General features: G+C 39.6%; 2 protein-coding genes across 4 annotated transcripts; one reads left to right on the top strand and one right to left on the bottom strand.

Moving 5' to 3' along the window:
• Positions 1-726: 726 nt before the first annotated feature.
• Positions 727-58,033, bottom strand: SMIM14 (small integral membrane protein 14). 3 transcript variants are annotated; one of them, XM_013949566.2, is made up of 5 exons: positions 57,571-58,033; positions 29,331-29,441; positions 14,245-14,293; positions 4,334-4,482; positions 727-3,890 (listed from the first exon to the last, which is right to left on the bottom strand). In XM_013949566.2, exons 1-5 carry the CDS (start codon positions 57,571-57,573, stop codon positions 3,858-3,860), a joined length of 345 nt encoding a protein of 114 aa, XP_013805020.1. In that variant the 5' UTR covers positions 57,574-58,033; the 3' UTR covers positions 727-3,857. The 3 variants fall into 3 exon arrangements, with proteins under 3 accessions (XP_013805020.1, XP_067154221.1, XP_067154222.1); XM_067298120.1 differs by lacking the exon at positions 57,571-58,033 and adding an exon at positions 44,577-44,684; XM_067298121.1 differs by lacking the exons at positions 29,331-29,441; positions 57,571-58,033 and adding an exon at positions 23,471-23,510.
• Positions 58,034-58,343: 310 nt separating this feature from the next.
• UBE2K (ubiquitin conjugating enzyme E2 K) lies at positions 58,344-97,292 on the top strand. The gene is made up of 7 exons (XM_067298119.1): positions 58,344-58,715; positions 76,544-76,637; positions 81,716-81,774; positions 84,493-84,575; positions 92,085-92,184; positions 95,833-95,961; positions 96,339-97,292. The coding sequence occupies exons 1-7, from the start codon at positions 58,653-58,655 to the stop codon at positions 96,411-96,413; spliced, it is 603 nt and encodes a 200-aa protein (XP_067154220.1). The 5' UTR covers positions 58,344-58,652; the 3' UTR covers positions 96,414-97,292.
• Positions 97,293-111,843: the final 14,551 nt, after the last annotated feature.

The raw sequence follows: 111,843 nt of genomic DNA, 5'->3' as shown, positions 1-111,843 counted from the left end.
GCATTTTCCCTTCTGCCCCCCGGGGTTAACGCAGAAACGCCCAACGCGTGGGATCCGAGCGGCTGCGGAGGCAGGGCTCAGCGCCCCGCACTCCCTGCGGGAGGAGGCAGCGGCACCCTGCACCCCGCGGGGGGGGCGAGGGAGGCAGCGGGTCCCCCCGGCTTCCCGGCGCACCGCAGCGTCCCCGCGGCGCTCCCCTCCAGCCTCGCTGCACCTCTGGGCGGGCCGAGCGACCGCCAGGGAAGGAGACGGCCCGCGTATCCGCATGGCGCACCCACGCCTTCAGTGCAAGCTGCTCCAGACGGCGTACTAAAAGCGCCAACAATTTCTTGCTTTATCAGTAGTGCACAGTCCAACGCGGATGGGATCTGAATGTGTCACTGCTAAGAACTGGGGCTAGAAAATAACAGATTGCAAATCCCAGAGGTGGTAGGATTTGATCTAAAAATGAAGCAACATAATGGGCATATTTGGCTTCTGTTGTTACAGGCAGAGATGTGTGTTGGTCACAGAAGTATCTCAAAATGCTTATAATTATTCTGACTTGGCTGAGATGCACATAGAAGGCATGTGTGCATGAGAAAAGTTAGAACTTACATTTTAAAACTTTTAAATGACACTGATTTTACTGATACTTACTTTTAGATCATTTTAAATTAGCTTAGAAATTGGTAGGTTGGTGCAATCCTGCATCTTAGATAAAAACTAACAGACAAAGACAAAAGGTTACTAATGTTTGCTATTTATTTTGTTAAGTCAATAAAAAGTGCATAGTACAAGCCCTTTATCCCAATCCAAGTACTCAGTAAAAGATTACTAGGAAACTGCAAATGGCACAGATGATTTTTGTTTGGCATAATTCAGACATTTTAAACCACCAATTTACATTAGGTACATCACATCATCACTCTTCCTTTTTCAATAATGAACATTACAAGGCTAAGTGATCTGCAGACACTACATGAATACATATGATTTCTCATTTCAGAGTATAATAATTGTGTTAAGCAGACTCTAAAAATACTATTGTTTTAACAAAGTTCTAAGCTAAAGTATAACTGTAAACTGTCCTCCGTACTTCCCAAGTTGCTACAACTTGTCTCTTACTGAGCTTAAAACCTTTATTACACAATTAATCATATCCTGAAGCTTCACATCCCACTAATCTCTTCCACACTTCTTGTCAAAATTTACCATGAACATCTGCAACCATGCTACAATTATTTCATCGCAAACTACATCACTAAAGGCCAGATTTCTGCCACCCTTACTAAAGCTGCTACTAGTACATTATCTCAGAGTAGTCCCACAAACTTCAGTGCAACTACTTGATGAGTAAGGCACTATTTAACATGAATAAGAGTGGCAAAATACAGTCCTATAATTAGTTACTTTTACTTTAATTAAAGAGTGGTGATCTGAAGGTTATGCCCTGAAGAGAGTATCTCTGAATTTAAAAGGCATACATTTTGCTGTGGGATAGTGGCCTGGCTCTTTAGTAAAACATTTTACAATAAAATATTTCCAATGTTGTTCTTTCACATAGAAAATTTAAAATAGCAATTTACATGAGGAAAGCATACACGTATAAAATCACTGGGACAATTACTTAGAGGAATTTCAAGGAAAGACACTTCATTTAAATGTAAAACACAACATTTCTCTGAACAAAAAGTTCATTTGCCAAGACCATTAGAGCTGGGTGCACATGGTGAGTTTTATAAATACCTACACAGACATTTAAGTAAAGCAAGAATGATATCCTTAGAAGTGAGGAGCATCTGCTGTAAATCTCACTGACTTCAACAGGACCAGGAATGGCTCCCTCTGCCTGAAATGAAGCCTGTTTTAGCTGGTTATTTAATCAATTAGAAGCTTGTTTTATGCATCCAATAGTGAAGAACTCTGGCCAAAAGTTCTCGGAGAAAAGGCCAGTGTAGTAGATTATGTTTTCTTGTCGGTTCAACAAAATGATGCTGTATTACTTAAGCTGTTCAAAATATTATCCCAAACACAAATGCACAAGGAAGGCAAAAAACAAGCACAGTCAGATTGCATGTCCCAGGGACATCTTTACACAGTGTTTGTGGCCTGTACACCATTAGACACAGTAGGACAAATGCTCTCAGTTCTCGGCTGCAACTCCATCGCTTTACATGGCATTGCACTGATGTGACTGAGAGCACCTGGCCCACTCTTCGTTATTTTAAACATGTGCTCCTATGTATTGCTTGGGAGCATACTGTTCCACAGAAATTCAGTGGGCAATTGTGTCAAATTACAGAAGCCTTTCTTCAGGTCTACGCTGTACCCTTACAAGGAGGCTTAGCTAACCTGTCATTACCCTGAGGAGGAAAACCCTGTGTCTATCAACCATGGGATCCAATGTGAGATTTTGTTAGAGCCCATTAATACAAACCTTTATGCACGTGAACAGTTAGTCCCTTCAGCTCCACAGCTAAAATCTTCATGAAATAAAGGTTTGTAGAGCAAGGCTTTGAATTCCCATATGCCTATTCTACTGACCTTTAAAGAAAGAAGCTCCATGTTGGTAACATAAAAATGCTCTTTATATTATTCTCATCGATTTTTTCAAATTAATCAAGAAAAATATACAGTGTCACTTTTCTGTACATCTTTAAAATGTCCTTAAATTAATGTACATAAAAAAAGTCATTCCCATTTGTTAAAATGGAAGATGTGCACAGATACGTGCACAGCCACACATATGCACAAACACAAACAAACACACACCACACACACACACAAATATTAGAGGGAAAAGACATGCCCTATATGGTCACCTGCAATTTTGTTATTCTACAATTACAACCAGTAAATAAAGATGAAATGTTAAGAATTGCTGATAACATACAGGTGAAAAAAATGAACATCCAGTATGTATGTGTGGTATTTCAGAAGTTGGTAACCCGTTGGTATGATTTCATCCTGTCCATTACATCATGGCTAAAAATTTGTTAAGATACTCATTATTAAAAAGTTATATCCAGGACAGAAAATTCTACCAAGTTCTTGTCACTAGATTTCTCTTTTCATAAAATCTGTAAGTAAACAAATTAGGTTTTGGAATAAATTGTTTTTGACAGTATATTGAATAAGATATATCATTTATTAATGAAAAGATTAAGTTAATTTCATTTTTGGTGGTATAATCTTTTGTGTAAAGTTCCCAATATATATGCAAAGGCTTTGACAATGGCAATTATCACATTCACTTCTTTGCACGCATACACACGTACTTTAATTCTAGTGGACAATCCATGCTTTTGCCAACAACCCTGAAAACTATGTTAGTGGTCCAAAGACCTGACTAAAAGCTGCTCTGAACTGAGGGCAAATACAAAATAATTTCTTTTTTTCCACCACATCACTAAACTAATGATTGCAACCATAATATAACTCTCAAAAATATACCGGAGAAAAAATAGGGATTATTCTGAAGAATGATCAGTAATCTTCCATTTTTATAGATGCACAGGGATTTTCACTTTCCTTCAACGAATACCAGAAACCACTGCAAAGAAATTAAGATCGCTGTAACAGAAAGAAGCTAAGTGGAACGTCCACAGTTACAATAACACCCAAAAAATCCCTGTAACGCCTTATCATTTAATCAAATTATCACCTACTAGAAATAGTAATTACATACAAAGCAAAAATTAACTTAAAATTTAAGTAGCTAAAGCAGTTCATGAAGATAACTGCTGAATGATAATTCTGCTTTATGTAAATGAGAAAAGAAAACAGTATTGAATGGGGTTTAGGAGTAATCTGGTCACTTCGTTCATTTGGTCGTGCAAGGTTTTAGCTGCTGAGCTTTTCCAATATTGAAAACTCTAGTCCACAGGAGGGGCCGGTGGCTCTTGTTCCTAGGGGAAGAAAGGAGGAAAAGAAAAAAAGCCCACACAAGATTAGAAACAGTGCTTCACATCAGAGGACTTAGCAACAAAAAGAACTCAGAAGAGAAACATAGCACTTTCTTTTAAGACCTTTCACGATCTCTTTCAATATTCAGAGTACATGAGCATCAAACGACAATACTGTTTCCAGCCTCAACAGGGACTTTTCCATCATCCCACATCTAAGACAAAGATGTTCTTCCCACAGTTTCATGCTGTAATTTTGTTTACTTACTTCTACAAAACCTGTGATTTTTCCCTTATACTGAAGAAGACTGTTCCAACCAGAGAAAATACAGAAAAACCAATTTAAGGGGGGGGGGGGGAAGACCATAACATAAAGTCTCTAGTAAAAACAATTAAATTTAGATTATTGCAGAGTCTCTCTGCAGGGCACTTTAAGACACACTTACATTATGTGGACTGGTTGGCTTTCCAGCTGTATTGGATCCTCTCAGATTACTAGGCCTCATTAAGAACAAGACAAGTGCAATCACCACCCAGGCCATCATTATCATGGCAAAGCTGATGCCATTGTCACTGGAGGAATTTGGTCCTGGCACTACAGACAAGGAAAACTCAAGTTATAAAACAAAGTGATAGCAGAGGTCTTTTCCCAAAATGAAAACAAAAGTGTACCATAAATCTCAGAAAAAACTAAAATTTATTTGTCAATCCAGTTTTCTTATTAGTCCTTTCTTTTGGCTTTAAGACAAATAATTCTTTGTTAATGCTACACCATTTTTATCATGTTTCCTCTCCGTTTGAAAAGGGAGAATCTGTTTCATAAGATTTAATTGAAATTCCCAGAATTTTCATGAATATTTCTTACTTCACATCAACTTTCAGTGAACTGGAGATGATGAATACACATTATATTACTAAGGTGTTGAATTTTATGAAATCAAACTCAGCACAATAAACCCCAGCAACATATTTATGTGGGGAAAAAAAACCCACGCGTACATTGGTGTTTGTTTTTTTGCCTCCCACAGATACAAAAATAAGACTGAAACGTCTTACAGGGGAAATCTTAAGTCATTGTCATGCTCTGATAAGTCAATAGCACTGCAAATCCTACATGTTGTGCGTGTACACTAGGCTACTTTCAGAATACGGCAGATGCGTCAGGGTGCAGCGAGACATTATCTTCAGTGAGTAGCAGGGCCTAATTCTCTGTGGCGACATCTCAACATTTGTGCTGCATGATACGTCCCATGATCCTGGTCCCCGGACTATCCAGGCTGGGAACCTGGTTGATCCCTGGCACATGGAACGGAGAAGTATGCCTGGGTCCTGCAGTAGAAACCCAAGCACATTTTTAACCCAGGTTAAAAGAACATCAGCATCAGTTCACCTCTCTGAGTGGATCCACTGACTCCACTAGCTAGAAGCTGATGGCATTAGAGACAATAGCTTAAACTCTGTTAGTCCAGACAAAGAGAACATGCTAATTCTAGCAAGAAGTAAGCAAACTAATGCTTACAATTTTGTTAGCTAATGTAAGCAGCTAACTCTAAGTTATTTATTGAGGATTTGTTCAAACAAGTGTCAGTGTCAGATATGCTAGATCTCCATGACTGGTCATCTAGGTCATGTGGTATTTCTGATAGCATCAGGGAAAAAAATCTGTTAGAAGGGGAAGCAAAATGCTGATGAGGCATATGAAAAAAGCAAAGCCAAGGAACAATATACAAATTTTACATCCAGTTTTCATAAAGAATGGCTGAGACTTCAGAGCATGGAAATAAAACTGAGAAAGTCCCCCCAGATTGGAGATGGCTGGTTAGTCTTTTGGGGTCAAGAAAGTCTTGCAAAAAACAGCACATCTGAAAGCTTCAACTTTTTTCCTCTGGAACATCATTTCAAATAATCAAATTATAACTAATGTTGTCAACTGAAGTGTAAACCAATATATAGCTCACCATCAATGGTACTTACATGGCTGCATTTACAATAGTATCTAAGCCCCTAACAGTATTCACTGTATTTATTCACATAGTAGAGCAATACTATTAGTCTCTAGTGGACCGTATAGCTTGACTGCCACCCAGGAAACCTGTGGCAGAGCACAGAACTCAACCTGATTCTCAAGATTAGCATCTTCATCTACTAAGCTAGCTTTCTTCTTGTGCTGCCAATAAAACAAGTAATATTCTATTCTATAAAATTACTAAAATTAAAACACTTTATTTAATATTACAATATTAAGGCCAATTTTCTTCTCTTGCTTCCTGAAAATACACTTTCTGAATCCAAAAGAAAATCTGCCATTGACTTTAAAGTGTTAACAGTTTGTTTTCAAAGCCAATTAATACAACGCTATAATGAATTAACCTTCAGAACAAGAAGGGCTACTCTATTTTATTACTAAAGTTGAAAACTTCAACGTCTGGTGGAATTCCACATGAAGACTGATATCCACCAGATTTTCCAGTTGTCTCATCAAGTCATTTGGATTGCCTCATTATGGAGTCAAGTCTGGATTACTAAATATTGGTTGGAAGTTGTTATGATTTAACATTTGCTAGTTAATCTATACCCAGTAAACTGCTGGAGTCAGTCATTTCATTTGAAGGTTAATGCTGATATCAGAGAACCATTCTCATCCCTGTCACACTAAGTAGCATTTTTAATCAAAGCTCATCTCTAAAAGTGGTTTCTTCAAAATGCAGCTAAGACACAGCAGTGGGGCACTGTGGGGAAGCTTACAGCTACTCCATTCAAAACACAGCTGTTCTGTGAATAAGACCTTCACAAGGCAGAACTGTTGGACTGACAACCTTTGCCAACATTGCATGCACTCAAAAATGTCAAAGAAGAAAAATAAAAATGTATAATGGAAATTCAGACTTTTCACAGCACCAGTGAAACCATTAATGCTTTATAAGCAAACAAAACTGACAGAGCTCCATCTTCTAAATATCCAATACAGAGACATTTCTAAATTCAAGAAGTTGCTAATACAGAGCAATTATAATAAAAGGCATATTCAATTACAAATGGCATTTCTTTTGGAGAGCGCCATACAGGCTGCTGTGTATGAGGTGAAGGTATAGTGGAAACTATAGTAAGTAAATGTAAACGAAATGAAAAGTAAATGAAAATGTTATAGTTTTTAATTCATTAAATTCTAACATAAAACTGATTCGGGACAGCATATGCAATTACACAGGTAAGAGTTTAGATTTGCAATCTCATATCAGCATGATGCATCAGTATTTAAAAACTTGAATGACCTTATATACTCAATCCAGTAAACTAGCATATAATTTGGTATGAAAAGAAAAACTGCTTTATTTTTGGGATTCCAGACAGCACTAATAGCCATCCTGAGACTACCTCCAGCAGCACTTCAGACTACTTTGGCACATATGTTGAGAAGAACATTGAAAATTCAGATAACCTGTTATGCTGGATTCCCCATTCGATGGAGAGAAATAAGGAGTAGTCAGGCTGCCTTCTGGAAGTGCTTGGAGTTTTGCTGAACCACAGTACCTTTAGGGTCCATGTTTACACAAAGTTTAGGGTAAGTAAATGCTGCTAGGTCAGTTCATGCTATGGGTCAAAGAAGGGAGCAGAAGGAATCGCAAAGGGAAACTACAGGTATTCCTACCAGACACAATTTCTATCGAGCCTGGGTTGTAATACACTTTGGATGGAGCCAAGTGTGCTGAAACATATTCTAGACTAAGTTAAGTACGGCAACAGCTGATTTAACACAGCCTGGTCCTGCGCTACCTACTCAAAGCATGCCGGATTCTAAAACAGTCACAGCACTGTTTATACTATTCAAGTACTGTTAAACCCACTTCTTTTACAAATGACCATGTGTTTTAATAAGGATGTGAGATATTTCAGAATCTGCTACTTTAATCTCTTAACATAAGGAGAAGAGGATACGCAAAGTCTCACATATCTGGGGTAAATCACACTTTTCCAAGCCTTGCATCACGAATCAAGAGAACAGACAAGAAGCTGTTATAGCTACTGGGCGCAGTAATATGCAGAAGAAACAAATCTTTCACTACAAAGAGCTCCATCACGGAGATGGCAAAATAATCAGCTGAGACCAGCTTATGGATGGAGAACAGTTGACTGAAGCTGAAACCAAGCAGGATGGAATTTATGCTGATGGGCAGAAGAAAACAGAAGAAACAAAAGAAAACTCTTAGTTTACATCCGCAGTGGTTTTACCTATAATTGATATTTTTGCAAGTAATTCAGGAGTGTTTTTTTATTCCTTGTAGATATAAGGTTGTCCTACAAGAGCACCAGTGGATGATATTTTCTAATTTTTCCAGATGGCTAAGAAATTGTCCCATCCTGGCCTCAAAGATGAATGTCCTTGCCATCCTCCACCTCAATTACTGCAAAGTCTGGTTATTAATCTTCAGTGCTTTGGAGATACCAACTACTACAGAATGTAACCTATGTCACTGAGCTCAGCAAAACTCTTAATCCCTAACCTGGCTGTCCACAGAAAACTGAATTTAGTCCAATATCTTTATTTTCAAAGTACCTGGTCCTTTGGGCTCAGCATACCTATATAACCACGTAACTCCTAATGAAGTCTGTGGGCAGTTCTGCCCCTGAGGTTACCTGGAACTTTCTACCATAGCTGAATTATCTCTGTACAGGAAAAGGTTTTATGGGGGGCTCCCAGAGACCGTGGGATGAACTCCCATGGGAGCTAATGACTATGGTGAATCCTTTCCGTTGGTCCAGGTACAAGACATAAGTATTTGGCTTGCCTTCTCCTACAGAAACAGAGAGTGACAGGTGCTTTTAGTAGCTGCAAAACAACACTAGGCCACATAAACTAGTCTTCTCCCAGAGACAGACTGGAAGGGAAAAGAAATTTTGTGTGACAGATGTTTGCCACCTCATTCAATGTTCTAATAGAAGGCAGTCAAAGCTACTAAAGTGATGAGGTTGGTAAAAATCATTTCTGAAGATCGAAAGTCAGCCACTGTGCAAGCGAAATCTTAAGAATATGAACAGTAAAATAAATAAATGCCCTTGTTAAGTATGTCTTACATGAGCCGAGTTCTCCTTTTAAAGTGCTATTTTTCATTTCTCTGATTTCAGCATTTCTCTGATTTCAAGCATTTCAATGTCACCCCAGTCTTCAAAAAGGGCAAGAAGGAGGACCCAGGGAACTACAGGCCAGTCAGCCTCACCTCCATCCCTGGAAAGGTGATGGAGCAGCTCATCCTGGAAGCCATCTCCAAGCATGTGGAGGACAAGAAGGTGATCAGGAGTAGTCAGCACGGCTTCACCAAGGGGAAATCATGCCTAACCAATCTGATAGCCTTCTATGATGGAATGACTGGCTGGGTAGATGAGGGGAGAGCAGTGGATGTTGTCTACCTAGACTTCAGCAAGGCTTTTGACACTGTCTCCCATAGCATCCTCATAGACAAGCTCAGGAAGTGTGGGTTAGATGAGTGGACAGTGAGGTGGATTGAGAACTGGCTGAATGGCAGAGCTCATGGGGTTGTGATCAGTGGCACAGAGTCTAATTGGAGGCCTGTAGCTAGCGGTGTCCCCCAGGGGTCAGTCCTGGCTCCAGTCTTGTTCAACTTCTTCATCAATGACCTGGATGAAGGCACAGAGTGCACCCTCAGCAAGTTTGCTGACGATACCAAACTGGGAGGAGTGGCAGATACACCAGAGGGCTGTGCTGCCGTTCAAAGAGACCTGGACAGGCTGGAGAGGTGGGCGGAGAGGAACCTCATGAAGTTCAACAAAGGGAAGTGCAGGGTCCTGCACCTGGGGAGGAATAACCCCGTGCACCAGTACAGGTTGGGGGTTGACCTGCTGGAAAGCAGCTCTGCTGAGAAGGACCTGGGAGTGCTGGTGGACACCAAGTTAAGCATGAGGCAGCAATGTGCCCTTGTGGCCAAGAAGGCCAATGGTATCCTGGGGTGCATCAGGAAGAGTGTTGCCAGCAGGTCAAGGGAGGTGATTCTCCCCCTCTACTCAGCCCTGGTGAGGCCACATCTGGAGTACTGCGTCCAGTTCTGGGCTCCCCAGTACAAGAGGGATGTGGCACTACTGGAGCAAGTCCAGCGAAGGGCTACGAAGATGATTAGGGGACTGGAGCATCTCTCTTATAAGGAAAGGCTGAGAGAGCTGGGCCTGTTTAGCTTGGAGAAGAGAAGGCTGAGAGGAGATCTTATTAATGTGTACAAGTATCTGAAGGGAGGGTGTCGAGAGGATGGGACCAGACTCTTTTCAGTGGTGCCGAGCGACAGGACGCGAGGCAACGGGCACAAACTGAAACACAGACACTTCCATCTGAACATGAGGAAAAACTTTTTCACTGTGAGGGTGACAGAGCACTGGAACAGGTTGCCCAGAGAGGTGGTGGAGTCTCCTTCTCTGGAGATATTCAAAACGCACCTGGATGCAATCCTGTGCAATGTGCTCTAGGTGACCCTGCTTGAGCAGGGGGGTTGGACTAGATGATCTCCAGAGGTCCCTTCCAACCTCAGCGATTCTGTGATTCAGTGAGGGTTGTACTCTAAAGGTAAAGAGGGAAGACTGCCTTTCTTGTACTGCAGAAGTGTATTCCATGAGGTGTTTTTTGTCTCCTTGCATGGTAGAGAGATCTCCTTTGGATCTTCAGACTTTTACTGTTTAACAGCTGCATGTGGAGAGGCAAAAATATGCTCTCTGACATGTGCCTTCTTTCCATGGTGTTTTTAGCCCTTCCTGATCTCTGACAAAAAAGCAGGAAACACTATGAAGAAAGAGGTGTTTTACAGATGAATCAACAGGGAAGACAAAGAGCCTGTGAGGCCTTCAGTAGACAACCCCTGCAAAGCTGACTTTCTCAAAGGCACAGATAGGGAAACTGAGGAGAGCCAAAAGAACTGGAGCACAAGAAGGTAGAAGGGAATTACCAGAAAAGGGAGGGAAAAACTGGCAGACATTTCATGCTGTTAGGTTAGGCTGCTGTAACTCTCCTACATGAGTACGACTCAAGGTGAATCACATGTTCATTTTAAAATACACAAAAAGCTGGAAATAGGGCAGACAACATCTAGGACAGTCATCTCTGACTGTTAATATTACAAACTACTAGAGCATTTAGAAAAGTAGAGTTGAAAATATGAATGTAGTAAATCCAGGTCAGACCATCTGGGAGTTGCTAGAATATAGAGAAAAAAATTCAGGCGGTGCCCCCTGATTCCCTTCCACATGGTAGGCTGACTTGGGAGGGCCATGAGCCATCAGACTAGCTCAGTACCAGCTGCGGATCCTCCCTGTGCTGGATGAACTGCTGGTGTTGCAATAGTAACACATTTCAGAGAAATCCTCCTAGCTCCACTACCCTACATTTGCATTAGACAGAATTCAGAGAAGAATTACCACTTTTATTCCTCATTCTAATGGACACTGTAAGATCTTCTGATGTGTTGCACATAAAGAATCCCAACAGAATATTAAATGTGTTGCATATTTAAAACCTTCAGCCTTATTTCTCCAAGGTACCCACTGAAACGGAGGGAACAGTCATCAAAATAGGTGCTTTACAGTCACAGCACATATTCTGAGGGAGAATCAGCAGTGGAACAGCCATCAAGCATAGTGCCCAAAAGCCCTCTGAAGTGGTGCTCATATGCTCCTGTACGTAGGAATATAAATCTAAGAGCACTGGTCCTGACCTTGGCAGGAAACTCTCGGCACTACAGTCACTATAACAGAATGGTGCTAACAACAAACAGTAAAAAAGAAATTAGAGATAGTATCATAAAAATATGCATGAGAGCGCCCTATACATAATTTGGTGCTACTGTTTTGATCTGGCTCCAAAAACCTAAATATCTTCTGAAATCAGGAGTTGAAGAAATGAAGTGTACCCAGGAAGAATCAATGTAGGGTGTTTCTGAGAACTTTCAGCTGGTAGCAACAGCATAACACATGACGCTGCTGTGACACCAACTGAACCACAACCCTGATGTTTCCCAAAACAAAACCACACACATCTCATCAGTTATTCCACAACCTTGTAACTTAAGAATCTGAGTATGACAACATTCCCAGCTGTACTTCCAAAAGAAAAGCAATTCCTGGGAATGAGCAAATGGGTGGGAGTAAAACAAGATTTCTCATATCGAAGCCCTGAAATGATGAAACAAAGTCACCAAATAAAAGGAAAAGGAGCTGCAGGACCAAGGGAAGAGGGCATCCACCCAGAACATAAGCTCATCATGATAAAGCTCAACAGAACAGAAATGAAGGAATGGACAGGAGAGAGGAGGTGCAGTTTTCACGAAGCTGGGCCCAGAATTGTTATAATCTGTCTCTGAAAATGTCTTTCTAAGCTTTCTGAGGCTCATGTGTTTATTTTTGCCTTTGACTCCTGGGAGTCTTACACTGCTCAAGTTAGTCCAAGCACAGAATCACAAAAGCATCACAGAATAATCGGACAAAGAGGCAGTCAGAGTGTTGCTGCGTCAGCATAAAAATACCTTTGCTGGAACTAAATTTAAGGCAATATAATGACACAGGAGTGGATTTACTCTATAATTTTTGCTTTGGTTTTTGAAACAAACCACTGGTTTAGAACAATTGCTGCCAAATTGCTTGCATCTGCACACACAGTTATTGCAAGAATCTCTTTCAGGATGGAAAGCTATTTGCCACAAACCATCCACATCTCTACTGTACTATGGCTTGGTAACATGAAAGCTATCACAAAAGCTTTGTACCCATAAAAACAGAACTTACTCATTTATATGGTCTTCAGCCTGCAAGCTTCATAAATATTGATAAACCAAAACTTCCAAGGCTTGAGTGACAATAATCTACTGCCACTTGGTTTTGACTGTGGACTACAGCTCAGAAGGCTGCAGAGCCTGTCTGTGTCTGCTTCAAACACAGGAAATATTTTGTCTCCTGTCGCCTGCCTCTTTCCCACACCTGGATGCGTGTGATTCAAGAGAAAACTAGAGACAGAAGTCTAAGGTCTAGGAGACTAAAAAAGTCTGCTCCAGGACAGGTGCATTTGGAAGAGCAGGGATGCTGGAAGTTTCAAACACACAGCATAACTTGGAAAGCCCATAAGGCAAGAGTAAAGCTAGCAGCACAGTTTTGGCACATATGCTTCCAACTTTTTTTCTGGGGATATCTGGAAAAGGTCATAGCTTTATCCCTTCAGCCCATGATGGCCATGAAACTGGGGCTATTTCACACTGGGAAGAAGGCACAGTGCAAGTACAAGCTAGCTTCCCAGCTCTAAACAGGATTTACTGGAGACTGAAGAGGGATGAACATGGGAGGAAGCGAAGGCATGCACTCTCCCTGCCATCCTGGGAACCCTGACTGCACTGCTCGTGGACTTGCAGAAGACACAAGCACCAGCAGTTCTTACTTCCAGGAACTCTGCTCAGGTGCTGCCCGCTTTCTTGGAGCCTTACAGTAATCCTAATGCAGGCTAATTGAGTGAGTTCATATGCTCAATTGGTAAAGCAACATAGGAAAAACAGATCCACTTAATTTTTATTTATAAGCATTTGGCGATGTTCCCTCTAGACCATGAAAAGTGTAAACAGAGCGCCTCAGGGCACGCTTACATTACTGCAGAACCTCCGCACAGCTCTGCTTCCTTGCAGAAGCTGATGACATTTGATTATCCTAGTAATCCTCACTGCTTGGGAGGTTTTTTTGATGTGTTCCAGAGAAAATTCAAGGAAGTGTACACCTCAGTACTCTGCTGCATTAACTACGCAGCTACCAAGTCAGACAGAAATGCAGTCACAGGGTATGTCAGCTTATCAGCTAGTGCTGATGGGGAGTCTCCTCTTCCTAACGGCAGAGGTAGAGGGTTCACAGTAATGACAATAAGTTACTCAGCCCCAGGCATGAACACGTGCATGCAGGGGGATCTGTGGATTTCACAGAATCTCCAGTCTTTACTGGTTAGGCTGCCATGAAAGCTAGGGGGACAAATAAAGCCCCCCTCCAAATTCTCTCTTTGGGGAAAAACTGAAATCATTCTACTTGGAGGTTAATGCTAAGATTCAATAAAGTTTGGGGCCTGATCAAGGGTGGTGCTGGTATACTGACACCTCCAGCTAGCTCACCACTGCCTCTTCCATGCAATGCTTCAAATATACAAAGGTTAGTTTGAATCACTGATGCTCAGAAATTACCTCCCTCACAGAATGACTTCAGTAATGTAATATTTCATTTAATTTAATATGTTCATATAGTGTTAAATCAACTGCTGAATTTCAAAGACAAGTCAAACTGTATTTTAATTACTGCTATTTATTTTACTTCCACACATCTGATCCCCACAGTTACTCACATTCCTGAAGGCATTCTGTGTCCGTGCAGTATGACTGTGATTGTCTCAACTGAAACAGAGAAAAGGAAAGGCACTACAATTAGCAACAAGCCTTGGTAAGCTTTTACTAAAATCATTATTTAGTATACTATCAGAGCACAAGTTCAAGATAAGGAAGATTCTAACCAATCCTTTACTGCATCACATTTGACTTATGATGTAGGAACCCCCCCCCCAAAAAACAAACAAACAAACAAACCAGGTATTGAGGAGGTTTCTGAACCCTATTTACATAGCAACATCAAATTATCTGACCAAAACACTATTGCTTCCATAAAGGCTGCAGCCACTGACTGCTTTTTTAAATTCAAGTTAAAAATCTATAGAGATACAGACATCGTTAGAAACAGATACACTCTCCACCCACATATACATTTGGGGATTTATAATGGGTAGGTGTTATCACTATTATTTAAATCAAGTATCACTACAATACTCTGTGATTATGTAATAATAAATGATCAGACTTTGATAATGATTATGCACAAAGGAGCAGAATTAAGGCTTCACAGTTAAACTCAGCAGTTACTATTTTTTCCACCTAAGACCCTTTGTAAAAACAGGTTTAAAAATGCATTTTACTGTTTTTTTTTCTCTTTACTGATGGGTAAATATTAGAACACTTTTACTATGTTTAACCGTAATGACTATTTGCATTTATAGACTAGGTAAGCTCGGTAATTGCAAGAAAAGTCAACACTGGATATCCTGCACATCAGTATACCTATGTTACAGATGACAGAGTCAAAAAAAAATGAAGACACATCATATTCTTTATCAGAAGCAGAGAGGTTAAATGGATGGGATTTAGTTTGCTTTATTACGGAAGTAGGTTGTACTTCCTGCTTCAGTAAACTACGCTGATTAATAATCAAAGTTGTAAAAAATACAGAATTGTTACCATGTCTTGGTTAGAACTGCCATTTGTTTTATGACAAGTTTTATGTCACAGCAGTGTCACAACTCCCAACACTTCTTGTCACAACAGGCTGATCTGTTTATTATCAGTGTAAATACACAAACACAAAAATAAAAAGATGCTCCTTATGAAAGAAATGCATGAGTAATTTGTACAAACCCCTTGTATTGGCACAGCTGATATACTTATTTGTTATATATATTCATAACATTATACAAAGCACAGCAAACTGCAGAGACCAACAGAGAAACAGCTGAGCAACTGAAGGAGGAAGATGCTTTTATCTGGAAAATTTTATACTTCTTCCTTTATACATACTTATCTGCAATGACTGACACATTTGAGAAAGAAAAAAAAAAAAGGAATTAGAGATCGATCACATTGCATTCTTTGATTAATATATTACAATCTGCTAGTAATTTAGTAAGACTACCAAGAAGTTCCTTAGGAAGTACTGGGAAGGTTGGATTTAACCTTTCAGTTATTTTTATGGTTAAAAACACCAGCAAGGGAAATTTAAGCAAAAGCCCTACTTACCTCGTCTGAAAAAAATACTATCAAACTGTATACTTCCTGGCCTTCTTTCATAACAATAGAAGGTCATTTTATTTTCAAACTGAAAGTCATTTTTAGAGGGGAAGTTTTAAATTAGCAGATAGTAGTAGTTTGGAATATCTGACGTTGAGAGATTCCTGCACTGGAAAAACTGGATATTGCTTTATCTACATTTTAAAGAGATCAACATAGTTATCTTCTGATCACAAATTAAGCCCTAGAAAGGGCTTACTTTATAATCCCTACTCTGCACAGTATGGTTTGTAGGTACTCACCACCACTGAAGGCTGCCCAGAGTTACGAGGGGCAGTAAGTGTATGACCAGAAACATAACACAGGCCAGCTGGCATTTAACACCTAGTTGTCCCTCCCCTGTCCCCAGGGTGGCTAGTGCTCATACAGCTGACCTTGTCTGCACGGGAGGCAATGCTGCCTAGAGGTGTTCTAACCACAATATTATTTATCTCCTGTTCTAAATGTGATACCATAACCAAATACAACTTTTTAAAACTACACAATTAACATTTCTATAAAAAACATCTCAAAAAGGGTGCAGGCACTTTTTGTGGCTGTTAATATCTTGTTCCTTCACCTGCCTACCTGATTGGCTTCCATTACCACAAAGGTTGCTTCAACCACAAAACAAAAGTTAGAGTTCAGGCTTTGACTGAAAGGAGTACGTTAACCACCAGAGAAGCTTGTTCAACAACAACAACAGAAAGACACTCTGGCCACCGCTACGCCTTTTGTGAAGAGTGGTCTGAGGGATGATCATGATTGCACCATGCTTCTTTGTTCACCTGCCTCTTGACCATTCCCTCATGAAAAGCCTGAACTGCATCTGTCTGGAAGCACCTGTTGATGCAGTAGGCCACCTTATTAAGGCACAGAAGCATTAAATCCCTAAGATTTTGTGTGTCCAGAGGGTTTTGCTTAAAGGCTTGTTGTCTGTAAGATACTGAGTTTTATCCTGTGGGCAGCCTTGGTGGCTTCTTAACAGACGAGGCTTTGAGACTCTTGAATGAAAAGCGCTACTGGAAACACCAATGACAGAAATACGTCAGTAAGTAAGCAGTCTTAGGAAAAATACCATTAGGAGTAGTTCCACAGACCTCTGCTGAAAAATGCTGTTATATGAGGTGATATCCTGCCAATATGAAAAAAGTCTGCTTATTTATGGAGGAACAATGTACAGAGGAACCTTTACGAAGTACAGAGTCATCAGATAAAGCAGCTGTGCTCTTCAGGGGTCTTGGACATCAAATATTTCATTATTTTTATAGGGATTTAGAAGCTAACTGCACAAGGCAGGTTTGGAAACCTCAAATTACATTGTGAAATAGGTATTTGCAAGAGAAAAATAAATTGAAAATACAAGTTGTATGAAATTCATCTAAACTGAAAACAATATGTAATCATATAATTATGCAGATTTACAGATCCCCACCTATAAGCATTACGCTTCACAGTCTCTGCTACAATCATATCCAACAATAAAGATATTTCTTAGAAAGTGTTCTAGTTAATTTCAAAATTTCTTATCACAGCTACTCGTGTTACAAGAAGATTCGATCAGCACATGACCCTACCCACAGACTCGATTAGGTTTTAAGAAGCTGCAGATCACAAGGTGAAAGCACACTAAAACACCTTCTCCTGCCCCCTTCCCCTCCTGCCCACAAGAGCAGGCAAAACTTCCCTGTTCGTGAGCGCGAGCTTTAGGAGAGCTCCATGAGCCAGGGAGCTGCCTAACAGGTTTGTTTAAAACAGCGCAGTGACAGGCTGCGCGTTGTCCTCTCAGGGTGACCACACAGCAGACAACTGAAAAAGAGCAGCAGTAAAAACAGGTTTCACTCAATTCACACAGGTGAACTAGGTTCCAGTTCTTTGTAACCCAACACAAATCCGATCCTTTATACTCATTAAATTAGTCAAAAGAGGAAAAAAGATTCTGGCACGTATATGAAAAGCTTATGCAAGCTGAATAGTTGGGAAAGATAACACCTCTTGCTGGAACCAGAACCCTCTTTCTCCTACCAAAGCGATCTCTTTCCTGATAGCTCGCCCTTAAGGGACACAGCAGCTGTTGGACAAAACTGAATGTGGCACATTTCAATCGTCAGGTAACTGAAAAAGGCGGAATTATGAGGGACTGGAAATAAACTGTCCTGTGTACCTAGGTTTGCTATTCAGATGTGGAGGAGGAGTTTGGATGAAGGTTTCTGGGATAATAATAGTAAAAAGCTGAACCAGTCTTTCCCTCTTTTCAACAAACTCCTCAAAAAGACTTTTCAAATACAGACAATTTTTCAGTTTAACAGTTGCTTAGTGGCCAAGGCTGACTGTAGGTGATCACAGAACCGCTCGAGGTGGGAGCGCCGCACTTTTGATGAGAGGAGAATCTGAAAGGAGAAATAATTCTTAGAATATGTTAATTCTGAAATAGTCTTATGTACTCAGAGGCATCATATATTGTTTTTATTCATATTTCAGAGATCTCTCTCTCTCTCACCATATACTCAACAATACAAATTTACTGGAAGATTAATATTTGACTGGCTGATTGGCACAAGGTAGTAACAGCTTTTCATATTTTTCAGTATATTTTGCATCAGGCCCTTAAAAAGAACACAGAAATTAAGTGAAACATCAGGATCTATTCAACAAAAGAAAAGAGAGACAAAGGTGACAAAACTAAGTATTCATAGAAATTATTTTTTCCATTTAAATTAAGAGTTTTATGTCTGAATTTTAACATTCTCTGTGCAGTTCGTCATCCAAATACAACAAATGTTTTGGCATGTGAGCCAAAAAATGAACTAATTTATCTTTTATTGTCCAAAATGAATTAAGTAGAAATTGTAAACAGCATGAAAGCTAAAGAGGAAATAAGAGCTCCAAAACTTTCAGTTTTAATACAGTGCAGACTTGCAGGCAATACAAGTAAAAATAACGATTATAAATATGCACACACCATTTAAAATACAAGTCCGAACTTTTACTCCCTCAAAAGTACATCTAAAATCTTGAATAGTTTAAATTAAAATCGTTTAAATTAACAATCCACACCGCACAAGAGCACTGGGTCGATATTACCATTTGGTTTATCTGAAGCCCCTGCTAAGGCAGTTCCTGGAACTGCAAGGCACCAGTGGCTGAATTACAGCAAATCAGTGTCCGTTTACTGAAAAGTTTTGAACGCAAAGCCAACACAATGCTAAGAAAAGAGAAACTGAAGTACTGTCAGCGATCAGAAAGAAAAGGGCCTTTCCTCAGTCTTTCCCCGTGATACTCAAATGAGTAGTTTTTGCACTACATGAATATAATGAGCAAATTTAAAATGGCTCCCAGTTCAAATTTGAAATAGCTCTTTCTTTTTTTCCAAAGACTCAGGTCTTAGTCTCAGTCCACACTAACAGAGCAGGGTTAGTTAGCAGGGTTAGATCTAAAGAGCCTGCTCCTTTGACACAATCCATAAAGTATGCTTTTTAACCCATCATCCTGTAGATCAGCAGCACCTACTCAGCAAACATACCTGGAACCTGGCTGCGTCCTGCTGCTGCTCTTGCACCAGATGCCATGGCCTGACAGGAGCTTGCACGGCTCTTAGCCTTGAGACTCAAGACTTCTCACAGTCCCTACTTGTGAACACAGCATACACAGCAACAGTAAAAGCAAACACTGTCAGCCTCTGGAAACATTTTTGTAAAGTCACTGTATTCAGAAAAGTCTTTTTTTTTTCCCCCAAGTGGAAACCTAAAATACGGGCACACAAACAAGCTGCTGTGTGGTGAAAACAGGGTGTGAACTTTCACTGCACGTTAGCTGCTTCATAAAATGCTCAAGTTCAAGTGAAATAGTAAGCTCAGTGAAACAGCTTCATCTAGCTAAACAGAGAACTTGCTTTTTCAATACAGTGACCCCAGTCACCGGGTTCGTTTCATTCTTCCCATGAAAGAAGTTAAGCTATTTTGCATTTACCACTCATCACAAACAGTTACTGTGGAGAAGCAAATTCAGACTTCTGCTTACCTTCACAGTAACTTGTTCTTCTGTCAATTCCCTTGCTTCCTACTCTTCAAATGAGTTTTCAGGATTTGCTACCCAGAGCACAACAATCTCAAAAACCCTGGACTGTTTTCTGCAGCCTCTGCTCAGATAACTATTTTTTCTTCATTAAAGTTAATAGTGGGTTTGCCTGAAAAAAGATTAAGAGTTCATACCCAGTATGAACTGGAAGGGGATTTTGTTTTAATGCTTAAGTATATTATTAGAGTTAAAAAAAAAAAAAAAGACAAAGAATACAGGGGTTGACAAACATCAGTGAGATATCAATGATCAGATGGCTCATTTTCCAGAAGAAACAATGGCAAAATCCTGACCCAAAGCACTTTCCAACTCCAGAAGTGGTGCAATAAAGAAGTAACAAAATAAGAAGAGCAGGACTAGTGGCAGGAACACAATGCAATAAACAATGGAGTCTAGTGTGAATGGCAGGTGAGATGAAAATGAATTATTTATCAAGGGATAATTAAAATAATTGCCTTTTGGGGTGACTTTTGAGACAGCTCATAGCAGAAAAAATTCTTCAGAAAAGACATGAATGAAAAATTAGCAAGTTCCTGAGCCAGGTTGGGAGATTTCCATACAAAAGAATGTGATGGAAGAAAGCCCAGAGAAATGTGTGAAAGAAACAGATAAATTAGGTACCAAGATAAGAGAGCAGAAATGGATAATGGTTGCAAGAAAAGAAAAAAAAGACAAGGGTAGATAAGTAAGAAGGCAAGGACGAATAACTAACTAGATGTGGTCATTTATCCCATGAGTAGTTTAAAATGGAATCATGGGGAGCGTTGATAGAAATTTTTATGTGATAATAAGGGCAAAATATCATCCCCTGTGAAAATACTTTTTTGCAGTTTAGGCTAGTTATAGCTCTGCTTTTCTTGCCAACTACGCCAGATGACAACGGCACGGCATACTCTGATTGCATTCTGATGCTTCTGGTTAATGGAATCGCTGCTCAAGCTTTGTTAGCAGCCACGTCTGTTCTGTCCAAAGTATATAAATGATTTAGTAAACAACATGCTAAGTAAATTGCTGTGGTATGATAGGCCAGTCCTGAATACAAGCCAGGTTGCAAATTGAATTGTAGCATTATCGAGTTCAGATTTAAAGATGCAGAAAATGACACCTACATGCAATATTCTGCTACAAGCCAGCCAAGAGAAATAAGAGAAAACAAGGGCGTACAGATAGAATTAAATTGTCTTTTGAACTATATTAGTTCCTCTCAGAGGAACAGGAAAGGAAAAAGTGAACATTGCCTTCCCCACTCCCACATTTATTATGAGCAAGTGCAGAATTAAAATAAAATAAATGATTACTTGTAAAAGGACAGAATAAGTCTCCCATAAAATATGGAGTTCAGCCCTGTGAGGTGACAGGTAATTTTCTCTCCCCTGGGAAATGAGAGAGGAGGATGTTTGGTGCCTTTCAGAATAATATTCTTAGATTACAGATCAACTCTTAAGACCCAGAACCATCAGCCAGTTATGACAGAGAGAGAACATTTTATTAACTTTCATACCAAAAGACATTAAATTTTATGGAAGGAGATACAGCAGATAAACAAGTGTGAATGATCACTGCATGAATAGGAGCCCTGATTCAGGCAAGAATTTGTTCCTCCCTTTATTTTCTCACCTCTCCTGGGATTGCTGTTTCACCTCAGTGCCATGTGGCTCCTCCTTTTCAATTTTTTCCCAACTTCCCTACAATTTCATAACTTTTATTGCTACTTCATTTTATAAATTTGCTGGCCTTGAATGTCTGGGATATCACCAATGTCCTACTCTTAGTGAACACAAAGCAGAATGAAGTAGCAAAACAGGGAGAGTCTGGGAAGAGAAAATGAAGCAGCAAGAAAGTCAAAATCATCCTACGGAGCTCACAGTGCCTCTGCAAGAGATACTAGATAACAAATGGATAAGAAAGAAATAACTGCACATCATTACTACAGAGACATCTGGTAACATTCATGCACAACAAACAGGTCTCCCAAGAGGGCATTAAGAAATTTATATCCAAAAATACAAATAAAGAATACATTTTTTTGGACAAATGGTTGAGGACCTTATCCTGCAAAGTAGTACATATAAGCAAATGAAAAGGGAACTCCCATATAGATGGCCTTGAAGGACAAAGACTATAAGAACTAGGAGTTCTAACAGATAAGTACAGTTTCCTCCAAGTGTTGACTATATCCATGGGCAGCCTTAGAGAAAAAGCACAATTTTCTTCTTTCTCAAACGAGATGGCTACAACAGCTCTGATCACCAGAAACAGTTCAGCCATCCATAACACAGATCATATCTATTGATTACTTCTAGAATATCAAGCTGCCAGAGTTTTCAGTGCATAACCTTCTAGACTACCTGTAATACAGCCAAGCAATTTTGAGATGATCATGACAGGTGACTGAGATATTACTATTACTGGTTAAGAAGCAGCAGCTTCCAACAAACTACAAAGCTCAGAAATGAGACAGGCGAAGCATGCACAGGCACCTTCAACTTTCAGTTAAATCCTGAAACCTAATGCATTATAGGTAAAAATGGTCTCTATGGGACACAGACCACAGTGGAGGGGGGTAATAATTTTTTCCCCGCTTTGCTTTTTTTTAAACACACATTTACTTGTCTAGATAATAGCCTCCACCTATACTGCTCGATCTAGAACTAGTTTCTAGTTTAAAGGCCATTAGCAGCACGTGATTTCTGTGCTGCAGCTTCGGGGCCCTACCCTGCACAATGACAGCACGGTGAGCACCTGGCAAGCTCCTGGTAGTGGCAGCCAGCAGAACGGAGCGGAGGGCACTCAGGAGCGGGCTCACACCCTTCTATGCTCACATTTCATTCTTTCAGCTCAGTACTTCAGGAGGCCTGTCAAGTCTCTCCCCTGCATCTCAGAAGGGTGATAGATTCCTCCTTGTCCTAATGAGCAACCTAAGGTTCAACTGCTGGAAAGGATCCTTTTTGAAACCACCTTGGGCTCCAAGGAAATGGGAATTGAAGACATAGCTCTAGAAGAAAAAGGGTGAGAGAATGACAAGTGCATCTTTCTGCTCCCTGGGTGGCTGGCTAAGAAGAGCTATAAACTAGAAGCAGCAGCAACTGCTATTAAAAAGGAAAAAAAATGAAGCCAAATACCATCAAACATGTATAAGAAGTCTTGAGGGCAACATCCCATTTTAGAAGGTCACTTTAAATTATCCCAAATGTAGTGAGTATAGTTCTGCTAGGGTTTCAGGAGAAGGCCACATCAGCAAAGTAAGTCATTTTTGTTGGGTGCTTGAGGGGCTATTTAAGTCAGGCTTAGCTGTGCTGACATTTTGAAAACTTTGGAACCATTTGCAAAGAATGCAGATCTATTTTAGTCATCTTTGTTTATTCTGTGCTGTTTGCACAAGGTCTCCCTCAGCCAGGATTCATGGCTATGCTGGATACTATTTCAAACTATGCCAGCCTGTAGTAAGATTCTAAAATGACCTGGACAAGAGAATCATGTGGAAATTTGGTTGACAAAAGAGCATTTGAACCATTTGTAATTAAATAGTTTAAGAATTTGCACCTTTTTCCTACAAAAATCCAAAGGCACCTTAAAATACAAGACAGATTAAAATAAAAAAAATAAGTGATTTGCTTTTATCACCCAGAGTTTTTGAGACATTCAAGCCTTCTGGTATAGCAGCATAATGAGACACGGGCCTTTGCTTTTCAGTTAGCTAGAGAAGAAAATAACACGAAGCTGTAATTCCCACAGAGGTGCGTATGGCCATCAGACCTCTACAGTTGGCAGTTCATCAACATGGATCCTTTGTACTAGAAAATCAGAAATGTTTTGGGTAAGTAACGCATTTCTCATATTTTTATAGGACTTAGTACGAGAGAATTTAAACATAGTTCCTGTAAAGCAAACAGTACCATATCTGAGCTTAAAAAGGAAACTTTTTCGTTATAAAAAGGTTAGGTTATTTTAGCAGTACAAAATTACTGGCTCACTATGACATTTCTGGCCACTCATATACAGGTCTCAGGCTTCATGAAAGATGCTCTGCGACCATCTCACTGTCACTGTGCTTCCCCCCACAAAAATGTGTTTTCAGTCTAGTTTTCAGACTTGGACCAGCTCTTGGGCTAACGTACTCCATATATTAGCCATGCTTACTCAGAGAGCATGGAAGTCTGGATGAGTAACAGAGTGTGATCAAACTTATTTTACAAAAAAAATGAATTCAAGGGAAATACAAAAAATTAACATCAATCTTATCCAGATATTCACCATCCTTCGCCACAACTAAGATAGGAGTCATTTCCTCTGAATATTTCGGAGCATCCTTCACCATGACTCTCTCAAACAACTGGCCCCTTGTCTGAGAGAGCACCCCCCCCCCATTAAAGTACTTGATGTTGTTTGTTGTTCCTGATTCTTGAACTCTGACTCTTCTTGCCAAAATAAGCTTTGTAGATGCAGGAGACTGAACTGGAGATAAAGCCATACAAGCTAACAGATCTGTCATTGTCTTTTAACAACTCTTATGTATCTGCAGAGGACGGAAAATCTTGTAATATTTTTCTTTTATGCTTACTTCCTGCCATGAAAATTCCCAATTATCTGATCTATCCATAGAGTAAACAGTCAGCCCAACACACAATAGTCAAACTGTTACATGGCAACTCCAAATCATAACAGATGCTGCCATGGGTATTACATATTAGAAATTATATTTATGAAGTCACAACCAAAGACTTAAGGTTTCTGTTGTTTGCTAGGAATACTTGTAAGTCATAATATTTCCTTATTATTTGCAGTGACCAGGCTACAGAATTTTACAATGCTCAAAATCATCACATTTTGAGAGCAAGGCCAAACCTGAAAAATCCACTTCAGGAAAAATGAGAGAACATTTAGCAAAAGATAATTCAGTGCCACTGAAGCAGGTTTATATAAGTCACGGGAACTGTGGGTATGAACAGTATCTTTTACTTAACCTAATAAGTAGTAAAAAGAACTCTTGGGAAAAAAAACAAAAAACCCACCTTAGAGATACACAGTCCATTGTATAGAAAATCTTCATGTCATTATGAATTGAGAAAAACTAAACAAAAACCTGCTCAGTCAAACAAGATGAAAGACAGAAAAATAATCAAGCAACGTAGCTTAGTAAAAGTTAGGCTTTCTAAAAAAATAAACAGCTTATTTTATTTGCAATTTTCTGTGGTGTTACTAATAGCAGAGAGAAAGAAGAGTTTAAATGACAATAACATCGCTTTTTCATTGTATATGCCTTAATTGTGACAACAAGATGAACTGAAGTTTGTATTTAAAGTAGGGATTTAAACTGTATGCTATATAAAATATATATATAATGTATCCATCCACAAATCATTGCACTCCGATTACCAAATAAATTTTCTAAGAATTTCAAAGTAAACAGACCAATTAATTTAGAAATTAAAAGTAACACTTTGGAAACTAAAATAAGAACTTCAAGTGCTAGAGTCAGACTTTTTGACCTCCTGATGACCTTGGCATAACAGGATAATTCAAATTTCCCAGACAGTTAACACTAATAGAAATCCTGTGTATTTGAATATGTATTTTTAATTCTACATGTAACAGTTATAACTGAATACCTTGTGCTCTCTCCATCAGCAGAAACCTTAATTCAATTTAAAAAAAAAATAGTCTGTAAAAAAAGTTTACTTAACCTGAATCCAAATTATTGAAGTCTTTACATCAATCATGTTATTTTTGCACAATGTCATTAATGGACTGTAAGAATCCTAAGAGCACATTTCTGTCCCTGGGTATCTTTTATAATTACATTTTTATTCTGCTAAATTTGATCTTAACTTTGAACTTCTGGGTTTACAATACTTGGTCTGGAGCCAATTACAAAAACTTTGTGATATACTTTGCTCCAAAATTGTGACAAGTTCTCCCAGCCATAATGTCATTCAAACGGGCTCTGGTGTATCTCACAAATACACCTATCTACGCTAACCAAAATCAAGAATTAAGTAGGCATATGGAACCACTCCGGGAACACAGCATGTTTGGATATATTTTTTTTCATGTTTGGATTTTTTTTCCCCCAGGCTGAAAAACTGCAAACTCTCTAGCTCCCTTGTTTCCCCACGGCTTCAGAGTCAAAGGCAGAAATAGACTTTCAGGATTCGGCTCTCAGAAATAACAGGCACCTGTCCTCCAAGGACAGATGTCGGTTCAGCAGCTTGGAAAACGAACGTCCAAGGGTTCCTTTTAAAATAGCAAAATTCCTGTTTGAGTGACAAAACAGCAGCTTAGAAAGAAAGCTCTTACTGAAGCACAAAAGTTACAGATGTAATGATGGAGATTTAGCAAGTATCCTGCTAAAATCACCTGACAGGTCATTTGAGGATGATAGTCTGGCTGCTGACTGAGATTTTTGAGACTTTCCCTTTCTAGATTCTGCTGAACTATCCCGGCTAGTGATTGCTCTTATAAATATTTAGCAGCATCTGTTTTGCCTTTTAGGATGGATGAAATCTGGCATTTGTCATTATTCCTCACAGTTTCAAGTGCTGATTCATATAATCTTTTTGGAAGCTGAACACTGAGCAATAAACTCCACTGCTTCAACAACACAGGAGCACTGTTAGACTGCTTCCTGTGGCTGCCCCACTGAGGGCTACGATTACGTGCACTGATTACGTGCTCTGTTTACACTCCCAAGGCAGGAACCCACATACCTCCAGATCATCCATTTGTGCCCACCTTACACTGCATGGGGCAGCCCAGGAACAAAACCTATCTCACAGATCTTTGTGGCACCGCTTGTGACTCTGGACACAACCCACCTGCAACATTCACACCCAGAAGCCTCCAGCCACAATACAGAGAACTCTCTGACTTGTGCCTTCTACCAAAAAAGGAAGAGGTGAGAAATGGAGAACGGGAGGTCAAATGTCTAGGCTTTACTGCTTCAGTCTTGCATCTGACAAGCCTCACAGGAAAGAGCAGCCAACACGCATCTTCCTTCCTCCCTTCCAACTTTCTGAAGCTTGGTCCTGGGGGTTTCTTCGCCACCACCTTAACCTGTGTCCAGAGGCCTCAAGGCCTCAAGTCCTGGTCCAGAACCAATACAGCTCAGCAACACTCATGCACCTGGCACAAGCCTCATGTTGAGGACAACGGAAAGAGCCTTCTAGGAAAGAATGGGTGTATGAGCATCCATATGAGGGCAGCAGGGAAGAAAGGGGAATTAAAGAGCTAAGCTACCACTCAAGAAGCAAGGCATGTTACTTCTCTTCACCAAGGGCCTAACAGCAGCCCCCCAGTACCTGCAAGGAGGTTACTGAGAAGACAGAGCCAGGCTCTTCACAGTGATAGGAGGTTAAAATACAATAAACTAAAACCATGGATGTTCCAACACATGGAAAAAATTCTTCACCACAAGGACAGTTGAATATGGAAGCAGGTTGCCCCAAGAGGCTGTGAAATTGTTATCCTTGAAGGTTTTCAGGACTCAACTGGAATAAAAGCCCTGAATAATCTGTTCAGAATTCAGCGTTGACCCCACTTTGAGCAGGAGGTTGGCCAAGATGACTTCCTGAAGTCCGTTCTACCCTGAATGATTCTGTGATACTACCAGCAAACAGGCACACATCCCATTCTGTCCACGCACCTCTATCCCCAAACCAAGCCTGCTGCCTGTTCACTAACAAAATACAGAAGCGAGCCAATCTCTAATGACTTGGGAGACTCAAAGGAGCACTGGCTGCCCCACGCTCAGGAGCTGCCAAAGGGAAATGAGCCCATAAAGCGCATGCAACCAGCTATACAGACCTGCTCTATTTGTCTGGTGTCATTGGGACTTTGGTGCAGCTGGCCGCCACACAGATTTGGACTGTCTGGCCACCCCAGTTCTGATGCCTAGCATAAGGGGGGCCGTGGTCTGTGAGATGATAAGCACTTGTCATTTCCTCTTGTCATTGTGAGGGATCATTTTGCCTCCAGCTGCAGCCAGTGATGTAGCCCGCTGACTAAGAGAACCCCATTTGGGGTTTTTTGGTACTGCCATGGTCCCCAGGGTGGCCTATGTGTTTTTGAGGAGGCGTGCTGTGTGTGCAGGCCCAGAGGTGCAGTGTGGGAACACGATGGCACAGGCTCTGCAGTGCTGCTTTAAGGTTGTGTGTTGTGAACTCCTCTTACTCCAAGCAGAGTAATTCTGGAAGATGGGGTCATCCAGGCTCTCTGAGAGTACACACAGGTATGGCATCTGCTTGAGCTTCAGGTTCTTCCCCTGGCACTCTGGGTGAGACAGTCTAATGATGCATGCCAAGACCAAGAGACTGTGGACACTCAGGATTCGGTTTTCAGGGTGAAGCACCACAATGTAAGTGCAGTCCACACACCTGCAGGAATAAGCTATATTTCTTGCAAAATGCTGTTTAAAACAAGTTTGTTCTTCCTTGGATATACGCAGGTAGAAGTTGTTTTATTTTAAGAGCAACCAAATGAGTTGATGCCTCTTTTTCAGGCATGCATTCTTTGGGAACTTACATATTAGCCTTACTTTTAGAATAGGCTGCAGGAGGATACATTTTCCTGAGACCCTTCCTGAAATACTGGTAAGACATCCCTTGAAGAATGGCCTGATCCTAGAGGACGCTCTTCACTCATACTGGCTCAAGTGGCTGATGTGCTCAATATCTTAAAGGGATATTACTTTAGGTTCTAAGAAAGAAAATGGGATAGAAATAAATTTATGAAAAATCAACAAGGGGAAGTATGCCAAATGAAGCTGATGTAAAATGTGATCTTAAAATAGTTTAAATAGCCAAATTACAGTTGCAACCAAATTTACCTAATTGCTAACAGTTCAAAATTGTTAGTGTTATTTTAAAATACATATATTTTACTTAGAAAAAATACCTAGCAGTTATGTAGCTTTTTCTTCAATAGGTATTAAAGTAAGTTCTACATGAAAGCAAAGAATCATTGATATTTTATAGGTCAGTCACAGAAATGTAAAATAAATTTTTGTTCCTCTAAGTTGCTCAACCAAATCAATGATGTAGCAAGAAACAGAACATATAACTTCTTATGTCAGGACTCAAAATCACTGTATTCTCAACTTCACTATTTTTTAAAGCTTAATTTTGAAAATTTAGACCTTGTTATCTTGCCATATGAATATGTGGAACTTTTGATATGTGCGGGATCACCTTGAACTCAATTGTTTATAGTATGGTTTCTTTGCTTTTACACAGACAAAAAAAAGGGTTACGGAGAAGCATTTCAATAAAAACACTGCCAATGCTGTAAAAAATGCAGCTCTGGGAAATAAACAGAAAGCTATCATTGTATTAACCAGTTAAAAGCTCATTAGAAAGTCAGATACACAGATTCTAACTATACATGCAACTGAATAAGCAGAATCAAAAGTTTTAGTTACTGTAAGTCTGAAACTGCTGCAGTAATGTTCAAAACAGCCCCCTTCCAACTATCCTCATGTTATCCTTACCAGATTGATCAGTCTTCTCATTGCATGTTCATGTGAGCAAATGCATTCACAAGGATCAAATCCACCTTCTGCCATGATTCTCTGGATAAACCCAAACCTGATCGTGAACACCTAAGAAAAATAAGAATAAAAGGAAAATGAGCTCTTCTGCAACTGACATTATTTTCCAGAGACTCACACATCAGATTTCGGTTCATTTAATGCCAGGGTGAAAAAGCAAAACAAAGCAGGGTAATCCTATTATTCCTTTGGCAGCATGAAGGAAGAAGTCTGGTATGTGCAGTTACATTTTGATGTTGCTGAAAACAGTGTCTCACACAGGCTTCCTTACAGAGCCAAATAATTTTTTGCAAGAATTTGTGTCCCCTGTCCCCCCCCAGGTTTTCACACATGTCTCTAGGAAAGACATCCTAACAAAAAAGAACTACAAGGATTAAATTGTGGTCTCTCATCTGCATAGTGGAACTCTTAAGTGTATGAATCCAATTTGAAAAGTCAGGGGAACTTGTGCTCCTAAATCCCTTACAAACCATTGACCTTCTCCCTCCAGATCAATGTACAGGAAAATAATTAAAAACCCTGTAAATTCTTTGCTACAGGAGGAAACTATCATCCTTACTGTATAATGAAAGCAAGCAGCAGGAGTGCAAAAATGGAGGTACTTGGAAACACTTTAAAAATGAAGTTATGCACACTAATTTTATATCAAAGAAGTAGGTCATTCAGTTAGCCATACAGAAAGTTCAAAGAAACTGTAATGGACACAGCAGGGAATCCATTCTGTGTTATTCACCTGCTAAAACCAGTTCCACGCCAGGCACGTCAGCGATATGACGCATGTATCTTTACTATCTACCAGCAGTTTTCTCAGTGACTTAATCGATGGTCAAAATGTGTAGCAGATTGCCAGAAATTTCTATCCCAGTGGCCAAATCAGGGATTTGTCCTCCCTAATGAGGACTCTTACAATGCATGAGATCAGCTCTGCAGAACAATACTTTCAAAATATTATTGTTAATTTGATATCAGTAAGGCTAAATTCTGATCGTGTTTGTGTTGCACGTGCTGCGGCCCTTGGTGGGATAACTGGCCGGCTTAATAAATGCAAGGGTATGGAGCAGATACAGCCTCTCCACTTCCTAAAATGCGTCGTTTATGAAGGTGCCAGCCATTTGGTAAGGCCAGGCAGAGAATATGCCTATCCTGATTCAACAAGTGTGCTGAATCAGCACATGTGCTCTGCAACCTTCGCCTATAAAAATATATGGCCTTGATAACACATAAACATTTGGATGTGTTAACCTCACTAGGCGAAAGAGTAATAACTCATCCTGCTATAAGATAACTTTATACAAGAGAATGCACCACCATAATAATTCTTCCTTCTTGGGGGAAGGAAAAGATGGAAAAGAGAAAAGGCATTTCAGAAGTCCTCCCTTCCTTTCCCCGTCAGTGCTTGCCATTCTTCTCTATTAGTCTCTACCATCGTGCAAAGGGCCAGATGGTGAAAGAAGCTGAGATATCTATATCTCCATTACCGAGCCTGAACTTCAGTGACTGTATCTGCTAGGGTTTCCACATTTTAAACAGGATACTGAAAACTGCAAAAGAGCAAAAATGTATGGGAGGGATGGAGAAAACACTTTGTGCCTAGACCCTAAGAAAGGTTAATCTAACAATTTATTGAGAAGACAACTGAGAGATGACTTGATTATGTAGTGAGCAAATACCTTTACATAGAAAAACCCCTGGGTATTGAAAAGTTCTTTAATGAAGAGGGGAAGATCCTAACAAGAACCAATGGTTGGAGGCTGTAATCAAACAAATTCGAAGAGGAACAAGGCACACATTTTTACCAGCAGGGTGACTGACGAGTGGAATGAACTGCCAAAGAAGAGGTGGATTTCCCAACTCTTCATGCATTCAGATGATGTGCTTCAACCAAATACAGGTTATTAGGTAAAGTACGGAAGCAACCAAGTATAGACGTAATGCTCTCCAATATACAGGGGATCAAAACAGATGATCTAATGATACCTTTTGACAGTTAATTATAAAGCTACTACACTAAAATTTGTGAAATTATCTCAGAATCATTGGAACTGCATGGCAAGAACAGAAGAAATTTTTTAACTACACACAGTCTCTGGATGACACATCACTTCAACCAAAATAGCCTTTCCAGAACTATTTTAGCATGAGTGACAGGTAAGCACTGATTTACTCTGGACATAATGCTGACATCCAAAACCAGGTATTTGAACCAGGAAAATCGCAAAGCAATATTTAATTTTCACTTGAAAGGATTTAGGAGTCAGCAACACACGATAATGACACAATAATTAATAGAGGGGGGTGTTAACCTCTATAGGACTAAGATAAATCAGAACATCAGATAAGAATCATCATCAGTGAAACCAGGATAGCATTCTTCATAGAGCATACAATGAAAAAGATTAGACAACAAATGGGGCAAATTAATCTCATATATAACATCATAAACAGAAGTGCTGTTGTGCTAGGAAGGAATTTACCCCAAGGCACCTGAATTGTACATGATGAATTACATTAATGAGCTAAAATAAAGCAGAACACATCACAAACTTAAATGCCACGCAAGCTTTCAACACAAGCTCCCTTACAAGCTTTCTCACCTTCACATGAATGCTTAAAGGAATCATCACTCATCTTTTTCTATTCCAAGCCTGTAACAAACTCTTTTGTTGAAAAAGGATCAAAGATGGACCATCTATTTTGGGAACAGCACTGTGTTTTTCCCTCAAAGAGAAGCTAAAATTGGGTTGTTTTTATACTTTTAAAAAACATATAAGTAATTCTCCATTATGTAATTACTTTTTGCTGGGAACTGAAAATTTTATGTGAGGCTGACCAGTTATAATGAAGAGAGAACCACCCCAAACTATATGATAATTTTCACTTATAAGATGACACTGTCATATTTGTATGTCTTATCAAAAAATTTTTGGCTTAATCACTGTCTTATTTGTAATACACTTTGAATGCATAAAGTACTAAATATCAACTAAGCACTGTAATTAGAACTTTAGGTTATAAATGTTTCATGAAGCTGTGTAAGATTTGGTAATAAGTGACTAGCATTTTTAGTATGTAACCAAGCGGGATTCCTTGACGGCACTATGTGCTTTTAGGCAGCCTGTTCATTTGAAAATGCTGTGGCAACGTTGCTGCGTGCTTCCTGCCTGCCTCCCGGTGCTCGCAATTGCCCCGTCTCCTGCCAGCTGCTGCCCCTTCTGCCCAGCTCCGGCCTCCTCGCTGCGAGCCGCACCAACTCTCCACCTTCCGCAAATGCAGCCCTTTCACATACAGTCTGTCACGGGGAAAGGGAGGATGTGCTCCCTTCTTTTCATCACGACATGGAAGGAAAAAAAAAAAAAGCTTACAGTTTTATATTATTTTCTGTATGTTTTCCTGTTTATCATTACCCTGGTTTTCTTTGAATTTATAGAATAACTGGTAAGACCACATCAGTTGGTAAGACCATGAAATCAAGTACTTGTCACGTGCATACATATCAAATACGTTGACTGAGAGACTTACTTTTACTCTGCTTAAAATTACTGTATTTGTTTTGGCCATATTATTGCTAATACAGTATTTAATTCACCGAGTTTACACGAATCCGGAAGGTATGTTTGCTAAATACGCCAAAGCTCTCACTGGTAACATCTGAGAAGGTATACATTATGTCCTCTAGACTAACCAAACAGAGAAAGTAAAACAAAGGAGAGAGTTTGCAAACACGTGGATAAATATGATGTACCATCAAAAGGTCAGTATGACTTTCCTCGAGTAAAGAAGCTCATAGAGACAATCATAAGCAATATTATTGAAATTAAAATACTGTAGTCAGAACCGAGACTACTGTTGTCCTGGAGCAAAGTGGAGGATGGTCTCTGATGATTTAAGACAGAAATAAAAGCCCACCATTACCTTCTGACTTCAGTATCTATTTGAAATTGTAGGTAATGAAGCCAGATTGAAAAATATTTCTAGGCTCTTATGATTTAAAGAAATAACATTCTCAGTTATCACAGTAATTATTGGAAATTGTTCTTCCTTTTATCACCTTCACAGTCCCAGCCCTAGAGCTATGTATTGTATTTTATACATCCTACTATCAAAAAAGCAATCTTTACGGATACAATGCAATTGTTCTTCTGTACCTGGAGACTCTTCTTTATTTTAAATTACTGCAATGACTATACATTCTTTCCTAATTTGGCAACACCTCTCCTGAGTAAATAGCATGCAGCTGGTGAGCTCTGGGAGACAGAAGTTATACTCTGCTTCTCTCCACCCTAATCACTGCAAAACTGAATTCCTTTCCAGCATGAAGGCAAAAAAGTTTTGTCAATCTTTCATGTGCTGGAAGCTCTCTAATGTGACTTTAATACCGTGTTGATTAACAAGATTGTCAAAGTACATGTATTGGTGAACTGTTCTCCCGGGTAAAAAGGAGTGGTTAAAAATATTTATAATTTTAATATTCAACACTTACTGTATATGATACACAAATCAGAGTCACCACAGATTTATCATGAATCAAATGTAGTATCTTCAGCATTAAAACTCTAAGCCTATTAACTCTCATCTTTCTTGGATCCAGACACTTTTAAAAGGCAGAATGTCACACAAACATCAAACATACAATGACTGAAGATTTCCTCTGCTAAGAACTATTCTTGCTGTGTTGCCATTTCCTTGCAGATTGAAGATTCGAAGTCCTTTGGGGCAAAATACCTCACAATACAACAGACAAGTAACAGAATCTTTCCATATTACTTAAAAGAGAAGCTAAATGTCCCCTATTTGACTCCACACTCTTGTTTTTCAGGCAATTGCAACATTTCAAAGCACAACTGTCAAACAGCTCTAACAAACAGTAAGGTTAATTTTGCTTCCAAACTCAGTTTTAGAGAAGTACAGCAGAACAAATTAAAAGATGTATAAAATTTTAGAAGGAAAGCAAATAACTTGTTATGGCTCTGCAGGCATTCTGAAAACTGATGAAGGGCTAAAATAGCAAAAGTCACACATGAAGCACAAACAATTTACAGCCCCAAAGACAAAAAGTTCATTTCGGTCCTACTGTCACAGGCAGAAACCCTCTTATCCTATACTTTTCCACGATCACCTAAAGGATCCATGTTTCCATAAAAAGTTTATTCTCTTCTTGCCTCCTCACCTGCATTTAAGCAGACTTTGTATCCTTACAGCACCTTACCCCTCCTGCGATTATTTGCTTTACAGCACTCCCCAAATTTGATTCTTCTGTATAATTTCACCCATCTCCAAATGACTTCCAAGTATGCTCTTCTAGCATCTAAAAAATCCTGTGCATTAACCATACGCAGTGTAACACCTGTTCTGCCCCAGAGAAACCACCAGACATAGCGACGAGTGTGACCATAGCGCCCATCAAACTACAGGGTGGAAACTGGGCTTCAGTTAAAGCCAGAAGGGACTGTTGTGATCGCTCTCTCATAAAGCTCCCCCTCACTACTTTTTCTGGGACCTCTTTCCTCTTCTGGCCACTCTGTCCTTCTGGCTACCATTAGCACTCCAGGGGCAACCAGCACCTCAGTTGACTCATTACCGGCCACTTCAAAATGCAACAGTTCACCCTCTGGTACAAGTGGTTGCTTCAAAACCTGTTTCTAATCCTGCCTCTTTGATGGACTAGACTTACTCAACCACTCTCAGTTACCCAAAGTCCAACTCAACATCAATTAGGTATACACTAAACATATAAAGGAATCTTTATCAGGGCAATGATGTAATACCACTTACTGGTGACCAACTAAAAAAAAAAGAATCTAAACATTTGAACCCGGTGAATCCATCTAAACCTATTCTGTATATTTGTTGTGTAATTCCATCTTCTCTAATATTTCTACTTCAGGCACATCCACCTTCCCACAGAATCCTATTTGTTTTGTTAGTCATTCTGTTGAACTACCTACATCCAACTCACTAGTCTATTATTTAACTGCTTATTATTTCAGCTGTGCCACTGAACTCTGTGAGTAAGATGGGCTATGGAATTTTATCCATTGATTTTTGCATCAAATTTATCTTCAGATTGGGTTACAGCATAGAATGGAAAAATAATATATGTGGATTTCAGGTTTTTCTCTTAAATAATCAAACCAGAGGTACGTGCAGGCAGGACTGGCTGATTTCCCCTACAAAGTGTTGTATTTCTTCTGAAATTTCTAGCTTTACAGTTACTTCCACCAGAAATGTAGCACATTTCCTGTCACCAGAGTAAGGTAAAGGGAGGATCGAGTCAGAAATTATAAGAGAGCCATTAAAAAAAAGGTAAAGAAGGGATATTTATACACAGGATGAGACTAAAGGAATGTGTAAGAAAACAAAAGAGTTTTTAGTTGAAAAGGGAAGAGAATTCACAAAAAGATCTACAGAAGTAAGGCAGAAAATAAAGAGAAAAATAAGCAAGTGCTTTAAAACAAATAAATTTAAGTTAATAGATGCATATTCCTAAGGCAGTAGGAAAGTCTTTAAAACTGCATTGTGATAATAAATCAAAATTAATCCAGAAGCTAAGAGTCTGGTCAAATCGTGGCATAATTATCCAGTGCAGATGGTCTGTACCTTTTCATGTAAGAGCTGCTAAATTGTTGGGGTTATAGAACTGGCTGAAATAAGCTTGAAAATCTTAAGAATTCTTCTACAAAGCAACTACCTCAGTTCAAACAAGGCTAAAAATAGGATCTGTAAAAAAAAGAAGAATCTTATATACAAATTGATACTAATTAAAACATTCCAGTGATCTGTTTTCCTCTATTATTGTAATTTAAATGGTTCAAGTAAATATTATCTTGCAGAACTTAAGTCTGAAACACTGCAACATTATATTCGTCTTTTTTATAATGGTAATTTTTAATCCCTTTCATTAACAATGCAACAAAAGCTCTGTCCCATCCTCTTTTCCACACTTACAGCTCAATGCTACTTCTACTGAAACAAATACTAGTACTCCCACTGATTTCAGTGGACCAGGATGTAGTACCCTGGAAGGTCACAGATCTCTAGAGGACTATTCACGATCCTTTCCACCAGGCCTACTCCTGGGCATTAAGTCAAGTTTTCAGTACAAAGGAAACCAACTGGCTGACTGGGCTACAAAAGCAGAACAGCAGGATGTAAATGTGGGTCCTGCCAGGAGTGCTGCCACAGAGAAGTGTGCCTCCAATTACAGATTTCTCCAACTAGTTGTTCCAGTTCAGATCATCCATTTAGCTTTTCTAGTGACAAGTGCTGCAATGATTTTGATGGCTGATATAAAGCCCAAAGACGATTCCTAGATATAGCAATGCTTTCAGAGTATAAAGCAATTCTCTTTCCTTGTAAGTCGGGGGGGGGGGAGGAGAAGCTAATTTTGTACTTGAAAGCAGAAGTGTCTCTCCCTGGACCTCTTGCCATAGCCTGATGAGTCGGCAAGTTTATTTTTGCACTGCAACTTTTTTCAGGATAATTAAGAAGATCTGAGATTAACTTTCCAATTCAAGTTAAATTAAGCCAGTTCCTTTCCTCATGGAAAAGTCAGTGCTTACCCATACATAACACCTGGTGCTGTTCTTGTTGGTTTCAGCAGGGACATCACGACCAGAAGGAGCTCCATGAGAGGACTGTTTACCCAACCAAATCCTGCTTGAGGCATACTAATGGGTCACTTTGCTACTGTCTCAGAAATCACTTCATATGTAAATAAATTATGAATAAATTTTCCCATGTCATCCATCTGGTGCTTCTCACAAATGCTAATTTACAATAAAACGACTCCTTAAAAATAGGAGCAAAACCAAAGAAACACTGATCCAGCCACTGAAGGATACCACAGAGATGTGCCCAAACTAGGGAAGGTGCTTTTGAGCAAGGACAGGCTCAGAATTGGGAAGTAAGTGCTAAGCAACTTCACTGATATTTTTCTAATGGCCTCACAAGATTGCTGTAGTACATCTCTTGTCCCCACAGTGCAAGTTCAGTACTGTGTCACCACCTCAACATTGTGAGCAGTTAAGGTTGCTGTCATTTTTACCCGTTTGAAGCCATCTGGACCTGCTCTGAGTAGGTTAAAAAAAAATTCTTTTGGCAACTCCCTGTCAACAGTGCTAACGTCTAGAGCGATGAAGCAAGAGCCACAGCATGTGACCTTAAGGCCTGTAATAGAGACAAAGCCCTTTCACAGCCAAACACCACAACTCTCTCACTGAAGCATGTACAAAATTCACACTTATTTTAAGGGTGGCAGGATCTAGTACGAGCCTGGTAGCAACACCACTATGTGCTATCTGGCAGGTAGTGAACATGACACAACGCTAACCAAGGCTGCAAGTATGCTGAGGTGCGCTTTTTTTAAGGGCAGAACAGTGTATTAGAGAAATACTGAAGATGATACAAATGCTTCTTTTGGTTTGTCAGTGTCAAGTCTAACTCTTAGGGGACAAGAATCACACATTAAACCCCCCACTGTTCCAGTTACAGCTAGCTGGCCTTGGCATGGGCAGCCCCCAATACATGAGAGAGAGATTTCAGACTTTAAGGCTATTAAGCTGCTGTCAGTGATCAAAATTGAATTCCCAAAGGAAGCCACATAAGACCCACCAAGATTTAAAAAGCTATTTACTTATTCCCACGCAGGTGGTTTAATATTTCTTCTGGACAAAACACTCGAGAAGGAGCTAATTTTCTACATCCAGGCATAGACCAAAAAAGCACTCCCGCTATTTTAGAAATAATTTACTAATATTTGATACAGAATACTATTGCCAAATTCCAACTGTCAGCATTTGGTCACCTTTTTGTTAAAATGATGACATTTTTCTGAAAGAAATCTCTTGGAATATGAAAGCTAATTAAGAGAATATGTCAACTGAAGAGAACATTGTCCAAGAATAATACTCTCTTTCTGCTAAGTAAACGCTTCAGCTTTGCTTTAACATTTATTTCTAATGTGGAAGACTGTGATATGGTCTAGGACAACAACATTATTTCTATTATACTGAATGACTAATGGATATTTAATCACTTTGCCTGACAGATGTTAATGCAAAAGAGTGAGCTGTCCACTGCAAAATTACTAACCTATTGCATCCCAACCAGTTAACAGAGCAAACCAGGAGTCGTCTCCTGTGGTCTTCAGTAAGGCAACAACTCCCATAACTTTTTCTGCTTGAGTGGTAACTAGAAGAGCCAGCTCCCAAGCAAATTTGCCTGCTCTCCAGCTTTTGGTTAGTTTCTCCAGCACTACAGTCTGCCCACTGCTTCTGCTCACGTTCCTCTTCCCATTCCCCAGCAACAACTGCCGGCCTCCTAAATTCAGTGCCCCTGCAGCTGCATGACTGATGCACTATTGTTGGAAGTGAGGCGTATTGAATCTGAAACCCTGCTGAAAGCACTTCTGCACCAGCACTGAGAGCACACCCCCATGCTGTGCCCTGTCAACTAGCGCTAAAGGCTTGCGTTGCAAAGGGTAGGCAGCCCTGCTCCTAAACAAGTGGCTACAGATTAAAGAGGAGCTGATGCTCCGGGGAGCAAATTTTGCCAGGGAAGCAAGAATGAGAGTACTCCCTGGGAACGAGGAATGGCAGGGGTGAGCACCTCCCAGGAGCCTCCCTGCGTCTGAACAAAAGGGAACCTGACTTTGCTGCCCGTTACCCAGCCCAAGAAATATTTTGTATTTAACTTTCAGGCTTCATAATACAAAAGGAGGTTTTTTTTACCTTAACAGACTAAATATCGAAAAATGATATGTTCCTATAAAACTATGTAACCTAGTCATAAAAAAACCTCTGTTCTGGTTCCAAGATGTATGAATCAAGATTATGATTAGTATGTTCAAATGTACCAAAGTAACTGGAGAGTTCAAAGTTGATCCAAATCTAAAACAAATTTAGTGAGGTTCAGGACTCGAACCCATGAGCAAATCATTGTGGTGTAACAAAGCTACTGTACAACAGCTGGGACGTGGCAACTGCCCCCCCCCACACACTTAACCTATGGGAATTGCAAGTTAACGTGACTTTGTTTAGTCCAGAACAGAAAAAAGTGAAGCTGAGACACTTTATTTCACAACTACCATGAGCTAACAGTGAGCACCCAGACAGTCACTGGGGGTCAGATGACCTGTAATAACTTATTATTTTGAAGTAACTGTTTCTGAGGCTAAATCATTAAGTTTCTAAGAAATTTTTAGACATTTCATCTCCTTGCAAAAGTAAGTTAACATAAAAAATTCTCTTATTCATTTCTTTACTAAGTGTACAGTTTTAAAACAAAACAAAAAAAACCCAAAGTTTTTCCACAGTCTTGAGCCAGCAAATATAGCTTTAGTGCCCTAAACCATAAGCGATGAAGTTTTTTTAGAGACTTGTTTATTAAAAGAACAATTATTTACATTACAAAATACCAAACTAAATCCTTGAAAGTGTAAAAAACCACACTATTCCTTACTGTTACTCCAATCATATACAAACACAAAGTTATACTGAAATTCTTTGGAATATTTTCATTATTTTTTTTTCTCCAGGGATGACATATGTTTCTAATAACTTGCCACTGAGCAAACAGATTTAGCAGAGTAGCAGCCTGCTGAGAAAGATAGCAGGATTTTCAATTTTCAGATGAAAGCAGCTCTATTCCCTGGCAGCCCTACTCCTAACCCTTTAGGCCAGATCAAACTTTATCTGAAGCCAGCGGATGCCTGTCTTTGACCTCAGTGGAAGCTGAATCGGGTTTTTAGCATACCTGCAAAAAACAATTTGAGCTTATCAATTAGAATATTTTTAATCAGTACTTACACCAGAGGGAACCTGTAGCAATTAACAGGATTTCTCAACTTGGTTATTTACATATGCTTAGGCAAAAGACGACCCAGTTTTTACCAGAGAAGAGCATCCAGCTATTCAGCAGACTCGCAGACTAGTTTAGTTCATCAAAAGGAAAGTACTAATGCAAATTATAGGTACTGATACAAGTCTCCGCTGCACCTACTAGAAAAAGATTTTTCAATCTATTACATCAATTTGCATAAGAGAAATCCACGGTAATATTTCATCAGACAAGTGTTAGTTGCTTTGAAACACATATCTCACCTTCGGCTCCACAGTCTTCTTGTGGGAAAGTACAAGATTTTTTAAATCTTTAAACACATTTTTTCTACTTACACCCTGAAACTGAAGCATACAGCAATCTCTGTGGCTCAAGAAAAGTCTTTTTTGTACAGTCTGTGCATAAGAATATTCTTGTATTTCCTGGAACTCTATCATAAAAGCTCAATCCAGTATTTTTAAATAGGGATGCTTAATGATAGCTGCTAGCAGTCTCATCTGGATATGAAAAGTGACAAGCCACCAATGATACCGTAAGCACTTGCACAGGAATTTTTGCTAAAGTAGGGCTACTCACACCAGGAAGGTTTGTTTCACATTTGATTTAGTCCAACTATTTAAAGAAGTAACTCCCAACTTTTCATCACATTTCCATGTAACTTCATTTGGACAGTTCTTTTTTTTCTCCTAAACTGACTTCATATATGAAAACTGACATAAAATATTTTATCAAGTTCTCTAAAAATACTGCCTTGCTAAAAATAAAGCTTTTATCATTAACGAATAGGAAACATATAAACAGACACATGGATTAAACAAAAAATACCATGGCTCTGTTACTAGCATTTGACAAAGATCTGACAAATAAAGAGTTGCAACTGCTTAATGGTTGGCACTACATTTCTGTACAGCTTTTCTATTCTTTTTGATAAAAATCTTTTCTTTCCTAGGAGACCTCAATGCTTTGGGTCTGACATTTGTCTAGCAGTTTTATAAAGTAGGAATGAAACTATATTTAGCTCCAGAAAGCAATGTTTTTTAACGCATGCAAAGCTGTAGCAGAATCAGAACAGGGAACTAATCTCAATAAGGAAAACTTTTATCAAGCATAACTCTATCTGTTCCCACCAAATGGGATTGATTTGTCCCACTATCTCTAAAAATACCAGCTAGACACTTAAAGCCTCTGAAGCATATTGGTTCAATTAACAGCCATGCAAATGTACAACAACCCAATCATGCCAGAGGTTGCTCTCTGAGCATCTTCAAATCTTTCATGAAAAGCAACATCATCCATCACTAGGGACCTTTTCCCTGCCCCAGCCAACACCATGGAATAGGTGACAGGGTGGAAAGAGGAGAATTGAACCCCACTTCTCCACTGTACCACTACTGAAGTCCAGCAGAAATAAGACTAATACACACTGATGCTTTTCCTATCCCTGAGTGTATTCCTTTACGTAAAGAGGAGCCTTTCTTCAAAAAACCTTCCTTGGCAAGCTGGCTATTGGAGAGTCACAATGTTATAAGCTGAAGGAACTATTTTGGCAAAACCAATGCTTTTTCTTTTCCTTTTACGTGAACAAGAAATGCAAGACTTGGCTCTGTGGTCTAACCTTACAACGTTTACTTAGCTTCTGTTGTACTCAGAGACGATTGGGAGCTTTTGGATCTTCCAAAAAGTACTCAACCTCTTGGAGAATCAGGTGCCTTATTAACAACTAGATAGGTCTTTACACATTAATAAATTTAACCTGCAACCTAGGAAGTTAAAACATAAAGCATGCTTAAAAGCAAGTTTAATAACAGGCAACCTGACTATGCAAAGCAGGTGCATGGGCTCTCTAATTTGCTTCCCCAAGCAGAATATGGGCAGATGATACCAACTTTTCTATGCATAAATGCATCTGCCAAAATATATTTCTGTATTTGTTGTGACAACTAACTGGATAAATGGTCAAAACATACAGAGAAAGAATCTGATATTTGGTATTGTCAGGGCACTATACACCTATGCCATTCATAGGCAGTTATAAGAAGAGAAAGAGGGTCTTGCTACTTTTAATATGCTTGTTCAAATCCCTATAAAGACTCTTGATGTTGTATATATTTAGGCACAATTCTGCTACAATGAACTTCACTAAAGACAAAACTTGGCCTTTAAGAAAGTATGTCAAGTACCTAAAATATCTAGGAGGGAAAATTCTGAAACATGAACACAGACTCTGTTTTATTGCATATCTGTTACGCAAATAACATTCACACATCACTAATTCTGAAGTCTAAATATATGAAAGTAGGAAATGAGAAATTAATAACAAAACAAGAAGTCAGTTAGAAACTAACTTTCTCTAAAAACGAGATACCAATGTTTTGAGTGCAGACACACTGATAGTTACAAAATGATTAAATCCTTAATACATTTTTTAATTACTTTTATATGACTACTTCTTTAACAATAAGTGCATTTTGTTATTTTTGCTTTAAAAATCAGGGAAGAACATGGTGTGCAGAGCATAGGCCATGTAAGTGGGCCATGCACATTTCTCCCACGCGCAATCCAGCTAGAAGTACTGAACGGCTTTTACTACAACCTCAATTCTGAAATAGCCCATTCTGGTCCTGAATGGTCAGCGACTTTATGTCAGGGACATAAAAGAGAAATGCACGAGACAAAACTTTGTGGATCAATAATAAATCCAGTATGACTTTGCACTGGTTTTGTGCAAAACTTTGTTTATACAAAAGGCTCTTAAACCACTTGACATACAGGACTCTACACCACTCTGGAGTTAGGCAAGAACTGTAAATCTCATATTTTACAAAAAGGGGCAACACAACCAAAGAGCTTAGACTCAGCCATGTCAGTGGAAGGAATGGGCACACACAACTTCACTGACTGATGTACTGCTAACCATCAGAATGGTTATTTAATCAATTTTGTCACTTTTATTTCGTCAATTGCTTCCACCATTTCAAGCCACACTGTCAGTGACAGGGTCAATTTTTAAACCAATAATCAACAACAATAGCTTGATTTCTTACACCTGGACAGGTCATAAGAATATAAAGAACTAGATGGGATTACGAAGGATATATTCTCTGTCACTATAAATAGTTAAAAATCCGGTTTTTATTTCTTTCTTATTTTGCATTTTTTGAGCTGATGTCTGCTTTTGGAAAGTAACCAAAACGAGTAAAGGTCAAGAGCAGTCTTAAGAGTTAAGCACACAAAGAGCTCTGAGAAGTAACCGACTAATGCTCACTGCAGACATGTACCTTCCCCAGCAGGCACACTCATAAAATTAACATAATAAGCTCTTTTTTAAAAAAAAGTTAGACATTCTCACCTCAAAAAACTGGAGATGAGTTTGGAAAACTTGTAGAAAAGCTTAGACAAGGATGTTCAGCCAGTACATGATACAAGCAGTCCCTATACCCACAAATCGGTAACCTGAAACACAATCACTGGAGACTGGCTGGAAAAACAGGGATTTTCTGGAAAAAGAGTTTTTAGTGTAGGTCACGCGCTGCATTCACACAAGAGCAGTGGTCAGTTGAGGCCTCACAAGGGTCATGGAAGCCGGTGGCTGAGCTGTGGGCTGCAGGTCTCGGGAGCCCGACCGGGTAACACCAGGGAGGGATAACCGTGCGGGATCCCCTGCGCTCCCAAGGCCACGCCACCCCTGCCCCAGCGTGATCTGCTACAAACTACAGATCCTGGCGCACACGCAGGAAGCGTTCCTGGCAGGAATCCTATCTTCAGTAAACTAACGGGCACGTGACACTGTTCCTTCTCCGAGACTGTGTTTTACAAGACATTGCCTGATTTCTCCCCCTTTGGCTGGGCACGCTTTTTCAAAAAGCAGCGCAGCCCGGGGGCATATACACCGCTGTCAGTATGTCACCCCTAGCCTCTTTAAAGAGAGAAAAACAAGACCCCGTGGCTCAAAGTATCGCACACAGCTCCTTTAAAAAAAAAAAAAAAAAGACAGAAGGGATAGGGTAACCCCCAGCAAGCAAAAAAAAAATAAAAATAAAAAGGAAAACCGCATCAAATGAGCCGGTGTAAAGGCAGACGCGCCGACGCTCACTTGCTGGGAGAGCACCGCGCTGCGGGACAGGGGGCGGCGCGGCGCGGCGCGGCGGGGCCCCTCCGCGCTTGTGCCCCCGCCGCCGGGCGGCGCCGCGACAGGGGGCGCCGCGCTGCCCCCCCGGGGCTGCCCGCGCTCGGGGCCGGGGCCGGGGCCGCGCCCGCTCCGCGCCCTGCGGCCGGGGGGGGCGCGGAAACCCGCGCGGCGGGGCAGCGGCCCCAGTCTCCGCCGCGGCCCCCCCCCGGCGCCCCGCTCACCGTGCTCCGGCCGCCGTCTCGGGGGCTGCGGAGGGCTGCGCGGCCGCGGCTGGCAGAGGCGGCCCCGCCGGCGCGGCCCCGCTGCTCGGGCCGGCTCACACGTCAGCCCGCGCCACGAGACCCGGATCTGCCGGCTCCCGGCGGCGGGGCGGCGCCGCGCGGCCCCGGCCCCGGCCCCGGCCCCGGCCCCGGCCCCGGCTCCAGCGCCCGCCCCGCCCCGCCCCGCCCCGCCCGCCGCCTCCGCACCCCGCCTCCGCACCCCGCGGCGGCCTGAAAACAGCGCCACGGCAAGTCCGCGCCAGGGCGGCGCGGGGAGCGCGGCCGCCGCAGGGCCTGCCGCAGCCCCGGCGGTCAGGCGCAGACCGGCCGGCTCCACCGAGCACCCTCCTTCGTCCCCAGCCATCGCCTCCGCAGCGGGGGGAATTTACAGAGTAGTTTCTCACCGAGAAATGTAAGGCTTGTTAAGCATCTGAAGCTCGTTCAGGACCTTATGACTCAAAAGGCTTCTATGCAATCAAAGTGTCCGTCAAAACGTGCGTCTAGAAGCTCTAGAATGAAATTAGAAAGGAAAACGTTGGATCGTGGCCTGTCATCGTCAGCCAGCCGCGGCTACCTGCGCCCAGCCAAGGAGCTGCAGGGCCATGCTCCCCTACAAGAGGATGGAACCAAATCCTGCCAGGGTCAGCGATATGCCATAATGCAACGGGGGTTACGCAGGGAAGAAGATCTTGTCCTGTGATATTTCCAGTGTTTTCTACCTCTTCCAAGGTAGAAAACATGCTTGATGCTGCAATTATAATGAGGAAGGGAGGTTAGGTGGAAGCCAGTACCTCCTTGCATCACGTGCCCTGAGAAGATTCCCAGGGCACAGTGATTTGGCTGCCTCAGATAAGGTCTGATATGGCCCACATACGGGGACAACCTTGGCTGTTCTCATCACCTTTTTCCGCCTTCAGAGGGCTTTCAAGCCTCCTTTCATGGCTGTAGGGATATTCTTTGTTTTCATCCGAACTTTTTTTCTAGCATTGGATGTCAAGCCTATGTTATTCTGCCAAGTTGCGTGTGCATTGCCAGTTCGCAGCCTTGCACTTCCTGGCATTGTTGGTGTGCAAAGCCGCATCTCCTTGTAAGATGCGGGGAGGCTAAGTCTGCCCGCTCCCATTGTAGGGCCAGCCCTGGAACATAACGTCCTGCTTCCCGAAAGGCAGCAGACTGGCCACCTTTGTCTAGCCATGCCACACAGTCCTGACTTGTTATGGATCCTTCCTCTCCTTTCCCACCTTTCTGCCCTTTCTCGTGTCAGTCAGTGTCAAACTAAACAGTAGCAATACTGAAAAGTGAATAGAGGCACAGACACAAAGCCAGGGTATCACAAAAAAAGTAAACTGTGCGCAGCTTGTGCTGTGTTGTCTTCTTCAACCCAGGGAACTGAACCTCTGATAAGGCACTGAGGATGCTAACATTGATCTTTAATGTGGAAATATGAAGGTACATCCCTACAGTGTTTACTGGGAGAACAAGTTTCTTGACAGCCTGTTCAGGAGTTTAGAGTGCAACAGGAATTATGAACATCAAGACCATCAAGGTACACTTGGCTGGGCTTTCTTTGGCTTGAAGCATACCTTGACTGTCCTGGCTGAAGACAGACCAGTGGCAGGTTATCCAAGATGATGGTTTCCTGCTCAGTCTCAGAGTGTCATAAGCAGAATGATCAACTGTAGCTGCATCCTGCCTCCCTCCTCACCCTCAGCCATCCTCCTAACCCTTCATGAGGGAACCTGCCATCCTAGAAGCAAGCAAGGACAATTTCCCAACACCATTAAGCAGCCTTGCCTATCTGTCTCCTCCTCCACACCTAGGGCTAGTCATTGTTCTAGAAAATGGATCCAAAATTTTGAAATACCAGAAGCAAGCGGACACAGCTTATTGTACTAGTCCTGGCTTCAACATGACAGGAGAGCAGTGGCAACCCATAAATAGCGGAGAAGAACCCTCTTGTCAAGCTGGGGCAGGAACACTAAACAATTCTATTTTCTTGCCCATGGGTAAAGCCAAACAGCCAAAAATATGGTTACCTGTTGTTGCCAAAAGGACAAGCATACTTGGAGGAACGGTTGGAACTGGGAAGAGAGTTTCATAGTGATCCTTGGAGAACCGAACTAGTACAATCCTAGAATTGGCAGGACACAACTGAGATAGCCAGGCAGTTTCAGATGCCTTGCTGGAAATAATACGAACCCGCAAAGAATCTGAAAAGGAGAGGCAGGAGCTGATGGGGATGACAATGGGGCGATCTACAAGAAAGCAATCTGCAATCAAGACACAGCTAGAACTGTCATGTCTTCCTCTCTTATTTTGAATCAAATGCAGCCTCCTCAAAACTCTCCACATTACATCTTTTTAACTCATTTCTCACATCACTCCATTCAAGAACTCACACACTTATCTGGTTATCTGTTGAACTTGTCCCTTCATGAGGCATACAAGCAGCTCTATCTGGCCAGTCATAGCCCTCCAGATGGGATATAAGCACTCACACCAAGCAGGTCTCCCCTCCCTGCTCTGTTTCTTCCCCTCATGTTGTTACTGCAAAGTTGACACATCTCTAAATAGTCTTACATAATTGGTCCCAGTAAAGTGCTCAGCCATTTTTCAGTATTGTGTTCTGCATTATTTGCGCTGCCTCGCTGCCAGAAAAATGAGGGAATTTTTCTCTATTCAACATATGTTTCCATTAGCATTCTTGGAGAGATAGGAAGCCAATGGGCCTGATGAAGGCTTCATTATTGAAAGGGTGATCCTCATGGAATGAAACTTTTGAGCATGAACTATCAAGGAAGAGGGGCAGGCAATGCGAGCTACAGAAAGTAGAGATTATGAACAAGAGAAACATAACGCAGAGGCTTATTGCTTTCAAATCATCAAGGACATATATATATGCAGAAAGCAGCTAGGCGTTTCACATAAAACATTCTGCCAGAGCATCCCTCAGAATTTGGCCCTCCTGGTTCCCACGGGCAAATGAACAAGCCATAGCAGGCACTGATTCTATCCCAGCTTCCCACTCCCAGACTTCAGCCATCTGCTCCCCCTTACACTCACAAATTTAGTGCAAGATACAGCAGTAAAACAAGATCCTGATATGGAAGCTGTGTTCAGACTCACACTATCAAGTTTCCTTTCAGGCAGTCAAACTATGATGAAACTAGTGATGACTGCACCTACTGGTAGATGACTTTGTGAACAAAGGCCTTCAAGATCAGCTAGTAACAAGGACAGAACAGTAACTCCATTGATCTTGGCGCACTAAAAAGAAGCAGACTGCCCAATTTCAGGCATCTGCCAGACTAGAACCATGAAAAAAACCCTCTGCTTGAAGGGCAGAGAATGGCAATGTTCCTTCCACCAATAACCCAGTACAATGGAGAAGGGTGGCCGTTGAGCAACGCTTGCTACAACATTCTGTACATATGTCATCTGAAAGTAGTGTGGATTGGTCACTTCATAAAGCAGCAGGCAGATGTCACATTCCAGATTATGGTTCTAGCTTTCAACTTTTCCACACTGATAGCTTGCCAAATAATGGACGACCTTAATACAGAACCCCAAGAACATTACTTTTCCTATTCTGAAGTTCTCCTTCTGCTGATATTCTTCTCATCTTTGCTGCATGACTTATGGCACTAGACATTGCTCACATCCAGACACTTTATGGAATGGAAATTCTTCAGTTACAATTCATGCAGTTTCATCAGATCTGAAAAAAAGACCTTGAAATGGGGCAAATTCTTCTTAATGTAACTCCTCTTCTCTCTGCTCCCGCTTTTCCTCTATGCAGTTCATAATGAGTTGATAATGCTACTCCCAGGTTAGGGAATCTTCAGGAAACTCTACTGCAAATTTTGATACGAAAGAGCCACCTGTAAGACATCTGCATGAAAATGGCATCCAGCAAGTGGAAAGGCCAAGATTATAAAGTACCCTTAAAAGTAACAAGGTATAAGTGGCCTTTTGGCAGCAACATTAGGTTTTTTTTAAAAAGGCATCTAACTTTGGAAAAAGAAGCCAAGTCCTTTGAAAAGTTGCTCACAAAAATTCCTAGAACTCTGCTGGGCTGGCATCTCACAAAGCACCAGAGAATTGCAAAGCACTCTGGGATATTAGGCAGCACGCCTGTGAATTAGCTGGCACAAAGACTATATTGTGTACTTAAGTTATTTAATGGAAATTTAGTCATGTGATCACACTAGACCTGAACCAAATTTATACTGCCAGAGTTTCTGGCAATGCACAGACGCAAGCTTAATGATCATCTGATTGCAACCTAGGCTGTCAGGACTCACAGAAAAAGTATGGCCGGATAGAAAGAAGAAACTCCACTGAAGTTGTCAGAGGATTTATGGAGGGTTTTTGTGTTCCTGAAGTATCAACATACCAACACAGACTTTGAGATAAGTTAGCTACAGTCCAGGGGAGGTGACCACAAAGCATTGCTGTGATGCTGCTGATATCACAACTGTTCAGTTAAGTTTTCCAAACTAGGAAATGGAAAAAGGAAAACTGAAATTGAGCAGACAAGAATTATTTCACACTTAAGTAGAATATTAACTAGTAACTACAATAGCAACTAAGAAATACAAGCAGGTCAATTGTGACACTTAAAAGATCAGGCTGGCAAAAAATCATCTAAAAATAGAAGATTAAGATCTGAACCATTGAATAGTTAATGATACCACTGACTGGGCAGGATATACTATCTGAACTAGGCTGAAAACTGGACCTGTAGAATTAGAACAGTAAATTCTCAGTAACTGTGAAAGTTAATGAGACAAAGGTCCACTAATTTCATTGTGATTGATAATTACACAATCAGGGTCAGGAAAAGTGTTTTGCAAATACTTTGGGAAATCCCCTCTAAAAATGTGGTCCAAGTCAACCAACACTAGTACACTCTGAACAAATTGTTTTTCCTCTGAGCAGAAACCATAATAGCAGCTGCATATTGTTGTGGCTTTCTTGCAAAGAAAAGATGAGAAGCAGTTTAAACTGCTTCTTGAGCCACTGTAGTTCACAGCCATAAACTGACTGCTAAATTTACCAGCAGCTGACATTACTACATTCAGCTGTAAATTGCTGCCACTCGGGAAAAACACATCTCTTGTCGCTGTCTCTCTATGTTTAGAGACATTTCAGCATTCTATCTGAATCTGCCTCTGATCATGAGTCAGAGCCCTTAACTGTTACAGTTCTCACAGACTTGAAATAAAAATGAATCCCTGTTCATTTTCCAAGTGAACATCTAATAGAAGAAGCCACATCTAATAGAAGAACCACAGGCACAAAATGTGAGCCAGTAAATTTGATGATTGTTACCGCAGAAGAAAATGTGAGAGAGAAAAAGGAAAATAAGATCCCAAAGGATTTTTCTGGCACACTACAGTACATCTAACCAAGAAGCAGCAAGGAGTCAAACTTTTCTGGTCAGGAATTTGGAATTATTCTAATCTGAAATGGATATATGTTGATTTGCAATTGGTATAAGCACTCAGTATATGACTGAAATTTAAGAGAAACCATTCCTTAAAAAGCCAAGGCACTATTTACCAAGAGCAGACAGAGAAGAGAGGTCACACATCACCGAGGAGGTATATCAAAAGGCCTAACTCTGCCAGTCAGTCTTTGGATATTAGTATTCTATCACATAAAAAGATGGCAGAATCTCTGGATGGACTATGGAGAACTAAATTAAATTGTTGAAAAAGAACCTGGTCTATACTCAGGTCTCTGTAACGCATTCAGCCACGCTTTTCATCTTGGATTTTAGAAAATGAACATTGACAAATGAACTTGCTTTCCCAGCTGGCCAAGATCAATGTGATCTTAATGCAATGGTTTTAGCTTGTGCACATTTGCTGCTAGAGGATGTGGTATGGCACAGCTGGGCATTTGCTGCAGTAAGATATGTCAAACCTATTGAACCTATTGTAAACCCTACAAGTGGTTTGGTATAAGAAAGAAAATTTGGATTTACAGAACTTGCTGAGGTAAAAAAGGAATACTGTAGTATTTAGCTCCTACTTCACAGTCTACAATTTTTGCCAAAACATTGCATAGATTAAGGGAAACCTTTTCAATGTTCAGAGTGTGAATGTACATTTTCAGTGTTGAAATGGGTTCTTGTGGTTACTTCTGTGTTAACCCACTGAGGTCAAAACTGGATATAGATGTTGTCTCTACAGCTGGAGAAAACTACTGAAAAAAAAAGATCAAATGACTTAAAGGTGGTGCCATATTATAGCAGAAGTCCAACTTTTCTGTAGATAAACTACTGCACCACTCAGAGGAAATCTGGGAGTGGGTACATCTGCAAGAGCATTTTCACCACAGTCTCAGCGTGAGTAAAATTATTTTGGGTCAGTGATATGAAAATACAGGGATGATAAGACATAAAAGTATCTGTGCAGGAAAATACTATATGCATACGCTATTCAGTAACTTTTACATCTGCTGTGCATTTAGGGAAAGGGCCAACAGCCTACCATCACAGCATTCCTAGTATTAGGAGTTGGGAGCTACAAAATTCTAAGACACAACCATATAGCATGACTGAATTTTTCCCAGCATGACTAACCTTTAATTGGGGAAAGAAAAATACAATCTAGAATATTGCCTTTTAAAAGGTGCCAGCTGCCAATTTACCATGTGACTTTTTGGCACTCTGTCAAGAAGATGCGAAAGCTGTAACAGGGAATTTTATGAGATGAGTTAAACCTCACTGAAATTGGTTAAGTGTAATAGCTACCCCTCATTTGAGAAAAATATATGAGACAGTAAGCTCTTTCCACCCAAAATGGATCTTCTCCGAAAACAAAAGGATATGTTACTACTGAAAACAAAGGCACACAGAATATTAGGGGTTTTCTAGATATTGTTCTGTGAAACTCTGTGTGCCTGACAGATGCTCAAAGACCAGAGAAACTGCCTAATTCCTACTGTGTTCAGGGAAATTGTACACTACTTGATATACTAACTGTACACTATTAGGGCCCTGCTTGTTTAATCTGACTTTATCCTCAAGTCTATCTGGCAAGTCTAATAACTTGCCAGACCCTATGTTCTTGCTAGCAGCATGGCCCATCTGGAGACAATCAGATTAGGAAAACAACAAAATAAACTTGTCTTAGTTTGTATTCTTGAATTGGTATTTACTTGTTTATTTGACTTCAAATGCAGTTCAATTAACATTTTTTTACAGGAGTGTAGTCTAAATAGTGACTAGTGATTCAGATGTAATGATTTAGCCCTAAATTAGTATTCTGCTATAGTAAGATCAATGGAAAAGTTTTTTCCTTCCTTTCCTTCCTTTACATTTCCAAGGTAAAATTGTTCTAGTCTCCAAAATGAAGATATTTTAGGATGGTATTAAGAGTAATACAGCTTGATAAATCACCCATCTGTCATGGATGAGCTCTTTCCAGATGATCTCTGACAAACTTCACTAGTTTGTAAACTTTCACTGTACACAGTTCCAAAAGACTTCCATCAGTTCTGGATTTGGTGCCTGTCATGACAGATTATATTATAGTTTAGCAAGATGGCTATCATTAGAAATAAATTCAAATTCTAGTTAAAATTTTCAAAAACCCTCAGAAATCTGAAATTGCTAGATCAAGCAACAACAGCTCAATTCAAGAGCTCTAGATTTCTTTTTTATTAAAAGGAATGATATTTTCCTACCTTTCAGGATCCCTAAAAACTCTACAAAACAGAGATTATTCAAGGGATTTGTAACAACTGACAATGTACTATACACTGGAGTATGTTCTCTCTCTGGTTTGACTTCTTTTTCTAGCAGATTCCTGATTTTATTGCATATATTTTTATATTATACTGTGATTGTTCATATTTCTTTAATCCATATTATTTTACAGCTGGAAAGCTTTTTGTGTTGGGACTACTGTGTAATGTATAACACTGTTGCCTGCAGGAGCGTGATCTCCTTTTTGGACATCCCTTGTTGCAGTCTGCATTGATGGCTTTATGTGCCAGGTCACGTACAAGAAGAGGTGTCCGGTCTCATCCCTTCCTCTTTAGTGGACACACCAGTGATGTAGGAGTAGATTTTGTAGCATACACTGCCTGAATAACTGTTCTCTGTCTCCTCAAAGGAAAAGGCAGGAAGCCAGGTGGAAGCATCCTGCAGACCCAATCTGATCTGCATGCTGCCAGTTGGACCATTCTGTGCACAATGAGCTTTCCAGCAGTTAGCTTATCTACACTTCCAGAAACATGAAAATTTGGCAATTAAAGAGCCATAGTCTACTTCCAGTGCTGTGCTGTTTTGTTTTGACTGCATTTACTTACCCTCTAACAGACTGGGGTTTTGGGGGGGTTTTATTTACTCTGGATTCCCATATTCATTCAACTAATGCTATACAATCATTTGCCATTCCAGTTCTAACTCACCAGATTCAACAAATTCTTTCTTTTATTATTACTTTAATATTCATAAAACTAATAGTTTTATTTATATGACTATATATATCCATATCAATAGTCAATAGTGGTAAAATGTATTTTTGTATTTGCAGTTTTCTTTCATTTTTTGAAAGAGAATCAAAAAGATTGGTATCTTCTTTTTAAAATAGGAAGAAAGGAGGATAGCTTTATAACTTCTCCTGTATAAAGATGGTTTTTAGTTTCCCCGATCAATTTGTCAATCTGCACATGCCAATTCTTTCAAGGGAGGTGCATACCCATTAAGAATATTAAAAATTTTGGGACCTCCTGCACAATTATAAGAACTATCTCATAGATGAACCTGCTTTTTTTTAATGTGCCTGTCACGCTAAGAAGGCTTGATAGTAATAACTGAGACAGTAATGTATGAACCCACTAGAAGAAGCCCATGGGTTCCAAGGTGTACAGACCACAAGTCAAAAACCACTCCTCTAGATGACAAGGAGGCAGAAATTTAAAACAAACAAAAAAATTCCTGGCAGACTTAAAAGCACTGAGGCTGTTTTCATCTAGTTTTCCTACCAAAAAATCAGCTTCATATGTAACATTAATTTGGAAGATAATGCCAGGCTCCAAATTAATGAAAAGTCTATGGAGTACTGTCAGTATCTAATGAAAGCCCTTTAGAAATTAAGAACAATAGAGTGTTATTATTAAACTACCAAAAGTTTCTGCTCATGCGTTATTTAATGAAACCTTTGCTAAATCTTTTTATTTAAGCCATATATTTTTGATGTAATATCAATAGCTGGATTAATTTCTCATCTAACTCCACTAAGTCAGGTGAATTGCACCGCATGAATTCAAGCTGAACGACAGATGAATCTTATGTTTACTGAGTACACTAGCTGTATTCCTTGGCATATATATTCAAGCTGCTAATGACATGAAAAATACAACTCGGGAAGTGCTTGAACGAATACCACCTCTCTCTATCAGGAATACAGAACAATTTCTGTTCTGTTCTAAGCATTTCTGACGGCAGAACTCCTTCAAATTCCTCCTGAACAAGAACGATGGACAACACAGTAGCAGTGCCCCGAGCTCCTGTAGGCAGAGAGCTCCCCAACAGAGGGATCTAGCTCCCGGGAGCAAGCACATCTGCCCTGCTCCGTCCAGGAGAGGGCACTGTTACACCTGTCCACAAAACCGGACGTGGACACGTACAGGAGGAACAGGAAAGTTCAGATGATAACCTAAAACTCGGTCAACTTGCACAACCAGTTAGTTATTTCTGTGATAAAGCTAATCTTCAGAATGACTTGAGTCATCCAGACGCTGCCACAACAGGAACACAATATGACAGACAATAATCACGTGGGCTACATTTATTTTCATAGTCTCCAAAATGTGCTAAGTAATATGTAGATAAACAAGACAATTTCTGGCACATAGACCTCTCTGTTAAAAAGAGAAATCTAGTGTGTAAGGTAGGTGGGAAATAAGGGTTAAATTTAAGAACACCTTAGTTTTATGAATATTTTGGGCTTCTCATTTGTCAGTTTTTTTTTTTAATAAAGCATATTATAAATGAACATATTAACATTTAAATGAAAAGTGAATACCATCTAATACTAATACTCCCTGTAAGGTTAATCCTTCTATGGATGGCTCATGAAGATAAAAAAAAAAATAACAGATATGTTACAGATTCAACCTCTGCTTCTCACAGTGTTTGAAATCACTATACAAATCTCCTGAGACAGCTCTCCTGTCCTAGAAGAAGTCCTCCAGCAAGAATGAGAGAAGATCAAACCTGACATTTCTGATTTTTCTAAACTAAAGAGGCCAAGATGAGGGGAGGAAGAAGTCTGGTTATGCAAGACACAAAGAAGAGACAGCAAAAAGAAAGAACAGAATGTTGCATGCTAAAAAGTTACAGTTTCAGAAATGGAATTTTCCTCTTCTAAATCACAGGGAACAAAATAATTCCAAATTCTGAGTAATTCTAACAGAAAAATATCCTATTGATATAATTAGAATAAAAACAGGAAAATGTGGAAATGAGTAAGAGATCACTAGGAATAATAATTTGAAGAACAGAAATTTAATCTTACCTAGTGCTGTCACAAGCATTTTGGAGCCCCCCAGGCAGTGTGCTGGTGTTGGGGGCACCATAATCTCAATCAGATGAACCATGCACACTCTGTACTGTATATATAGCAAGTGAGTCCAACATGCCCATGCAATTTGTCCATGTACAACAGCCACTTTTCCATGAAAATGAGGGGGAAAACTGTTTCCTACGTACAGACTGTAGGGCTGAACCATGTAATACAGGAAACAAAATACTGTTTAGGATGTTTGGTTATACTAGCACTGATGATGAATATTGTCAGCCCTTTTGTACTGAGAGTCTCGGCTGATGCCTTAAGATCACTGATCTTAGTTTAAAGGCACTGATCTTATAAACTTTCCTCCTGAAATAATTTTAGGTAGTCAGAACCCCCATTAATTCACCATCTTCCCTGCACCCAGTTACAGAAATATTTCAAAACAATATACCAAACATACTAAACAAAGTGTGGATACCTGGAATTGTGTCTCCCAGTCTATTAGTTATGATCAAGACCAACATGAAAAGTATAGACCAATTTGTGGTCGGTTTGTGAAAGCTGCTATTGAAAGAACTGTTTGCTATAAAGCTAAATCGATGATGGGATTAATGGAAGAACTATCTCTTGAAATCCGATATACTACAGAATTTCATAATACAAAAAATGAACTGACTATGTTCAAAGGAGTAACTTCTGTTTTATATTTTGCATATGGATTTCTCTAACGGTAAAAGACTAATGAGAACTTAATTCAGAGGTTATACACAGAACAGTATTATCAGCACACTATACAATATATTATGAAGTCAGACATGTGAAGTCACTGAAATCACAAGAAGAGGTTGAATATGTTCTCATTTTTCTTATCAGCATTTTTCTTTCTAAGCATTTTGCTTATCTCACCAAAAAAAAGTACTGTTTGGAAACTGCTAGTTTATGGTCTTGTTCTGGCTTAAAATCATGTAGAGTTTTCTGTAAAATAGTAAACTATAGTAAATTGTAAAATATTGTAAGAGCTACACTACGATAGCCCCAGCACACTGATTACATAAGGTACTGACTACATGCAGTACTCTGATCCTGGCAGGACTCACCACCACCATTCTACCCTCCAAAAAGCCTTTCCAGATTCTCTTTATTTTACCAAAGAGGAAAGGAACAGGAAAAGGAAAACTAAAATGGAGAGTATATGATGAATATGAAACAGTTGTGAGGTAAGTGAAAGATGCCTATATAAGGATAAAGGAAATGAGAAGAGTATAGTAAGGAAAAGAGATACAGCAATTCATATTAATTTGATTTGCTTTTTGCAGTAGCAGACTCTGACATTTGTAATCCAAATGAGCACATGGAAATAAACCCAGATACAAACCAGGCAAAATCACTGCCCTTTACTTTACTGTGGCTATTACTGGATGTCTACCACCTATAACAGACAAGCATGCTCACAAGCACACAAAGAATTCTGACACTTGATAAAGGCCATGTTTTCCACTCCATTCAGAGCAAGCTTTGAATATTTAGAAGCTCAGCTTCTTACTACTGTGGGCTGTCTGAAAAGACATAAGGCATTTAACTCGAGGATTTTATGTACTGCATTTATAATTTTTGTCTATAGTACTCAACAGGAGCTGAGCACACCATAAACCTAACTTTCATTTATGAGCTCTATGAGGCAGAGAAGAATTATTACCCTTATGTTACAGGTGGGAACCTAAGGCACAGCAAAGCTATGGCCTACCTCCTCAAAGGAATTTAGGCACATCAGTGGGACTTAGCTGTCTAAATTATTCTGAAGCTGAAGGCCCAAGATCACACTGGAAGTCATTAAAAGGAAAACAGACTTAATGCAAAACAGTTCTTTTCAGAAAGGTAATAAAACCTGGAAAAAATGCACTGCGTATTGTGTCAAAAACAAGCTTTGATACGAAGAAAGAGCTGACTCTATGAGCCAGATGCACATAGTACAACACTGTTCCAGAAGAATGGGCTTTTCCCAGTCAAATCATGGGGGAAGAGTAAACACACAGAAAAAAAGAACTATATGCATCTGTAAAAAGCTGCCAGTTTTTTTATCAGTTGGGCCTATACTTTCTTTAATGTTTATATAATAGTCAAAATGCTGTGTATACTACTGGAGATAAATGAACAGTATTTGCAGATGACAGCCATACCACGAGTAGACAAGTCCCAACTATAAGCCACTACAATCAGGTTCTAAAAAACCAGAAATGCTCCCTGTTGGGATAAATGTCTCTGCTGTACACAGCCCTACACTGTACAATTAGAGAAGGCACTGTAAAATGTTTCTGCAGACCTTAAAGTCTTGAAAGCCTCCAGTTCCCAAACAAACAACAGTTGTAAATGCAATCTCATACTCCCTTCTGAAAATCTATCTAGGCTCTCCCGTTCCATACCATATTTTGCCCTCCTCAGACAAGCAGGGATGGTTCCTGGTACCTATTTCGGTCTTCTAGACAGTGCAACATCTGTGGCTTGCAGGGTTTGCTTCTGCAATGAAACATAACAGCCCATAAGACAGCACTGACACGTTCACCTCTTACTCTCCTTCCAAAACCTTGCAGCAGGGGCCGCACAAGCAAGCAAGCAAGCAGCTACCGGCGCGCCCTCCCCGGGTCACGGCTCCCAGGCCTGCCGCCCCCGAGCCCCGTCCCGGGCGAGGAGGCAGCGGCCTCCCGCGGGCAGAGCGGAGCCAGGGGAGCTGCCGAGTACTGCCGTTTGCTCCAGCGAGGATCAGCCAAAATAAAAATAAAAAAAGAAGAAGCAGCGGGCTGAGCAGCTTCCCCGGGCGTGAGGAAAGCCCTGCGGTCATCCGGGCCCAGGGGCTCCCGAGGCGGCGCCCCGAAGAGCCAGGCGCTGCCCCGCAGACACCCGGCCGCCTCCCACCCGCCCCGCGCCCGGGGCCCTCCTGCGCCCCCGCCGCGGCCGCGGGAGCCCCGCCGCGGGCCGGGCCGGGGCCGCCTGGCGGCGGGGCCGGGTCACCGCTCTGTCGCCACCCCGCCGCCAGGCAGCTCCACCGCGGGGCCCGCGGGCGGGGGGCGGCGCAAGGGCTCTGCCGGCCCCAGCGCCGCGCGGGCGCTGCCGGCGCCGCAGGAAGCAGGCCCTGCCCGCCACGGGGCGAGCGGCGGCGGCAGGCGGCTCCGGGGGCCGGCGGCCGCTCCCCCCGGCGCAGCGGGGAGGAAGGGCCGCGAGGCAGCAGTTGGCGCGTCCCGCCCTCCTCGCGCTCTCCCCGGCGGCCGGCGCTGCGCTCAGCCCCCACCGCCGCCGGGGAGCCCCGCCGCCCGCGCCGCGCCGCTCCGCGCACACGGCGGCCCCTCCTGAGCGGCGGCGGCGGCAGTGCCGGGTGCCGCAGCGCGCATGCTCGGCGCGGGCGCCATTTTGGTGGGGCCGGGAGTTATCCAGCGAGAGCGGCAGCGGAGCTCGCTGGGCCCGGCGCGGAGGCAGCGGCGAGCGGTGCGGGTCGGAGCCCGCTGAGGAGATGGCGAACATCGCGGTGCAGAGGATCAAGCGGGAGTTCAAGGAGGTGCTGAAGAGCGAGGAGGTCAGAGCCTCTCCCCTGCCCTCCCCCGCCGCCACCCTCCCCCGTGTGTGCAGGGAGCGCGGGCGGTGGGGGAAGGTGCGGGCTCCCCGCCGCGCTGCGCCGGGACCCCGCTTCCCCTCGGCCCCACCTCCCCGCGCTGGGGGTGGGCCCGGCCCACGGCCTCGGGGAGGGGAATGGCGATTCCCGGGGAGACGGGACCCGCCGGCCGCGCCGGGGGGAGGAGGGGGCCGCGGGCCCCTCCCCCAGCGGGCAGCGGGAGCCGCCGGCGGCCGGAGGGGGAGCGGGGCCTGCCGGGCCCGGCCTGCCCGCAGCAGGAAGCGCCGCGGCGGCGGGCAGAGCCGGCGGGCGGCGGAGCTCGCTGCCAGGCCGGGCGCCGCGGGGTGGGGCCTCCCACGCGCGGGGCGCCGCGACCCTCGCCCGCGCCGTGCCGCCGCGCGCACCCCCGCACGCGGCCCCGGGCGCCAGGAGGCAGCGAGGGCGGCCGGTGAGGCTGAGGTACAGGACGCATGGCCACACGCAGCCCCCTAACTCACCCCTCTGGTCAGCCAGGGATTGCAGAGTATGCTTTAATTTTATTTATTTATTTATTTATTTATTTATTAAGGGCTGCAGGTAAATCCCTATTTATCTAGGTTACTCTAATCCAGAACTTCCTTTATCCCAGTGTAGGTTAACTCACCTTGAGGTGGATAATTTTAAAACCACACTCATGTAATTCCTGTTATCTAGTTTTCTGGCTTTCTAAATAGTATCTCTCTGAAGCGGTTCATAGTATTGAGAGATATGTGGTGGTCAATGGGAGAAGCTGACTTCTTTCAGCAAGATGTTAAAAGAAGTTTTGATCTGTTATTGGGAATACGTAGCAGCTTTTGCAAGGTTGCATCAGTATAATTTTTGCTGTGTCTGTATCTGAGTTGGTGAACGTCAGCCAGATAGGTTTTAATAGTTGTGTCGTCATTGTTGTCCTACTTGGGATGATGTTGCAGGTTAGATGCTTGTGAAATATTAATGTGAGCGTGTAACTCTTAAAGCTGGTGTTTTAGAAATCTGGACACATTCACAGAAGAAAATCAAGAAGATAGTAATTTTTTGAAGATACTAATGCCTTACAGAAAATATGTTTAGCATTGTTGTAGTTGATGTGCTTTTAAATTAAGTGTGCTAACAGCATTGTTGCTATGCAGCTTGAACTAGCCTCTAGAAAAATGTAAGGGCCTTGTTTTACAGCTACCTTTGGAGCCCAGGCTGTTCTTGCCAAGCTCTTGCACAGTGACTACACAATTAGGTGTAAGCTAAGACAAATTCCTAGGTGGCCATCTTTGTGCCAGAATTAGAGAGTCCAAAACTAGTACTCCATATAATTGTTTATATTGTAGGAACAAAATTTGTATCTGTATTTCAAGGTACTGCCTAAAGCGTTCAAGTCCCTTTCCCCTTGCTTTATGTAGGAAAAAGAGAAACCTTAACCAATGCGATTATGTAGTGAGATCCATACTGAATTTCCTTACTGTGAAGGTTGGGTCCAGAGAGTACACTTTTCTCCTGTCCTGTTTGTTTAGTCTATGTATTGAAGGGGATCAGTATAGAATGTTGGAAATAAATAATGTTATAAAATAGTCTTTGAGCTACACAGCATTTTTCAGATATAAGGCCACAATTCTTATGAAACTTTAAAATTATGAAATTTTAAAATTAAAGCATGTAAGAGTTTTATATTTCTTCTTTTCCTGCCATTATCAAGCTACATATGAGTAGTATACTGACATAGTAGTACCTATAAAAATGCTGTTTACAGGATGTAATAACTCCCCTATCTTTGATACATAATTTAGGCATTTATCTATGATTCTCTGTTACAAGCAAAGTTTGTTGTGGATGTTTGTACTTTCAAAGCCAGTCAAACTATGGTGTCAGTACCACTGAGCATAAAAACATGTGGAGTGAGATGGTGAATGGAGGGATAACTAAATGCTACAAATCAAAGAAGAAAACAAGGTTTTTTTCTACATGTTTTGCATAATTAAGTGGTTCTGAAACCTTGTTCTTAAAACTTTTTTCATAAATGGTGTTGCTAAATTTGTTGTATAGAAATTTAAGTCTGTTTGTGAAGGCAAAATAGCTCACGTTGTGTGCACTTAGATTATTCTTATCTGAGGCTTTGAACTACAGCTGAACATAAAGAGCACCACCAATTTGTTTCTCTGCAGATGCAATATGGGCAAAAATACCATTTTTTGGCACTTGGAAGGAGCACATACAGATTTTGCTCTGTGTGTTCTTCTCATATTCATCTGTGGACTGAAATAGGGTGGTTTTGAAAAAGCACTTAAAATCCTTTCAGACTTGAGCAACAGAAGCATTTCTGCTCTGCTTGCTGTATTATTTCCAGTTTTACTGTAAGCTCTCACATCTTAACTTAAGGAATCAGATATTGAGTATTTAATAAAGGTCCTTGTAACTTTGTATCTCTTAAATATTTGAACTATAAATAGGTGAGACCAGCAGCAATTTCTTTGTCAGGAATGCTCTCTGGACTAGGATTTAAATAAAACAAATTTACCTTGTGTGCTGAAAAAATTTTAAAGTTCTAAGGTAGATGAGGTACTGTATCTTTAACAAACATGAAGCTGTTAAGTTAGTCTAGGCACTAACTTGAGTAGTTAAATATGTGTTGAAGCTGCTATACTATGCTTGTATTTAAACTTTAAAATGAGTAAGCAGTACATTAACTCACATCATACCTTAAATCCTAATCTAGACAAGGCATCAGTTGCTCAACTTTGTCTCTTGTGCTATCATTTCATTAATTTGCTATCATGTTGCTTTTGTGGCATAGGCTAAGTGAAATTCTAAAGCAGGAAAACATATTTTGAATACACATATTAGGTTGCAGAGTAGCGGAGAAACCAAAAAATGGGTGGAGGGAAGTAGCCCCCCTTTTCTTCTTCTTCCTCTTCTTCTTTCTTCTAATAGGTGGGAGCAGGCTTTGGTGAAGGACAGCTAATATTATTTCAGGATAGAGTTACATGAATGCCGCAGTAGGTAGCCAAATCTTCACCTTCTCTCTGTTTATAAGCAGCTAGCTTATGAGGAGAAGAATCTGGCAGTTTATGGTGAATAGAAACATGCTAAAAAGTGTTGTGGTCACTTCAAGACTGATAATGAGGAATGGGTGTTGTTCAGCAGGCATGTTAACGCATGACTTGTTTTCATACTTTCATATAGCATCGTATGTTATGCTTTAAAGAAATGATATTATGCCATCATTGACTGATACAAGGATAAATTGGCCATCAGTTTCTTTATCCTGTAGAAATGTAAAGAATTTTCTGCTTATCTGAAAGCTAGAGGCTAACACATAATATATAACCAAACCACTAGCTAGCCCTGTCCCCAAAGTAATCCATTGGTGGGAAAAATAGCGTCTTCCTAGCAAGGAGAGAGTTGTTGGTATCTCTACAACAAAATGTTCCCTTTTTATGAATATCAAGAGGGAGGGGTTTATCTGTACAGGAAGTAAACCCGGATAGAGCTGAGAACAGATTAAACACAACCACAGTTATGAAATGTGAATATCTACATGGTCAGATACCTGAAGTAGCAATTAAAATTTGCAACTTACTTGAATCCAAAATAGCATTTAAATAGAGCCAGGAGGTTGATGACATAATTTGAAGTACTTCATTTCCATGCTTTTACTACTGAAAAGTAAAGGGATTTGTTTTGGAGTCTTTTATGTGCTGTTTTAATTTATAGGAAAAAGATAAAGGAAAAGTAACAGCAGAACAGCATGTGGGAGTCCACCATACTGCATCCTTCCTTCAGCTTTTCGGGTTCTAGAGAGTTGCTCTGGTGTTTGCCTTTGTCATTACATAGAGCGGTCTTGATTCTTGCCTGCTCAAAAGATGTGAAGTGACATCTGTGAAACTTCCTTGCTTTTTGGAAAAGCCATGACTATTTAATCTTCAGGTTCAGAAAAACTTCATTGCCTTGGTTTGTTTATATTTGGGCAGTCTTAAGCGCTAGAAATTGAATTCACTGAAATGGAAGCTTTAAATTGTAATTGTGCTTCAGTGTTATTAAAATGGCTTGTTGAAGTGTGCATATGGGAGGGTTGTTTGTGTTTTTTTTTTTTTTTTTCCTCCCGTTTACCTTGAAGGTGCGATGTATAAGAATAAAATGTCTTCTATTATTACACAGTAATAATATCAGTAACATAATTTTTAAAGAATATCCATTTTCTGCTAATACATGTACTTAACTTTTAATTCATAAAAATGGTCCCGTTGAAGTCAGTGCAGGTTTAGTGAGTGCAGTGGGGCTGTGTGAATAAAGCTAGACTACGTCTAGTTATTTAGTTAAAAATAAGCATAAAGATGAGAACTTTTAAACTGAGGTCATTATATTGGTACAAATCTCTGCTCAGGCTCTCAGAAAGTTTGCATATGATACCAATTTGCAGGGGCAGTGGTCAGTACACTGGAGGGCTGGGCCGTTGTGCAGAGGGACCTTGGCAGGCTGCAGAAATTGGCTGACAGGAACCTCATGAAGTTGGACAGAGACGAGTACCAAGTCCTGCATCTCGGATGGAATAACCCATGCAACAGTACATATAAACTGGGGGCCGACTGGAGACAAAGCAGGTTAGAAGAAAAAGAACTGGGTATCCAAGTGAGCAGCAAGTTGAACATGATTCAGCAGTGCCCTTGGAGCAAAGAAGACCAACTGCATACTGGGTTGTATTAGTAAGACTGTAGTCAGCCAGTTGAGGGAAGTGATTCTTCACCTCTGCTCTGCACTTGTGAGACCGCATCTCCAGCACTGTGTCCGGTTTTGGGCTCTCCAGTATAGGAAAGACATTGACATCCCGGCGTGAGTCCAGTGGACGGCCATCAGAATGGTTAGGGGGCTGGGGTATGTGATATGGGAGGAAAGGCTGAGAGGACTGGATTTGCCAAGAAAATAAGTTTAAGGGGAGATCTTCCTGTTATCCTCAAATACCTAATGGGAGGCTGTGGAGAAGAGCCCGACTTTGCTGAGAAGTGTGCAGGAATAGGATGAGAGGCAAGGGACACAGGCTGGGACATAGGGAATTCTGACTAGATACAACTGAAAAAATTTTTGCTGTGATAGTGGTCAAAACATTCAAACAGGTTGCACAGAGAGATTGTGGAATCTCCATCCCTGGATATATTCAGAACTCAACTAGGCAAGTTCTCGAGTAACCTGCTCTAATTGCTTCTGCTTTGAGCAGGAGTCTAGCAGGACTAGATGCACTCCAGGGGTCTTGTCCTACATGATTCTGTACTCTAGTATAAGATTTTATTTTTTTATTGTTCATGAAGGGGTTTCAGCTGTTGAAAAACAGCATGAAGGCAGAGGCTGTACTCTGATGCCATACTCGTTAAAACTTTTCCCCTTGTAGACAAAATGAAGAACTTCGAAGTAGGATTTTTCTTTTTACTTCATAAGTTTCCACTATTATAAGACAATAAGAAATTCTGTTTATTTTCAAACCAGAGACTGGGTTTTTCTGATAGGCAATTGGAGCAAAGCTGTCTTGGCTTATAATTTGAACAAATCCTGTTTTGAAATCATGAAGGTAGAACAGATAGGAGATCCATAATGCTTCTTTAAGCTGCTTTTCTCTGAACTGCAAAAGATTATCTCAACTTTAAAGTAGTTGCTTATGAGATCTTTGCCTTTGTATGTTCCTGAGGAGAATTTTTCTACTGTATATTTCAAACCCTGCCTATGATTATAGGCAAGACGAGGTGTTGAGCTGTTTCTTATAATCGGAGATGAAGGCATTTCAGTACCCTTCTAGATTATTTCCTACTTACTTTTGATTTTCTGAATTCTATCTAGTGCGTGTTTGGTTATGTCTTCCAGTTTGTAATGGAAAATAATTCCGAATGGATCTGTGCAACTTTGGACCTTAAAAGGAGTTGGTTCATAGTCACTTCTTTTGGTAGCTAAGGAGCAGTTTGCTCAAAGCAAAGTGCATTTACAGGTGTTTTAAGAAAACTACTTACTATTCTTTGTTCTAAGGCGATCTTTCTGAACCATTGGTTGACTTGCATTTTTATACCTGTTTATCTGAACCATGTAGCTGTTTTTCAAGTTTTATGAATATAATACCATTACATTTTTAGGATCAGTATACATAAATATTAATAAGCACTGAAGTTATGAGTAAAGTTATTTAAATGACTTCAGTATTTCATTTAAATCTGTAATTCAAAATACTTAATGTATAATGTTAGTGATCATTTGACCAGACCTATGAATCTGTAATAGGAATAATCGTGCAAGGAAGGCAAGGTCTGTTACTTATCCCTGTGTTCAGTTAATGACATTTCTCATGTCAATATGTATCCAGTTGAGTCCAGATTTCTAGGGAAAGGTCTGCATGTCAGTTTGCAGAATCCTAAAGATTTTGGTAATAAGTGGAGAACAGGAAAAACTTGATCTCCATTGCAGTCGGGTTCATTTGATTATCTTGGGCCTTCTCAGGAAAGAATGCAGTCTCATAAAAGCCTGTAGAAAGAGGTCAATCACTGGTTATAGGACTGAGCTAGTCAGTTTAGGATTAGGGTTTAGAGTGCAGCCATGAAACAGTATCCACTGTCTCACTTTGTGGGTCTAATATTAGTAGAAATTAGCCCATTCCTTTAACCTTCCCAGTTTCCCATTTGTTCTTCTGTGCTTGTTTCTAGGAGTTTGGCTTTTATAGCAAAGTGGTGTGTGAGTCCTAAGGTTAGTTCACTTTACTCAGTCTGAAATTATAAAAACAAACAAACAAAAAAAACCCCTGACCTTTTATCATAGTAAATATGTATAACAATAAGCCATGCTAAGAAGTGCTGGCTAGCAGTCCAGTCTTGAGTCATGTCTAAAAGTTTTTCAGTTGTGCTAAACTTGTTAAACTAGTGCAAACACATTGTGTAATTCTTAAGTTATATTCACCTATTAAATAGTTTGTAGCTTGTTTTCTTAATCTAGTAAGGCTGTTGTTTATTACTACACTTCTTCATTTTTATATTAATAATTTCTGCCAGTTTTAAACAGAAAAGATGCTTTTAATTAAACTTTATAGTTAATGCACAGAATATCTTTGTCTCTGACAAGCTAGGCAAAACTTTGCTGCTATTCAGAATGGAAAATAAGCAATTTGGGTCTGTTATGACAAAGACTTTACAAAGACTGTCATTACCAAAGAATTTTGATTAAAATACTTTTTATAGGGCACTGTAGGAATATAGTCCATTTTGCACTCCTAATTTAACTAGCATTTTTCCTTCAGATTATATCCTGGAAAAACTTACCAGTTTTAATACTTGTAATATTTGAATCAGGAGCACTTGAATCAGCTTGCCATGAGTATTCCATAAAATGTTATCTGCTTAATAAACAACGCAGTTCTGTAAGCAGCAAAAACTTGTTTGAAGACCAGATTCGTTTCTGTTATTTTAGTATATTTTAACAGAATTGTACTAAGACTATGGATTGCTCTATACTAGTCATCAAAGTATCTGCACAGGATAAAGATGTCGTGAATATCCTTAACTACAGAAGAAGCTTTATTCAGCACTTAGGCTTTACACGACACCAGAGAACTTGCGTGTAGTCATACTGTATAACTCCAGTTTGGTTGTGCTTGTGCCTAAGAGGGCTGAGCTCACACTCTGTATCATCCTTCTCTTGGGACATTAATAGGGACTATCTTGTCTATCTTTGTCTGTTATCACAAGACACATAGGAAACTAGTTTCTATCCTCTTTTTGGTTTTTTGGTTGGGTTTTGGTTTTTGTTAGGTTGGCCAGTAAGTTTGACAGTTTGCTAGGAAAGGACTGACTCATGATTGTATAAGTCTTGTTGCTTTAGAAAACCAAGCTTACAGATAACATGCAGTTGGGTTATGAAATACTTTTGTGCAGTGGTTTATGAAAAACCAAAATGGATTAGTCCATATTTAGCTTAAATAGGTTGTATAGTTCAAGCCATATATAGAGAATTCATTGCTTTTTCTGTTTAGCTGGAAGTAAACTGTGAGAGAACATCTTTTTAAACTTCTGTTATTTTGGGGTGTGTTTAAGTTGAGGAGGCTATTGTAAAATAAGGTAGCATGTACAAAGTGCAAATCAGGGTAGCTATGTTGTATTCGCTCCCTTTCTAGACACTCCTAAGGTGTTTATGCTGTTTAGATGAGTCCTTCCACTTTGGAATAAGGGTGTCCATAGGGGCAGCTAGTACAGGAAAAACTGTTCTGAGCTATTTCCACAGGTCTTCAAGCTCTGGGACTGTGAGTGAATCAGTGTAATCTATTCAAAATCAGCTGAATTCTGTGATCTCTTTATATGTAGAATTACCAGCAACCTAAACAGCGTTGACTTACAAAATTAACTACAGAATCTTCCTCTAACAGTTTTGTGTGTTTATAGATTGACTAATTCAAAGTAGAATTGAAACTGATTGTTAAAGAACATTTTATCTGTAGGGTTTTTCAGTTATTTTGCATCAAAGACAGAACTGTGTATAAAAAAATTAAAAAAGAAAATAAAAAGTGCTTCACGTTCCTGTGATGTTGCTTGTTCGTTTAGGCTTTACTGAATTGCGTTGCCTAGAATGGAGTCCCTTGCACTGCACCCATTCTTGATGTTTAGCACACCAGTGGCACTCAGATTAGATTCACGTTCTAGTACTACAAGTCCTGCCCATGATTAATGCTCCCAGGCGTTGTAAATACCACGCTTAGTTAAATGTAGACATAGCTCATAGCTGTGTTAGGGCCTTATACTAGTACAAGAATATAAGTATGCTGTTGTATACCCAGCTTTCGTGGCATAGCTCTGCCGGTTTAACCATGCTATCCCTAAGAGTGAAAACAAGCAATGATTGTATAACTGCACGTAAAGCTTCTGTCAGCATAGCTGTGTCAGTTACACCTCTGCATGCCCCTGACTGACTAACTATTTTGTCAGAAATAGTTTAGACAGACACTAGAGCTGAAGTTTCAAAATTCTTTTAAGCTGTGCTAAGGCAGTGCCAAGAAGCAGTGTCACATTCCTCCTGCACTCTGGTCTCCACTTCCCACTTTTATGCCCCTTCTCTTGCGTTTGCACAGTGTTTGTGGTGAATCAAATCGGGGAATTGGATTAAAAGAAATTAACTTTCTTACTAATAGAGTTTTAATTCAGATGTTTGCCGCACAGTTAAACGAACATTTGCACAATCCTTCCCCCTTCTTTGTATTAGTTTCACTAGGAACAGGAGGAAAGTAGGACCTTGGCAGCCAGCTGTTAGGCTGGCTTAAGCTGCCGTGGAAATGCAACTTCTTGCATGTTTTGGTAGAGTGATATATATTTTTTTAATACCTATTTTTACTAATGTTTTGTTAAAATTTCTTGGAGTTTGTCCAAAGATAATGCTTGCAAAATGAAAGAAACAATTTTTTTTATATCTGAGATGTTTTGTATTCTGATGGGGGGGGGGGGAACCCTCTAAGTATTGTTCTTTTATATAGATGCATGTAATAAAATGGAATTTTAAAGTTTAAAGTTGGCATGGGTTTAGTCTCATGTTAAAACACTCCATTACAGAATAATTTTACAGAAATGCATTTAATAAGTAAAACTGTAATAAATATGAAAACTAGTATGAAGCTATTACCTGTATTAACAAAACAAAAAAAACCCCACAGTATTTGTATTTGTACCTCCTTAGATACATTCAAATACAAGTTACATGTTGTATTGACCAATAAGCAAAAAAACCCTTTGGTATTAATATACAAAAATAATCTCATTTATTTTTTTCTAAAATAGGCATAACTAAAAAATACGTCTGAAATACAGTAAGATGAAATCAGAATGTGAAATGTGGATAACCATCAAGACTGAAAGTGATAGTAGGGTCAAAAAATGTGAGAGCCTTTTAAGAAAATGAATTTCTTTGTGTTGACCTTCTCTTATGTAGGAAAATGGATTTTTAACGTGTTTTAGTTGGACTTAACTTCCTGTCTTCTCTCTGCCGTGCCCCAGCATTTGATTGTTTAATAGATGAGCATTGTTCTGTACTTTGAAGGTCAGCAAGAACTCTGTCTGAGAATGCAAATGGGATCTACTGATATCAACTGATGGTGTAGGGCATATACTTCATAGCCATGACTGTGACGATTATATGACATTTCTGCTCCTCTTCTTAACGGTCACAATCTTCAGTTTTTTAGGGCCCTGGAGGTGCACTTGATTCATGCTTTTAAGTTGGGAGAGAGTATGAAGCTATACTTCTGAGGTATTGAACTGTTTCATCTCGCTTTAGTAGCACTTTACTGTTTGTGACTGGAAAAAATCAGCATTTTTACACAAACCTCAATGTTTTTGAAGTTGAATTTGCTATTTAGTTGCAGCATGGTGCCCTGCACTTTGCTTTACTTCCTTATAAAGTGATACATCCTGCCTGGTTTTTGTTTTCCAGTTTCTTGCAAAAGACTGAGCTAACCAGATGCAATGCACTCATCCTGAGCTGCTCTGAGGGAGCAAAGGGTTAAGAGGCTAGAGTGCCGGCTTGCAGAGAAGGAATATGATGCAGGGATATAGGAAGGAAAGGCTGATGAGATTGACTTAGCAGCCTTAAAGGTGAGCTAGAATCCTCACTTTCTGTCATACTGGTGAAGAGGAGGGAGAAAAGTTCAGCTGAATAGTTTGGACAGAGTTGAGAGAGTTAATGCTACTGTAACGAAAGAGTGTAAGAAAATAAACTGGCAAATATGACAGAACAAAATTAGTGGGAATATTTATCCACAAATCTGTGAGGAGTTGGTAAAACAGGCTAAGAGTGAACTATTAACTAAGTTATTAATTGAAGTAATTATTTAATGGAATAAACTTTTACTGAAAGATTTGAGTTTTCTGATCAAAACTTCCAGTCGACTCAGATTTCTAAGGCCATTTGCAAAAAGAATAATTTCTTTACCTGGGAGCCAGGCTACATGAGGCTTTAGTATATCCACATCCTGATTATGACCAAACCAATATAATACTAGTATTTTAAACATCTCCAGAGATGATATTCTTTGCCAGTCTTCACTTTATGCATGTTTTTTGTAGTTTTGAATGTGTCTTTAACATTGTCCTGTGAAACCTGAGGAGGGGGCAGAATCTTCTATACTTAAGTATTTCTTTTACTAAATACTTCCTGACAATGTTTTGCACTATAAAGCTTTCAGTAGTAGTAATCTCCAAAATTCCTACCCTGCCATGAAGTGTCACCACGTTCTGTGTGTAATTATTAGGCATAAAGTGTATAGGTTTGTTTCCCCCTCCTCTCTCCCTTAGGTTTGAGTAACAATCGAAGTACTGTTCTTGAAAGTTGATGGATTTCATTATAATAGTCAATCAGGTATTTTTTCTGTAACTCTATTAAGATATTTTCATGCCAAATTTTGTTGCAGAGTAGAACTATTGTGGTGGAATATAAAGGATATAAAGACAAAGAAGAGTTTTATAAGATGTTAACAACTTAACAATAATAATGATACCATTAGATGCATTTTGCTAACATGACATCAAACTAGGGCAAAGTATTTTTTACTTAACTTATTAAATAGTGATTGCTATAGTGTCAGTGTAACTGCAAATTTTTTTAAGAAGGTACAGTATTTTTACATTAAACTTGTGGCGTTAATATTCATTTTACAGGAGGATTTGGTCAACCGGAAACTTAAAGCTGATAGGCTGGCTGCCGTGTGTTTGGGCATTCAAAAGTACCTACTTTCCATTTGTAAATCATAGCTGTTTTAAATCTAATCAAAACTTAGCTACATCAGGTAAATCAAAAATTGTTATTGTCAATTTACCTCACAGAGAAATCATATGTTAATTTAAAACTTCTGTCCAAAACAAAGATCAGAAAAATATATTTTTTCTTTGGCGAAATTCGGAAGTAATTGGTGATAGGAAACATTGTTTTATATGCAGCACTTCTTCAGCAAAGACGGTAGACTTTGTCCTTTGTTGAGGACATACTGGAGAAATCTTTCAAGTTTCTTCCTTAATCTTAGGTGAAATTTTAGCATGTATCTTCTTTAACATTTTTGTCACTTTTAAAAATTTCCTTTAATGTGCAAGTCACTAGTCTTAAACACTAGACTGTTATGGAGTTTTAACACTTAGCTGCTTTTATTGTGGCAAGGCCTGTTTATCTGGGAATCTTTTGTGTGTGTGTGTGTGGTTTTTAGGTTCTGGGGTACGTGTTTGTTTTTTTGATTTTTGTGTGTGTGTGTGTGTATATATATATATAAAAGTCTAGGGAGTTTTTCTATGAATTACTTTCTGTAAAACAGAAAGTAAATAAAACTAAAGTAGTAGTACTTTTATCTGGTAGCAGGTATGTTTTGCTTAAGAAGGTAAAGGAAGAGAATCATGTTACAGGAGCTGGAAATTAACAACTCTGAAATATCAGGCTGCAGTTAATGAATTGCTGTATGGAATAGTGGCTTTTTTTTTTTTTTTTTAACACACAGTATTATTCAGAAATAACCATTGTGTTTTCAATTGCAACTCTAATTCTGCTTAAAATAAGTTTTTTCTTTTGTAGAAATCCTTAGTAACATTGTAGGCACTTATACCCAAAGATACTTGGTATGAATTTTCCAGGTAGCATCTGAAGATATAAGGTGAGACAGATATATTTAAAAAATAAAAGTAATTTATTTTTACACTATTTTAATTCAGATACTTGTATAGGTCTCACATTCTTTTTAGGAATGTAATGTGCTGAATTGAAGTGATTAATTTTTCTAATAACGCTTCTTTTCCTTTTTGTTCTGACCACAACAGATAAAAATGTAGTATGCATGTTAGTGGATGTTTAGTGCAGAGTTTGGACTATAACATTCATTTAGAGTAATTTTATTATGCAGGAATCAAAGGTCTAGTGTTAAGATAATGTCTTGGAGGGAGTAAGCAGATAAAGATTAGGTTGGTTCTAGACTAACCCACTCAGATCTTCTGAGCTGTATGCCGTCATCATCCAGTATTAAGTTTGTAATATGTTTTGTAGCAGTGGCTGATATATAGGTCTCTTTACTCAGGAGGTTTCAGTGTAAATGTCCAAAGCTGCTGGCTAATCAATTAATACATACCTCCTGCAGTTTTTGGTAAAACCTCCTAATACCTATCCATACCTTACTGACTCTGATAATAGCAATTTTATGCTGATTATTTGAGGTTAACTTTGTTTTCTGGTAATTGAAAGCAGCTATCATGTGAAGCTTAGAATATGTATTGTATTTTCTTAAAAGTCATCTTCATCTACCTTCAGTCTTTAAGAAGTGAGTTTATCTTGAGGGTGAACTTGAAACAAATAATTTTCTTTTATTTCATAATTTCTTTTGGGGTAAATGTAGTAAATAGTATTTGATACGTGGGAAAGATATTTAGGATAACAGTGCAATTTTTATTATCTTCTGTTAACGTGATTCTGCATTGTTTATGCTTTTTTAGATGTACTGGACTAGTGAAGAGGATAATTGGCCAATAACAGCAGATAAATAAAGAAGAAATAATAGGCAGATTGAAGAAGAGAGTAGGAGATGACTTTGGTTAGATTTCAGTGATTTGGAGAAGGCTCTGGAAAAAAGGTGGATTAACTGCAGAAAGAAGGCAGTTCCCTGTAATGAGGGGCTCCTTGTTAAGGGCTCGTAGACCATGGTGATTCAAGAGAACAGAAGTGCTTCTTTTTTGTGAAGAGTAAGAATTTGAGATATGGAGCTGCTCTTTAAAAGAATTTTAATAGAAATAGAGAAGACACTACTGATAAGTCTTCACATTAGCACAATTTATTCCTCAGAGTTTCTGCTGGGGTGGATTGTTTCCTCCACAAAGAAGATATTTAGATTAGAGGAGGCAGGCAAAGACATGTCCAAATATTAGAGGTCAGCAGCTGCTGTGATGAAGGTGATGGGATGTCCAGTCTTTGGGAGGCTGCTGCTGATGGCACTGCTCAAATATTTCAGGATTTGTTAGCCAAATGATTGAGTCACCAAATTGTTACCAAATCAACAGGAGGTGATGCTATTTTAGACTTGGTGTGGAAGAGTAACAAGGTCTTTGTCGGAGAATTGCTTCTAGAAAATGAACTTGAGTTGTGTGATCACTAGTTGATTCATAAATTCTGCAGCTAAGATCACAGGTGTCAAGCACACTTGGAGACTGTAAGAGAGCTTTGCATGTTGGTACCTCTACAGAGACAACTCAGATGACTGTTAAAGAGGCCAGGTGGTTTATTCTCTTAGAGGTGTTAAATAAAGGTGATTTTATCCTACTAGATCTTCATTAAGGGGAAATATTTTAGAAAAACATTCCAGATTTAATTGGATGAATAATCACTTCAATATAGTTAAATATTAGCCATGACTATAGGGGTGAAGGAAAAAGTAAGAATTGACAAAATCAGGCTGAGTTGCATCGTGGAAAGGCTATCAAAATAGTATGAAAAGATTCTTCAGCTATCCAAGTAAAGGCTGTTGTTATATGGGGGGATGGGTAGAGTTTAAGCATAATCCCCAAATTAAATGAATCCCTATTGAATACTGGGACAGTGTAATGTAGCCTGCTATTTTTTCTTAGATTTGGTATAAAGGAAAAGAGACTATGGAAATAGCCACAATGGTAGTAGTAAAAACAATTCTCTGATCTCACATGGGGGAGACTGGGATCACTGATTTTGAAAGAACTGATCATAAGCTTAGTGATAGGGTTTTTGGTCTTACCAAATTAATCAAGTCAAGGAGTATATGTTACAAAGAACAGTTAGTGTAGTACTCATTGAAATGGAATGTGAAGGTAAATATCCAAGCAGCTACAACAATGTACAGGGTCTTCCAGAAAACATTGAGGAAAAGTTTAAGTAAAACACTAAGTAGAAAATTGAATAAATTGAAACATGAGTTAACCAAATATAGATTGAAATTAATCCCTTTTCTATTGCCTGGAATTATTCTTCCCCAGGGGCAGGACTCTGCACTTGCCTTTATTGAACTTCATGAGGTTCCTGTCTGCCCATCTCTGCAGCCTGTCAAGGTCCCTCTGCCTGGCAGCCCCCTGGTGTATCAGCCACTCTTCCCAGTTTTGTATCATCAGCAAATTTGCTGAGGGTGCACTCTGTCCTTCATCCAGGTCATTGATGAAGAAGTTGAGCAGGATTGGCCCCGGTGTTGACTCCTGGGGTACAGTGCTGGTTACTGGCCTCCAAGTAGACTTTGCAGCACTGATCGCAACCCTCTGAGCTCTGCCCTTCAGCCAGTTCTCAATCCATCTCACTGTCTGCTTATCTAGCTTGCACTTCCTGAGCTTGCCTATGAGGATGTTATGGGAGACAGTGCTGAAAGCCTTGCTAAAGTCAAGGTAGACAACATCCACTCCTCTCCCCACCAGTCATTCCATCCTAGAAGGCTATCAGCTTCTCTGTGAACTAAGTGGTGAGGTGCAGGTGCAGTACTTTGAAGAAGAGTGAAACCTCTGTAGCAAAGCTTACTAGATCTCTTGCATTTGAGATCTGAGCCTGGGTGATGTGGCCATGAAAAAGACAAATGTGATGTATTTTCAGTAAATACAATAAAGTGTTTGTGCCATTGATTCTAAAACTTCATCTAAATTCCTGTATGCAGGTATAGTTAAGTGGTTATGGGATGGAGAACGTATGGAGAAGTTGAAAGCTTGGCTTGTTTAGAGCAAAATGAAGGCTGAGGTGGGAAATTGGTACCATATACTGAGAAGTGGAATGAATACTAGAAATGCAAAGAAACCTGTTTAAGTTGGGGAAAAAATGCTGTCACAGAAACAGGTGGATGTACATAGATTGTAAATCTGCCTAAATTGTAGTTTAGAAAGCTTTTAATAATCATGAGATTGTGGAATGACCTGCCAATTGGAATAGCAATGGCAAAAAAACTAAAAGGAAGGTTGGAAAGCTTGCAAGAGGAGCGTGCTCTCTGTGAGAGAGTAAGTCTGGATTCAGAGCCAGTTTCTTGCAGTGCCCCAGCTGTTTTGGGAAGGCGATTGTACTGTGCCGGTCATTCTGCTTCCCAGAAACACTGGGAAAAAAGTTATGGAAACAAAGTTTTGACAGGTTCTTTGGAAGAAAACATTCTTTCAGTGCTGTCTGGTCAGGGAGCTTCTATGAACAATAGCAGAAAGGAGATCAGTCTAAAAGCTTAAAAATGTAAGGAATATAATTTCATGAGGTCTGTTAATAACTGCCTTCTCTGATGTCTTAGCTAAGGTCATGAAAAGCAACACAATATCTGGTGTGGAAAAAGCTAGTTTATAATTTGAACGTAGTAAAACAAATAATAAATAAGTAATAAATACTTAATTCCAGTTTCGGAGGCAGATGGTGCATTCTTAATTCATAGCAACATGGTTAAATCTTTGCTTTAAGTGCAGTTCTTGGCCTCAACTATGGAGTTGCAGGTGCTGCATCTCCTTTATATGGTTTGAGGGTGTTTTTTTTTTTTTTTTTTTTTTTTTAACCCAAGTTTTAAAGGTAAATATTTGTAACTATAGATGCATAATCCATTGGTGATTTGGTAGCTCTTACTTTAGTGAGATTTCTTAACTCTTGAATAGAACTCTTACTCTTCCTTTACATCTGTGAGCATCTGTAGTCAGAAGAGTGTACACTCTGTTTTGGTGAGAGGGACTGAATCTACAGAACAAATAGAGGTAATCCGACTTTTGCTGAGTAAATTCAGCATCCTTAACAGTTCACATCTTTGGTGAATCTAAGAATCATCAGCTTTATCTGACCTAACTCTTCTCTCTTAGTTTTCACCCACACAATTTACTCTGAGGGAGAACAGAGAAGTGCAGCTGCACAGGGCTTTTGGCATGGAAGTGGTTAGAACAATTGTAAGGATCTAGGAAGATGATGTGAAGTTTTTATGGGAAATCATGTAGAATCCAGAAAATCCCTGTTTCATTCAATGAATGTGGCGTGCAGAAGTAGCAGAATGGGCAACTCTTGAACAACTTATCTCTAAAAACTTTGTGATATATCTGAATATCCTTCTGAAAGTAGATTCTGCTTTGCGGTGTCAAAAAAATTACTGCTAGGGGGATTTGTATGAATTTCACTAATACTGCTGTCTGAGTTTGGAAATGGAGCACAATTTGAATGGAACATGTAGCTCTGGCTAAAGTCTTCTGAAAAATTGTTTTTGTAAAACTTAATGTTCTCTCAGTATCAAAATACAGTGTTTTTATTTTGTAGACAAGTTGGTATGGGGTGTGAAAATGCTGAGGAGGTGACAATGAAATTCAAGTGTATCAAAAAAAGTAATGTATACCTAAATATTTAAGATTTCAGTGTGCTATTTGGATCAACATATTGTTTAAAAATAGTGAGCACTCCATTTGGGGAAGTCGTCTTATTCCAGTGAAAATAATGATTATGTTGACGATAGCCTTTTTCATTGTTTAGAGCAATTAAATTTTCTTCTATTGTTTACAATATTTAGAATAAATAGCTAATTTGAAATACAATGATTGTTTTGAAATGTAATCAATTAAAAATAAAAATAGCTTTAGATATTATATTGCTGGGTTACTTTGCTTATTTTAGTGATTGTATAATATTATTGACAATTCTAATACTTCACAGACTTGTCTGTTTTTAATGAATTAAAACTCCAACTGGAGCATAGCCATCCAATTTAGGTTATCTTATAAAAACTATTCTAAGAATTAAAATATCTTCTTTTTGAGGAAATCTGTATATCAAATGCTTACTTATGCCTCTTTGTTTCTCTGTTTATTTTCAAGACGAGCAAAAATCAAATTAAAGTAGATCTTGTAGATGAGAATTTTACAGAATTAAGAGGAGAAATAGCAGGACCTCCGGACACACCATATGAAGGCAAGTAATGTTTTTGTGTATGAAATCATTGTACACTTCAAATAATGTGTCTTGAGATGCTTTGTCTATTAAAAAAATAATTTGCAGTATAAAAATGTAGAGCTACAGGTTTTGAAATTTTTTTAAAATTATTTTTAATAATTTTTTTAAAATACAAGTTTTAGCCTTGAAAATGTTTCAGTCCAACTTTTGTGTCACTTGAACGCATATCTCTTCTATGGCAGGACAGACTATCCTACATCAAAGGTTAATTTACAGGTTTAAGCTGTGCAACATATATACATCCAACTAAAAGTCATAATTTTTGATGAACTTAGAGGTCTTAGCCACGTAGCATAAGCCTTAAGAAACTAAACTTCAGAATCTACTCTAACTGTACATGTATTTCTGTGAACTAACGTGGTGGTCATTCAAAAAAAGTGTTGCATTTTTCTATCTCGGGGAGCAATACCATTGAAAGTAAAATTTGGGGTTAATCTGTGACATCCATGGACACCTATACTTAATTTGTACTAGAGTTGGGGAATCTATAGGAGAACTTGATGTCTGTTACTGTCTTCAGAAATTATATGTTATGACTTTCTACTTTGTTCTAGGTGGTTATCAGTAATCATACATCTCTTTAGTCTCGAAAAAGTAAGATGATTTAAACCATACAGAAGCTAATAAAACCTTTACCAGAAGCTAGTAAAGCACACTTTATCCAACAGTCCCAAGTTGCTCAGTAGCACTTACACTTGTAAACTTTCTGTTTGTGTATATCTGTGGGGGTGGCAGAGACACCTTTAGTTAAAAGTTGCTAGACACTTAATTTTTATTTTTTTTTTAAGTTGCGTTTATCTAGTGCTGTATCCAAGTTTTCCATGCTGGGTATCTACTTTGATTTGAATTTTTAGCAAAATTTTCAGCAGTGAAAAATATCTCAAGGAACATTATATGCAAATAAATTGTGTTGTTGAAAACACTTTTTCACCCGAATTTTGAGTTGCTCTAGTGTTTTATGACTTGGAGCTAAGAAGAGAAGTTGAGTCTTGTCTAGAAATCAAACTCATGGTATCATTATTTTGAAAAGTAAATAAATTCTAATAAATTAGGCAAAATATCTAAAAGTGCCTGTGTGTGCATATATATACATGCACTCAAAAGTGTGTTAGTGGCCACTAATGAGAATCCTGCTGGCCCATCTTTCCTGAGCAGGACCTGCTGGCAGTGCTTCTTGCTGGTGCAGCAGCACTGGCCTGAGAGCGGGGCAGTGCTCTCAATGCTCCCCCTGCTGGGGCCAGGGTGCACGGAGGAGCAGCAGACCACCTCGTTCAAAGGCTGAAGCTGGAGAGTTTTGGGTAGGGGTGGAAGGTGAAGAGAGAGAAGATGAGTCTGGAAGGGAAAGAATAGTGGAAGTGTCTGTAATGCCCCCCTCCAGAACTTGAGTTCCAGGATTTCTCTGCTGCCGAGTGAATCAGTGGCAGTTCCCCTGTCCCTCCAACCCCCAGACCTCTGGATTCTCGTCTCATCAACCACTGGTATTTAGTTCGCAGAAGAGAATGTCTGCTTGTCTTCTGGTTGTAACGTGTGCATTCAATTTAAAGGGAGAACTGTGCTGTGGACCTAAAATACAGAGTCCTACTGGTGACCTACTTGGAAGTGGATCATTCCAGTGGAATAGATCTTTTAAAAATATAGATGGTCTTGTAAATGCAGAGCTTATTTACAGATGTTAAGGTTGCAAAATTAAGTACTGGATACTAGGAAATGAGGAAATGTCTGAATTATGAGTGTTTTTTTTTTTTTCTTTCAAACATAATTCATCCTCTTTGGGTGAGTTGGCATGTCACAGCTTGCCATTATTTTTCCTCCAGGCCCGTGTTACCTCAGTTTATGAAATGGATTTTTTTTTAGAGAATGCATTGAGAGTTATTTGGAATTTCTGTGTGATGCTGGATAATTCACCTAGACCAGAATTTTGAAAGTTGAGCACTGTATATTCACATATTCAGGGTATCCAGCTAATGAAAATTAGCAATATGTTTTTAGTGCAGAATTCTCTGTAGTAAATATCCCTTTGTTTGGGTAGAACTATTATGTATCCAGATTATGGCAGGAATCTCATGGGAAAATGTGATCATAGGCTTACACTAAGCTGCAAGGCATATGCACCAAGCAGCAAAATTAAGTTACTGGCAGCCCTAAATCTGGCATTTCTAACACTTGTGTGCTTTACTCTGAAACTCTAACATTTCTGTAACATAGTTTTATGCGTTTATTCTCTATATATAATTGTGAAGAGTTTGTAAGTGTGTGTAGTTTACATCTTATGAGTAAAGCAGTAGTGCATGCTACATAATTACTGGCTGATTCCTGTCAGATATAGTCTTAACAATGACACAACAAATGTTTTATGGACACGAGGTAATTAACTCGGTAGTTCAGGACAGACAATTCCCTGGGACAGAAGTGAGTTCTAGGACCATGGTTACGTGAAAGAGCCATAATATTTATCATAGGCCACAACTGATAAGGTATCTGAAAACATAATTCTGCTGCAGCAGAATACTTTTTAGGTCATCTTGGGGCGTTGGTTTAAGTAGGACTGAGAGGAAGAATACCATCTATATTTGACAATTTTTTTCAGCTTTTATTTTTCTGTAAAGTATTTCAACTCTTATACTGACCAATTTTCAGAATATTGCAAGATGCACAGTTTGAACTGATGCTGTTGCATCCCACATTGAAATAGATGTATTTAGAGAGAGGACCTTTGAAAATATAGATTAATGGATGCTGTGTTTATATGGATTATGAGCTTTTCAGTAGATAAATTTTTAAAACCTATAGATTAATTTCAAGCCAAGTTTGCATGTGAGCCATAGTAATTGTGGGGTTTTTGTAGTAGGGTATTTTCTTCAAGAAAAATTATTGAAAGTTATTTTGACTGTATTGTGAGAACTGCTTTGCTGTAGGAGTACAGAAGGAATGTTCTTCAATAAATGGTTAATTTAATCTCAAGTGTTAAATAGTTGGGGGAAAAAAGCCAAACATATGCCTACTGCTTTTAAAAACATATTTCAAAAATTCAGCAGAAATATTGGGATACAGAAGTTAGTACGTTAGTCCCTTGCATTTTAAGCATAATATTGAGGAAATTTAATGAATACATGTCCAGATGAATTTGTTCAGTCTTCAAGCTCATATGTTTAACTATAAATTTTAATGCACAGCAATGAAGCTGTATAAATAATGCTGCCAACTCATTTCTCCCTGTTGTTTTAAAATCTTCTGGGGTTGTATATTCCAGGTGGAAAAATTTGGTAGCTGAAAAGCCTATTATGCAGAAGGTTGTGATAACCTGTCTTTTACAGGCAGAATCTAATGGTAAGCAGAAGAAGTTGTAATATCCAGGGATAGGTTTTATATTCCCTTACAAAATGGTATGGCAGTAAAATCCTACAGAGACTGATAGGTTTTTGTGTGTTTTTGTTTTTTTTTGTTTTTTTTTTTTTTTTAGTAATACAGGAACAGCCTAATTCTCCTGTTTTGTAGGAAGAAATGCTACTGAATTATGCTTTGATTCAAACAAAAGAAAAAGCAAACTTATTTAAGGTCTGCTGTTGATGTAAACAATAAATATCTTCAAAAATATTTTAGCTGTGTTCTCCTGTAAGCAAAGACAAGCAATAAACTTAAACATTAATGATGATAACTTTGGGTTCATTGGCTTTTATTCTATTCTATTTTATTTTCTGTTAAATCTTCTGATTTACTGCAGATTTAAATGAGGAAAAACACTTAAAGTAGTATAAAATACCAAGTCTCAAAATTAATATATTGGACTGACTTATGTGTATTTTGTCGCAGATGAAAAGTGCCATAGACTGTGAGTGTTTCAGAGTGTTCCTGCAATTTTTTTTTCCTTCATGTGGATCTTGCTGCCTATATTGAGACTACTTGAGAGCTGTTTATGTATAGATTGATTATCTGTAGAGTAAATCGCTTTTGAAATCCCAAAGAAAATAGATTACAGGTGCTTTAACTTTTATTTCAAGGAAATTTATAAATTGTAACAAAGTAAACTTAAAGGTGGAAAATGTTAATTTCTGAAAGGTCAGAGATAGAATGTGGAAAAAAGTTGCAAGTGAGAAGCAATGCTTTCAGTTTCTATAAAACTAAACATCTAAATTTGGATACATGTTTTGTTACTCTGTTTAGTGGGTCATTAAACTGTGGCCTGGTAAATAATCTTGAGTGAGTAGGCAGATGGCTTGAGATTGCCCCAGAAAACAGAAGTATTGGTCAGAAAACTTTGAATGTTAACGAAGTTATAATTGGAACAGGAATAGATAATGATACTGTAGCAGGGAGAGGAAAAACAAATCTTTAAAAGAAGGCAGTAGAGGATAGTATGGGCTGAACCGTCTTTTATTATATGCTGTAATTCTGCAAACCATATTAATAGTATTAGTATGTAAAAGTGTTTGCAGAACTGAAATGGAAGTAACAACTTTAGATAGTAATGTAGCATATAGTGGAAATAGTGTTGAAGCAGTTCTTTCTAAAGTGTGGGAACTTTACTTAAATGATATAACTGAACATTTTCCAGTCCAGAAATTTTAAAATTAAATAGAATTAATTTTGATTGTGTAATTTGAAGAAAACTTATTGGTATGAGGCATCAGAAAAGAGTAAAAATACTGTAATATTCCATATTCACCCTGGGCACTCCTGTGGCTTATTCCACTATCTGTTTTGGGGCTATCTCGTTCATATTTTTAATCTAGTTTATTAAAATGGAGCATGGAAATTATAATGACAAAAATGAGAAACTGTAGGTGATGTACACACTAAACATATCTAAGAAATATGCATTCTTATTTTTTAAGCAAATGTGACTTTAATAGATTATATGTATTTGTTTCTTTATAAAATGTATGAAATTTAGAAAATACTACCAGGTAATATTTCTGAGTATATTTAAATTACCTGACAATCTGTATGTTTAGAAGCATAGGCTTTGCTGTCATGAGAATGTACACTTGATTAATGTTCTGTCACTTTAATTTCTAGCTTGTTTTTGTCTTTTGCAGGTGGAAGATATCAACTAGAGATAAAAATTCCAGAAACATATCCATTTAATCCTCCTAAGGTACTGTAGACACTTTTTTATATAAAATAATTTGCCAGTAAGTTGTTTTTGAGTATTCTTTTGCTTGTGTGTGTATTTTCTTTGTAGCACCCATCTTACATTTTTGAGGTCTTCTCTAGACAGGCATTTGAGCTGTGTTCTCTAGATAGAAATCATGCAAAATGCATAACTGCATCCCATTAGAAATATATTCTGATTATTCATCAAAGTACAAACTGATAATTTTAGAGAGGAGCTTGTGCTGAAATGGCTACCACCTTATTACTGGCCCTCTCATAATTTCTTTTTGACAAGATAAAGGTGGTTTTCAGGTAGTTATAATTTGATTTTTGAGAGTACTGGTTATTGTCAGTCTTGCTGAAAGTTCTCTTCAAAAGAAATGCTGTAATAAATACTTAGTTATTCTTAACTAATTCCTTGGACTCCATAGGTTATTCTTGGCTGAGTCTTTAGTTAGAGCTACCAGGTTTCCAATAGTACTTAAATGCAGTGAGATGTACAGTTGTACTGTGACTTGAAGAAGCAATACAAGTAGTGTGGTCTAACTCCAACTCTTTTGGAGGAATGCATGAGACATTCTGTTCTCTTCATGTTTGAGTATGTGAACATGCATGAGAGACATGAGAAATGGCTGTGCTAAATTCATTTGTACCATCAAGTACATTTCTTTGCACTCTTCTGGGTGGTTCTTCCTGCTGTATGTTTTTTGCAACTTTTTTGCCCTTTCAACTTTACCACATCTTTCTAGCACTTTTAATCGGTGCCTGCACTTCCAGCTTCAGCAAATAGGTAGATAAATCAATCAAAATAGTGTTCTCCTCAGGCCATGTGCAGCTGCAATTGTATATTCCTGTGCCCCAATTCAGTCTTTTCAGTGGCTTCTGACCAATATTCAGACTCCAGAGTTGTCTGACTCAGCTTCTTGATTGGCTTTCTGTTTCAGTCTGAAAGATGTCTTTGAACTATAAGAACATGTCCTAGATCCTGATTATTTTCACCCTGGCATGCCCTACCAGGAAGGGATTGGGGACAAAGAGAAAGGGAGAGATGCCAGTAGATTGTCCTTAGCTCTTGTGCTTTGAATCACTTCCTTGAGTCTGGAGTGAAAGATGCAGAAAGACCTTCTTAATGAAAAGTCTGCTGGTTTCAGCTCTTTCATCTATGCGTATTCTGGCGGGAGCTAAAATAAGGAGAGCTGAAACAAGTCACAGACCCTGAAATGTGAGTCTGTGGACCATGGTTTAATTGCTGCTTTAGGGCTTGGTGGTTTCCATTCCAAAGCTTATAGACAGCTGTTAGAAGCTCAGAGCACTGTAGCATAGAACTGCTTATTCTGGAGTCTCTGTAGTCTTGATTAGAGGCCTTTTTGCTTATGTTTAGTCCTGCCTTTCATCTGGAAGATTTCTTTATCCTGTTCAGAATGTGCTTTGACAGCCATTGTTAGCCTTCATTCACTGTGAGAAATTACCTAGTGTTTATGTGACTTTTTACATTTTCAAAGTGATTTATAGACTTGAGCTAGTTAATAAATGGCTCGGCTGACGTGATCTCTTATTTTCTGTCCTGGAAAGCACATCTCTTGTGGTCTCAACCCAAATCTATTTATATACTATGATTGCACTAATTTTATTACAGCCCTGTACATACAGTGTTTTGCTGTAGTGCCTGTCAAATAATGTGTTCTTTGTGCTGATTTGCTTGCAGATTAGGGGCAAAAGTTGAAAGAAAATCTGTGTCTCACGTAGAATATTTGACAGGAGTTCAGGGTGAGAAGGGAGAGATGGAAAACACTGAGACAGAGCAAAGTCACTAGAAGACAGTTAAAATGCAACTTGAAATAGGATATTTAAAGAAAACAAAGGAAGAAATTCTAAAGGCAACCAGTATATATTATTTTCAGAAGATAGCTTGTTTTTTGAGACTCTTAGAAGAAAATATGACTTCTTTAACTTTGCTGGGAAAAATAATCAAATTGGATTTTATTCCTGCTTTATGAGTGTAAATTATTTTAGTGTAAAAATGGACATGATCAATGAGTGAATGTTGGGACTAGATCCTTCCAACAGCAGAGAAAAATGACTGTAATCTGGTTAGGTTTTTAGATTTGTTGAAGAGCTATGGATAACAGGACTGGATAGTTGATGAAAAGATGGTAAAAATCTGATGATAAAATAAATAGCGGTCTTGCATTGACCAAGGAAACTTTATAGCATTTCATGCAGCTACCACCAATTTAGCTGAACAGTGAGATCCTATGCCTACATTAAGACTTCAGGGGCCCGTTTCCCTTTGATAAATGAGCAGACTTTCTTGTGTTTTAACTGATTTTCTGACAGTGCTGGAAGCTGTATGTCTGCGTTTGACCATCTGCTTGTGTTAAAACACTAGTACTGCTGGAGGGTATTTATAAATGACTTGGTGTGATGCGGAGGATGTGCCCACATGAGAAAACAGATGTGGATGATTTTGATGTCCTCAAATGGATGCTAGTCTGGTTCTGAGTAAAGCAAGGTTCTATCTAACAAGTCTCCTTGCAAACTTGAGGCCTCCTAAAATATTGTGTCATATATCTTAGGTTTTGGGGTTCTTTTTTTGCTTAATATAACCTATATTAGTATTTCTTTGTAATATAATTGAAGTGGTACATTTAAAATACATTTACTTAATATACTGCATTTAATAAACATCTTTGTTCCTAAAAATTGTCTTGTATTCTAGGTGCGGTTTATCACCAAAATATGGCATCCTAATATTAGCTCAGTCACTGGGGCCATTTGTTTGGATATTCTGAAAGATCAATGGTAAGCTTCCATACAGATTTAAATGTGCACAATTAAGTATACCAGAGTCTTGAATAGTAGGCAGCAGCTCATGTTGCTTTTTACTTTGCATTTGTAATTTGATATGTCCTTAAAGCTTAAAGTATTTCAGTATAGTATTTTGAGTTGAAAAGGGGATTCTAATGAAATGATTGGATGATAACTTTGGAAAATACTGAGTAGATATGATTTAAAATAGCATTTTTGAAAACTTTTACACTAAGATTATGGTGAATTTCCCCCCCCCCCCCCCATTTGCTGCAGTCCCTCTTCAAATGGCTCTTACTGTAGTGATCCCTTCATTTGCTAGTAGTGCTTCTTTTTTTGTAAGTGAGAGAAAATCGCTTGAGTTTGAAGTGCTTTTTTAAATCCTCTAGTCCTTTGTCAGAGGTGAGGAACCTTTGTGGCTACCTGCATCCTCTGTTGCTTGAAGGATTTTAGTAATGTGATAGATGAAATTTTCCTTTTTCTTTTTCAGCTTCCTAAAACTATTCCTTAGCTGTATGAATAGTTAATACTGCTTTAAAAAAAAAAAAAAAATGCAGCATTCATGTTGATAGAAGCATGTGCTGCTTTAACTGTTTAAAGTGAGAAATGCCCACATTACCATGGTTAAGTTTTCCCCAGGTGTAGGTTGAATAACAGTGTGAATAAGATGACAGCCTCTTTAAAACAAAAAACAGCAGCAAAAAAAGACAACACTCTCCCACCCAAACTTTGAAGAATTCATTTTTAACGGATTTTACCAGGTGTTCAAAGGTGAATGGGACAAACACAATTCTTATATATTCTGATAGCTGCCTTCTGGAAGATGTATTTAGTCTACAGTCATTCTTGTCAACTGTTTTGGTAACAAGGTTTGTTTTTGAAGTGCCGTTTTTCTGACTTGTAGTGCTCATGCTGAACAATTCTCTTGTTGTTGCTATGTTTAAATGTAAATCTCAAATTCCAATGCATGTCCGTCATTTTCACTGAGCTCAGTGGGAGTTGAAGGGCAGAATTTGGGCCTGTGGAACTTAGTTGGGGGGGGGGATTTTTTTTTTTTTTTTAAGAGTTAAATAAACTGATACAATATTTATTAATATATGGTGAATACAAATCCAAACATTTTAATGTATCTGGGTAATTAAAAATTCATGTTTCTTCCCTCCTCACCCATCTGATGATAATGATTTTCTATTCTAGTGAGCGTAGTTGAGGTATTGTTATACATATTGACAGGAGGCTTTATCAGCTTGTAAAGTAACGTCTTCAAATGATTTTGTAATGAGTTTAATGAATTTCTTTCTCCTTAGTATATGTTTTATGCTGAAATTCTCTGCAGCTGTAGATTTTCGTCATGTTTAGATTTGCAAATACCTGTTATGCCAGTTAGTTTGCAAAACAACCACTGTTTGTTGGTGGAATTAAAACAGGGAGATGACTGTATAGAAGGAATGCTATTTATGCTGATATGATACGACTTTTGTTGTGCAATTTCACTTGCTGTAGCCTATGTTTATCTTTCTGGCTAGTATTCTCTCCCAAAAATCTGTCTTAAATAAAATAGAAAATGTGTCCAATACTGTGTATTGAAATCTGTGAACTTAACTACTTGAAAATTGTTTTGCATAAATCCCTTGAGCAGTGATTATCCAGTAAATATGTTGTGGCTGTGTGCATGGCTATAGGAAGTTCTTGGCTACTGTGGTTTTGACAGTCAAAATACAAATGCATAATAAGAATAGTATTTTTATAGTGGCTATACTGGAGTATTCTGTCTTTAGTTTTGGTTGAGGTGCAGAAATCATTAGTATAAGAGGTAATATAATTAGAGTAGGTATACAATCAGCAGCCAGTTAGCAGTAATCATTTTTATGGTGCATTTTCTTGAGCTTTCTGAAGCTGCTGGCTTTTGCTCAGGCTGTTTGAGGATCACTGAACCTCTCTAAAGCTCTGAGAAAAGATACAAAGAATATTAACATTGTTTTAGGGAACTCTTCAGCATGCAGGCCAGTCTGTTCTCCTGCATTATGTCAAAACTATTCTATTATTTGCAGGGTTTTTTGTTGTTGTTGTTCTGGTTGTTGTTGTTGTTGTTTAATGGGTCTTGTATTTCTCCTGTAAATAGTGACTATACAACAGGCCTCCACTGAAATGCCTGATGCCCTTCCTCCCGACTTCCAAATTTCTTGAATCCTTGGTACAAATTACCAGAGCTTTTCCTCTCAGATTAACAAGCTTAGCTATTTCACAAATGGAATAAATATTGCAGATTTTGAAAGATGTCGTTCCCAGTGACTAGACCAGAGTAGCAGTCTGCTGGCTGCAGCTGTTCTTGTTGCTCTGCTGGGTTACCTCTCAAAGCTGAGGCATTACAGAGACTGTTTCAGAGAGGAGTGTACAGAACATAAGTAAAAACTTCCTAAATGTAGAATTACTTAGCCTTTAAAAATAAAAAAGAGAGGAAAAACCTGCAATATTCTGTAATCCTCTTAGGATTCTTTCTGCTCATTGAAAGGTAGGAGACTTCTTACCTCAGGCATGCTGGACACAACTGGCTTGCCCTGCTTTTTTAACATTATCATTATATTCATGCCAACAACCGCTGCTGCTTTTTAATGGAAATGCCCCAAGATATTTTCATTTATATATATGTGTGTGTGTGTGTGTGTATGTATGTATATATATATATATATGTATGAGTGTATATATATGAATACATATATATGATTGGCTTGATTTGTTCTGGTTTGCTTCAGGTTCCCCTTACAAATGTCAATAGCCTAATTTTTTTTTTTGGAAAGCCTTTAGTCTGAAGTTCTCGGAAGGGACAGCTATTTCCTGTAGTGAACTCTCTGACGTTCACTGGTAGATGTCACTGGTCTTTTCCCCTCATTTTTGAGGTGTCAAACCAGCAAGCTTGTGTAGTGGCTAAGCAGTATTTTGGGTTGAAGCAGGGGAGGATCAAGGATTATTGTAAACTTTAAGACACGCGTGAGTCAGTAATGTCAAGGGATTTTGAAAAAGGCAAATAAAATGCTGGGATGTAGAAAGTTATACCTGCAAGACTCATAAATTACCTTTTGCTTATCATTGCTAAGGTCTCAGGTGGTGTACTGTACCCACTTTTGAGCATTGCATTTCAAGAAAGATGAATACCATAGAAAAAACATCCAGGAGTAAGTAACAAGAATGACACCTAATTAAACACGGCTTACAATGAAAGACTGGAAAGCCATTTTAGGATGCAGAATAGCAGACACAGTGAAGCACTGAAGCAGACTTTTCCAAGAAATCTGAGAGTCTCCAGTTAAGAACAGATCAGGCAAAAATCTCTCAGGAGTGATATAAAACCTTGCCTTTGGCAAAGAGGAGAGTTGGGGGCTTTCTGAAACTTTTTCAGCTTCTTTTTTTTTTTTTCTTTAGTAGTGGTAGATTTGCACTTCACCAATTTAAAAAAAAAAAAAAGCCTATAGTTTGAGTTATCAAAGGAAATTGCTTGAACTCCATGAGAGGTTGCCCATAAATACATGCCTAGAAATAAACTTCAAATGTAAGAAGAGTTGTATTCTTTTCCATTCCTGAAAAATAAACCCTTGGGGAACATTGGAAAATGCAGAGTATGTTTCCTTCCATGGTTTTAAGGAAGGATTCTCACAACCTTCTTTGCAGCACTTTCCTCTCTAGGATGTGTGCGGGGCGGGGGGGGGGCAGGGGGGGTTATGCAGTAAGCAACCTAGATCTTCCTCCAGAACCGATGGTGGAGAGTTGTTGTTTCTGTCCTTTGTTAATGAGAGGAACAGGTCCTGCTTTTCTAATGTCTGTTTGTAATTCTGAGCAGTCATCTCCATTCACTTTATTCTCCCAAAGAAGGTGATAGGAAAGAAGAGCTTTTTAAGGAAATTGGGAAATGAGAATCTATTTTTAGCTGTCTGTGCAATTTCTTCTAGAAATCTAATTTGTCTCTGGAAAATAAGACTAAGCTAAGTAGATGAAGACTTTGGTACTTTCTTTGATAAGGGAAGATAATTGAGGTCCTAAAGGTAGAAGGTGTTACATATGTTTACTGCAACTATTGTATACTTGTATTTTTAAAAAATATATATTTATCACAAACCTTATTCTCCATATTTTTATTACAGACAGCAGCTAAAGTTGTAACAGGCTTTCTTTCATAGTTTAAGGATATTTCTTCTTCAAACTCTTGTATCCGGTGGAGACTTTGTTTAACTATGCACGAGCTGAGAAAGCCGTTTCTGAGAAACGAGACTTGAAAATAAATTATATTTTTAAACCTTTTTGCATGTGTAGTTAAACAAGTCTTGTCTATAAACTTATTTCAGAATTTGAGTTCTTTGAGAGTTAGCCTATAGCCATCTGTATATCCAAATGGATGAGGTATTTATTTTTATTATTCATTTTAAAATTGGAACGTCAGAACAGAAGTTCAGGTCCCAATATGTTTTATATAAAAATCTACAAACAGAACAGATGAGCAGGGGCTGAAAGGATCTCGCAGTCCTGAGAGCCAGAGGCAGCTGGAGGCAGCACAGAACCCTGTTCTAGCCATTCGTGGCCCTTTTTGCCCTCAGCGACGCCTCCCAAGGCATCCTTTCCGCTCTGGAAGGGAAAGTGTAGAAGAGAAGTAAACTTCTTGTCAAGGTGGCCCAAGTGGCTAAATCCCTTTCGTGTGTTTTATTGTAGTTTAAATAGTGGCAGTATTTTCAGACACCTCTGAAGTGAAAAGATTTCTATAAAGAAAAGTACAGAACAACTTTTATTTAGTGAAGGTAATTATGGTATCAGTTACAGTTGATAGAGTTTTCTTGTTAAGCTGCTCTTGAAAAATCGCACTAGATAGTGTAATAACATTACTTAGCTGGGACAAAGGACTTTAGATTTTGGAGCATGCATCATGGTTGTGGTAGTTTCTGAAATTCTCTGCATAAATATAAAAATGATTACACCAATTCAAGCACAGAAAGGCCTAGAAGCCTTCTGTGGCACCCAAATGCAAAAACAGTTATTTTTCAAAATAGTTGTATCTTCAGGTAAACGGACTGCATGAAGGTTCATTTAGTACTAGCAGATACCTCTGTGAATTGTCATCACTACATACACTAAATAGCTCAATTTCAAAAGAGTATGAGCCAGGAGAGGTCACAGAAAACAGAAAATTAAAAGAAGAAAATAGCATAGGTACCTGTAAGGCAAAAATGTTCTGCCACTCAGTGGTGGGTTTTTGTGGTTGTTGGGTTTTTTTTGTGATTTAGGTGTGGAAAAAACAAGATGCTTTGTATTCAGTGTTTACTGAGTTAGCTAGGTTCTCATCGCACAACTGAGGATATGTTTCAGTAACTAGATGTTCTTTATCTGATTAAATATAATCTTACTGGTTAATCCCTAGCTTCATTTGTAATTTAAAGACGCATTCTTTAGCTTGGAAGAAGTGTCCAGCTTGGAAGCTGAAATGCTTAAGCTTAAATTTAATTGGAAGAGAAACTGAATCTGAAATTCTGAAAAGTCTGTTTAGTTACTAGGGAATATGTTTGGAGATGGAGAATTATATGTTGTGAAGATTTTTGTGATTTTTATTTATTTTTATTTTTTTCCCAGAATTCATGCTTCTAGAAGCGTGAATTTTTGAAGAGTTAAGTCTGCAAAATTCAGCTTGAGGGACTTTAAGCTGATGTGGCAGTTGGAAAGAGACAATATGTGCTAATTAAAATCTCTATCACTTGGGATGTTTCTCACTCGCATTTTAATGTAGAACATTGCACTGTGAAAGCTCAGTGATGGTTATCATGTTTAAAAAAAAACCCCTAAATTTCCAGGAAAAATCTTTTTAGAATTGGAAACAATTAGGGAAAAATGCCTTATTTGAATGATTAGTGACATAACATGAAAGCTGTGCATACGAGCCTCTAGGAATATAATATTCCTGTGTCATAAATGTACCTCTGGCACTTTACCAGCATCTCTTTTCTACCTGTTCATCCATATGCTCTGCCACGGTACCTCAATACAGTGCCACAGTACTGGAAAAAAGACAAGTTTCTGAATTCTGATACTGGATATACGGATTTGCAAACTGTTTCCTTTTTGTCTGGACCATTAGGTCGGACTCTTCCCCATCCACTCTGACTCACTGCGTTTGCTTTCAGTCTTCTGAAAAGAAGAAACCATTTTCTGTTGATTTAAAAATTGAACAACCCTTCTGTGAGAAATTGGGTGTCTCTGTTTCATAACTTTCCTTTAGCGTTTCATGTGCTGTGACCGTTTTGCTCAAATCTAAGATGTCACATTTTCCCACTTGTCGTTCTGCTAAGACTTAAGTGCAGTAAATAGTTTTGTGTGTTATTATTCTCCATGCCTTTCTGCGCATGAGCCATAATGATTAGGAGTCTACTAGCGCTCCCGTTACAGAGAATAACTCTTCACTTCGGCTGAAACACTCAGCTACAGATTCTGTGCGGTCCTTTTTCAGTTTCTAATGTGTCAGCTGAAATGGTAGATCACAGAGGTGGTAGTCATGATCAAAGTCTAATTAAATTGTGTATTTAAATTGTTTCAACTTTCCGGATTTATAGTATTTAACTAAAATTTCCTACTTTTACTTTTCTGAGTAATGATTAAGTTTTATGTACGTAGTTGTTTTTTTCCTTCTCAAGTTCTTGAAGTCTCTTATTCTAAGATCTCATCATTTAATTTGAACTCAGTGTGTGTAGAAGTTGGATGTTTCAGCCTCTAGAAATCCACCAACTTCAACAGGGTTCTTTAACAGGTGCAAAAGTGTGCCATTAGGGCAATATCTTGACTACAGAAATGCTTTTCTGGCCTCGTATTTGGTGAAAATTCTGTCAATAATGTCAGATTGAAATGAAAGGAATTTGAGATAATATTTTCAGTTACACAGTTTTGTAATTGCAAAACCCTTTTTATTATTGTGGGAGTAGTTCACTATGTAAATTGCTAATCATTCTTACTGAAAAATGGCATATTTAAACTGATGCAATGCAAAAGGTCTCAAGTGCATAAAACTGCTCATCTGTTACAAGAATTAAAAATATAGGTCATAATTTCTGTATATGCTACTTTGCCTCAAAGAGTGCCAGCAGAGGGAGCACACATGGGCTCCCAGTTCAGTAGGTAGAGCTTACTCAAGGTGCTAATACTGGTGGCAAGGAAAGAGAAGACAAGCCTTAAGTTAGCTTTTTTCTTTAAGCAAAATGAGTTTTGTTAAGTGGGCAAAGTCAAATGGGTAGATCAGGGATTGTTTTCCAAGTGCTTAAGAAAGCATTGTTAATAAGAAAGTGTGCATTTAAAGCCTTATTTAAATACATATAATGAACAGTATTCTAATACATATAACCTGCAGCAGTTTAAAATTATGATTCTTACACTTAAGGTCTTTATATTTATTTCTGTATCTTGTGCGATATTAGAACCGCAGCAAAGATGAGTATAGGCATGGGATTTGGTAAAGTCATTTTCAAACTGTAATTTTAGGGCAGCAGCAATGACTCTAAGAACAGTGTTGTTATCACTGCAAGCGTTGTTGGCAGCTGCAGAACCAGATGATCCGCAAGATGCAGTAGTGGCAAACCAGGTAAGATACTTGGTTAACTGTGTATACTTTTAACACTTCCTTAAATTTTGTTAACTCTGACTGGGTCCCAAACTTGTTCCTTGGGGAACAGAAGAATTTTAAAGAATTTATTGAAAAATTCCTCGATAAGAAATGTGGGTTACTGCAGTGTTTTGCACTCCTTACATTCAGGCTTCCAAAGTAAATAGCAGTTATTTTACAGTGTCAAGAGGTTTTTTTTGTTTGTTGCTTTTTTTTATTAAGCTTGTGAGAAATAAATTCCAGTATAATTTTCCTTTTAAAATCTAAGGCTTTTAGTATAAGAAAAGAAATGTTTTATTTGTTTAAAGTGAGTTTTAACTCGTTGGTGTTCCTTTGGTTTGGCTTAGTATGTAGCCCCTTGTCTAGTTCAGTGTGAGTATTGTTGAGCGTCATATTTGTTAATGTCAAAATTTTATGAATACTGTAACTTTGGACAAATTATTGTTGCATTTAATTCTGAGAAGCAGTTCATCTGAATGAAGCACCCTGCGTATTTGACATTTGCAAGTCCTTGGGATAACTGTTTTACACATTGACCAAACTGGTATCAGTAGAATTCTTGTTGATTGCATCAGGTTTGTTACTTTTTCAAACAGAAGCAAAAAGTAATAATAAAATGTTAATTGGTTCTTATGCCATATGAGAAGTTACATAGTGCTGTTTAAAATGTTGATGAAAGGTACGAACAGTCATTCCATAATTTAGTAGTTGACAGGCTTTAACAAAGCCCCGAGTACATGCGTGGTGTTTTTCTTTTTTAACTGGAGAGAGGGCGACTGAGCGCAAGAGAGACTGAGAGATGAAGGCCTAGCTCCACAAGTGGCTGATAATGAGGGTATATTTCAGTAATGATAAAGCAAAGAAGAAGAAAGCAAACAAAAAAAGCGCTTCCGGGATTGGTGTCATCCACATCTCTCCTGTAAGTGAGCACCCTCCAGGAGAGGGTGAGAACTCTGTACTTCTACCCTTTAAAAATTCTGGTAGGATGTTTCAATGTAACAATTTATCAAATCTGTCAGGTTTTAGAGTGAAACACAGGGATCAGTGATGGCCCACTGCATTGCTGGGTGGGGAAGAGCTGTTTTAAAGCTACTCCAATCCCTATACTCAGTAGTAAGTACTGAAGGTTTACTTATGGGTGTTGGTGGGATTCTGGAATATGCTATAAAGCTTGCTATGAATAAATGTACCCAAACAGTTCTGTCAGAGTGAATTGCTGTATGCAGGGGGAATTGTTGCAAAGGCAGGCAAGGCCACCAGGCAGTCCATGCAAATGATGTCCGGCATTGTTTTTTTGTGCTTGACATGCATCCTTGTTGTCACACTCTGTCTCTTCATTAAAAAGCAAAAAACAAAACAAACCTCTCCCCTCTTTTGCTTTTTTCCCAAACAGCAGAAATAGCTTCCTGCTCTGGCCACTGATAGCTGAGTTCTATATGGGAATCATGACAATCCTGTAGAAACACTGTAGCTAGAAAGAGGTTTTTTTTTTTTGTTTTTTTTCCCCAGCCAAAAACAACTTCTTGAGACTTCTTAGATTCTGAAGAGCAGTTTTCCACGCTGCCTCTCAGGCCCTCATGGGGATGTGTCCAAATGGGACTGCAGCACCGCTGATGTGGAGAGGATTCAGTTTCTCCTGTGCAGCAAATACCTGCCTGAAAACTGCACTGGGGCTTGGCCTTTAGTTACAAGTGTGCGAATATAAGCAGAGTCATTGTGATGCTTCTGAGAGAAGTGGTGATGAACACCCAGTTCTTCCAAGCGCTTTGTTTTTTCAAAACAAAGGTTCACAAAGAATTAGTTATCCTCCACACTCATTAGAGTGCTTTTCATTAACTACATGTTAGCCTACTAAACCTGCCGGGTAAATGGCACTGTCCTCCAAGCATTTCAGATGAATCCCAGGGAGAACCCAGTGTAAATGGCGTGTAAATTCAAAAACCTCTCTGGTCTCAACACTAGTTACAGATACTGGACTAGTTGCTGCTTTTTAAATCCAGCAGCATAACTGCCTATGGTTCTTGATACGGAGACACAGGTAAAAAGGGCCTTTAATTTTCTCAGTGAGAAGCCAGATTATTTACAAATACCTAAATAAAGGAATCTTATTTATAGAACACTGAAAGCTAGTTCTGAATAAAATTATTAAAGTCATGTTTGCATAACTGAAACCTTTGCACTTCAGCTAGCTGCTTTTTAGGCCTGGCTGTGTTCTCAAATGCATAAAAGAGGGAAGTCCCCTAAGAGCAGGAAAATGTAGTACTTAGGATGCTGTTGGTGCTGAACTTAATGCTTTTTTTCTTCAGTTGTAACGACTATATGGATTTACTACAGACCACTATATATTTTTATATTTTTTTCATATATTTATGTATGTGTGTATCTTCTTGTATATATTTTGATATATGTTATATAACGTATATATTATACAGTGAGTTATTTCCAACAATAGATTGTCTTTTAGCTTTAATGTAGGTGTGTTGATCTTTGTTTTAATGCCACTAATAATCAGATGCTAACTCTACAAATTACTTCATATGGGGGCAGAGTTAGTGTAAGTGTACAGGGCACACAATGCAAGGGAGTCAGTGTGCATGCTTTAGTAGAGATGAAATGTACAGTAGTAAAAATTACTGTATTCACTTTCACAGTGCTTTACAGATTTAATGATTACTTTCATGTATGAATAAAATAATTAAAATTATAATCAGCCATGTTTCTGTCCTTAAAATGCATCTAAATACTTGAACAGTATATTTTCCAGTATCTTGTCTTATTGTTTAGTGCTAAAATTTATTAGGTAGTTCAAGACTATAAAACATATCTTTTTTTAGGGTGTAATGATTGAAGGAAGAGTCTTTTTTAATAAAAATGATATATGGCCGTGTTGATTTAAAACTTGATATTAAATATAAAAGTTGCTAAAATAGGAAACTGTCATCTTGCTTTTTTTGAGTGTGCTTTATGACAGATGACCCACTTTTCAGCTTTTGAGTTCCTGGTACAGGCTGGAAACTCTCTGTGCTAAGGTCCATTTTCTTATTTATTAAGAAAACTTGTTTTGTGGCAAGATTGACATAATATGAGTTTACTTATTCCCAAGGAGGAAGCCTTGCAGTAAAATGTCAGCCCTCACCGAAAAACTGCAGACCCACTTGCAGTTTTGGAGATGCTAAAAGAAAATCGGGTATATTTTTAAGTGATTGGAGAAATACATTAAAGAAGTATGCAGTATGTACATTCAGCAAATGTTAACATAGAGATGGTTTCTGTGCTCTGCTGCACTGAAAATAAATTTTGGATACCTGTGCTAAATATAGCTACTCTAGTTTTGATCAATGCAATTGAGAGCAGAATTTGATTATACACATAAAATACCTATAGTGCATAATTTAACCTAAAGGCAAACACATTAAATCAAATGTTTGCATAGACTTTCTCTACATGTAACCCTAACCCCCAAATTTCATTTTGGAAATATCATTATAATAGATGCGAAACAGTGTTGAAGATGATATAGGAGGAATTACAAATTGGAGTCTGCTGTAGTCATCTTGCTTTTTGGTTGGATTCAGAGTTAATTTAACTTTTTCCCTTCCTTCCCCCCCCCCCCTTTCTTTTGTGTAGTACAAACAAAATCCAGAAATGTTTAAACAGACAGCTCGACTTTGGGCACATGTGTATGCTGGAGCACCAGTTTCTAGTCCAGAGTACACCAAAAAAATAGAAAACCTTTGTGCTATGGGCTTTGATAGGGTAAGTAAATGTAACTTAAATATTTTCCAGTAGATGCAGGGCAAATATATATGTATAAATAAAGGGAGTTGTTAGTGTATTAAAGTGGGCGCACTACTTCCATAACCTTCTGCAGATCTAGTAATTCTATTCTGCTAGCTGTTTTTTATGAATTGAAGTTTTGAGATACTACATTATTAGTAAATTTTGTAATATGAACTGCTGTCTGCCTTTTTGACACAGTAATTTGCAATTCTACAAATCATCAAAATCATCGGTTAAGATTTAATAAATGGTAATATAATGGTTCTGATAAATCTGTGTGCTTCTCATTTCACTTCTCAGAGCTGCAGGTTCACACACTTAAAATATTATTGCTTTTTGTTTTCTCTTCACAGAATGCAGTAATAGTGGCCTTGTCTTCAAAATCATGGGATGTAGAGACTGCAACAGAATTACTTCTGAGTAACTGAGCCATGTAGAGAGAGCTGCTTCAGTAGTCCAGCTTGCCCTTTCTGGAGGAGCATCACCATCTGTTATTTTTAGGATTCTATATAAATTCTCTTTTAAAACTGGCACTCTTGCCTGATGATGCTATCTAGGCACTATTGGAGACTGAAAAACCGCTCTGTAAATAAAGCTAATTAAACGTCTGTGTAAATTTAAAAAGGGGAAATACTTTAATTTTTTTCTTACTAAATATTGTAAAAATTCTTTGAGCTCAGCTAAAACAATGGGGGAAAAACATGCCTACTTTAGTGTTTAGCAGTGTGACAAAGACTAGCAGGAACTTGCTTCAGGATTTTGATTTAGTAATTCAGAAAGCAACCTTTTTTGAGTGTTAGTCATCAAAATTGTTGGTGCCACTCATCACAGCTATCTTACTGTTTTTAACATGGATCCTATGTGCCTGTGGATTGACCTATGTTTGCATGCTTGTACTTAATAGATGTATTAGGTAGGGTCGCTGAAGAGAGCACCATTTAAATACTCGAGTATTCTTGTAACTTTTTTCCTGAAAGACTTTCAAGATTTACCCAAAGTTCAAAATGGTGACCTATTCAGAACCTTTTTTTTCCTAGTTTATTAATTGGGAAACCTGATTCTTCTCTCCCTTGCATCATACATTGCATCGCAGAACTAAAAATCCTCACTGGATTATTTTTCATCATCTGTGGGTATGTGTGCCATTTACAGTAGTCTAGGCTCCACTTTAAAGAATATATTTTGAATTACCATAATGGTTTTCAACCATCGTGTTTTCTACACAAACTCATAAGGGTTTAGTGTGCTTGGATGTAGCACAGAAAAGTGGAGCTGGCTTTTTTTTTTTTTTTTTTTTTTGTCTTAAATAGATGTAAAATGTTCTTCAGTACATTCTGGATAATAATGATTTCACTGGATTTAAAGGAGGAAAAAAATGATTCTCTAGCATACTGAGAATTAATTTCTTTTTTCTTTTGGGTACTTGATATGATGCAATCAGCTGTTTTTTGCAGCGATTTTCTAGCTTTATTTTTGGCTTCAGTTTAAGGATTGCTTACCAGGTACTTCAAAATTCATCCTTGCTTGCATTTTTCTCTAGTTGACACATGGAGGCTGTGTTGGTGTTTTTACTGTACATACTTCAAATGCACATAGAAGTAGAAGTGTGTTCTCAGTTTAGTTTTCTTTTGGATTGATGTTTCTGATAAACGAGAACTGAAATCTTATCTTGGCTTGTACATACAGTCAGTCTTTTTATTCGTATTAAAATGACATTTCATCCTGACTGCAAAAGCTTGAAAATTATTAGTTTTGCAACTTCAAACACTAGTACATCTATTTAAAGAGAACTGTAATATCTTTGTGAATATGATGCTAACTTTCTAAAATATATCTGACAAAGTTCAGAGAAAAACTGAGAACAGAGACTGGGGATTGTTGATAATGGAGTACTGTATAAGTCATCTTTTTCAGGACTATTTCTTCTCCTAAACAATAGATTAATTGAGCTGGCTGGGGAAATGTATGTCTGGGCTTTTTGCTTAAACTGTGAAGTACAAGTTGAAATAGTTTCACACTTCATAGACTGTTTGTAAATGATACTATAAGAAATCAGGAACATTGTTGAATCTGTTAAATATCTGGAGCATAGTCGTAGGGGAACAAAACCTGAAAATAGAGCTGTAGAGACCTAACTAGTTCAGGGTTGCTCCCTGTACTGTTCTGTCTGAGCTGTCCAAGATTAAAATATTATGTGACACAGACAGTAAATACTTTTAATTCATATCAGTGCAATACTAAATGCATTTGCTTAGTCTTTATACTTACTGCTTTTTAAGGTGTAGTCAGTGATCACTTTTCTTGGATTTTCTCGAGTTAGTGTAAATCATTTTCAAAGATGCCAAAGGAAATGAATTGTTTTGTCTTGCATTATATTTATTTATTTTTTTAACAAGAGGCTGCTACTGTTCAGCTGGTTTGTTAGGTGGAAACCAGGGACAGTAGGAAACTGGCAAAATGCTGCTTGTGTTAATCTCAAATTGCTGTCTTTTCTGTTATACAGGCTAAGAACTTCTTGATTACATCAAAACTTTTTTTTTTTTTTTTTTTTACCCTGGTGGTAATTATAAATGGCTGACTACTTTCCCTTGTTCTTCGCTGCTATTTATCAAAAGAAAGAATTTGGAAATCGTTGTCAGGGGACGTAACACTTCACAGTTATGGACTTTTGAATGTGTAATTTCGTAAGAGTAGTTTCCTAAGAACACCACCTGTAAGCACATGTCCGATGATAGCCAGAGCAGATTTTTCCAGCTGTAAGTAAAGGGATATAGGGTAAGGAAGACAGAGAAAGTTTGGGGAAGGTGGGTGGGGGTAGGAAATGGTTATTTGGTGATCATGATCAATGCATCATGAACAATGCCCTGTTAAGAGATTTAGTTCTCTCATTAAGTTACCTCATTTTCTCTTCTACTGCAAAGTGCTTGTCTTCCTCTTCCCCTTATGTATAGATGTTGGATACTGGGCTTTTTTCCCGCCTCCAAACATGTGCTTAATAGCAAAGGTATCTTGATTGCTAGCTCAGATGCTGACAGGAGGGAAACTTCTCAAGAACAGAGCTGGGAAGGAAAGATGATCCAGTGTTAAGGAGACATATGTGATCTGAAGTCCCTGTGAATTTTGACAAGTGAGTCCTTTATAAGGAATGTTTTTGTATTCTTGGTAATTATCAGAGTTGAATATAGGGATAATGTTGTACAAGGTTAGTTTAACTGCAGCTGGGGCTGAGCCCTAGGAATTCTACTGTTAGTGTTCAGTTTAACATTGTGAATTTGTACATACAAAATTGTAGTTCTGTTTTCTGTATGACTGAACATTACTATATTCAGGGCCCTGTGCATTCACAGCTGTGGGGTTGCCATGCAGTCCATTCCTATTGCAGACTCATGCTGCACATTTACCACTTCCTTAAAACAAGAACATAAACATGGGTACAGTTGCTTTCTAAGTACAAATAAATCCTGTGTTTCTTCCTCTGTTGTGTAAGAAGACAGCTCAAAACAGTAATTTTGAAGTCCAAGTGGCCCCATTTGTCTTAACAGGGTATTGGTAATGGAGCTTAATGATTGCCAGAGCATCAATCAGATTTCACTGCTCAACATTTTAACATGTATCTAGCTTAAGCAGTTTATCTCTTGTTTGTTAGTATTGTTGCTGGGGAACAAGAAACTCCTATCGCATCCAGTTCCTCAAAAATTAAAGTACAATCTTGCTCAAAGGTAAAGAAATGTCCTTTCCTGTTGCCAAAAGCCTCAGTTTTCCCACGGGTGCCAAAACTCCTGACTATATCCCACCCCCACTTGCCAAATTCACAGCTCCCTCCCATTGCTTCTGCGAACAAGCTGTGTTCCCAGAATGACAAAATAGTACATTTCAGAGACAAAAAACTTGAGAACAAATCCTTCTAGAAAGATGCTGCACTTAATTCTATTCATTCTGCATATTCCAAACTTTCTGTTTAAAAAAAAAAAAAAAAAAAGTATGCTGCAACTTTCAAATTCTCAGCACCACAATTTTGTGTGAGTGAGCAGCTTTCCAACAGCGCTCATGTCAGCTTGCCACAGAGTACATGGGGCCTTGACTATAATTGGTTCGGTAGTATTTATTTGAGGAATTAGGTACTAATGAATATGTCAGTTTTTTGTTTTTTTTTTTATCATTGTATTTAGTTCTTTTCCAAGTAAATTACTACTGGAACACTGGCATAAGGAACGTAGGCTCTCTTTTTGTCTGAAAGGACAAAATAAATGGCCAGGAAGAAACTTACCTTGTAATGCCAAAACTGCATTATGTGGTGTGGGTAAAAAGAAACATTTAAACTATGCAAATTTAAGCTTAATAGCTGTGAATCAGACTTGGCACTTCAGAGCATATGGATTGCTTATTTAATGGGGGGGAGGGGAAAAGGGGGAGGGAGGAAAAGAAACAAACAAACCTGAACTGGAGTTTCAAGCAAGAGTTCTTGTTTACGGCTTCGGTCATACACTGTTATTGCAAGTGTTTCGTTTTTCAGAGCAAGGGGAAACATAACCATGTGTGTGTCCATTGTTTCCTTCTTAAATGGCAACAAAAGGTAGCTTATGTTTGGAGGCTTGCCCAAAAGGGAGAATGTTAAATAATTTAGCAGTGAAAGTTAGTTTTCTTTAATGCCTGTTCTTGAGCAGACACAACAAGAAGATGCAATGCCCTCTCCTGCTATATCTGGTTGATAGTAAAAGTTGATAAGAAGCATCTTGATGAGTGTAGCTACTGATTAGTGATCAGGCAATTTGTTCTGTAGACCTTGGTGGGTGGTTGGCTAAGCAGTGGATCTTGAAAACACAACTCATCCTGCCCGCTATTGCATCGCAGAACTAAAGTGTGAAAGTAAAGCTGCTCATTGGGTGCTGAAAGCTTTTTCTGAGAAGACTGTGTAGATGTTTCCACTGTTAATGTCCTAATTTTCCAGGCACAGCTTCTCTTATGGCTAGATAAAGGGGCAACTGCTTCTTATTTCTTGTTAGATTTCTGATCTATAGTCAAAATACATCAGTAAAACTATGTAGCTTGCTCTTCCTGTTTGTGCTGTTCTGGTGTCATCAGCTGGTTCATCATTAGACTTGCAAGACCAACTGTCCTTAACACATTTTGCTTCTTGCTTGGTTTTTTCAGCTGCAGTGCTCTGTAGTTAGCAACTCTGCCTTTCAGATTTGTTCTTACTGGACAAACTCTTGCAAATCATTTGCACTGTGATGTGATGTTCCTTCTCTGCTGTTACCTGCTTTGTAGGCATCAAAATAGCTAGCCAATTGCTTATGGTGCTGAGCCATTCATTGATAATGTAAGTTAAGATATATGATTCAACAGATGAGGAAATGTACTATGAAAATGCTGTACTTGTCCATTTTCCGATTTGCGGCAACTGCTGGTGCTCTGTTGTGGTGTCTGAAGGAGGCTGCCATCATAAGAATGCTGATGTCAACTGTTGAAGAACCCTGCTTTTCACTTACCTTTCCATCCCAAATTCTGACTTTTCTAAAAAATTACCAATAAAGGATATTGCAGGAGGTTTGTTCCTGAGCATCAGACTTCCTGTAAAGGATGAGTGGGTGAGCTGGAATGCAGCATCAGTGTTTTTTGTCTTGAAAATAAAAACTACACAAACACTTTTGTACACAAATGATTTTTTAAATAAATACACATTTTAAAAGATGTTGATTTTCACTGGGAATGCTTAACAATAAATGCATGTTTCCCTGAAAACAGTTTTCATTTTATTTCTGATAATTTTCTGAGACTGACTTGGAGGCAATATACCTTGTAAAAACAAGAGGGAAAGGAAGATAATTTTCATAATGAACATTGAAAATATTGAAGAAAATAATAATCTGTGTAATGAAGTGCAAGTGTGTATTATTTCAACTAAGACCACCTAATATGATAGGGTAAGAAATATGCCTGTGTACTGTCTCCTTTAAAAAAAAGTGTACAACATCTGGGTCTGAAGAAACAAAGTAGATAACTTACAGAGGAAAAAGTTTTATTTGGGTTTTTCAGTGTCATTCAGGCTCATCTTGACTTTGTGCATTTTAAACTACATACTTTTATATAAACTACAGTCAGTTTTTACACAGAGAAGTGACAGGTACTCAGTTGTGTAATGGGGGGTAGCGCTGCTCCGTTTTTCAGCTGTAGGAAGAATCTGGTAGGGATTGTGACTGTGGATTTGTTTGCCACCCATATATGTAATGCTAGCTCTTTAAGTATGATTTGGTCTATGTTGGTTAAATGGAGCGAAGCAGTAACAAAGATGGCTTCTGCATAGCTAAAGCTAGGAACAGGGAGGTGAGACATGAAGCTTGTTGTAGTACTGGTTTCAAATCTATTTCATATCATCAGGCTTGTGTTCCCTCCTGAGCAGGTTTTGCCAGCTTCCAAAAAGGCTGTACCAACCACCGCAGCACTATTGCACACTTCCACAGTGTGAAGGTAAAGCAGGACTCTGAAGGGGATCTGGTTTTGTTACTTCAAGCTGTGTTGAATTGTGGCGCCCCGCTCACTAGAAGCGGTGAGGGAGCGAGCACGCTTCCCCACCTCCCTGCCGAGCCGGGCGCTCGGTCTCTTAGCCTGTCCATTAGTTTTGAGAAGGAAAAAAAAATGTATTACCTTGTTCTTGTAGTGAGAGACTAATATAACACGAGTAACGAGGGCGGATTTATACAGCAATACTTAAGTGAAGTTGTCCTACAGCCTTGTAATTTTTTCCAGCAGCTGGAAGTGAGTTGACAGATGAAATGAACTGGTGCCACTTACTGTCTGTATTCCTCTTGTATTGAACTTTACATTTCAATAGCTGTAATACTGACACATTAGCTCTGAGCCAGGTACCTTTGATAATGCCAATATAGCAAATTCAGGATTTTAATTGTTTAAAGGTCAAGTCTGGGTCTGGGATCTGGAGCACCAGTGTCTGGTATAATGTCAAATAAATTACATTGCTTCACTTAGTGGCTGCCTTGTGTTGAAATACATAAGTTTTTTTTAGTGAAAAATAAGTGTAAAATTCTTCCAGTGTAAAATAAGTGATAATCAGCTGACAGTGGGAGAAAAATTACCAGCCTGCTGCTGCTGGGGGAGTGGGGGGAGTGAGAGAGGTGCTATTTTGTGCTGATTTTATTTGAGCCACCTGGAATAGCACAGACCCTTTAGCAATAGCGTGCAGCTGTCTTTGCTGAAAATTGTGGTAACGAGCAATGACTTGCTGCATTCTTTTTATCCTGTTCTCTTACGTAGGGGGTAGGTGGTGCCCTGTTTTCTCTGCCCTGATACCTTCCTGCATCTTCCCTGAAAAAATAACTATTCTCACAGCTAGCACGTTAAGGGGGAAGTTATTGCAGGCATGTACAAGATTAAAAATATGATAGGCAGTGAGTAATTGAGCCTCTTGCTGATGCTGTTGGAGGGGGTTGGGAAGTTGCCCGCAGCTAAGCCGTTGTACAGGACCGCGGGAACAGCCTGGCCCATCTCTGGGTGCAGCCAGAGACATCTTCAATGTCTGCCCACCGCCGTCAGGCAGAGTTGGGTACGCGGGTGGCTCTGCTGGGGAGAATGACCCCAAAAGAAGAGCCAGTTAAGCTCCAAGATGAATTTTGATTCAAAAAGCAGACCTAGAACTAGCCAGTCCCATTTCACACTGCAGTCAGGAAGGTGAAAGAGAGCTCACTACTATTAACCTTTTGTTGACAGAGGAAGAAATAGTACTGGAAACAGCATCATTGCTGTAGGCTTTAATTTCCTAATTGCAAAGCTGAAGAACTAGATATGGAGGAGGGCCCAAATGTTCCTGGAAGCGGTAGCCAACACTTCTTTAAATTGCTGCAAGAAGGTATGTTGAATGTTGTCAATTTAAATGGATGGGGGGAAAAAAAAACAAAAACAGGTTTCTGACTTTTCCTGTTAAAGGGGAAAATTTTAAGAAATGAAGCCTGTGCATTAACTTCCTAGAGGAAAATTACCAGTTTTGGAGGTTTCTGATTTTTTGGGGTGGGAGGTTCCCACTCTTTTGCACATTCTACTTTATAATGTCTTCCATGTTCAAGTCCTTAACTGGCTTGAACCACATCAAAAATGCCAGGAGTCATCTGGCTCTGGGCTGTACTTGTCAGAACAGGCATGTAGGAACAAAATAATAATCAAAAGTTCAATAAGTCTGACCATACAGCAGTAGAAAACAAAACAAATACCCCCCCCCCCCAAACCTAAAGGTTCTTAAGTACAACCAAGGAAAGAATTACTCTTATCATTAATTTGCCATCTTCCTCATCTGTGAATGGTCCAAATCTAAATGGAACAAAGAATTCAACTAACCTTGGAACAAAGCGGAAGCAAACCTTAGCTGAAGTGGTTTGCGAGAAGGTTTCAGCCGAGACTTGAGGTGTGAATTGATAAGACTTGGGAGTTTCCAGAGCAAAAAGTGCAACTCCCGGAAAAGCTGTCTGGATGAAAACAAAGTTAGTATTCACAGTACTCTGTTAAGGCAGTAAAATCTGAAAGCCATGCAAGGTTGCCTTGTCATTGTGCTTGTCAAGTCTTATAGTCCCCAAGAATGACGCTTTTCTAACAAATTTGTTCCACAAAATTTGCCTCTAAGACACTGTTGGTTTACTGTAGGAACTTGTCCTTTTCACCTGCCCATGGACATGCTGACTACCTGCTTTTGACTGCTTTAAAATTGGACAGTTTGATGGCAGCTTCTCTATAACAAGCCACCAGTGTTTTGTCTGTTTGTCCATTACTTCTCCTGTACAAACACCTCCGAAACCATGTCAAGTTGACAATGCAATCATGCAGAAAAAGCGATATGTAAAATCATGTGATTATGTAGAAAGCAATCCAGCTTATGCCTAGAAATAAAATTTGTATTCTTAGTGTGTGCCTGTCAGAATAGTCCATAGTCATCAGATACCCCATCCCAGGATTATGGGGGCAAAGAGGTGGATATACTTCCAGAAATCCTAGTTCTGTGAGAAGTTCTGCATACATGCCTGTTAACTGGGCAAGGGAGAAGGATCTTGGTCACAAGCTTTCAAGCTTTTTCGCTCAGCAAAATAGTTATTCCCCTGCACACGTTTGTGCTGGTTTATAATAGCAAAAGGCTGATGCATGCACAACAGTCCTCAGTCCTGTGCCCTTGGCTGAGCGAAAAGCCTGAGGGTGAGGGAGCAGGTGGTCGGCACCAAGGGGCCGCAGGATGAGCTTTCCTGCTGCTGGTGCGCGTGGCCCCCAGTGACCCGGCAGCGCCCGGCGGCAGCCTGCGGCTGATGAGACGCTCTCGGTGCAGTGCTGGCCGTGTCCCCTGAGGTCCTGGCAAAAGGAACGAATAAATAGATGGGGAAATTGTCACAAAATGGCCACATCCTGTAGAGATGAAGTGACAAAGTCCTCTTGATAGCAAAAAACTGTAAGAAGACACCCGGGCTTAGAGGTATTACATTTTGGCAAGAAAATAGCTCAATGATGCTAAGTCAGTTCTGATACAATCTCGGCTGCCGGCTTTAGGCCGATTCCGAAACGTTCTCGGGGCAACGCCGTCCGAGAGGGCTGCCTGCGCCGGCCTGCGTCGCGGCAAAGCTCTCGCAGCAGCCGTGGGGGAGACCTGCAGCGCCGCAGGGAGGGAGGGGGCCGGGCAGCCTCGGGGCAGAGCGCGGCCGGGACCGGGCAGCAGGCGTTGCACCGAGCTGAGTGGTCTCTCCAGGGGCAAAAACCTTACCGGGTCCTTTGAGGCATCGCAAGGCCAAAGAGCGAGCAAGCAGCAAGCAGGCTTTCGTTGCTGACGTGACAGCTGGCAAGTCTGGCGTGGTGAAGATGAGCGCCAGGCTCTCGCCCCTGAGATGCGGCAGGCGATAACCAAGCCCAGTGCAGCAGCGGCCGTGGGGCACCAGGCAGCTCGGGCAAGGAGAGCCGGCCCCAGGACGTCGCAGGGCTGCCTCTGCGAGGACGGGCTTTTCCGGCAGTGGGAACAGCCTGACCTGTGGCAGTGGGAAAGCAGTGGTGTGGGGCAGCCCGCAGCGCTGCCGGCTCGGTGTTGTGTGCTGCCGCGCAGTGGGCGCCGCTTGGGGAAGGGGCAGCGGCAGCTCCTGCGTGTGGCTGTGGCTTCGGCACCTGCGTAAGACCTGCCAGGAAAAGGTGTTTGAAAAGCTGCCCATAGGTGGTACAGGCTGTCACCATGGACTAGCAGATCATACTTAGGATTATGAAAAATCAGGAAAATACTTTTATTAAAACCACTACATTTAGCAGCCATATTCACCCCGTCCTCCTAGAGAGGAAACCTCCAAAGCAGCATAGAGGTGTTTTCCCTGCCTTGTAGCATCCCTGGGACTTTAACCATGTCTGCTCAAACTCAGGTTTGCGAAGCCCAAGCAGGCTGGCTGGCAGAGGGCACAGCTCCTCGGAGACCCCCCCCCACCAGCAGGCTGCATGTCCCTTTACCGTGCCTGGGCACGTATGCACTATAGGTGTCTGCACACCTACAGCCCTGCACTTGCCTCTCACCGAGCCGCAGCAAACCCTGCTCGGCTCCGCTCAGCTGCTCCCCTCGCAATGCCGCCGCTTCCTGCCACGGTCGTAACCTCTTGGACATTACGAAAGCAGCTGCCAGCCTGAACTGTAATAAAATAAATATATTGTTTTAATTTTTTAAGGTAGGTCAAAGCTACCTCCATTATCCTACCTGGAAGGATTTTGGTAACATCTGCTGTGTCAATGCCTGAGATCGAATGATCTGTGCTTGAAGGTTGTATGAGATGATTATATTAAAAACCAACCAAACAAAGCTTTACATTACTCCTGCACGTTATGCCTACTGGCTTTGAGTGCCGTTGAGATATTGAACTTTTTGTACCCCAAACAGTCATGGCAAAAACCAGGATCAGCAGGAAGTGAACATGAAAACAAAAATAGCCTACTTAGAGGTGAAGTTGTTGACACAACTTTGTGCATTGGACAGTAGGAAGAACGACGGTGAGTAATGCTGCAGGGGAACATTTGTCGTGATTTCAAGGACTCCGCGCTCAAGGGCTGAACCGGGCATTTGGCGCAGCCGTTCCTACGTGGTCAGTGGAGGGGGCAGCTGATGGCATGGGGCGCAGAGCTGCGTCTTGTGCTCCCCAGGCAGCTCACAGCATCGAGCGATTTGGGGCATAGCAACGTGGCCCTGCTGCAGGTGAACGGGACGAGCCTGGCTTATTCCAGCCACGGGCACATGCCAACCTGTACTGTGCGCTACGGGGCAGCTGTGCTGCAAGGATGAGCGCCCCAGACAGGGTTCTTTTGGAAGCTCATTTGAACCCAGGCAAAGAGAGAGCTTCCTGCTCCAAGCGACAGTGCAGGGCAAACAAGTGTGAAACTATGTCTTTGCAACAAAACTAAAAGAGGCATCAAACAATCACCGTATTTGGACGGAGCAGACAAAAAGCAAAAGCAAACCCTGATGATAAACAGAAGCAGTCAGCAAATGCCCTACTAAAAGTGATAGTGACTGCTAAAACTAGCAGGAGTGGCATTAGAGAAACACATCAGCAAAGATGATTGTGCCCGAGGACTTTTAAGGGCATGCTCAGACTCTGGGTTTTGTCCCTGATTAGATATCACCCTTCTCTGCAGTAATATGACATATTCCCAAACCCTGGTTGGTCTCTGAGCTCAGATCAGACCAACTGCTGTGGTCAGCCCTGGCAGAGATATCAACTGGCTTTCCCACAGAGGTCTTGGCACTGAGGTGCTCTCTGTAAGTTCAAGGCTGCCCTGCTTTGGTTTTGGCACGCAGGCTCCTCTGACCCCTTTGCCTCAGGTTGGTTTCTACTCCCCACTGATCCAGCCCACAGCTCCTGCCTGTGCTCATTCTTGCCCTCTCCCTCTCCCTGTGAAATAACACACCACACAGATGCAGCAACCTCTTTGCAGACTCATCCATCCCTGAAATTGGGCTGGAACCAACTGATGATCGCGTTTGAAATGATATCTTTTTCCTCTGATGAGTGTTATGTCACCTGCCACCAACCACTTGTCATTGCTCTGAAATGACTCAGAAGAACAGGCAAGAAGTAGCCAATCATCTGGCTCTGCCACATCCCATTAAGACCAGCGGCAGAAGCTCAGGAGATGACTACGTCTACCTCATGGGTAGCCCAACAGGACTGCAAATGTCACCATGATCTGACACATACCATCTGTGAGTGTGTAGAGCCTCACAATATGCCTGTGGAAACCAGAAAGGATTAAAAATGTGCACTTACTACTTTTGGCTTGGGGAGTGCTGGATTTTCTGTGGTGGCTTGTAGTATTCCAGATGACCAGACAAGTTCCCTAAAGCATTTAGAGATTTGGCCATTCAGTGCATTGTGAAGAAAGACTTTCAGGCTGTTTCTGAGCTGACTGTATGCGGCTAATAGGCCAGGTGACATTTAGGTAACAGCTTACCAGAGCTGAAGCCTGCGTGGGGGCTGGAGATCAGTAAGGACTTGCTGCTTGATGAAGGGAGCAAGTAACACAAGCAAGCTGGGCAGAATCAGGGAGGAAACCTGGAGTGCCTTTGCGGGAAAAACAAAGTTTAAATTCTTGCTACTAATGCAGAGTCTAACAAACAAAATGTAAACACATTTCCCCCAAAGGGTCAGAAATGGGTCAGAGCAGGGGTTCCTCTTTTCCTCTGCAGCCAGCCCCTCCGGAGCCCCCCATCTGGCAGCACAGCATGAGCAACCTGAGCATGAGGAAAATCAAAGACAGCGTCTTTTTACACTTCCCTTTGTTTTTGGAAGAGAACGCTGCCCTAACTGGGATTTCTATCCGCTGAATGCAACACGGTTCCTGTCTGGGAAATCTGCTGTCTGGCCTCCCTTGTAGACCTCATTAAGTGCTATGTTCTTGAACCATGCGGAAGATGGGATTTTCCAAAAGAGACACAAATCTTCCTCTTTTACTAGACTAGCCATCTGAAAGCTGGAGACCACCCCCTCCCCCCAAAGTGATTAAGTAACCACTATTTTCAAAGAACGGCCAAAAGTGATCCATTTGAGCTAAGATGAAGTTTCATGCCCAAATGATGGAAAAGAACAAGTATGGCTTTCTCACAGCCAGGAGGAACATGTTTGATTTGGAGAAACCCTCCACTTGAGATTTACCTGGTTCCCCATCTAACTCATGCAAATTCTGTATTATTCACCACCTCACCTTTGGTTTTTGGAAAGCCACTACAGAAATCTAAAGTGACTGCTCCGGTACTGAGAGCAAATACTATTATTGGCTTAGTAGATCTCTCAATGACTTTAAAATCAGAGACTCCAAACATTACCTCAGACCAGGGATATTAGGAAGTTAACTTAAGCATATCTTTCCAACATCCATTTTAGCACGTGGAAAACTTATGTGACAAAGTAAACTTTTAAGCAAAAAGATTATTTCAATCAAAATGACTAAAAGCTGTACAGAACAGTTTCAAATTACAGATCAGTACAGTCTTCAGATTTCCAGAGATGCATAGCAAAACCTTATCTTTTTGGTTTAAACTAAAAGAAGCGCAAGAGAATTTGTTTATAATAGTGTTACCTGAAGGCACAAAAGAGAAGGGAATTACTTGAAAGAGCTGAATAAAATGTTTTCTAAAGAGTACTTTTATTACTTTTTACCTATTAGCTAATTCTGAACTTTACAAATCACAACCCCTCTTGGGTGGATTGTAGCATGTCTAGTGCTTTTGATACCTGTGGTGCAAGATGCGATGGGAACGTCACCAGCAGTGTACACACAGCACAGGGGCATCAAGTGCAGGCCTATACATCACAGGCCCCCAAGCCCTATAATCCCAAATTCATATAACCTAAATCCATCTTAAGCCTACTTCTCTTTTGGCCAGTTCTTCCAAAATGCTACTGTTCAGATAGTTAGTAACCATCTCTTGATTTCTATTTTTACCCATGTCACATTACACCTATCCTTTATTGTTCTGTGTCACCGGCTTTAATCAGCTCTGCTCCCTCTGAACATCTGGAATCATACTTTTTACTTAATGAACAGACATTTGCAAGTCTACCTGAGGTTATATGGGAGGCTGGAGTGGCTTAGAGTACGATCAGCAAACAGTTCTTTTGAGATGCAAGAGTCAGTTTTATGCATATGACTACATATAAATATACCGGAGAAAAGCCTCAGAATATCCACTGATTTAGAGAGGATAGGAAGACATTAAAATTAGCCAGCGTCCCTAGAGGTACCAGAGTATTATTCAACTACAGAGCACCTAGCACAGGTATATTGCCTTTCATGTCCCAGAAAGCAGGCTGCCACCACCACCTGCAATAGTTTGTCCAGACTGCTGATTGCTCTCTCCTTTCTCTCCATGAGCTGATGGCATGAAGTACTTGGGCAGTGACCACCTCTTCCAGTTACACAGGAAGCAGAGCAGAGCTTATCTGCCACCTCCAGCGAGCAGCAGTGTGCAGTGAGTATGCAGTGAGCAGTACAGTGCTCATGTACAGCACCATACACCTGTGGCTTCCAAAAAGCCTGACCAGAGAAGGGCAATGGTTCACAGTCCTCTGCTGCTGGAGTGAGCCCACCCCATTTCTGTTCCAGGCATTACTGAGATGGATGATGCTGAGGCACCCAAACTTATAGCAAAGCAGATGGTAGTTCTGAATCAGCCTGAGTCTTCACTCCTACTGTAGAGCAAAATATTCCAAAAGTCCCAGCTCTGCTTGGGGTAGTGTCCCAGTCTACAAGCCAGCTACAAGTTGATTGCTGTAACTGTGCCATGCCAGGGTAAGAAATCAGATTATTGCCTATGAAATTGTTAGAGCAGACAGTGATGACCCACTTGCTTTAAGACACTCAGCCCCAGCACCAAACCCCACGCCTGGGACTGCCCTAATCACCAACTCTCCTGCTTCAGAAGCTTTGGTGCAGCAGGGTCAACAGAGAACAGTCTCAGCTTCCAGGGGAACAAAAGAATAATTATTTGCCTAAACTCAAGGAACACACATGTATTTCCTGTTCTGGACCATACCTGTTCTGGGCCATTCTGATGTTGAAATTGGTCCAGCAGTATGTACTAAGCATCCATTGGCTGGAAATACATTTTAGATGAGTATTTTTTGTTATTTAGCAGCTCTAAAATTTTAAAGTTTATCATAGCATATGCAAAGAAAATTTGTAATGGATATTATTCTTGCTGTTTAATAAATATACAGGTTCTCTCTAGAAAATATTATTATTTTGTCTAAAAACAACAATTCAGATTAAATTCTGTGGAGTGGCTTAATTTACTGGATTATGAAATATGTTCTCACAACAATACAACCTTTCTGTCTTACTCTTATGAGAACCATACATTCCTGGAATCAGAGGAAACAAAGAAGATGGGAACTTCAGTTTCCACTGAGTTGAGTTTAGCTCAAACTATACAACTCCGAATATAAAACTTCAGGACCTTCTAATACTACCCTGGATAAACAACTGGGTTTTATTCTGCTTCCTTTTATTCTTCATCTCACTTTGAACAAGTGACTAATTCTGAGTACCAGTTTTCTGATTACAGTGAGACAATCCCCATTCTTTTGTAAAATATTTTAAAATTCATAGATGGTTAAGTACAAAACAAACATTTTTTCACTGGAAAAACTAGGCAGCAGGGAGAACAGGCAGAGAAATTCTGTATGTAGACTTGTCTGTGGCAAGTTCCACCAAAAGACCAGGCTTTTTCCTATAGTTTGTATACTGCATTTTTGCTCAGCCAACTATGTCCAACATAATTTGCTACATGAAGGCACCAATTTTCTTTGGCTATCCTTATAATCAACTTATTAAAGTAACTCAAACATTCTC

The sequence above is a fragment of the Apteryx mantelli genome, chromosome 5 (assembly GCF_036417845.1).
Source record: "Apteryx mantelli isolate bAptMan1 chromosome 5, bAptMan1.hap1, whole genome shotgun sequence".
Lineage (NCBI taxonomy): Eukaryota > Metazoa > Chordata > Aves > Apterygiformes > Apterygidae > Apteryx > Apteryx mantelli.
Note: the sequence above shows the minus strand (reverse complement) of the source record. Positions and strands in the feature narration are given on the sequence as shown.

What these genes read in the sequence shown, in the direction of transcription:
- SMIM14 (XM_013949566.2), bottom strand. An exon ending in CACAGAATGCCTTCAGGAAT is followed by an intron (nt 4,483 to 14,244) that starts GTGAGTAACTGT and finishes CCTTGTCTGTAG; the next exon opens with TGCCAGGACCAAATTCCTCC. An exon ending in AGCCAACCAGTCCACATAAT is followed by an intron (nt 3,891 to 4,333) that starts GTAAGTGTGTCT and finishes TTCTTCCCCTAG; the next exon opens with GAACAAGAGCCACCGGCCCC.
- UBE2K (XM_067298119.1), top strand. Translation starts at nt 58,653, where the DNA reads ATGGCGAACATCGCGGTGCAGAGGATCAAGCGGGAGTTCAAGGAGGTG. An exon ending in ATCCATTTAATCCTCCTAAG is followed by an intron (nt 81,775 to 84,492) that starts GTACTGTAGACA and finishes CTTGTATTCTAG; the next exon opens with GTGCGGTTTATCACCAAAAT. An exon ending in GATATTCTGAAAGATCAATG is followed by an intron (nt 84,576 to 92,084) that starts GTAAGCTTCCAT and finishes CTGTAATTTTAG; the next exon opens with GGCAGCAGCAATGACTCTAA.